The sequence below is a fragment of the Schistocerca piceifrons genome, chromosome 5 (assembly GCF_021461385.2).
Source record: "Schistocerca piceifrons isolate TAMUIC-IGC-003096 chromosome 5, iqSchPice1.1, whole genome shotgun sequence".
NCBI classification, from domain to species: Eukaryota; Metazoa; Arthropoda; class Insecta; order Orthoptera; family Acrididae; genus Schistocerca; species Schistocerca piceifrons.
The window spans coordinates 304,509,758-304,653,936 of record NC_060142.1 but is presented as its reverse complement, the minus strand read 5'-3'; the positions used below and the strand labels follow the sequence as shown (position 1 = coordinate 304,653,936).

General features: G+C 40.5%; 2 protein-coding genes across 3 annotated transcripts; one reads left to right on the top strand and one right to left on the bottom strand.

Moving 5' to 3' along the window:
- Positions 1-25,408: 25,408 nt before the first annotated feature.
- LOC124798713 lies at positions 25,409-30,809 on the top strand. The gene is made up of 2 exons (XM_047262231.1): positions 25,409-25,491; positions 28,652-30,809. Exon 2 carries the CDS (start codon positions 29,757-29,759, stop codon positions 30,513-30,515), a length of 759 nt encoding a protein of 252 aa, XP_047118187.1. The 5' UTR covers positions 25,409-25,491; positions 28,652-29,756; the 3' UTR covers positions 30,516-30,809.
- Positions 30,810-52,830: 22,021 nt separating this feature from the next.
- LOC124798604 (tRNA selenocysteine 1-associated protein 1) lies at positions 52,831-119,238 on the bottom strand. Of its 2 annotated transcripts, none has more exons than XM_047262077.1 (6): positions 119,067-119,238; positions 102,518-102,715; positions 101,165-101,321; positions 97,742-97,910; positions 75,762-76,030; positions 52,831-53,121 (listed from the first exon to the last, which is right to left on the bottom strand). In XM_047262077.1, the coding sequence occupies exons 1-6, from the start codon at positions 119,112-119,114 to the stop codon at positions 53,000-53,002; spliced, it is 963 nt and encodes a 320-aa protein (XP_047118033.1). In that variant the 5' UTR covers positions 119,115-119,238; the 3' UTR covers positions 52,831-52,999. The 2 variants fall into 2 exon arrangements, with proteins under 2 accessions (XP_047118033.1, XP_047118034.1); XM_047262078.1 differs by having other exon boundaries at positions 97,757-97,910; positions 119,067-119,236.
- Positions 119,239-144,179: the final 24,941 nt, after the last annotated feature.

Here is a 144,179-nt window from a genome sequence, read left to right as displayed (position 1 = left end):
TAACTATGTGACAGTGCCTCATCATGAGGTGTATTATTCTTATCTGGTGTGCATTTTCTTTTGCCCAACATCTTTTGACCATGAATGATTAAGTTGGTTGGCTTTGTTAACATTATTGATATATTAATCATTAGTTGTTACCAATCCTCCTTTCATCCTCATTTCTCACACCAGAGATTTCTAGAAGCCCGTTGCTGACTTTAAAAATAATGGAACCAGGGCTTTAACACAGAGCTTTGCCTTCAGCAGGGAACAGTCAACCAACTAATTCAACTGAGTTTCAACCACAGCTGCCCAGCTCATAGCTTCATCCTCCATGGCTTTTTCTCCTGCACTTCCCAGTTCCATGCAGCATTGCCCATGGGAGGCCAAGAACAGTGTTCAAGCCTTGCTCTGGAGACATTATTAATGCATCAGAAAGTTTAATCACATGGAATGCTTTGATAGAGAATTGAAATTTCATTTCGATTCTAATACATTTTTGTAAAGTTAATGTAATAGTGTTCTCTAAAAATTCCTTTGTCAGTGCATTTAAATATTGCAGAGTGTATACTTCGTTATCTCAGTGCACGAAGATATATACTTAAGTTTTCCTTGCAGTTTTATCTTACCATTTCCCATTGTTATTACAAAATTTGCACCAGTAAAATTAAATTTCTTAGGTTATTACCTTGCATTTGTGAGCTCCATGATTAAGTACAAAAATTTTAGTGGTTCTTGTGTCATGATCAACTTATTAAAAAATCATGTAGACTCATGAATATGGTTGGTGCAGTTTCAAATCATTCTTTTATGTGTCTCAGTTCAGATATTGACTTTATGACAGTACCTTTATTGTCTGTTTTGGTGAAAATTATCTTACCACAAAATAGTTGTGAACATTAGCTTCTGATGTAAGAATGTTAAATCTTGAAAACTTACCTACTCAAATGAGATTACACTGCCCATGTTTTCTTAGTTTTGTACTGATACAAGTCATAGGTTTGTTATCTCATTTAATTTCAGGACACACTTCCACTTGGCTATCATGTTTTTATTATTGCGACATAATGTCTGTCCATTCAAAATACACCAACATTTCACATACAGAACAATGTTTTTGTTATCTTCTTGTACAGTGCAAACTTTCTTTGACTGTCACAATCTACTTTACTGAACTATCTTTTTTTAATTGTATGACAATATAATTATGTTCCAAACTGGAACAGTCAGGTTAAATACTTCATAACTATGTGACAATGCCTCAGAATGAGACACGTTGTTCTTATTCCACAACCATAAATTATCTTCTCACCATATTCTGCTGTCCATCTACCTTCTGATCAAGAATTAATCAAGTACGATACCTCTGTTAACTGAATCACTAATAATTTCCTATTAATGTCAGTACCTGCTCGTCCTTACTGTAGTCTCATTTCAAACTCCTACTGATTTCGAAAAAAAATGGCACCATTGCAGTAGCTAACAGGTTATTAACTCAGCTGCCTTTGCTTTGGTGATTTCTTCTATTGAACATTGTTGGAACTTGGCTAGCATCTGTTACCTTTTATTTATTGTTTATATACAGGTTATGCTCAGCTGTATTGGATAAATCTGTGGAATTTCGTTTTAGTATACAATCTCTCCTTTTTTAGTTTGCTTATTACTTTAATTTGTGTTTTCAATCCATGGCACTATCATTCTTTCTTTGAAGGCACAGCTTCTTTTGTTTGCTGTATTACTTGTTCCCTATCAGTTTTGGTATTCCTAACCGAATTTGAAATAATAATGTAACTCTTAGTACTTGTTCAGGAACAGATAGATGACTGAAACCAATACATGCACAAACAAGGACATTCTAGTGAAACATTAGTCATTACTGTGGGTCTTGACTGAGCTAGGATTAACTGTTCCAGTTTTTTAAAGTGTGGGTGGAGGGGGGGGGGATAGGAGGGGTACAGAAGTGGCAAAAATATTGAAGAAAAGCTGTAAGTGTCTCTCTCACTTTTATGTTTATGAGTGTAGTGACTTGTGAAAAGATGGAAGGGGAAGGAAAAAAACTTACTTTTATGACTGCATAGTCTCATGAAGCCTTTTTATCACTCACTGGTTCAGTTAGCAGATGGTGATTAATTTTGTTTCAAAAACCTATCTTTTAATGTAAGTGTCCTCATGAAATACTACAATTTGATGCTGTTATCTGTCTTTTAACTACAAAATAAGTAACATCAACAATCTAAATATATATATAAATAATTTTTAATATAAATCATGAAACTGACTACTGCAAAACCGTAATAGCACTTCTACAGATGATTAGTCTCTTGCATTTCTGCACAGTGTTTAGTTTATTCTTGCTATTGCCTGGAAGATTTCACTAAAGTGTCATAATCACTTGCTTCACAAGATAAAATTTAAGTGCTAGTTAAATTTTAAAACCACATTTTATGGATGTATGTATTTCTTATTTGAAATAACTAAGAGCATGCATGTGCTGTATAGTGTATGTTATATAATGTAACTGATACTGACCACAGTGACTCATAGATCAATCTACTTTGATTGAATGTGTCATCCATTGTTTATAGAGGGGCACCTGATTAGTTCATTGCTTTTGCCCATTAACATTGACTTTCTCAAACTCGACCTTTGCCAATCCCTAAGGTGTTTCCTCAGTTGTCCTCACAAAGCTCATTGTGCTCTGTTCGAGTCTCTCTTCCAAATAAAAATCATTTCCATTACGGAGAATTAAACCCAGATTCTTTGGTGGCAGTCCAGCATGCTGACTTCCCAGCTATAGGGACGATAGTCAACTGCATTTGTTCACTAGTTTGTGCATATTTTGTCCATTTTCCTCTGTGGCAAACAGTATTTGTCATAATTCTGAGGTACTTCTTTCATGATCTTATTCTAATATAAATTTCAGAAGCTACACTCCATAAATTTTGCATTTTTTTGTACATTCATTAGAGTTAGACAGATGTCAGCATATCTGTATTTACATACATCTAACGTGTCACATATTTGTGATTTCCTGTTTTTGTGGTCTATTTAATTGCGGAGTAGATTTCTTATTACTTTATACTTTCATTAATTGCTTAGAAGTTTGAAACCTGTTATATAATGGGCAAACCTGTTGTTTCATAAAAAATTATGCCAAAGAGACAGACAATTGTAACAAGTAGTCAAGAATTAAATAAAAATATGTAGTAGAGTAGGTGTCAAAGAAAAATTTTAGTGCATGATTTGGTAAGGAATCTGCAAAGAAAAAACAAGAATATGTAAGCCTAGTGAAAATACAGTATTTCATTCAATTCTTGCACCTTCATCTAAAAGAGTAAGAATATTTCTGTCCCCCAGTCCAGTCTCCTCAGAGAACAGCATGAGCAGTTAATGTGGTGTGTCTCAAAATATATTCACAGTGAATTTGTTACCAGACAATTAACACTGGTGTATCATAAAAGTTAAATCCCTACCATCTTATTGTCATTTCTTTATTATTCTTTGCTGTAGAATGATAAAAGGGCATTGTGTTGGTTCTAGTGCCAATTGTGAAACTGTTAAATTGTGCCATGTGTGTGCCAGTTAGCAGAATATCTCAAGAATCCTATGCTGGCATTTGTGCATATTTTCAAATTTTTATTTTATTGATTTATGAAGTATTGCTCAATTCTCTTCCTAGCTGAAATATGTAGTTTTTTATATGGGTTATACTGTGAATATACATTTTTATTCAAGATTCCCAAAAACAAATAGAAACTATATAAATACTGTTTCCTAATTTAAATTTTGTCTCTGTCATCAAACTATATATTTTCAATACCACTCAGTGCAAAACAACTCGCACAACGTTTGCCGCACACTGATGTCTTCTGGCTCTGCACTGTATCAAGTTACATAAGCCTTAAAATGAGACAGGTAAACAGTATTAGTGAAATAGTTATCAGTGGCCATCAACAGTAAATAAAGAATTGAAGGCCCCTTTTTCTGCAAGTTTGTGTTATTTGTAGCCATTGCTTGATGAACAAACATTTTTCCTGAAAAAGTGGCCCAATGTGTCATTAGCATGACAAGATGCATCCATATTATTAGGTTTGTTGAGACTGCTTTGTATGCTTGCATTTCAAAATAATAGTATTAGTGTGTTATGATTTGTTAACACAGCTGCAGGAGAAATCTCTATGCCCTTTTCTTCCCAAAAATCTCAATTGATCTACTTAGCGCATAAGAGAAATGGCCTGTGGCTCCTTTTTGTTTAAACTTTGGCAGTAACATAGGGCTTATCAGGCATATAATAAAAGAAAATAATAAAAACTACTGCCTTAGAGATGTTGCATGTTTTCTTGAGTGTGTGTACAAAAATGCTGTTTAAATTATTGTTGATAAATTTAAATATTTTATCTGACTGATAGTACCTTGAGCCTACTTGTTTTTTTCCCTTTGTATATCATAAGATTAATAATGTGTGAATGTGAACTTGCAGTTAGGTTAGTCATCACAGCATATGTTCCAGTCACTAGTTGTAAGTGTACCTCTGCAATAAGTGTGTTCTCTGGTATATCCTCTTTGTGACTGAAGCAGCTGAGCAGTTCTTTGTACATAAAGGTGCAATTACAGGTCTTTGTGGAGATAAACATTCCAGTTATTTGTCTTATGCTACATCAGTATTGTATGTTATAAATATACTTGCTTACTGTTGTGGTGAGGTTCCAAATTTAGTACATTTAATATGTGCTAACTATTTATTTGCCTTTATTGTCTACTGTGTAAATATATGAACTTTAATCTTAACTGACTACAAACTGTCTTCCTCGAAGGAACCTTCCATGTACAGTTCAAAATGAAATACATTTTTCTCAATCATTGTGACAATACTAACATCACTGAAAATGTCAGTCGATTTTCCTCGTACTTCCAGTATTTTTGTGTGAGCTCTATTTGCCATTAAGATTAGAAATGGTTTTTTTCTTGTTATTGAAATTGTTACGTACTTCATAGAACTAATAAGGCTGGTATAACTGCTGTTATTCGTGAGGTGTAAGAATGAAATTTTTATGGAGACTTAATTTAATGAAGGCCTACTGTGAACGTCTTTCCATTCTGTAGGTGCAAAATATTTTTGTAAGATATCTAATTGTTCTTCGACTGGTTATAAACTCTACATGCAATAAGTTGTATATTTACAACATTTGGGATCTCTTTGTCTTTTATATTTGTGAACTTTTACAAATTGTGATTTTATTTTATTATAAAGGATGTGTTAATGTGTGGATAGATGTGAAAATATTTGTGATCAGGGCTATAGAGTATCAACTTCCAAACTCGTAACAGAAGTTTAAGTCAAATTAGATTTTCTTGCTAGAAAGAGAAAAGGAACATTATGTCTGTAAAAGAGGAGTATGCATGTGTGATTCCTGTTGTGAACTTTTATTTATTTCATGTAACTTATTGTGCAGTTTTCATATGGGAAACCCAAGTGTCCCATTTCTTGCCCTTTGTATGATGTAGTATATACTCTTCTTAGTGGGAATCCTAGTTTTATGTATATTCAGCATTGGCGGCTGTTCTGTCTTTGGCCCCCGATTTAATGTAACGCATGCAATAATACATCCAAAGATATGTCACGTAAAGTCTGTATTTATACTAATGCTGACTTCCGTTTTGCACATAATGAAGCTATCTCTTTCCACTAATTGGTATCAGAGCACCGCCCATGCCTTTTGTGTGTGTGTGTGTGTGTGTGTGTGTGTGTGTGTGTGTGTGTGTGTGTGTACATTTGTCAAGAACAAAATTTTTAATGGAAAAGAAAAGCAATTTTGTTTCTAAGTAAATTCAGAGTTACATCACTACACTATGATATGTAGACTTTTGAAAAAAGTGATGTATCAATGTTCATAATTTTAAATACAGCAAAACATTTCGCTTCTTGTGTAAAAAAAATGTCCCTCACAACCCTGATGAAAGACATATATGGTTCTAAGAGCCTATTATGTTTAGGTATCAGACAGCACATTTAGTGCATGATTAAAATTTGAATGTTTTTTTTTTACATTGTGTATTTGTTCGTAAAATTATTTGTTTAATTTATTTACGTATGACTGCAGTTTACACATACTTCTTATATTTTTTGACTGAATAGAAATCGTAACTGATACATTAGTTTTATACTATATCATTGTGGTATTTGGTCCAGGAGTTGTTAAGTCCAAATTGAGCAGCACATTCCATCATCCATTTAGCTGTATGTTGTATTTATTGCATACTATCCCTCAGCAACTGTTGTATTTTATTTTTGTAATACTCAGTGATAATGTAATACCTTTAAGATGTGTATATTCATGACTGTCAAAATATATCTATGTGAGAAATTGTAAATATGAGTATTTATTGTAAATAAAAATAAATTATAATTCACCTTTGAGCATAATAATATATTTATGTTACTATAAATTGTCAAGGCTGTGTGAATTGTGAATGAGAGTACATTAACTATTACAAATTACAATGTCGACAACAATAATAAAACTGAGAATCTCCATGGTGCCGTGGTAGATGTGAAAGAGGGCAATAGAGGAGATGGGTCACATATTAGAAAGCTGTAAACCTTCTGACTGGAGAATCTAAACCAGAGTGGTTGGAGTGTCAATTGATGAGTATTTTATCCTTTTACATCACTTGGCTTATAATAAGAAAATGGCAGAAATTTAAATGCAGTGTAAGAGCGAAATAGCACTACCGTGTGAACGTTAATCATAATCGATACATAAGAGTTATTTTATTAAAAGGAGAGCAGAAGTTGTTACAGAACAAGGTAAAACTTAATCACAAGACATTTAGCATAGAGCAGTGTCTATATAATGTAATTATAAAGGTTCTAAAACCAAAGACGTACTGAGAAGAACTATGAAATCATTACTTCACCAGCAAGTCAGCTACTGCAGAATACTGTTATTGCTTAACATTGCACATGCTTATTAGTGTTGTGACATGTTATCTGTGAGGTAATTCAAGGTTTCTATGGGCCCAATTTCATTCTTGAATAATGGCCATGCAGAAATATTATTATTTCTTCGCCAATTACATTTTTTCGTGTATATCACAGTGCAGTCAAAGAATTTATTCCCATCTTGGAATATTGTGGAGATTTATGAATATAATGTCTGCATGTATATTGTTCTCCTTTCAGATATTGTGCTGCCTCTACCGTGCACACACACAAACACCATTCACAGTGTGTCTTCACATTAAATTATGATATAGTTCAAAGATATTGTGACATTATTGCTTACCAAAGAGTTAGAATACAGTCGCAAATGGCCTGTTTCAGTAGACTGCATTTTTCACTTACATTAAGCTTCCACTAACTGCTGCTGTTAGTAACAGGAAACACTATTTTTAAATATAATTTATCCTTTAATTCAACTTTTTCCAATATTCTATTGCATCTCATCTTTATTGTATATCCACAGTTATTAAATATTAGAAATATTTGCAAAAAAATAATATTTATGGAATGAATGCAGGTATTAACTGTAAGAAAAACATTTGAAAAAATTAACCCTTTCCTTGCTACAGATGTGCTGTCTGCATTCTGTGCTGAGGACAGCTTTCGTTATGACTATACTGCTTGTCAAATGCTGGTGCCTTTGCTGAGAGACAGCATTTGGCCAATATGAAATAACTTTTGAACTCATTTTTCAAAAACCGTTAGATGAAAAAATTGGATTTTTGCACAGCATACAATCTGATATTATCACTTGATAAAGGACTGAATTTCTATCCATTATATACCATAGTTAGTGTCCTGCGTCAAATTGAGTAATACATGGCAAGAAATTTTAAAATTTTGCAGAGGAAAAAACACATGCATAAACTTTGCTTACGGTTGATTTTTAGCTCATACATTTCAATGAATGAAATATAGATAAGATATCAAAATTTTATAGGAGAACAATATTTCATGTTGTTCTCAAATTATTGGATTTTATATCCCACGGACAGTCATGCACGATGCAACCATTATGTCCCTTGCGCGTCAATAATTGTGGTCGTAACAAACATCGTACCCCATAAACGATTCAAGATATTGGAACAAAACTTTTTCCAAATGGTAGCACACAATTAGGTGCATATGTTGTATAATAACTACTTGAAACTCTTATTCACCGAGATACGGAAGTAACTCATGTGCAGCAGTGAGAGGTTATCGTTTCAGGACACATACAAATATCCATGGCACTGTAGGAAGACCCATGCAGCTTTTGTAAACGTGCCCACAGCACCTGGGGAAAGACGTAGCAGGACATTTATACACATCCACCATAGTGAATGGTTGCAATTTTAATATTTTTTCCTCCAAATATTTTGTGATGTAAATAAATTTCTAACTCCTCCATTAGATACGTTGCACCACTTTCTGGAAGTCATGATGTTCATTGTATTGGCTAACAAATACTACTCAGCTCATCCTCCAAAATGCATCTCAAACATGCACAATGGTAGCCAGATCCAAAGACTCCATTTCCTGAAAACACTCTTCTGCAAGAAATCCATCCACAAGTGTAACTCAATGCAGACAGCAGTATTGCCTATCAGGAGGAAGTTGGATCACTACACCTATGATACTGAGACATAAGCGGCTGCAGAACTTCATATTTGCATCTCACTGGACAACTGCCAAACCATTCTTATTTCATGTCATTCCTGTGATTTTACTGACTATCCCTTTCAACCCAGACAGACATGCAACACGAATAATTATGCAAACTAAAGTGGTACAGCAAGGTACTACTCCTGATATAACTAAGCTAGCTTTTACCATTTAGTTAAAATGGCCAGATTCTGGTCCAGCTGAGAGGGGTTAATCTTGATTAGTGCTGTGCTGGATGAAGACATATGTTTTCGGGCTGCCACAAGTTTCCCCAAGTGAAATTACCTTGATATTTTCCTGATTTCCAGACAAGTTTTAGCATTTTTCCCTGATAAATTTTGAGATCTCTAGGATAAGTAAAGATATAAGTTGACAAAAAATGTAAGAACTTTTGTAGGAGAAAGCAAGCCAAATGGTATATAGTGTTTCATTAAGAACACTGTTGTTATTTTATTTCAATAAAATGAAAAATATTTGGTGACAACAATATGCATTTCCTTGGAGTTGCAAGACAGATTTAAAATACCTCCACTGATTTCAGAAATAGCATCAGGAAAATGTAGGTGTCCTGAAAGAAGTATAAAAGGTGGGGAAGAGTTGTGTAAACCAACACTATAGGTGACCGGCAATAAAGTGTTGATTCTACTATGTTCAATATTGTCAGTTATAACCCACTGTCTTACATTAAGTATCTTACAGGTATTGAGTGATTTTTCTTTCAAGAAATATATGACTACATAGCATAGAAACCACACTGCCACAATTTTCTTCTTCTTATCGTCCATACTTTCTAATATATAAACTACTTTCAAGGTGCCAAAATGTACTAGAATAAATAAAATGTCCATAAAACGCTGCACTGTACAGTGTACTTGTGGTGAGACAGTCACATCTCCTGAAATCCACTGCATGTGGCCTCTGGCCTGCCGAGGAGCACCCCAGTCCTGGATGCATGGATAAACCATGAAAATCCGAAGCATTACGCCACACACAAACATATCCAGCCTGCGGGTAAATCAGTGAGACTAGATCTGATGGGCAGGGCTGCCATATTATGGGAAACGATGGGCTTCAGATCGGCAGAAATGGGCTGCAGTTTTGGCCCGTCGTGGAAGTCCACGTGTGTGACCAGCTATTCACGTTTCACAGGCACCATGTTGATGAAATAAGACTGCAGTGATCAATCCATGCAACAGGTAACTTGCGCAAATACTCTGAGAAGCAGTACTAATGAGGATAAGTAGCAACTCACCGTAAAGATGATCGCTGAGCCACAGACAGGCACATAGAAAAGACAACCACACTCTCACAACCAAATTTTTGGCCATAGCCTTTATCAGAAAATGAGAGCACATACACAGTCTCTCACACACAACTCACGCACACTTGACTGCCGTCTCCAGTTGGTGTGTCAACAATCTCTGAGAATCGGAACCAAACAAACCACTCCTCATGCCTCCCTGCCTTTCATTGGCAGCTGCTAGGCTAGCGGCAAGCAGTGATGCCAGCACTGGCTGCAAGCTGTGAGGAGTGGTAGGAAGGGGAGAAACAGTAAGAATGAGGGAGTCGGGAAGCGATGCCCAGCCAGCGATGATGCATGACATCTCGTAAACAAACCATTTCACCTACTGAGGAAAAAATCGAGATTTTTTTTCAGTATCTTTTTTTCTCTCTCTCTCTCTCTCTCTCTCTCTCTCTCTCTCTCTCTCTCTCTCTTTTTCAAATTTCCCTGGTTTTCCATACCTCAGAACTGTTGACAAAGTCCTGAAATGACATTTTTAGCACATTTGACACTGCTGAGATGGTGTGATTTGTGTCCGATCTACTTTAAGGCATCTAGAAAATTATTGTGGTGAGCCCACAAAGAGACTACACTCTGAACACAACAAAAGTGCAAACCTGGTGAGATATAGGTTACTGAACTATACATTCAAAGACAAGTGTAATGTTTATCACAGCAAATTGTACTCCTATCAGACAGAGATGGCACAGTTCTTGTTCGATGGAGAACCCTGATGATGATTTGCAGTAACTGTTCACGTTTGCTCTTTCCATTTTCATTTATTTTTCCAAAATAAGCTCAACTGTTGGATACTAGTGTAGCTGGCAACTAAGAATTAGATGTGGAGAAAACAGACTGAAAGACAGAATAACTAAAAGTTGAAACAGCTATAAATAAATGTACCTCATAAATGAAATTGGGCACAAAAATGCATTGCGATAGAAGAAACGTAAAAAAAAGAAAAACTGTAACGTGGATAACGCACAAATTAGGAATCATGGTTGATGCTCCATCTTCTGCTTAAAATAGCACTGACCATGCGGGCAGAGAGCTTTCTGTGTCGCATAAAACTGAGAGCTATTCCATCAGACAAAATATGTGCCACATGTCTCACCTCTTTGTGTCCCATCTTGTACACCTTAACCCATCTCACTATAACCCTATGTGACAGCAACGCAAGCAGATTTCGGTTTGGTGAATTGACAAAAACGGGACAACTCACCAACTTAATCAAAAAAAAAAAATAGGCCAAAAGTCACAGACAGTATGAAGAACAGACAACCAGAAATTTCCAGATAGTCCATAATACTTTGTGCAGTACAAAACCAAGCTGACATTGAGCAGTCATGACCGGATGAACCCTTGCCAACACATGTCCAGCATGTGAACTCATCATGTGTACATCCATCATTGACATTTAAAAGCAGTTGGAGAGATGGACTGCTGAGGTTTAGCATTGGCCATGTGTCTCATCAAAGTCTTTGGGCCTGGCAGGCTACTTTACCATGGACAACATAGTTAGAAGCTTTTGCAAATTGTGAGTTCATGTGGTGTAACTATTTTGACCTGTGTTGCAAGATATTGGAAGTAGTGGATGGGGAGGGGGAGTTGACCTTGACAATGTCTTCAAAATCTGGAGCACGCCCAACTACTTCTGTGGCTGCATTTTGTTACATGTAGTTTGGTTTTAAAAAGTACCATGACTCATAAACTCCTCGCTGCTTGTAACACTCTCCATATAGGGGCCATAAACTGTAAGAGGCTTAGGACTGGAGATAATCTACAGAAATTGGCAGCAAAACTAAGTAACATGGAGTGGGATATCATTGGGGCATCAGATATACGAAAAAAAAAGGAGAATCAAAGAAAACTGCAGTCAGAATAGAATTTTAGAGAGAGCCAAAGGTGGGTTCTGGGAAGTAGGTTTCATCATTAGCAAGAAAATAATTATTGATTGGCTAAGTCTGAAGGAATCTGAAACAAAATAGCAGCAATAAAGTCCAGGTTGGAACATCAACAATATTATGCAAATAATACATTGCTACTTGACGCAAAGATGACACTTTGAGATGCAGACAGGCAAAATGAAAAGACTGTTGCACATTGAGCATTCAGCCAAAGCCTTCTTCAAAAAGGCAAACATAACCCATTCACACAAGCACACCTCATGCACCCACGACCACTGTCTCGGGCTGATTCTAACCAGAGATAGCAGGTATGAGTGCGTGACATGTGCTTCCTTTTATGGGGGGGGGGGGGGGAGGGGAGGGGGTAGCTTCCCCAATTTCTATGTACCTACTGTTGTGATAAAAGTTACATTAGAGTCATGTTATGACTTACTTTTTACAATATATTATGTGTTAACTTTTGAAAAGATCATACTGCATGCTCGGTCAAGTTGCATTAATGCAATACGCTAGCACATCAAGCAATGCAATATGGTAGCACATCAAACAAGCTAACCAGCCACCACCACGTCGACAACAAAGATTACAAATCTGGCCGAGCGCTCGTATACTCGGCTGCGAGTGCGACTTCGAGATTCAAAGTTGTGGGAGTGGGCAAACATAGGCAATCAAGAGCATTCATTTAATGTCCATATCAAACTAAATTTAAAAAATCTAGTACTGTGATATGTGCTTTCTGGTGAATAACAATAGTGTGTCTCCTTAAATAACAATGCACATTTGGATTTTTTTTGTTAGTTTTTTTCTATATTAATTTAAATATTTTATTTGTAAAAGGAAACAATGTTATTCGTACCTAGGTGTAGGTCATCATATCAATTTATGCAGCTAGAACTGATTATACAGTACCTATGTAAAAACTTTCCAGTTTCTCATAGTCTGGATAACACAGTCCGAACCTAATGTTTTTACGGATGTCATCATCACACATTTTCAGTGTCAAATCTTGATATCAAACTGTGTAAATTTCATTTTTGTCCACCTGCCTTTTTTCACAATAACCCTTTTCTATCTATGAATAGGTACCTGAATAAACATTATTTTGATTTTGACACATCTTCAAACTTATTTCATGAATTAAGTTGTTATTTGATCCATTAAAAGGTGTTGACGAATACTCATAATGCATAAATATAATCAATTTATTGCTTTTTAAGAAAATCGTGGAATACTTATTACTAGAGACCGAATTATGAGCATCATAAAAACCTTAAAATATGCATGAAAAATGCGTGAAAAGTGTCGAAATATGCAAGTTCAAATAATAAAAACAAAATAGTTCCCGTGTGCATTATAATCTCAATGTCGAACCTGTGCATATCAATTTACGAGCAAGAGCGCCAGTCACGCGAAAAATCGGTATATTTAGAACGCTATCATTTTCCGAAAACTTTTTGGTATGGGTTTGGAATGGGGCCTTTCTGGGGTTATACTCTAAAAATTTACAAAATGGGGACCAGTGATGCCAACATATGATTATTTTTTCCATCAAACCAACACAAAAATTTCGCCAAAATGAAATATCTCCATATTTTCTTGCACAAATAAAGAAAAACTAAAACTTATTTTAAAACATTACACTAATTACTTTGTTTTAAAAATCCGTCAAAATCAGATACCGTATCTACGTATTTCCTAGCAAATAAAAAGACGAAATTAAAATTTACTTTAAACATTATACACATAACTAGTTTACGCGATGGGCAAACATTGAAAAATCCTCCGAACTCGGCCAAAATGCAAAATATATACTACTGTATAACTACATCACATTTTAATGGAACAGTAACAAGCAAATTTAAATACGCTCTATTAAATTTCTGAGATGCAGTCGCACACATTCAGCTTCTACTTCTAATATTTCGGTGTATAACGTCCAGTCATCTTCAGAATGAGCCGAAAGACAGGTGGCTGGACAGTAAACAGCCGAAATATTAGAAGAAGAAACCGAAATTATGCGCAGCACGCCCAAAACTTAATGGAGCAATCATTGCGCCATGAAAATGAGAAGATGCACAGATTTAAAGATATTTACTCACATATGTTGATTAAAATAATAACAGTTCATCCACATTGTCCTCTGCCTCTTCTTCAGTTGACGTGCTAGACTGTTGGTCTCATCGGTATGCAGGCATTGTGCCAATTTGCTTCAAAGCGTTCTCTGGTAAGACGTAATCATGACAGCACTTGTTACACGCCCAAGTCCGGCCCGCACAGTGAGAATTGTGTTTACCATATTGGTTTTAAGTCTATTCCTGAGGGAGGTTTCCACATTTAGTCCAGTCAAATAGTAGATATACCTTGCAAAAGGTGGGGTAGAAGAGTTTATTTTTTAACTCGTTCATATGGTTGGAAAGATTAGAAAACCGAGTTTTGCCAACAAAATTTCGCTTGGGAAAACTATCTCCAGTCAAAAAACTTCGAAATTTTCGTACTTTTTTCAGTTTTTTCAAAATATCTCGGTTTCATTTGCTCCTACCGCTTTAACGTCTATTTTCTTTTTTAAAGAGCACAAAAGTCTCTACAAATTTGATTCTTGCCATTTTTTTCTACTCGCAATATCGAAGGCTTTACTGCGCCTCAAAAAATACCAATTTTTCAAATTTTGAGCATAGTGGCAAGATACCTAATTTTTAACACTATTTTTTCAGGTTCTGTTCTTGTAGTATAAATACATTATACATCATGTTATAAGTTGGAATTTACCACCTCACTTTCAGGTATTCAATTTCTCTGTAGCAACATGAGGATTGCTGGGCACCCAACTATTGTGATTGTTACAATACTACCTGCAGTTCACTATGGGCCACCTCAGCCCTGGTATTTGTAAAACTATAAATATAAAAATACATCATTAAGAGAGAGATATATATACACACACACACACACACACACACACACACACACACAATAAATTGTCTCAGGAAACTGAACTATTATTAGCTGCAATATGCAACCTAATTAGGTAGGTAATTATTCTTGTGTATAAAAGCCAAACAGTTGACATTAAAAATAAGTACCTTTATTACATTTAAAATGCATTGTCAGTTACTAAAAAATGTTGACGGTTCTGGGTGTGTAATACTTGTAATATTGCACTTAAGAACACTTGAGACAGATATGAGCATCACTTCCAACGTTTTGATGGGCCAGGTTCCTCAGTGTCACCAGAAATACCTTGAGTTACGGATTCAGGGTCTGTAAATAGAGTTGATCCCAGATTGACCTCTTCTTTAAACAGCGAGTCAGCCTCAGCAAGTTCATTGGTTTCGTCAGCGGTTTCCTCAACATCCTCCATAACATCTTCTTCACTGTCTTCATATAAAAATTTTGGCACGTTTTCACAGTTGACCCCAATACATTACTTGCAAATTGAAGAACATTTCAAACCCACTTTTCTGTAGGAGCACGCTCCGTCACAGTTCAGCTTGCATGAGCATGAAACAATGTGAAGAAGTGCTTCAGGTGCTGGATCTTGGCTCATTATAACGAGTATTGGACCGTGGTCACTGTGATTCCAGCCCCATTTCTCAGGAGTTTCCCAGTTTCCCATCAAACTTTGGACTTGTTGGTAAGTCCGCAACGAATGATGTTGTGCAGCATCTTGTGTAGGTGGCAACCGTGCAAGATTCAGTTTGCTTTTTGTGGCAGACTTGGCGAATAGCTGATACCGCAAATGGTCTAGTGTGTGGGAACTGCTGACTCTTCCACTATATAATGCGATAGTAACCTGTTCTCCTGCAGTTATTATTTCTTCACGGGTAGCATGTGGTTTATTGAACGTGCAAAGCGCTGAGGTTAGGTGTTCATTTTTCGCAACAATATTGCAGCGCTTAGTTTTTCCTTGACCAAAAAAAGCAGATGTTGTATCACATCCGCTAAAGGCGTGAGTGAACAAAATATATTCACTGTCAAACTTGTAAGATGCAGTGGAAAACCACTTGTCTTCTGCATTTCCTCTTCCTGGCTTTAACAAAAATAAGTTTTCAATGCCTTGCCCCAAACCATTCATGAGCACAAGCAGGTCAACATCTTCTCCTACAATGACAACACTTCCAAAATCTTTGGTTCTTGTAATGGCAGATGTTACAATTATAAAGTCAGCATCTTCTTGTGCCTGGTGCACTTCAATGCTACATTCCAGAAATTCCATTTTAAGAAGTGTGGTCAAACGCATCTTGTTTCGTTCGTTGTACAAGAACTTGTCCTGAGGGACTTGGTTCGCCATCTCTGATTCAACCACAACGTCAACCGAAGAATTTTGTTTGGCCCTACGAATCCTCTCAGCACTCTTTGTGCTACATTTGTCTCCCTCACATGGATACCCATCAAATACAATAGCAAATTGAGATCCAAAATGACGTTGCAGGTAAGAAACATAGCTTTGGGCTATTGACTTGAAGCAAACATTTCGAGTCCAAGTCACTTTGTGGATAAGGTACCCTCCATTAATGACAAAAAATTTACTCGGTCCACCTGACTTCACATCTTCCACTGGAACGAAGGCATTGTAGAATGAAGATTTTGTTCCTTTTCGCATGCCTTTTTCTGAGAATAGGGACATTGGGTAAGGAGCAAGTTCATATTTCCGAAAGGGTTTTAACTCTTCTTCACTTTGTTTCATTAAACAAATCCTTTGGAAGTGAGTTAAAGGATCAACAGGAGTAATTTTAGTACTCCCAGCTTTTACAGAATTGAACGCAGAAAGAAGAGTCACAACTTTATCTTTCCTGTGGAACTTTACATCGTGGAAATTGTCAGCAACTATTCGTTGCTCGAAATTTGAAAAATTGGTATTTTTTGATGCGCTGTAGCGCCTTAGATATTAGGAGTAGAAAAAAATAATAAGAATCAAATTTGTAGAGAATTTTGTGCTCTTTAAAAAAGAAAATAGACATCAAAGAGATAGGAGCAAATGAAACTGATATATTTTGAAAAAAACTGAAAAAATGCCGAAATTTTCGAAGTTTTTTGACTGGAGAAAGTTTTCCCAAGAGAAATTTTGTTGGCAAAACTTGCTTTTCTAACCTTTCCAACAATATGAACGAGTTAAAAAAATAAAATCTTCTACCCCACCTTTTGCAAGGTACAGGCTTTTTTTCTGACAGTTTCACTGGACTAATTGTTGAGCATGCTAAATGCTCTTTCGACCTTAGCATTTGACCAAGGTAACACCAAAAGCGTCACTGCAAAATCTGAGAGCTCCTGAAATTGATTTTGGGAACTAGCGCCTTGCCAAAGTTGTAATCTATTGACGTTTTTCCATCAATGGAAACCACTGAAAGTTAATTTTTGTTATTTCTATGTCAGGTAATTAAAATTCCTGAGCTAGAAGGATTCTACTTTCTTTCACCACGCTTAAACACTTTTCTGAAGCAATTAGGCACACCTTTTGCAAAACCTTGACATTATTCAGCAGTCGCCTCTGGAACTCCTCTACTAAACAAAGCACATAATTTTCGCTTTATGCATTAATTTTTTTGTTCTTTCACCATATTTACCAATGAGACCTCTATTTCATGACCAAGATAAATATTAGGGGATTTGTATTTTCTACTGTCTACCACTCGCAAATCTCCCTTATAACCGAGGACAACTATCCACTTCATTAGTACCTACAGCAAGAGCTAACTTGTAAGTCTTCCAATAGTTTCCAATGGCCTGCTGTACTTGACTGGGAAGATTTATTAACCCTTTGATATTCTTCTAGAGTTGGTCTCAGAAGCGGAGGATAAAGCTTATTGATGGCACCAGAGTACATATGGTACTATATTAGTTCAGCTGTGTAATACTTAGTCTGATGTATGGGTATTTCAAAATGTGTCTGTAGTTCAAGCCACTGACTTAAAATGCGATTAACAGGAACTTCGATCGACAGCCACCTTGTGTCTGAATGGTGTACAATTTTAAGGGGTTGGGCTCCATCATTTATTGCTTTAAGCAACACCCTACACATGACTTGTCGAGAAGAAGGTTTAGAAAACCAAGAATAAATTTCACAAATTAAGAACTCAAGATTCTTTGGTAGCATTTGGGCGGCAGAGAACACTGCTAACTGAACTGAATGGCAAACACATGGGATCAATACAAGATTAGGGACCTCACATTTCAGTTTCTGATAAACCCTGTTGTTAATACTCACCATTACTGAGGTATTATCTGTACCTATTCCGCCAGCCGCTGTGGCCGAGTGATTCTAGGCGCTGCTGCTACAGTCGTAGGTTCGAAACCTGCCTCGGGCATGGCTGTGTGTGATGTCCTTAGTTTAGTTAGGTTTAAGTAATTCTAAGTCTTGGGGACTGATGACCTCAGATATTAAGTCCCATAGTGCTTAGAGCCATTTGAACCTATTTTTTACCAAGTCCTCTCATTTGTTTAAGGCCTAGACCATAATCTGGAAGTAATAACTTAACTGCAGTAACAATAAATTCAGCATTCCCCTGTTCTAATTCAACTACTCCTAAAAAGGTGGGAATATCTCTGCTTTGTTGCTTTGAAAAACATACAATGCACACAACCAACAGTTTGGTGACAGATATTTCTGTAGATTCATCTATAATAAGACTGAAATGTCCATTACCAACATCGTTCTGTAGTTCTGATTTAAAGTGCCAGAAGAGAATGTTCCTGATCAAAGCACTGCTCTTCATACAGTGTAGCCGTAAAAGAGATACATGGTCAGCACTTCAAAAAAATTTCTTCATTAGACCTGGAAGATGAACAACGGATTTACAGGGTGTTTCAAAAATGACCGGTATATTTGAAACGGCAATAAAAACTAAACGAGCAGCGATAGAAATACACCGTTTGTTGCAATATGCTTGGGACAACAGTACATTTTCAGGCAGACAAACTTTCGAAATTACAGTAGTTACAATTTTCAACAACAGATGGCGCTGCGGTCTGGGAAACTCTATCGTACGATATATTCCACATATCCACCATGCGTAGCAATAATATGGCGTAGTCTCTGAATGAAATTACCCGAAACCTTTGACAACGTGTCTGGCAGAATGGCTTCACATGCAGATGAGATGTACTGCTTCAGCTGTTCAATTGTTTCTGGATTCTGGCGGTACACCTGGTCTTTCAAGTGTCCCCACAGAAAGAAGTCACAGGGGTTCATGTCTGGCGAATAGGGAGGCCAATCCACGCCGCCTCCTGTATGTTTCGGATAGCCCAAAGCAATCACACGATCATCGAAATATTCATTCAGGAAATTAAAGACGTCGGCCGTGCGATGTGGCCGGGCACCATCTTGCATAAACTACGAGGTGTTCGCAGTGTCGTCTGAGGCAGTTTGTACCGCCACAAATTCACGAAGAATTTCCAGATAGCGTGATGCAGTAATCGTTTCGGATCTGAAAAATGGGCCAATGATTCCTTTGGAAGAAATGGCGGCCCAGACCAGTACTTCTTGAGGATGCAGGGACGATGGGACTGCAACATGGGGCTTTTTGATTCCCCATATGCGCCAGTTCTGTTTATTGACGAAGCCGTCCAGGTAAAAATAAGCTTCGTCAGTAAACCAAATGCTGCCCACATGCATATCGCTGTCATCAATCCTGTGCACTATATCGTTAGCGAATGTCTCTTGTACAGCAATGGTAGCGGCGCTGAGGGGTTGCCGCGTTTGAATTTTGTATGGATAGAGGTGTAAACTCTGGCGCATGAGACGATACGTGGACGTTGGCGTCATTTGGACCGCAGCTGCAACACGGCGAACGGAAACCCAAGGCCGCTGTTGGATCACCTGCTGCACTAGCTGCGCGTTGCCCTCTGTGGTTGCCGTACGCGGTCACCCTACCTTTCCAGCACGTTCATCCGTCAAGTTCCAAGTCCGTTGAAATTTTTCAAACAGATCCTTTATTGTATCGCTTTTCGGTCCTTTGGTTACATTAAACCTCCGTTGAAAACTTCGTCTTGTTGCAACAACACTGTGTTCTAGGCAGTGGAATTCCAACACCAGAAAAATCCTCTGTTCTAAGGAATAAACCATGTTGTCTACAGCACACTTGCACGTTGTGAACAGCACATGCTTACAGCAGAAAGACGACGTACAGAATGGTGCACCCACAGACTGCGTTGTCTTCTATACCTTTGACATCACTTGCAGCGCCATCTGTTGTTGAAAATTGTAACTACTGTAATTTCGAAAGTTTGTCCGCCTGAAAATGTACTGTTGTCCCAAGCATATTGCAACAAACGGTGTATTTCTATCGCTGCTCATTTAGTTTTTATTGCCGTTTCAAATATACCGGTCATTTTTGAAACACCCTGTAACTGCATAGTGATTCACTACAAACCATGTAAGAGCAGCTTCAGCAGCTGCACGTTCATATGTATGTTTCATAGACTGAAACAGCAATGTTGACTGTCCTGAAGTTGAAAAAGGTTCAGCTGCTTTTGAATATTTCTTGCTTTTTCCATGCAGAAGTAAATCTGACAAATGCACATTCAAGTTGCATTGGCAATATTTACACCACGCACTACCAGTTTCCCCGGGCATCTCTAACACCTAATCCTTTAATTGTTTATCACTTAACTACTCTTTTCTAAAATGAAGTACATTTGCTTGACATTCTTTTCAGAGATGCTCAGTCAGTCGTAAAAATAAACAAAAAGAGCACTAGACACTAGTTGTTGAACACACAATATTGTATGTATTGTATCGTATGTTAACTGGGGACTTAGAAACGACGGAGAGGCTCCATCCCCGAAGCAGCCGCATTGGTCCACAACTCCACGACAGCTACCGCAGTCCACTTCACCCCTCTGCTGCCCCACACTGAACCCAGGGTTATAGGGTTATTGTGCAGTTCGGCCCCCAGTGCCCCCCCCCCCCCCCCCCCTGGGAACGCGTCACACACCAGACGAGTGTAACTCCTTTGTTTGCGTACGTGGAGAACTTGTTTGTGCAGCAATCGCCGACATAGTGTCACTGAGGCGGAATAAGGGGAACCAGCCCACATTCGCCAAGGCAGATGGAAAACCGCCTAGAAAACCATCCACAGACTGGTCGGCTCACCAGACCTTGACACAAATCCGCTGGGCGGATTCGTGCCGGGAACCGGCGCTCCTTCCCGCACGGAAAGCCGTGCGTTAGACCGCATGGCCAACCGGACGGGCAAACACATAATAAATCACTACAACACTTTAGTCGGTAACCTGGAATACAGCTCCCCAGTTTGATCGGTAGCAGTCGGCAGCAGCCTGCAGAATTCGTGCCATAGTGATTTGAGATGTTTGTTGGCAACAGCGCAGCGTCTCACCATTAGCTGATGTTGACTCCAATTTCGTCTTCTTTGTTGCTGAGCTATCTGTTTTTTGTTGCGCTATATTCATTGTGATTTTTACGGAAATGGGTAGAGGCACATATCGTACATATAAAGCCAGTTCGAATTCTGGTGGTGAATGATACTCTCACTGCCATTGTTTTGCCAGCCAGGGGAGTAGAGATGGTAGTTTTAACTTCCTGATCGCCAGTTTTCGCACCAATGTGCTGGATTGAATTCAAACCTCTCCACAGTCTCTCATGAAGAGAGAACATGTGACACTGTTGATGGTGATTCGTCTGTCAGATGGGGATGTTAAGCTCGATGGCCTGTTAAATGCTTTTCGAGAGAATTACACTATGTGCCAGAACTGAGTTTCCACCTCTCCGACCTCATCCATAAAAACACAGACACGACACCACATAGTACCAACACTCATCACAGTCATGTACAAAAACGTGCCCGAAACTTTGTAACAGGTCAGAGGGGGGCAATGGCAAACCACCTTCATTCGGACCCTTCCCAGGATGGCATTTCAGGATTCCTGCTTCTGCTCCCTACACTCTGTTCGTTGGTATGGAACTTTTACTTACAAATCTATCTTTGCTTACGACAGAAAGTAGAGCCATTTGCCACCACATTATGTTTGCTTTGCTGAGTTTGCCAGTCATCAGAGATGTTTAACACTGTTAGCTAAACTACAGTGATGTACATTTCTGAATAGGAAGGAAACCTAAGGACTTAATTTCAGTTCAGGTTTCGGTTATGTCCTACATGTATTTCATTTGAATGAACTGAGTGAAACTGAGGTTTAGTGCAATACATCCATGGCACTGTCTTGCAGGTGCACAAGGATTTGGATTAGTAATAGTTTTATTGAAGAAATTTTTTTCAAATTAAACGAAACCAGAATAATACGTCAAAAAAAGGCCCGTCACACAACATGAAATAACGTCAGATTTGACGGGAAATCCGTCAACTTGACAACGCTGATGGAGACGCATACTGCGTTTGAAGAAGTGTTCCTTCTTTGCTATTGTTGTCAGAAACAAGCGGATGCGATGTTAGTGAGTCGCAGCGACACAATCGATACGTACGGACCATCTTCGAGATATATCTCACGGAAAGGGGCATGCTTAAAATCTAAGTAATATTTTATTTTTAAAAAATCATGAATTTTTTGAACAGCATTAACTTTTAATTAATACTATTGGACCAAATCATCATTTACCATTTATTTTACATTTTTCTACTGTTGCAAACATAAATGAACAAGTACTGTTCCATAAGTTCAGTGTAAGATTGGATCTTCGACCACTCACAACATTTTTATAAGCAAAAAAGGACCGTTCTACATCAACAGAGGTAACAGGGCAGTATTTGAATTTGGGTGCTATGTTGGTACTTATTGTTTCTGGTCCCATTAATAAAACTTATCAGTATGGCACAAGGATTCAAAGCTTGGATTATTGTTTAAAATGTTTTCTTGGGAATGCTTGTGGCAATGAGGAGTTCATTATTCATTAACTTATTAGATTCATTCAGCGCCAAACCTTGAATTTTAGGCTTTTTAATACATGCAGGTATATGGGAAAAATGAGTGCTAATCACAGCAATGTAGTTTTTTAATACTGGAATCATTAAAAACTTATTTGCACTGGCAAATCGCCAAAGCCTCTGCACTATCGAAGTCGTTTACTACCCCTCTAATGACCTCGAAACGTTCATTGTAAAACAGCACAGCTTCTACCTACCCACGTACCCCAACGATTTATCACTGGTTCGGGAGATAAAGGCACATTCGGTAGTTTTTCTTTGTAGATCTTGATGCGAGCACGAGCCTTTAGAAACACTGTCTTTGTGGATGAAATCAGTTTATTTACATTCACAAACGTGGAACGTACTTCTTCATCAAGGCGATGTATTCCATGAGCAAAGCACATAATATGAATAGGAGGGTTTTTCCTGCTTTGAACTTGTAGGAAGGAGCCTTGAAATAAACACGAACACAGTTTCATCTGCAGGATGATTCTGAGAATATTTTTCTAATCCACATTCACAAATCTGGCGATCGCAGAATGATTTAATTTTTCAAGTTCTTTGCAGGCTGCTAAATAGGAAGACGAAGGCTCTTCTTTTGAAGCACCAACAATTAAATTTGCAATGTAACGGGTACAAGTGTCTGTAGTTTCATCAACTGAAATCTAAATAGTGCTGTCCTTGGGTTCATTGTGTATTTCTTCCAGAATGTTCATATAAATTTTCGATACAGGTATCTAATTTTTACGTAATGTTGATTCATCTGGTATAATTTGGTTTAAGCAATATTTGCGCAGGAAGCCTTTTAGGATAGGGTTTGTAAGTTTTGTGTAGACGAGAATATTGCTTGTAATGAATGCTTCTCACAGATCCATGTTAAACCGACTTTTTCGGTTACCTTTGAACAAACCCTGCTACTGCAACTTGCTCTTGTCAGAAGTCGTCGTGGTTCTTGCTTCTGCATTCCTGCGATATGAAGACTAATCTTGACATGCTAACCTATTTGAAACTTTTTTTGCACGAAACGTTTTTCTCGCAAACTCGGCAATACAAAACAATTCCGTCATACGTAAATGTTCCAGGATGGTCAGCTATCCTCGAAACGACGTTCCTTTTTTCGAGCGGCATGGCGCACGACACGTTACACACTGCACGTCGTAAAGACGTGAACTGCGTACAAGTAAATAGAAAGCTAAACAGAAACAATGGACGTGAGACTAAAAGTTTGCGTAGTTTAATTGTTGCCGACGTGTACGGTATGACAGCAAAGGGCATTAATATGGGGCTGTTCCTCCTCTCTAATGATTTCTCTAGGCAGTGGCCTCTCGGTTAACGACTGCACGCAGTTCTAGGTCGCGGTCAATTTGTGACACATCAAAACTAGATCGAGCTAGAGACCACCTGTCTAAATATGTAAACATAGAACGAAAATATGCATCGTCACTAGTTTCTAGTTAAAATATGCAGTAACCGATGAAAAGGAGCCAAAGATGCAAATGCATATGCAACATACAAATGCATATAATCCTGTCTCTACTAATTACATATACATATATGGGTCACATAAATAAAACCTTTTTGAATTTGGTTGAAAACAGTATCCAATGACAACGTGAAAACAAATCACTTTATTAATTAAGCCAGCTTTCGTTGGCCAGACTATAAATGAAACATGACTTTTAGGATTGTTTGTTTATTTTTGCAGCCACAAAACCAAGAAAGAGGAAAATAACGACAGAAGAGGATGACAGGAGGATCAAGTGCCATTTACACAATTTTATTCTTGTCATCCCAAAGACAATAGCAATAAAAGCTTGTGTAACTCACTACTGAACCCTTTAGAAGGATTAGAATTGGAACCCGTAAATTCTGGTGATATTATTGATGAGGTAGCTTCTGAATCTCGTGTATCTATATATACACCCGTTCTGGAAGATGGAGGTAAGTATGCAGTGGGTTGGGCGATCTTTTGTAGTGGCTACTGGAACGCAAATGGAATTGTTGAAGGCCAGGTACCTCCAGAAAATTATGATGTTGCTGTTGACACTACACATTTAAAATGCAAATTCAGTCACACTTGGTTAGAAATGTACAGGCCTTCGCTTGCTTAGTCAAAGAGATTGAAAAGTGTGTTTTGTGTTTGTGTTTTTCAACCTCCGATCACTTAGTATAGAAGCTAAGGGAGTGGTAGAAAGTGGACATGCACTGTAGGCTACTGCGCAACTCTCGCACTACACATTCCGCCACGTAAACATGGCTGCCGTCATTGTTGCTCCTGCCAAGTGTAAACTACGAAGTGTAATTCAGTTTCAGCAAGCAGAAGGGAATAGTGCAGCAGAAATTCGTCAGAGAATGAGCCGAATGTACAGTGATAACTTCATGATTGATGGTGGTGTGCGTGAATGGTGCCGAAAGTTTAAAGATGGCCGAAATGACCTGCAGACGCAAGTCTGTCATTACAGCCAACCTTGAATGAGTCACATAATGGTTAGAGTAAATCATGGGATCACTATAACTGCTTTGTCTAAGAAAATTCCAGAAGTTTCAAGATCTGTCGTACAAGGCACCGGAGTTGACATAACACCAGTAGTTGACACTGTCAAATAAAAGTTCTTAAAATAAGAAAATCGCTTAATTCAGAGATAGAGTTTTGACTGCTGTTGTATGGTGGTGCCATCTACAGTGTAATTTGATAACTATCATATTTTTCTAGCAGCCATTATTGAAGTGGGTGCTTCTGTTTGTAACAGTGTGTTGGTGTTGCTCTGCTTTCGTTGAGTTTCTTCTCTAAATCGATAAGTAGGTACATTTTTGATGTGGCAAAGCAAACATAAGATATTATTATTTTTTGTGTATAGTTTTTTAGATGGTTCTAGTAGTAAAAAAAGTAAGCGAATTTGTGAATTTAGGTTATGGTATGGTCAGGGACCAGGTGTCAAGTACTGGTGCTAATATGTTCCTCATTTTTAGTAGTTGGCACGTCTGTCAACTATTGAGTCCAACAACGTTTTTAATACCTTTTTCATTCCCTGTATCCTCGTAAGCTTAGCTCCTATAAGACTTGGCGTTGTGGAATAGATGCTAAGTCCGAATCTAGACCTAGTTACGTATATAGTAATATGCCGTTTACATTGTATACCCGGTCCTGTCGTAAAGTTAGTAATGATGATGATTGAAAGGACTTGGTGTACTTGCTGAGAATGTTACTGTAACTGGTGATGTAACCCTTTACTACAATTATTAATAAAGTCTGATCTGTAGTGTCAGCCGCCAGTCACTAGATGTACATCTGGTGAACGGGGGCTCGAGGATGCAACAATTTGAAAATAATTGAAAACATAACATAGTGGCGCGTTGGCTGTTGAGCACCTGTGTGGCTGCATGATGCAACCCGCTTTGGCCGGCTCGCCAGCGGGTACGCGTGCTGCATATTCATTTAGCGTCCGTGTCAACGTACAAACGATATTGGACTTGTCATACATAGAAATTAACAATATAAAATGTACAAAATGAAATTGTCTACAATTGGATTTCATACACAAAAATTAAAATATAGAATGTACAAAATGAAATTGTCTATAATAAATGACAGCAAACGTACATTTTTTCCACATAAATGGTTTATAGTAATTTGCTTCTCAGTAACAATATATAACTAGTAGTATAGCTAGTAAAGTATAATAAAAGCTGAAACAAACGAAGATAGAAAATTTTAAAGGTTAGTTTGTAAAGTCATTTTCTTGGTCTTCAAGATATTCATTTATTGAGTAGCAACATTTATCAATTAAAAATTTTCTAAGTTCCAGTTTAAAACTTGTATTGTCCTTTAAATCTTTAATGTACTGAGGCAGTGAATTATAGAGCTTAATGCCCATGTGGCTTACATGCTTCTGAGATCGTGTTGTTCTTACTTGTTCTATGTGGAGACCATTGTTGTTCCTTGTGTTACAGTTGTGACAGTCTGCATTTGTGTGGAGATTGCTTAGATTAGCTTTGGTTAAGAGTACACATTTAAGTATATAGATTGATGGCAGAGTAAGTATTCCTAACTTTTTGAAAATAAGTCTGCAGTGAGCTTGTGTTGGACTGTGGGTAATTATTCAAACAGCCCGTTTTTGTAAAATAAAAATGTCTTTCAAATTAGATTTTGAGCTGGCCCAGAACACTATTCCAAATGAGGCTACAGAATGAAAGTATCCAAAGTATGCCATTCTGATGCCTTCTAGAGTGCAAACATTTGCAATAACTCTCAGTGCAAAGCAGGCTGAGTTAAGTCTGTGTGTAAGAAATTTTACGTGGTGTTTCCAATTCATAGCTTCATCTATATGCATTCCTAACACTTTTCCAAAATGCACTCTCTCTATTCGTCTGTCATCCAGTTCTAGATTAATGTCTTCATCCTGAATCATTTTACCAAACTGTATGTAATTTATTTTCTTTGCATTGAGTGTAAGTTTATTTATGCTGAACCAAGTCTCAATACTTTTTAGGATTTTGTCAATAGTTGACTGTAACGAGGTTTTAAAGTCGCTCACTATCAGACTTATCATCTGCATATAGTACAATTTTGGCTGTATTATATTGTAACTGTAAATCATTGACATATATCAGAAACAGTAGTGGCCCTAAGATGCTGCCCTAGGGTACTCCTAAAGCAACTTCTTTTGCTCCTGAAACTAACCTTATTTTTTTATTTGAATTTAAAGTGGTGAGCTCTACAATCTGAGATCTGTTTTTGAGATATGACTAAAACCACATTATAACTCTTCCTCTAATACCTACTGCTTGCAGCTTATCAAGGAGGATTTCATGGCAGATTGTATCGAAAGCTTTAGATAGATCTAAATTGATTCCTACTACACTTTTGTTTTTTTTTCCAAATTTTTAATTATTTCTTGGGTGTAGTCTATGACTGCAGTTTCTGTGCTTTGTTTTGCACGAAAACCATGTTGATTTCTATTCCAAAGTTTATTATTGTCTAGGTAACCGGTGACTCTCAATTTCATCAGTTTCTCCAATATTTTGGAGGAAGCAGGAAGAGGTGATACGGGACGGTAGTTTTCTATTTTATGTCTGTCTCCATTTTTAAATAGTGACCTCACTTTTGAGATCTTCAGTTGCTGAGGAAACACACCTTCACTAAAGGATAAATTTGCAATACGTGCTAAAGGTTTTGCAATCTGCACTGCAGTCCCTATTCTGATTGAAACTGGTACTTCATCAACACTTGCTGCCATTTCTGGTTTGAAGCTTCTAATCACTCTAACTACTTTCTACTCATTTTTTGAAGGAATATTCATACTGCAGGCAACCCTTGGAGCTTGTATTATGTTTTGTTTTGTGAAGTTTAAGTTTAGTGAAAAAATAGTTATTAATATAGTTTGCCATTTCCTTCTTTTTATATTGCAAATTTCACTGCTTTTGAGTATTATTTCTTCCTCTTCTCCCAAGGTAGTAGTTTCATTACTCACAATGTCCCATATAGTTTGTAGTTTGTTGTCTGAGTTACTGATTAAATTGTCATTATATAGCAACTTTGCCTTTGCTATTGCCTTTTGGTATATTTTCCTGTATGTTTTTACATATTCTACAAACTGTGGATCTGAGCAAGTTTTAATTTCTTGGTTCAGTCTTTTCATGGTTACACTGGAAGTCCTAATGCCTGTAGTTATCCAACGTTTGTGTGATTTGTGTTCTGAAGACTTGGACCTCACTAACTTCTTAGGGAAACACATTTCAAATTGTGACATGAATATAGAAGAAAAGGTACTATATCCATTATTTGCACTTAATTCTGATCTCTATTTGTGTTAAATTTATCGTTGCATGTATAGATCCAGTAGTTGACACCCTATGATTTGATTAGATTAGATTAGACTGTCAACCACTAGCTCATACCATGTCAACTACTGGCATTCAAGTAATGTGAATTTCTGACATTACGTTTTGTATTATTTAGGTCATTATAATCCCACGAGTAAAAGGAAAGATGCTCAGTTATCCAGAGGAACAAATGCAGCTTGCCATTGATGCAGTACTTAATGGAATGCCTGTTTTTACAGCAGTAAAAAGTTTCTCGGTTTCGAATTACTTTAATGTACAAAGCCAGAGGGAAGACGCCTAGAAATCGTCACATGGATCCTGATACAGTTCTTACCAAAGAAGAGGAGGATTTATTAGTACACTGGATTTGTACTATGGCTAAGGCCGGATTCCCCATAACAAAACTCGGACTTCTGGACAGTGTGCAGCACCTGATTGAACAACTGAAACGTAAAAATCCCTTTGTTTGCAGCCACCCAGGGAAAACTTGGTACAACGATTTTATGAAGCGCCATCCCAATTTGGGATTAAAATGTCACAAAATCTGACATCAAGCAGGGCAGGAGTAAAGCCAGAAGCTATAAGAAACTGGTTTGATGAGATAGATAAATATTTAACAGAGAACAATTTTAGGTCAATTCTTCAAAGTCCCGAAAGAGTTTTTAATTTAGATGAAACTGCTTTCTTTCTGAACCCCAAAGGAAACAAAGTGTTGGCCCTGAAAGGAGAAAAGTACGTGTACCAGCAAGTGAATAGTGACGAGAAAGAATGTCTAACAGTTTTGTTGACTGCAAATGCAAATGGCGATTTAGCACCTCCAACGACGGTGTTTAAATACATTAGAATACCACAGGAACTAGCAGAAAGTGTACCAAAACATTGGGGAATAGGTAAATCTGAAAAAGGTTGGATGACTGGTCCATTATTCTTTGAATTTATAACGAATGTTTTCCATCCTTACCTTCTAGAAAAGAAAATACCACACTGACAGTCATTGTGTTTATTGATGGCCATGCATCACATCTCACCTTACACACAAGTAAGTTTTGTAATGAGCCTGGGATAATACTCGTAGCTTTGCTTCCAAATTCTACACATCTTCTTCAACCTATGGATGTTGCCGTCTTTCATTTGTTAAAGGAAAGTTGAAAAAAACAAGGTACATCAGTGGGGAATGGAACATTTGGATCAACCAGTGCTTAAGAAGATCCATTTTGCACCCTTACTGGAACAAACTTTGGATGAGTTCATTAAACCGTTTGAGAATGGATTCAGGAGAACTTGTTCCATGGAATCCAGAGGCTGTAGACTACTCAAAAATTCCATCAGTCAGTGATGAAGTTATACTTACTACTAACAGAACTGCCACTTCTGAAACATTAAACTTAAGAGTTGGATTTGAGGTTCTAGAAACATACACTGGGAAAGATAAACTTTCATGTTTTGAGTCTTTAAGTGATGTTTGGGAAGGAAATATAAATGACCAGTCTTTGTTTTTGCTTTGGAAGGAAATTAAAAATGATTGTCATAATTCTATCCTTTCCCAGTCTGTTGACGACACAAACAACTGTGTGGCAAACCAAAATGAAAAATTGGAGGAAGGAAATGTCCATCCAGATGAAAAACAAAATAATGAAGTAATCAAAAATAAAAAACAGGAAGAAATGAAAATCTTGGCAGGCAACAACCAAAATAAAGAAAGAGAGGAGATTAATGTAACAGACCAGTGTGTCACACCAAAGAATTCAATGAAAAATTCTGATTTTCCTCAGTGTGCTTCTAGTGGAAACATTAATAGGAAATCAGGAGACCAACCAATCCCCTCCCCATTCAAACGTGCATTATTTTGGCCACAGAACACAGGAAAACAAGGGAAAAGAAGATTAAGAGAAAAACTTCCAAGTGTTGTGACTTCCAACCACTGGGAGGAATATCATCATAAGAAGGAACAACTGGAGCTACAAAGAGAAAGACCAAAAGCTGAGAGAGCAGAAGCATGAAAACTGAAGAAAGAACAGTCTGAGATTGCTAAGAAACTCAAGAAGCAAACTAAAGCAGAGAATCGTAGAAATCCAAAAGTGCACAAGAAAAGAACAATTTCAGTGTCCTCAGATTCTGAAGATGAAGAATGGAGTGAGTCAGGCAGCAGTATGGATGAGATTAGTATGCTCCCTGATAGTGATTTGCAGACATCTGATGGCAAGGAAGACGACAATTCTGATCAAACAATTATAATAGAAAAATAAACAGCAAACAAAGAAGAAAATATGAATAAATTTTATAAAAATGGCGAATTTCTTCTCGTTTTTTTTTTTTTTTTTTTTTTTTTTTTTTTTTTTTTTTTTTTTTTTTTTTTTTTTTTTTCCCCCCTGGAAAGAAGAGATATTTCAAATATGTTTGTATTGTTCAGCATGTGTCTGAGGATGGTGAAATAGAAGTAATGGCTCTAAAATCTTGCAACTGTCAGAAAAAGTTATTTTATGATGATGAAAATGATGTTAGTGCTATTAGTCCATCACAGGTTATTGACAAGCTTCCTTTACCACTCTCAAGTATCACTAATGAACATTTGAAATATGAATTCCAAAACAGTATTGGCTGTGATGTGTAGACTAAAGTTATTTGTTTAGTATCAACTAGTGAATATTTTTCCTGTCAACTACTGAAACTTTCGTGTCTCACTAGTGTCAACTTCTGATGACTGCATTTATACTTTTGTTATAATTTTTATTTACCATTTACTGTATCTTAACATAGTGAATTATAATAAATATCAAATCACAAAAGATCAAAGAACCTGAAGATTAATTGTGTTTGTGCCCAACATCCACTTGTATTAATAAATATCAAATTATAGTAGTTTCATTTCTTAAGGTGTCAACTACTGGTGCCTTTACCGTATTGCAAAGCTTGTCCACAGGTATTATAAATGTCTCAATCTTTTCGGTGATGATGATGAAAAGTAACCATATGTGTATAAAACTTTAGGTAATAACAATTGTTTTCTATGAACTTGTCTTTTATTTACAGCCTACTGGAGGGAAAAAAATGGCCCTTATATTTCCACCGAAATATGAACATGATATACAGGGATCCCCATTCATCTGATCGTTCACTAAGTACAAAGATATATAATTGTTGTAAACCACATGTAGATAGTCATTGGCACCAAGAGTCTATACCTACATCTACACTCTGCATGGGCGCTGATGACCACGTTGTTTAGCGCCCGTAAACCTCAAACACACACACACACACACACACACACACACTCTGCAAACCGCCATGGCAGACTGTACAGCCCACTATGCCAGTTATTATGGTTTCTTCCTGTTCCAGTCACATATAGAGTGGGGGAAGAATGATGGTCTGAATGCCTCTGTACTTGCTGTAATTATTCTAATCTTATCTTCACGATCTCTATGTGAGCAATATGTAGGGAGCTTTAGTATATTCCTGGAGTCATCATTTGAAGCCAGGTTTTGAAACTTTTTTAGTGGAGATGCATTACAAGCTATAGTCAGTACACTTATTTCTGCGAAACTCATGATTTGCCTCGAGAGGAAAAGAAAAGGATGATGGCATATTTCAAGATTTGCTTGGACTAAATATTGATTCTGGTGACGAAATTTTGAGCAAATTTACAAAAAAGGCATAAAACTGGAAACCCAACTATATAAAATGAGATTTTAAACATATGTGGAGTCATAATCAGTGAAAAATTGGTAGATAATGTCAAAGCTGCAAGTGGCTACAGCATTTTGCCTGATGATCAGCCGATGTATCAGAAAAGAAGCAACTATCAATAGGTCTTAGCTATTACAATAAAAGGGAAAAATTTTTAAGGAAGAATTTATGGGTTTTGTCGAGTTGGAAAAAAACGGATGCCCAAACAATAGCTGCTGAAATGAATGGCTTCATAAGTGAATTAAACATTGATGTCAATAAATGCATGGGACAGAGCTATAACAGATGTGCTATGATGGTGGGTCCAAAAAACATTGAGAAGAACATATAAAAAGGGTTCATATTTTTGCTGCACCTGCCACAAATTAAACCATGCAGTAAATGACTTAAATAATGTTCCTGACGTCCGCAACTGCATTGGAATGGTAAAAGATACAGTAAATTTTTCAGGGAATCAGGTTTGGGCCAAAAATATGCACAAAAATACTATTGCTGTGTGAAACTAGGACATAGCCAGAATTTTATCAAAGGAGGGGTCTAATTTAATTGAGATGACCATACAAACACTCATGTTTTTCATTTATTCTGTAAATTTCCATAAAGAATGATAAACCATTTTATTTCAATATGATCTCAGAGTTTTCACCAAGCGAAGATATAATATCATTGTTTAGGACTGCAGTATTTTGGCAAACTGTTAAGAAGCAATCATGCTCCAATTTCCTTTTACCCTCCAAGGTCATTTTACACTCTTCTTCTCTGTCTGAATTTGAGCTGAGGAGGTGATCAGTAATACACGAGTGCTGATTTTTTGGGACACCATGATTATTATTCACAGAACGTTTGGAATAAAGAGATTTCTGTTCAGTAGAGAAGTGTCCACCACTGGTAGCTGAGTGATCAGTGCGACAGACTATCAATCCAAAGGGCCCGGGTTCGATTCCCGGCTGGGTCGGAGATTTTCTCCGCTCAGGGACTGGGTGTTGTGTTGTCCTAATCATCATCATTTCATCCTCATTGACGAGCAAGTGGCCGAAGTGACGTCAAATCGAAAGACTTGCACCAGGCGAACGGTCTACCCGATGGGAGGCCCTCGTCACACGAAATTTCATTTCATTTCAGTAGAGAAGTTAGAGTAAATTTTGATGACAAAAATGCAAAGTGTCTGGAATTATTCAACCATACACTTTCCCGACTATCCTCATGTAAGTAAACATCTGTCATTTCTTGCAGTGTAAGAAAGATCATTTTCTGCATTAAAGAATGTCTCCATAGACAAATGCATGAGCCTAAATGAGGATAATTTGCATTATTATTTATTTATCATATAGCTTTCAGTGCCAGGAGTGTCCGAAGAGACGCTCTGGTAGCCTTTGGATTCACAGCTTTTCATTTAAGCAGAGGAGTTGCATCTTTAAGGGAATTGGAGAATGTCAGGAAAGAAAGGTGATCGAAAGGAGTTGGCTGTGGCCTATAGCAAGGGACCAACCCAGCATTTGCCTAAATTGAAAATGGGAAATCACAGCAAACCATTTTCAAGGTTGCTGGCAGATGGATTCAAACCACGCCATCTTCTGAATCCGGGGATTGCTAGCTCAGTGTCTCACCATGCAGAGCTACCCCAGGGTGGTGGGGAATTTTTAAAAACTGGTCGTCGTATATTGTTTTAAAATAACTAAAATGCATATGACCAAAAGACTGAATTCTGACACTGCAAATTTTTCCTTTAATTGTGCATGTTTAGTCATTTGATAGCGCATTAATGCATGCATGTTTTAAGATTTAATTATGCATGGTAATGCTGGCTTCAGTTATTATAGGAATGGAGTGTGCAGTTGGCTTGATCAACTTCAAGTAGCCTGCTGAATGTAGAATCCTTTATCACCCTGAGCTTGTGCTGCGAAGAAAGAGTGTGCCATTCTGCATTTCAAAATTTGACAACATAATGCTGACCAAAAGCCTATTTCCGGAATGCCAGTAGCAAGAGATGGCCTATTAGTTCATTGCCTGGGATACCAACATGGCTTGGGGTCCAAATGAAAACAGCTGACCATCCACGTTGATCAAGGAAAGATAGGGAGACCTGGATAGCTATGACCAATGGGTGGCGAGGGAAGAACTGGCTGATAGCTTGCAAACTGCTCAAGGAGTCACTACAGATAGTGAAGGACAGTCCTGAGCAGAAGTGGACATGGTTCAGTGTGTGCACGATGGTACCAATTCTGCAGTAAAAACACTACAGCCACCTGGCAAGGAATGAAGTTCTGTGTGTCTCGCATAAGTGTAAGCATAACCAGTGTGACCAGCAACCATGGAGCCATCAGTATAAATCACATCTGATCCCTGGAATGAACTGAAGAGACAGTAGAATTGGTGGTAAAGGGCCTCTGGAGGGACAGAATCCTTTGAATTGATGGAGAGATCAAGACAGAGCTATGGCCCGAGAGACACACCATGGAGGGGTACATGCGTGAGTGGAGAAAAGAGGCAGTACGGGAAGTGCTGGAGCTCAGAAAAAAGCAAATGAATGCGGGCAGCCATGGTAACCCCACATCGTGGTCACTGCCATGGGAGGTTGATCACCGTGTCTGGATAAAGGAGACCATAATTAGGGAGCATTGGGGTGCAGCGAATGCAGAGCTCATAAGATATCAGCTGTTGTTGTCCCAAAACTTGCAGCACTGGAATCCCCACCTCTGCGAGAAGGCTAATCAAAGGGCTAGTCCGGAAAGCACCAGTTGCAAGTCGTACCTCACAATGGTGGATGGGGGTCTAGCATCTGCAATGTCAAAGGTGACGCAGAGGCATAGACAGGACTCCCGTAGTCTAAACAAGACTGGACCAGCGCTTTGTACAGTCGCAATAGAATAGAGCAGTCGGCACCCCAGGTGGTATTGCACAGACATCTAAGAACATTGAGATGTAACCTGCATGTCCTCTTCAGCTGGTGAAGATGAGGGAGCCATGTCAACTGGGCATCGAAGACCAGACCCAAGAAGCGATGGGTGTCCACCACCTCAAGGGATTGGCCATTGAGGAACAGGTCCGGATGGGGTTGGACTATATGGTGAAAGCAGAAATGCAGAAATGCGACTTGGCCACCAAAAACTGAAAACCATGGGAGAGAGCCCAAGATTGTGCCCGGTAGATTGCACCCTGTAGACGGCGTTCTGCAGTGCCCATGACAGAGGAAGCAATGTAGATACAAAAATTGTCAGCATACAAAGTGGGGGACATTGTTGGCCCAGCAGCCACCACTAGTCCATTAATGGCTACGAGAACGAGAGGGACGCTCAGCACGGAACCCTGCTGACTCACCTGGCCTTCGAGGAACTTGCAGAGGGTGTTGGTAAGGCAATTGGACAGTAGCTATCCAACTGAAGAGCTGGCATCCCAGGCTTCAACACCGGAATAACAATGCTTTCCTGCCACTTGGTAGGAAATACCCCATCACCCCACAGACGGTTGAAAAGAGTCAGTATACAACTGTGGACAGCCACCAATAACCGTTGGAGCATTTAGTTATGTATCTGATCCGGTCCAGGACCCTGTCGGAACAAAGGGCGAGGGTGCTGGCAAATTTCCACTTGCTAAATGGGGCATTATAAGGCTCCAAGCAGCGAGAAACGAAAGACAAAGGCAGTCGTTCCAAGTGCTCTTTCAGGAGGAGGAACATGGGCGGATAGTGAGTCGATGCAGAAACTTGGCCAAAGTGTCGAGCGAAATGCTCTTTGACAAAGTCTGGATGGGTAAGGACAACACCACGCACAGAAATTCCTGCAACACTGGTGGGATGACGATAGCCAAAAATTCGCCTGTGTTCGCCCAGACTTGTGAAGAGGGGGTGTGTGGTCCTATGGCAGCCACATATCTTTCCCAGCAAATCCGTTTCTGAAATTTGATTAGGTAACAGGCCCAGGCATGGAATTGTTTAAAGACCAGAACAAGAGCAGTAGAAGGGTACCCAGAGTCCACCAAGGGACCATCTTCTGATTGGGGGAACCCGAGGAAGAAGGGATGGCTGAAACAAGTGCGGAAAGAATGGCAGCAGTCAAAGCCTGTGCAGACTCATCAATACTGCTGTCTGATAGTACAGGGGGTATGGTAGCAGAGGAGAAGGCACCCCAATTAGCTTTAGAGAAGGCCCACCTGGGAGGGTGGTGGAGTGAGATACACTGAAGGAAAGTCAAAACAATTGGGTAATGACCGTTGTCACATAAGTCATTGTGGACACCCCACTGAACAGAGGGAAGAAGGCCGGGACAGCAGCTGGAGATGTCAATGGCAGAGAAAGTGCCGTGTGTCACACTAAAGTGTGTGGGAGCACCGGTCTTTAGTAGACAGAGGTCAAGCCCCTGCCAGAACAGCTTCAACTGGCCTGCCCAGAGCAGTAGTCGTGTGACTGCCCCACAGAGGGTTGTGGGCATTAAAGTCCCCTAGTCACAGGAAAGGAGAAGGGAGTTGTTGAAGAAGGGTAGTTGGGGCAAGGGATGTGGGCAGCCTCCCAGACAGGAGGTAGAGATCACAGATTGTGATTGGAGTGGCCAGATGGACCCTGACAGCAATTGCTTCCAGAGTGGTATGGAGGGGAACCCATTTACTAACAATGTACTTGTGGACCAAGGTGCAAACACCACCAGAAGCCCACAAGGCTCCAATTTGGTTATGACAGAAAGCGTGGAACCCACAAAGGGTGGGTGAGTAAGAATTGACAAAATGGGTCTCCTGGAGAGCAATGCAAGCAGCAGAGTAGGAGGAAAGAAGGGGCTGGAACTCAGGGAGGTGACACAAATATCCATTATAATTCCACTGGAGGTTTCTCAAGCTGGAGTCTAAATGGGACGTGAACACCGGAGCTGGTCACGCCACCGAGTCGCCATCCGTCACCGATAAGGATGGGGTAATGTCCATATAGGTGGGGTCAGACTCTGTTGGTTCATTGGCTGGAGGAGAGGAAGGCGGCACCTCAGAGGGTACCTGAGGGGTTTGCCCTTGTTCTTGTGTTTCTGCTTCTCTTGTGAAGGAAGAGAAGGGCACACTGCAGTGAGGTCACGCACAGAATTACACCTGGCAATCTCGGCATCCACCGGCCGCAGATCACGTAGCTGATGTGGAGCTGCAGATCGCCTTTCAGGGGGGTGCCGGGAAGAGGAGTCCCGGGAGGGGGCTCCAGTACCGGGGGCTGCAAGAAGGAGAGCGCTTCTCCAGTGGGGGAGGGGGAGCAGCACCTGAAGTGGTGGGTATGGGTACTGATGGGGAAGGGGAGTGGGAGAGGGGGAATGGATGTAACTGAAGCAAAAGTAGAAGTTACAGGCAAGGGACGGAGACGGTCATACTTTCGGCAAGCCTCAGTGTATTTAAGTCAATCTAAGGTCTTGTACTCTTGAATCTGTCATCCTTTCACATACTCTGGGCATGCTGACGAGCGTGGAGGATGCTGCGCATTACAATTTACACACACTGTCGGGAGAGCACCGGCACTCCCCTCATGGAGGGGGCACCCATAGTCACCACAAATAGGATCATGGGTGCAGCAGGAAGACATGTGTCTCAACCGTAAGCATTTAAAGCATCTCATCGGTGGTGGAATGTAAGGTTTTACATCACACCGATACGACATCACCTTGACCTTCTCTGGGAGGGTACCCCCTCGAAGGCCAGGATAAATTCACCTGTATCGGTGCAATTGTTTCTAGGGCCTTGTTGTACACAGTGGATAAATTGAACTCCTCACCGCTTGAGGTATGCACAGAGCTCCTTGTCAGTTTGGAGAAGAAGATCCCGGTGGAAAATGATGCCCTGTACCGAGTTTGAAGATTGGTGGGGTGCGACAGAGATTGGGATGTCACCGAGATGGTTACAAGCATGCAGGGCATCAGATTGGGCAGCAGAAGGTGTCTTTATGAGCAAAGAACCGGACTGCATTTCATTCAAGGATTCCATTCGCCATACTTATCTTCAATCGTCTCTATAAAAAACAAAGGCTTGGTCGTGCCATCTGTCCTGGTACAAAGCAGGTACCAAGGGAAAGGTTTCAACCCAAGCCGGTGAGCTTGACCCTTGTTGCGGGTTGATATTTGTAATTATAGACAGTAAGCAAACTTACGCGCTGCGTTCTGGATAGCGGTAGTCACTCAAGCTTCATTTCCAAGTTCCTGATTGATGAGCTAGGTTTAATAGCTGGCAGTAATGTCTGCTGCTCACCTATCTACAACATCTCTGTTTAGTGAACACAGCAATCCTCTTTCCCTCTGCAAGCCACACTATGAGTTCAGTGGGCTATGTTGAATCCAATCCGATTATTATTATTACTATTTCTTTCCTTTCTCAGACCTTATGTCTGGTTAAAAATGGAAAGTGACGCGAACCTTGATCAAGCGTGACTTCCTTTTAACTGTACTGTACATGTTACATTGCATTTAGGAACTTTCGGGTAATTGAACATGTATCAATAAGTACAGATTTCTGTAGTTGTATATATACATTTGGATGTAGCTGTATTGCATTGATGTACTGGTGGATATCGTGTGGTATGACTTCTGTAGTTGATAGTATAATTGATATAATGTCAACTTTATCCTGATGCCACATGTCCTTGACTTCCTCAGCCAGTTGGATGTATTTTTCAATTTTTTCTCCTATTTTCTTCTGCATATTTGTTGTATTGGGTATGGATATTTAGATTAGTTGTGTTATTGGTGAGTATGATGTCAGGTTTGTTATGTGGTGGTGTTTTATCAGTTATAATGGTTCTGTTCCAGTATAATTTGTATTCATCATTCTCCAGTACATTTTGTAATGCATACTTGTATGGGGGAACGTGTTGTTTTATTAGTTTACGTTGTACGGCAAGTTGTTGATGTATTATTTTTGCTACATTGTCATGTCTTCTGGGGTATTCTGTATTTGCTAGTATTGTACATTCGCTTGTGATGTGATCTACTGTTTCTATTTGTTGTTTGCAAAGTCTGCATTTATCTGTTGTGGTATTGGGATCTTTAATAATATGCTTGCTGTAATATCTGGTGTTTATTGTTTGATCCTGTATTGCAATCATGAATCCTTCCGTCTCACTGTATATATTGCCTTTTGTTAGCCATGTGTTGGATGCGTGTTGATTGATGTGTGGCTGTGTTAGATGATACGGGTGCTTGCCATGTAGTGTTTTCTTTTTCCATGTCAATAAATAACCCTTCCTCCTTCCTTTCTGCTTAAAGTGAATCTTAGTCTGTGTAGTCTTGGCCACCTAACTTCTGAGTCATTGACTTTATAAATTCTTGTCATGTAATTGTTCTCAGTTAATGTGATTAGTATTTATCAACAAACTCTTTCTTCTCAAATCTTCTTATCTGTAGTGTTCATAATTACTTGGCCCTTCACTGTAATATTTTGTTGTCGACTCAAGTGTAAATGACCACATTCATTTTCTTTTAATAAGAGGCATGTTCCAAAAATAAGTATACTAGATTTTTTTTTTTTTTTTAGAAAAAGTGTATTTGGAAAAAAATACAACGTACTGTTGACATGACAGATATACTTGTTGGCTATTTTTCCACATAACTGCCATCCCATTCAGCATTTGCGGTGAGCCATAGCACAAGCTTCTCTAAGCCCGCTTCTAAAAACTCTCTGGCCAGCTGCTTCCCCCCACTTCAGAACCTCTTACTGAACCTTTTCATCAACTGAAAATTTAATTCAATTTGCGTGCCTTCAGGGAGTTGAAAGGTGATAATCTGAATGTGGTAATGATAATTAAATGGACTTGGTAGATTAATCTGCCACGAGTAATGAGTATGATGGGCAAACATCTATAAGCCGCACTATGAATGTAATGGTGTGGACATGTTGGGAATGTAGGTTTCACGGGGAATGTGCAAGGGATAACTCCCTGCAGGCGCACTATCGTCTGTGCCCTCGGTGGCTCAGATGGTTAGAGTGTCTGCCATGTAAGCAGGAGATCCCGGGTTTGAGTCCTGGTCGGAGCACACATTTTCAACATGTCCCCAATGATGTACATCAACGCCTGTTTGCAGCTAGGGTGTCCATTTAATTATCATTTCGTTTCTAGCAAAGCTGCATGGTCATCTCCAGTAACTGTTCTTTCTGGAACAGATACTACCGTCATATATAGTGAATGTGGTAAGCTATGAGAATACAAGGGTGGCGGGATGTCCATAACATCCCAATCAAATGAGTCCAAGAGCACATTGGTGGCTAAGGCTGCGGGAGGACTGGTGTTGTCGTGCAACAAGCACACTCCCCATCAGGATTCCCCTCCTTTTGAGCTCCTCTAAGGTCCAACAATATTGTAGTGCACTGTCTCCCCCTGCAACAGAAATTCAACCTAAATGATGTCTTTTCAGTCCCAAAAGACTGAGAAAATGATTTTGTTTCTTTTTTTGCCCAATTTTTTGAATTTTTAGCAAATGGGGAATTGGTGTGGTGCCAAAGTGATGGCACTCTTTCTGCCTCAGGCTGGTAATTTGCCACCCACGTTTCATCTCCAATCACAACAGAGCTCAGAAAATCCTCACCTTCCCATTTAAGTCACTCAAGAAACTCGCAGACACTACTGACCTGATTTTTCTTGTGCTGCTCTGGTAGCTGTTTTGTGACCCATCTTGCACAGAGTTTCTAATATGTCAGCATTTCTGTGAGTGTCTCATATAAGAGAGCTCTGGTGAGTTGTGAAAACATTGCAGAAATTTCATCCACTATTGATCAGAGGTCTTCACTAACAGTTTCTTCAATTTTTGGCACCAACTGATCAGTCAAAATAGAAGGTCTTCCACTCATCCGTTTTTTTTCATGAACTTTTTTTTTATGCTTCCACTAAACTCCCTACACCACATAAACACGTTCTTTTCGTTCACAACACCTTTGCCATAAACCGTTTTCATTCACGAAAAAATTTTGGTAGGTGTTATTCCTTCCACGAGTAGCAAGTGGCTCATAGCGTGTGGCTTACACTTGGTGGTTTTTTTTTTACCACCTTTCATACAACTGGACACTGCAATGTGAGTTTATGTACTGCTGTGTTCCTGCAATGTTCACTCTTGATCAGACGATCCCACTTTACCACTCAATGCCACCAACCCTCAAAAAAAACAAAAAACCACAGTCTGCTATGGTCACAGTACACTTACTTTCTGAACATGCCTCATATAAACTTTCTTGTTTGAATTTCATTAATTCTCAGCACAAATGTATTGTGTCTCCTGCAATAGAGCACCAGGGTGCAATGTTCTGTTCTTTAGAAAAGTATATATGTTTGTTCAGAGTCAGGGTGTATACGTGGACAAGGAAAAAAAATTCCCGGATTTTTCCCAGATTTCCGGGTTGAAAATACACTTTCTCCCGGATGAAAATACACTTTTTCGTGTTAAATAGCAGTATACTTTTCCTCGACACTGTAAAACTTATCAATCCTTAGAATGTTTATGGTTTTCTACACAGATGTAGAATTTGCCGGCACTTTAGAAAACGAAACCCAGGGGGGAAAAAAACACGTTTTGGAAAGATCTTTGATGTGCAGCAACATGTATGCTGGATTTCTTCGTTTTACGGAGGTATAAATTTGAATTCCACCAAACACTGCATGTTACTTTCCAAAGCAACGAAATCGAGTTTGCAACGTGCTTTTGTAAGCCAGTAATAGCTCATGTCACGTGATCTCGGCAGCTGATGACAGCACAGGACACGTAGTGTAGTCAACCAATAGCAAGATCGCTCTTAAGTAGTGCGAACACACAAAAAGAAAAGTTAATGGTTTAAATTAATATACATAGTTTTGCTACAAGAAAAACAAAGCTTTCACAAATAATATTGGTCTCAAAGATTAATAAGCTGCAAGAGAAGCTAAGCTTCCACATATAATGCTGATCATTTTGTGCGTGTTACACTTTAAGATACATCACACAAATGTGCTGGTAAAATTTTTAATAACGACGTATGTGTCTGATCTTCTGGGCTCGAAATTCATCTAGATGGTCGTCCTCAAAGAGTTGATTTTTAAATGAGAGTCAAATTCTCTGTGATTTACGAAATTCATCGTACATTCTCGCACATAGTTCATCTTGCGTAAAAGGAAATTTACTTTTAAAGTAACACTTTTCAAACCACCATTCGCAATATTTTCCCGTGACTTGTTAGAAACTGGTTCGTTTCAGCAGTTGCCAGAGAGTGCCAGGTAAAGGCCGATTCCCACTAGGGCTGCTGCGCGTCAAAACCGCGCGGCAGTGACATGGTTGCCTTGGAAACGCCGTCAGTGGCGCGGCGGGCTCTGTGTCGCGGTTTGACCATGTTGAACCGCTTCCGCTGCCACGTGCCGCGCTCCAGCTGTGCGCCGCCAATCACAGAACGCGCTGAGCGTGACGTCAGGACGGAACCCCGGGCCACACGAACTTTCACCGAACCGCTGGCGCGGCGGCAGCTATGAAATACTTATAATCCGATTCCAAGGAAACTATTCGGTAGAAAAATTTTATTCTTGGGCATGTTACAGCCTGATATCTTTTCTCGATAAAGGACCGAATTTCTTTTCATTATTCGTTGTGGTTACTTGCTGTCTCGCATCTACGTAAACCTTTACACGAAATTTTAATGAGTGTGCAGAAGTAAAAACGTATTGCGTGGACTTTGCGTACAGTTCATTTTAGGTAGTACATTATTGCGTATGAAATTTAGTCAATATATCGAAATTTTATTTAAAGCTGAGAGCAGAACGATAGCTATCACTGTTCTTGAGATATTGAATAAAATGTCGGCGGAAAGGCTGTGCGATGACCGCGCACGGGTCGCTCGCGACGCGACCGATGCTTCATCCTGCTTGTCGTAAACCATGTGGTTGTATCAACCGCAAATTTCGTAACGGTTCAAGAAATCGAAACGTGTTTTTTTTGCAAACGATAACTTGTAAAAAGTCATGTATTTCGTCGCATAATAAATATCCAATATCTGTTTATCTACTGAGGTATGAAAGTAACTACAGTTTTTCAGAGGGGATAGATGAATTTTTTTAAACAGCATTTAATAGCATGTAGAATGAGAAGTTAAACCGAAACTAATTTGCTGGTATGTAATAAGATGTAATTTGCCAAGTATCTACAGCTATTGATTATTTCCTTTGGTAAGTAACAAACATTTTTTTCTTTATCTAGTGTACTTTATTGGTTCAAGACGCGTTTCACCTTTTACTTTAAGGCATCTTTGGTGGACTCTAGAATGATTTAGTTTTGTTTTGATATGTGATACTTGCAGATTATAAAACAGTTCACATCTTTTCTTACGTGAATAACTGATTACTTACAGTGAATAGAGTTTTTTGCGGACATCGTGTTTCCCCTCACCTGGTCACATGCTGGAGGTTGAACTAAAACTTAGATTATGGAACATAAGCACATTTTCATGTTCGCTCTTTTTTCTTCTGTCACTAGCTGTAGACATTATACCGAAAACACTTATTTGAAGTCGTAACTACAGTGTTTTCACCTCATGTCCCTTCCTGTTTGGTTTGTTTATGTACATGTTGCCAACCTAAAGAATTATATGCTGAAAACTAATCTTTGTTTATTTCTGTTCTCCTTATATATGTATGTGCGTGTGGCTAGCCAGTGATAGTTATAGAAAGTTGAAAGTGAATGGAATAGTTGTCAGTCAGTGGTTGAAAGATTTGGTGTTCAGCTGCTTTCAGTATTGGTTTAAATGTTTTGTGGAGGAGTGCATGGAAGAGTAAATTCACTGCTTACATTAACAGATAAAATAGTAGAATAGCATTTCAACAGATGATTATTATCAGAATATTATCACCCAACCCCTTTGTCCTCACTCTTTGACGCCTCATAATATGTCCTGTCAACTTACCCCCCTTGTAGTCAAAGTTGTGCCATAATTTCCTCTTCCTCCTCTATTTAATTCTGTACCTCTTCTTTAGTTACACGATCCTCATATCTAATCTTCAGCATTCTTATTGATCACCATGTTTTGAAAGCATCCATTGTCTTCTTGACAGAACTGTTCATCGCCCACGTTTCACTTACATACAAGGCTGCACTCCACACAAATACCTTTGTAAAATAGTACCCAATCATTAGAATTTATATTCAATGTGAACAAATTTTCTTTTTCAGAACGCTTTTCTTGCTATTTACAGTCTTCATTTTATATGCTCTCTACTTCTGCCTTCTCAATTAATACTTCCCTTTCAAGTCATTGAAGTCTCAGAAATGCAGTTTGGTTTCTATACAAGTTGTAGATAATCTTGTGGTCCTGTGTTTTATTGATGACATCTCCAGAGCTTCAAAGAATGTTTTAATTAAGATTGTCAAAACCTTTCTCTAAACATGCAAATGCTATAAACACACTTTCGCAGTTCTTTAGTGTGTCTACTTAGCTAAGTGGTAGGATCGGTATTGCCTTGCGTGTTCAGACATCTCACAGTAATCTAACATTGTGCTAATGTTAGTTTATACAACCCCTCCCCCTCTCCTCTCTACATATTCCTTCCACTTTCTAGCCTTCTCTTATTTGCTTAGTTCTGGCTTGCCAAATGAGTTCTTGACAGTTGCTTCTCCTTTGAGCAAAGTTTTCTTTGTTCTTTCTCATTTTCATTCTCCTATGTTTTCCAAGTGCAAAATCGCATTGCAATTTTGGACTTTCTGTCAACATCATGTTTAGACATTTCTATTTCGCCGGCCGGAGTGGCCGAGTGATTCTAGGCGCTACAGTCTGGAGCTGCGCGACCGCTATGGTCGCAGGTTCAAATCCTGCCTCGGGCATGGATGTGTGTGATGTCCTTAGGTTAGTTAGGTTTAAGTAGTTCTGAGTTCTAGGGGGCTGGTGGCCTCAGAAGTTAAGTCCCATAGTGCTCAGAGCCATTTGAACCATTTCTATTTCCCATGGCCTACTTTATTTGCTGTATTTTTATATTTTTCCCTCTTGTAAAATTTAATATATCACATTTTATCTAACGACTTCTACTGTACCTTCTTCCCGTTCACATACTCTGTTGCATTCACCACTTCTTCTCTCAAAGATATCCATTCGTATTCTAGCGGATTCCTTCCTCTATTTCACTCAGTCGTTGCATTACGGTAACTTTAAGATTATCGAAAAACTGTGGGTCTTGACTTATTCAAGTTCCATTTCCTTAATTTGCTACCATTTACTCTCTCTTTAGTTGTAAACTGCAGCTCGTAACCAATAAATCAATGTAGGTTTGCGTCTGCACCGGGAAATGTCTTACATTTTAAAATCTGCTTTCGAAAACTTTGTTCCAAATATGTATTATTCTTTCATGATTCTTAAGCAAGGTGCTGGCGATGATTACATTATGCTCTGTGCAAAATTCTGTCAGGTGGCTTCCACTTTAATCCCTTCCCCCAAGCCTTTGTGTTCTTAGTGTTTTCCTGTACCTTCTACCGTATCACATTTCAAATTTTTGTCTCGCTTAACTATATGAATAATCTCTTTTGTCATACATTGTTTCAATGTTTTAGGAGGTAGTGAACAATCATGAACTGTAGTCAAGAAATCTGTTTATGGTGACATGAGAAAACATGAATAATGAAATATGTGAAAGAGTACATTGCACAGAAAATGAAAAATTGGTATGTCTTCACCCAACTTCATCTTTCCTTCATGTAGGTGTAAGATATAGTTAATCAAATGCACCAGGCGTTTCGGTGGGTCCCGCCCCGTACCTCAGTGGCTGACCGCCATTGGCTACCGCTAGTGTCTGCCGCTTCCAGATGGGAATGCCAATTCCACGAGCCGCCGCGTCAAAGCGGAAAACGCTTGCCGCTGCCGTTGCCGCGCTCTAGTGGGAACCGGCCTTAACAGGCGTCACTGCGCCTGCGCTGCTACGATGACACAGGAAGGCCGCATGTTCATACATGTAAAATATTAAAAGATCTTGCATTATGTCATAAAAGAAACAAGACATCAAAGGATACTTCAGGAGCATCGGAATTTCGCTATACTAAAATGCATAATTCGGCTTAAAGTGCAGTCGTATGTCCAGATTCATATGTAAATTTTCTTGAGTACCAGTACTGTATTAGCTCATGTTTGGTTCTTAATTACGGCATAATGCCATACGAGTTGGAAGATGGAAAACACGCACTTGAAATGCAGTGAACAGTTGAAACTCGCCAACAGTGTGAAATTAAACACTTCGTTTCAAATAAATTGACTGCCTCAGTGCAAAATATTAATAAAAGCCAAATCTCTTTACCAAACCGACAAAAATAACTTCATTGTTCTGCAAGGTGATTAATGCTTGACTGTCAGAAAGGTAGAAATAAAACCTGAAACTAACAACATATTCTAGCCTTCTGTAATTTAGCGAACGTATTTTAATTCATTTGGTAGCTCCCGGCCACAGAAATCCGTTTTGTTTTCATTTAATGTGAGAACAATAAACGAAGAGGAAACAGCAAAATCACTATACGTAAACACAGGTCACGTGGAGACTATCCACCTCCCCACTACAACTCAGACTGCTCTGTGCATCAGCCCTGGATCTACGATATTTCCGAACCGGAGCAATTTGGATAGTGGCGCCCAGCCACACATCTGTAGCCAGAAGCGGGAGAAGGTACTACCCATAGGCGCCTCAAATGCGCATGCACAAGAGCCCACCCGCCAATGCTCAAATGAATCAAATGTAAACAGCTGCGATGTCACACTCATCGGAGGCAATTTGCTGTTAGGAAGCAATGCATATTCTTCCTAAAGCCTTTGACACACTTTGGTTGGCAGACGCTTGTATGAGCACTTTGTTTTGTTGTTGTATATGGCGCATTTCCTTTGCGACTTAAGTTTTATTTTCATTTTTTTCTCTTGTTCATGTTTTTTTGCTGCAGCATTATTCTGCAGAAGTGGGATACAGTAATATCCTTCTTTAGAGTATTGGTTCTTACCGGTCAAAATCACAAAAATGTAACTGGTAACTAAAACAAGAAAAAGTTCCCGGAATTCTAAAAAATTCCCGGGTTTTTCCCGGATCTCCCAGATGTCCCGGGTCGTATACACCCTGTAAGAGTGGTGTTATCTTCAACCCTGAATGTTTGCGCCTGTAAAATATATTTCTGGGTGCTCTTCTTTTGACTGCATCACCATAGCCAATGAGTCCTGCGCTGAAAATTTCTACTAAATAATAGAAAGCAATTCTTCTTAAAAAGTTATGCAACTTTTATTAATGTTAGTTGATGCAAAGGAACACCGCATTGTACATTCAATTCGATGTTACATGAACTGTATCCGACATTTGAATGAACAGAACAATTTGCAGATAACTCATCATCCTCTGTTCACTGTTGAAGTAATCTGCATTGTCAAGCCACACTTCTTACTCAGTAGCATGCCATAATTTTTGTAGCCATGGTATCAAAAGACAGATAAACTCTGTGCCCAGCAGGTAACGCAATTTGTGGTTGTACTACAATTTGCCGTCCTACTTTGAAGATGTGCAATCCCATGCATATCAGGTCACATGCAAAAAATACTGGCAAAACCTCCCGCCCAAATTTGCCAAGGTTCTAGCGATTACACTGGAGTAGTTTCACTGGGAAACCATTACACATCCTCCATACAGTCCCTATTCCGCCCCATGCTATTTCCATACTTTTGCAGCCCTGAAGAAAGACATCTGTGCACCTTGATTTGCTTCGGATGAAGAAATGCACATCTGGTTACAACCATGGTTCCGTAGGCAACCACAAACATTTTCCCAGGGAGGCATTGAACGTCTTGTCTCACAGTGGAATAAATGAACAAACAGCTATGGTAATTACTTTTGAAACAATTTACAGTTCACTTACTTTTTTCCGTTTGTTTCCTTTTCATTTGAACCCTTCGATAAAACTTGATGGGAGGGGATGTAGCAAACAGTACAGAATGAACTACATGCCCAGCACTCCAGTTGCCTACTAGGTACTTACACACACACACACACACACACACACACACACACACACAAAACGAAAGCAATGGTACGTTGATAGAAACAATAACAAACACAAATTTCAAGCTTTCGCAACCCAAGGTCGCTTCATCAGGAAAGAGGGAAGGAGAGGGAAAGACGAAAGGATGTGGGTTTTAAGGGGGAGGGTAAGCAGTCATTCCAATCCCGGGAGCGGAAAGACTTACCTTGGGGGGGAAAAAGGGACAGGTATACACTCTCGCTCGCGCGCGCGCGCCCACACACACACACACACACACACACACACACACACACACACACACACACACACATCCATCCGCACATATACAGACACAAGCAGACATATGTAAAGGCAAACAGTTTGGGTAGAGATGTCAGTCGAGGCGGAAGTACAGAGGCAAAGATGTTATTGAATGACAGGTGAGGTATGAGCGGCGGCAACTTGAAATTAGCGGAGGTTGAGGCCTGGTGGGTAACAGGAAGAGAGGATATATTGAAGGGCAAGTTCCCATCTCCGGAGTTCTGATAGGTTGGTGTCAGTGGGAAGTATCCAGATAACCCGGACGGTGTAACACTGTGCCAAGATGTGCTGGCCGTGCACCAAGGCATGTTTAGCCACAGGGTGATCCTCATTACCAACAAACACTGTCTGCCTGTGTACGTTCATGTGAATGGACAGTTTGTTGCTGGTCATTCCCACATAGAAGGCTTCACAGTGTAGGCAGGTCACCCTCCCACCACCACCTACTCCAGTCCTGTAACCCGGAAGGTGTATACAATCAAAGGCAGAGCCACGTGTGACAGCACCCATATGATTTACCAACTGACCTGCCTACACTGTGAAGCCTTCTATGTGGGAATGACCAGCAACAAACTGTCCATTCGCATGAATGGACACAGGCAGATAGTGTTTGTTGGTAATGAGGATCACCCTGTGGCTAAACATGCCTTGGTGCACGGCCAGCACATCTTGGCACAGTGTTACACCGTCCGGGTTATCTAGATACTTCCCACTGACACCAATCTATCAGAACTCCGGAGATGGGAACTTGCCCTTCAATATATCCTCTCTTCCCGTTACCCACCAGGCCTCAACCTCCGCTAATTTCAAGTTGCCGCCGCTCATAACTCACCTGTCATTCAATAACATCTTTGCCTCTGTACTTCCGCCTCGACTGACATCTCTACCCAAACTGTTTGCCTTTACATATGTCTGCTTGTGTCTGTATATGTGCGGATGGATGTGTGTGTGTGTGTGTGTGTGTGTGTGTGTGTGTGTGTGTGTGTGTGCGCGAGTGAATACCTGTCCCTTTTTCCCCCCAAGGTAAGTCTTTCCGCTCCCGGGATTGGAATGACTCCTTACCCTCCCCCTTAAAACCCACATCCTTTCGTCTTTCCCTCTCCTTCCCTCTTTCCTGATGAAGCGACCTTGGGTTGCGAAAGCTCGAAATTTGTGTGTGTGTTTGTGTTTGTTATTTTTTCCATCAACATACCAACACTTTCATTTGGTAAGTTACAGAATCTTTGTTTTCAGATATATTTTTCCCACAGGGAATGTTTCCCGGTGAAGTGGGGTAAGTGTAACCATGTTTTGGCATAGTTCAACTTTGACACCAAATTGCCAACTTGTTATTGAAGATTTGATTTTGAAATTTCTCATGCTTAAAGTTTGACTTATTGTCTTTTAAACAATACACATTTTGTTTTTGAAAAAAAAATGGTCAAATAATTGTTTTCAAAATTTTGTATTGTGAGGTTACACTTGCCCCATGGTTTGGGGCAAGTGTAACTCCACATTATTGTACCCATACAGTGCATTGTAAAAGAGACTTGGGGTAAGTGACCTGATTACCCAATTTTTTCTGAATTTGATGGTTTTTAAATTATTAAAATATCTTAAATTTTACTCAAGATATGAACATTTTTGCACACGCCTCTTTGAATATTATGAAATACACACAAGATGTTAGCTAAACTAGAAAATAAGTGTTAGCCTAAACCATAAAACACTGAAACAGAATGCATCATAGATGATTTATTTTTGTTTTAGGCCAGTAATTTATTAGTTAAAATTCTACAAAAGTATAATTTTTTTCTTTAGTAGGCAACTGAACAAAAATAATAAAATATCTAGTCAAGAGAAAAGAAAAATTCACTCTATAAGTTCACTTTCTATTATTTTTCATGGTAATTGAACTAAAGTTGTTGGCAATTTGTGTTTAATGCTAAACTGCCCTAATTCAACTTATTATATTCACACTTAGGCCCTAAGTATTATTTCGTCACTGAATGTTGTATGAATCAAATGTAACACCAAATGTCAGGTCTCCCTTGTGACCCAAAGTAGACTCTGGCAGCACTGAAATGAAATCGGAGGATGGAACTTCCATCTCATCTCTTCTATCAGGCCAGTAGAATGTGGTGAATGCTTTGTCTTATTTTTGCATCTGAGGAAAATCACTTCTGAATCTCCTAAATCACTAATTTTGGTAACTTGGCTAATAAAATGAACTTTCTTACATTTTGTTGAAAAAGCTACCAGAACATAGTTTCAACTGTAATTTTATCTTTGGCTTCAAAAAAAGTTTGCCTCTTTTTCTTCTTCACAGTTTATCATTTCTTTCCTGAGATTGTCCAGTGTTATTATGGTCCCATTTTCTTCATCACTACTTATTAAAGATAGGCCTCCTTCAGTTTCACTTTCTTCACTTGTTGATTCAACTTCGTCTTTTTTTCTTGTTACCCACATGAGCAATCAGGGATTTTTGTTTCCACAACATTCTGAGATGCCATTTCGGATAAAGTAACAGCACTTTGTTTGGAAGATTTACTTTTCATTACCAAGCCCTTTTTTATGCCAATAATGCCTTTTTGTTTTTCTTTCTCCTTATTATTCTTGTTTCCTTTAAAATCTTTTTTTTTTATAGATGGCATCTTGAAAAATGATAACTTCAGCTCCTGGAGCAACCTTTTTCTTCTTTGTTTTACCAGTGGGATTACACTGTCTGACTGTTTCCAATAATAAGCTTTCAAATGACAAATCAGAAGTTCCAGAACATAATGAAACATTGGTTAGCTCGGGAATGGTTGAGAAAGAACTCTGATACTGGGAGAACTGCAGGGCTCAGTAGATGTAGGTCTATAAAATTCTGGAAGTTGTTCAGCTGGAAGCTTCCCAAAAATCTGAGTACTTTCTGTTAAAGACGTAGCTTCCACACAGTCTATGGCTGCATTATCATGAGCTGGCAATGGATTTGTTTCTGCCAAAGATTTTGTATGAGCTACATATCTTTTGTATGCCTCCGGATCATATTTAGTTTTATCAATTACTTCTCTACTGTAAGGGAATATTCCTGCTTTTTGAAAACCACTTTTCAACAATTCAGGTGGTGTTTCATTCCATACAGCAGTGAGGAGATTGGAAAAGTCACGTTTGCTAAATTTTACCCCTTGATGATGTCTTTGGTGACGAGTTAATTTTTGGTCCCAAGTAGATTTCACACTCTTAAACACTGCTACATCCATTGGCTGCAGGATGAATTATCATGCTCAACATTGTTGTCAGTCAAACAATGCTTCACATACTGTACTGTAATTGAAATGGTGGCATTCTTTAGTTCTGTGTCATATTTTATAAAAGGAACCGTGGTTTAAAAATATAGTAGACTTAAATAAAAAATAAAATATATCTCACACAAACTCAGTAGACCTACAAATCCAGCACATCAGGTATTCTGGTATCCATATGTACAGGAAGGCCAGTTTAGTTGATCCAGTGTGATGGCAAAAACAAGGTTACGGCTTAAATAAATAAATATGTTCCGGTAAGTTTGTTTGGGGCAAGTGTAACCCCTCCTGGTTACACTTGCCCTAGCTGATTGGTTACATTTGCCCCACATGGGAAAAAGTTGGGGTAAGTGTAACCATGCCTGGCATATCAAGAGCTTAATCAGTAGAGTAAAACGAATCTCATATTTGAAATTATCATGCAAAAGTTAGTTTGTAACCAAAAAATTGTGCAGTTATCTTTAAAACTGCAAAAATTAAAGAACAACAAATTCTGAGCATGTCACTCTCTCATAGAGTGATAATGTAGACATCAATTAAAGTCCAAAAATTAATTACCAGTTTATGTCAGATATGACAACTTATGGTTAAATATAACAAAGAAAGGAGTAAATTAACATGTGTGATAGGTCAGAGGTAAAAATACAGCTTCTTTAAGGCACCATAAGCCGTGGTTACAAACACACAAACTTCAAGCTTTCGCAACCCAAGGTTGCTTCATCAGGAAAGGAGAGGGAAAGACGAAAGGATGTGGGTTTTAAGGGAGAGGGTAAGGAGTCATTCCAATTCCGGGAGCGGAAAGACTTACCTTAGGGGGAAAAAAGGACAGGTATACACTCACAAACACACACATATCTATCCGCGCATATACAGACACAGGCAGACATTTGTCAATAACTACAACTGGCCACCCAGAAAAAAATCAATGCTCTGTACACAATGAAAAAAAAAATGGAAACAAATGTGTGTTTAGTTTAAGAGCGACAACAATTAATAGATCTCTGTTCATTTTAATGTTCAACGGACCAACATAAGAGAAAAAAATGTAATTATTATCACTCTAGTCCAATTTCACATCTGTGTGTGGAAGAAGAGTGTGTATATACATAAATAACTTCTTGTGTTTCACTTGATTTTTTTTTTATTTATCTTACAAAATATTTAACAGGATGGTGAAAATGTATCACCTGACCCTATTTATTATTGGATTTTATAAAAAAGAAACATGTGAAAAATTGCTACAATGAGGAATGAAATATTTTACAACTGTACACACTTTCTTCATTTTCAGCAGCATTCCAATCCTTCCACAGGTAGCCATTTTGAGCTTTCTAGGGCATCCCAGAGACAGTAATCTCGTTCTGTTACTTCTCTGTTCAGCTTCTCAACATCTATCTGCTGATTATGTTCTATAAAAAAGAAACAAATAACATCCTATGAAATATAACTAGAAAGAGATTAATCATTTAGACTAGACTTGGCTACTGTTTCTATGTTTCGGAACAGTGTATCGATACGTGGAACTGTTTCAGTGTTTCGAAACGGCTACTATGTTTCACTGTTTCGAAACAGTGGTGTTTCATTCCGCTCTGTGTCGGATAACGGGACCTGATTCGATCTCAAGCCAGCCACAGAAACTATCGTTGTTTCAAAATAATGCTGTTTCAGTCCACTTGTGCTTGGAATGGACTAACTGTATCGAAACAGTGATGTTTCATTTCGGTTACCTGATTCGATCTTGAGCCAGTCACAGAAACTGTATCGTTGTTTCAAAATAACGCTGTTTCAGTCCACTTGTGCTTGGCATGGACTAACTGTATCGAAACAGTGATGTTTCATTTCGCTTTGTCTCGGACGAGATTCGGGCACGGCACAGATACGGAAATACATTTAATATACTACTTCATCAAACTCTTTCAAGAGTGTCGAAATCCTTTTGATACACAACAGCATGAAGCTTAAGATTTCCGAAAATAAAGCTTTGTTTCTAATTGACTGCTCTATTCCGAAATGGCGTAATATATACTTTATAAACACTAACAAACAATAAAATAAAGCACACTACTCGCATTCAAAATAATAAAAGTGTGAAAAACATTCAGTTAAATTACACATCTCCTATAACATATGCTTATCTGTTGATGTACAGTAATCATATTAAAAAAATGCAAGTAAACCTAAAACATTTTGAATTAGAAAAGGCGTAGAGTGGCAGTTTTTAGACATATACGTAAATTGGATGCACTTGAAAAGCAATATTATTGACGGATCACTGGTGATGTAATGGTGAACGGGAAAGGCTAAGAAGCATGGTGGATTTATAGTAATGATTCGAAACACCTTAAAAGGACAAAAAAATTTTTCTCTTATATTTTGTCATTTATTCGAATTATGTGGCTTTATTTGTGAGTCTATAGTCAATGTGCCTATTCTCCACAATGATTTCTTTTGTGTGCATGGACATTAGCAGGCCGGGTATATATTATCCATACTAACGAAATGTGGGAATCCCAGTAGCGTATCCATTGTTTCTGCAGTTTTTTCCCGCCTCCAGTACAGTTCGTGTTGGTTCTTCTGTCTTCAGCTATGGCGTTACGAAGTCCGGTGTGGGATTATTTTATGAAGATACATCCTGAGAAAATTAAATGTAACTTGTGCTCGGCAGTGTTGTCGTTTTATTAAAGTAGTTCAACTTCTTCCTTAAACAGACACTTGCGACATAAGCATCCAACAGTTAATTTAAGTGAAACTCGTTCGAAATCAGTCTTTATGAATCTGGGCAGTGACGAAACCAGTTCAGTTTCCACAGCAACTGTTCCGGAATCTGCCATTCCGGTGCCTGTGCGTCAAGATGAACAATCTGTGCAATAAATACCCAGCACTTCCACCAGTTCAGTTCTGGGTAGGTGTGGTAAACAAACAAAGATTACTGGATTTGCATTAAGACCAGTGCCTTCATCCAAATGAGCCAAAATAGACGAACAGATTTCAAGACTTGTTGTTACAGAATACCTTCCATTTAATGTAGTTGAGAGTGTAGAGTTTAGAAAAATGACTTATTTATTAAATGAAAACTATGTACCACAAGTAGAAAAACACTCTCCCACAGTTTACTCTCTCAAGTGTTCGACAGCACACTAGTGCGAGTAAGATCTGCGGTGCAAGCTGCATCCTACATCTGCATTACAACTGATGGATGGACATCTGTGAAAAATGAGAATTATATTGCAGTGACTGCTCACTTCACTGATGAAAACTGCAATCTGAAGTCATATTTGTTATCTAGTTTTAAATTCCATGACAAGTATACAGCAGAAAACATTTCCAGTGAATTACAAAATGTGACTTCAACTTGGGTATCACCAATAAAATTGTAGCTTGCACTACAGATAACGCACCTAATATGGTGGAGGCAGTGATGATGTGCAAATGGTGGCATGTACCTTGTTTTGCACATACACTGAATTTAATCGTGCAAGCAAGCCTTGAACCGATTACAGACACAAGGGCAACGGTGAAGTCAATAGTGGAATTTTTCAAAAGAAGTCCTCAAGCACTTGAGAAATTACACAACATTCAGAAGCAAATGGGCTTCCCTATTTTAACACCGAAACAAGTTTGCCCTACGAGATGGAATTCCACATATGAAATGTTTGACAGGCTTTTGAAAATCAAAGAGCCTTTGCAAAGCACCCTTGCCATCCTCAGTGTGGATTCACAAACAAAACAGTCCAATGAAGACTGGTTAGTTATTGAAAAATCTTGTGAAATACTATCTCCTTTTGAACAAGTCACAACAGAAATTAGCAGTGAAAGAAATGTAACCTTGTCAAAAGTTGTCTTATTAAGCAAAGGTTTACAAAGTCATTGTCTGAGACTGAAAAACTCAGATCACAGCAATGAAGCCACTAATACAGTAATTGCTAAACTTGAGGACGGAATCTGTACCCACCTCGTTCAAAAGTTTGCAGATAAAGCAATTGCTTGTGAGGCAACATTACTGGGTCCTCGCTTCAGGGAGCATGGTTTTCCAAAAACTGGGCATCGATTAAAAGAAACAAAAGATGCCATAATTAACAAGTGCTGTGCAATACAACAGAACCCCACTCGGTGTTCTACAGAAAATCCGCCACCAGCCAAACCAGTTGAGGTGAGCACATTCACTTCTAGCAGTGGCAACATTTGGCAAGATTTTGACCAAGCTGTAGGTGGCTTGATCCAAAGTGTAGACAATCCACGTGCTGCAAGTATAGTCGAGCTTGATAAATATATGAAGATGCCACTGATACACAGATCACAAGATCCATTGCTGGGGTGGAAAGAAAATCATGTGTTGTTTCCTACACTGTTTGAAATAATGAAACGACGTCTTTGTATTATCGCCACCTCTGTTCCATGTGAGCGCATATTTTCAAAGCAGGGGCAAACAATAACAGACAGACGATCCCGTCTTTCAAGCGAAAAAGTATCAAAAATGATATTTCTAAACTACAACTTAGAATAGGTACAGCAGATCTACTCAGAAATGAAACAGGAAAATTTCAACTGATTTTGTTCTTCTCTGGACAGAGTGCACTGAATTTATATTTGACTGTATTTTGTTTAGTCCACTAAACTGTGCATGTAGCTACCTTACAAGAACATTTTTCTCAAATTTTTTGCACACAGAAGACACGTTTTTGCTCACCATTCAGTGAGTTTAATTTTTTTTTAGTATGTTATTTATTCATTTATGTGTCTGAGAATAATTATCTGATTTGTGTATGTATATGTTTGTGTGTATATTTTTGTAAATGTGCTGTGTTTGGTTATTACACTATAGGCATCTTGATACTTGTGTATGATAAAAAATTCTCAGGCAAATCGACAACTGTACTTCGATACTTTTGTTTTTGGCATTCAGATACTGTGATAAAAATTGCATTTCTACAACAACATAATTTCATCTCTGATTTCCTGGGCAAGTATATAATAAAATGATAATATATCTGCTTGCTGTGAGTACTTGAGGGAACTCCATGTACCTGTACCTCAAACAAACTTCTTTAGCAAGAACTATAAGTGGTGTAGAGGCAGATTTGCCATGATACAGGTATCACAAAGACATTACACTGTAGGAACTGCCTTAAATTTTCATCTGGATTTTATACGTCAAAGAAACATACGAATCTCTGCATTTCAGTTACCTTGAAATGTTTTCCTGTTCTATCAAGTGTACTTACTATGAGATGTATCCAGCTAACTTGTGAATCTTTGATGAGAAACTGCCATACTTGACCATTGCGCTATATCCTCCAGTCTGTTACGGTAACTTTTTGATCTGTGTGCATCAGTCACTTTGCATCCTGCTCTGTGTGACAAACAATTGAAAATTTAACTGCGGGTAGTAAAAGTGTGTGCGGCATACTCATAAATGTTAATTCAGTGCCTCACTTCCAGGATGTTATCTCAATAAATTATATCTCATGATATGCCTTTTCAAGAGCACATACAGATTATCACTCATAAAACCTATCAAAATTATGCACTAGAATACAGGGAAACGAGTTTGGCAAAATCTGTTATGTCAAACATATTAAGTCTGACCTCGGCCAATTGGAAAGTATGAAAGTCACATGACACGAAAGCAGTGCATTTACTGCTACACGAAATATGGAACTGCAAAGACGTCTAAGTGAAAGTTTCACACTTTCTGCGATATGATTCGCGGTCTCGCACCTCATTTGTGTTTTTATGACAATATTTATACAGTAGACACTCAAGATTATATATAATGTGAAGGCCTATACTATTATAAGACACAAACTGTTTCACTGTTTCGAAACAGCGTTTCGAAACATTACATTGTACTGTTTCATTTGTTTCGAAACAGTTTGGTGTTACAGTTTGCCCATCTCTAATTTAGACAATAAAAATCACCCCATGTGGTACATGTTGCCAAAGTAATCACAAATTCAGTTCAACAAGAATAGCAATTATTGTGTCAACATATGGTGGCAAAATAACTTAAACTGCGTCAGAAAGCTATTCTATTACCGAGAAGCAACATGTATGTTTCATTCCAACACTAAATTTTTATAACGCACAAACTGTGACAAAAACAGCATTACACACCATCTATTTGCAAATCACTAAATTCCACTGTTTGTTTACCTCTAATCCTGCACAACTGACTCTCCATTGATAGGCATTCATGACGTTTGCACATAATTCCAGAATGATCCCACTAACAAACCACCTCCTGCTCCTCCTCCTCCTCTGGGTGAAAGAAGCTAAGATCTTTACTCAAAAGCTAGGAAGTGTCAATTTTTAATTTTATTTCCTCCGCAGTCCATTGGCCCTAGTCAAATACAATACTACCACACAATCTTATGCTTTAGGAATGGAGTTCCTATGAAAGCTTCAAACCCAAGTAAAGGGACAATATTCTGAGCACAGAGAGGTCACTATTTTCTGAGCAGAGGGGACATTGGACAGCTTAGAGGTATTTAAAAAAGGATTCACACTTAGAACAGATTTACCAGTTAAAAATACACTTTTTCCCAGGCAAAAGTTCATTTTTTCCATGTTAAATAACAATATACTTCCCCTCGGAGCTGTAAAACTTATCAATTCTTTTAATGGTGAAAGTTTTATACACCAGCATAGCAAATTCTGTCAAATACAATAAAGTGGCACTGAAATTGAGATTGCAATGCACTTTTGTCAGCTAATCATAGCCATGTCACATGACCTCACCAGCCAACAACAGAAGATATTCAGAGCATAGGGCACATAATATAGTCAGCCAAGCACAATCACTGTTAAGTAGTACAAACACACAAACAGGAAAAGTTAATGGTTCAGTTTGGTACACGTACAGTATACTGTAGCTACAAGAAAAGCTAAGCTTTCACACATAATAATGGTCATCAAAACTTTTTTCCTGTTTTTTTCTTTTTTCTGAAGGTGCAGTTAAGCAGGAGCCTAAGAGCACAGCTTAAATTGCAGCAGCTGAAAATTACTGGCAAGCACGATTATAAATTCGCTGCTGTGCACCGAACATTTTGTGGGTTACCTGGCTGAATGTATGTTATGTTCTGTTGAGCACTTGGACTTCTCCGTAGAAAAAACCAATTACATGTGATTTTTGCTCAAAAACTCAACTCACCCCTCTGTTTCTTTCTTTTTTTTGTTTTACAATGTTAAAACAACTAATGTCATATGCACCCATGTCAGAACCTCAGAACAATAACATGAAAAAGGAGTCAAAAGCGACTACACATTAAGAGCGAACAATGAAAGGAAAGACAGCTAAAAACAAGGACTTCCTCTTGGAGGAAGGTCCACAAAATATTCTATAAAGACAATGGAGGTCCTAAACTAAAGATTAAATGTCCTTTACCTATTGCTACGACAGATAAAACACAGTCAATAGCCTGCGCATCGTTCAGTAAAACAGCCAATAACCCAGATGGCAAATATACAGTAGAACATGGCTGAAAAAAGGGCATTCGGTCAGGAAACACTGAACCGTCGAAGATTGACGACAATGAGCACAAAGTGGTGAGGGAGACCACTTAACAAACGGCAATGGCTAAAACGATAGTGCCCAATATGTAACCTAACTAAAATGATCTACTCGCAGCGAAAGGGCTGAGAGGAGGTCGGCCACGCAGCTCAATGACATTTAATTCCCAAGAGCTTATTCCCATGAAAGGAAGACCAGTGGTGATGCCAAAGTGACACCTTCTGCTGACAGACGGCAACAAGGAGATCATTGGGAGGTATGGAAGAACTAGCAGGCTGAGGTAGGAGGACTGCAGCCTTGGCAGCAGTTCATCCTAGAGCCATCAGTGTACACAAAGGTACTACCGCAAAGTTCCGTGCAAAGGTGGAGAAACTTACACCAATAGATAGAATCTGGAGTAGTGTCCTTAGGAAGTGAATGAAGTCCGAAGTGAGCATGAGCCACCACACGAAGCCAAGGTGATAAAGTGTTCACACCCCCTGGGAACGTGGCAGGCAGCGTGAAGTTAAGCTGCAAGAGCAATAGCCAAAAGCGAACTCCAGGGGTAACAAAGAAGAGAGACGTGCCCCGTACTGGTGTGCAAAGGAGTCATCATAGGAGGAGGCATTGGACAGGTGGCCACGCATGGTGGAAAAATGGCATGTGTATCTGCTGAGGAGACCATATGACAGTGGTACTTCAGCAGGTTCTGTGTATACAGACTCTCAACCAGGCTAGTGTAAAAGGCACCAGTGGCCGAATGGATGGCACGATGGTGAACTGTATTTAAATGGTGTAAGATGGATAGACATGCAGATGCATAAACTAAACACTCATAGTCTAGTTTCGAACGGACAAGGGATCAGCACAAACGAAAGAAAGTGCTCTGTCCACTCCCAGGAAGTACGAATGGGAACACACAGGACATTAAGGGACCAAATACAGCAGGCCTCCAGATAAGACGTGGGAGGACCAAGAAAATTTCCTTTCAAGCATAAGCCCCAGGAATTTCGTAGTTACAGTGAAAGGAAGAGCAACAGGCCCAAGATGTAAACATTGTGGAAGAAACCCATTGCACCACCAGAAATGCATACAAACAGTTTTATCAGTGGAAGAACAAAAGCCATTGTAATTGCTCCACGAGTAAAGGTGATCGAGACATCACTGAAGACACTGCTCAAGGAGACATGTCTGTGGAGAACTACAATAGATAGCAAAATTATGAACAAAAAGGGAACCAGAGATGCCCCGCAGGAGACAGGCCATTGCAGGGTTAACGGCGATAGCAAAGAGAATGACGCTCAGGACGGAACCCTGAAGCACACTGTTTTCCTGGATAAAGGTGTCGGTCTTTTAAAAATTCCTGAAGGAAATGGGGCAGGCGGCCTTGGAAGCTCCAAATGTAAAGAGTACAGAGGATACCAGTCCTCAAGCAGGTGGTGTAGGTTTTCTCCAGATCAAAAAACACATCCACAGTCTAGTATTTCCGTAGAAAATTGTTCAACAAAGTGATAAGATAGTCAACTGCAGAGCAGCGCACCCAAAAATCTACACTGTGCAGTGGTTAGTAAACTGAGAGACTCAAGCCACCATACCAGCCAGGCATGAATCACACGTTCCATCACCTTGCAAATACAGCTGGTGAGAGAATTGGGGCGGTAGTTAGAAGGAAGCTGTTTGTCCTTACTGGGCTTAGCTATGGGAATGACAATGGCTTCATGCCAGAATCTGGGAAATGAGTCACCTGCCCAGATGTGATTGTACGTATGATGGAGGAATTGCTTGCCCGCAAGAGAAAGGTGCTGCAACTTCTGAAAGTAAATATTGTCCAACCCTGGGTTGGAAATCAGGATGAAGTGAGAGCATGACCTAGCTCCAGCATAGGAAAGGCAGCATTGTAGAATTCACGATTCTGAGAGAAAGGGTATCACTCGAGCCTCCTCCATTCGTTTCCTCGAAATCTCCGCAAAATAGCAGCCTAAGATGTTGGTGATAGGAACAATGACATCAGCAGCTATGGTCAGGCCGGAAATTGGGGAATGGACCTTGGTGCCAGAGGTTGGCCCACACAACAGAATAGGGAGCAGGACTGCTAAAAGAACTAGAGAACTTTTTTTGCTACCCCCAAGCACACAACAACACTGAGCACACAACCATTTATAACGAATACTGTTCGCCATTTTAGGATGATGGTTAAATATGCGGAGAGCATATGTATGCACAAATCGAACTGCGGATTCCATCAGTTCACCAAGTGACCACAATACTGTGCACTAAAGGTGAACTGCGAGGAAAGGAACGTTCTACGGCAGTACGGTTAATGTTTGTAAGATATTCTATCTGGTCATCACAACTGGGGAAATGTTGTTCGTCAAAGGTCACCAGGAAGGAGTAAAGCCTGCAGTGCCAATTGGTTTACACGTAGATGGGGTAGGAGTCAGCAAATGGATAGTTGTTTGAGTATGTGTTAGAGAGAACAGACCACTCGAGATGACAAGCAAGTTGGGCAGTGCAGAATGAGATGTCCAAATGGGTACAGGTGTGTTTGGAGTCTGACAGGAATGTTGGTCCTCCAGTGTTAAAGCAGATGAGGTTGAGCTGATTGAGATGGTCAAGAGAGGGCACCTCTCTGACACAAAGGGGACGGTGCGCATTAAAGTCTCCAAGCTGTAAAAAGAGGGAGGGAGTTTCCCAATAAGCTGAAGGAAGTCCACCCTGGTGACACCGAATGACGGAGGTATGTAGACGGTAAAAAGAGAAAAGCTGAAGCGAGGAAGGAAAATGTGGACTGCAACAGCTTGCAGCTAGATGTTCAGTGAGATAGTCTGACTATGAATGACATCCCAGACAAGCAGCATGAATCCCACATGAGATGGATTGCTGTCTTGGGGGAAAAGGTCAAAGCAGACGGGAAAGAAACGCAAGAAATCAAAGCAGTCACGAGGATGCAATTTTGTTTCCTGGACACAGAAAACTAGCAGAAGCTGCGATTCCAAGTGCAGCTGTAATTCCTCCTTGATGGATCTAATCCCATGAATGTTTCATTAAAGAAGAGTCCCGATGGGGAAAGGAGTGAAGAGAAAAAATGAAGGGTTGACATATCAGTGGCAGCTGAATGCCAGCCTTCAAAGAGTCACTGTTACAGGGCACAGAGGCTGAAGGATCCCTGCTCCATGAGATTTACAGAGACAACGGCATTCTCACTGGGTCAGCCAGCAGATTCAAGGGTGGAGAAACGGTTGGTGATACGCACCGGCAAAATGGAGATCGGCCGGTGAGGGTATCACGTGGCAACACCGTGAAGACGATCTCCAAGTCAGTGAAGGACTCCTTTCCTTGGAGCCTCTGTGGTTGGCAGATGAAGACTCAGGTGTTTGTTGGCTGGAAAGATGTAAAAAATCTTCGTGGGAGTATTCCTTCTGTCCTTTCCAAACTCTGGTTGCGCAGCAGGTGATTTTGCCGCCGAAGGCGAAAATTTGGTGGCTTGTTGCATAACTGGAGGAGGAGGAGATGGGGATGCTACCATGACACTGGGCAATTTTATAACAATGGTGCTAAATTTGAGGTCGCAAGTCTGTGTGGCCATATCCTTCGTGCAGTGAGGTATAGCAAGAACGATACTGTAAGTGCCAGATGGTAAAATGCAGGGCTTCCGACTAGCCAATAACTTGCACACAACAGGGTAAGGTACTTTTTCTTTCACCCAGATCTCCTGGACAGCCCGCTAATCAAAATACAGGGGACATTCTCGGGATGAGGCTCCATGGCCGCCGTTGCAATTGATACAATTGGGAGAAGGAGGCGGGCAATCACCCTTGTGAGCACCCCTACCACAAATAACACATATGGCCAGGTTTTGATAGGACATTTGAGTAACACTGACATTGGCAGCAGCAAATCACGTTCGAAATGTATGGTCGGACCATGATGAATTCATAGCCTGCTTTGATCTTTGATGGAGGCACTACTCTATCCGACATCAGAAAGCGTGCGTGTAGGCACGAAGGATGCATCAACCTTTTTTATCACCTGATGGACTGCAATGACGCTCTGACCAGAGAGGTAAGTTTGGATTTCTCCCAAGGTCAGGCCATCGAGCAGCCTACTGTAAATAACACAACTTGAAGAATTCAGCATTCGATGGACCCGACACAAACAGGATAGCCATGGAGGAGTGGAGCTACAGGCTTTGTCCGAGAATCACAATTAGTCTCCAGAAGCTGTCATTGCATAAATGAGAGCAGGATTTCACAGTGCCAGCAACTGCATCAAAACCTTTCTGAATATTAAAAGAATCAACAACTGAAAAGGACTGACTACCTTGAGTACGCAATACCATGAGGAACTGAGGTGTAGCAGGGAGAGTCTAGGAATCTTTAGCCTCATTCCAATTACGTTTAGTAAGACTGAGTTGGTGACTGGCTCACTGTAAGAAAACTCCCTATGGTTGCCAGCGTCTGTGATGGAGAGCTCCTTCCAACTGGGGGCCCCCCCTCAGAGGGGATCTCTTCCGTCTTAGGTGATTGTTCACACCTCAGGTCACACCTCCCAAACGCCTGACAGAGGGACTAATTGGCAATTTTGGAAAATAACAGCTCAGGCAATCACCCCTCCCTAGGCCTGGCCTGTACCAGGTGTACGTGTGAACCCTACCTGTCAACCAAGGGTTGGGAATTACACGTTACCCAGTCACCTTTTACATGTCAGATGCATGGGCCAGCCTTCAAGAGCATGCAGGGAGGAAGGAGAAACAAAGAGGAACCTCAAATGCTGCAGTGGAGGAAGGGTAGGAGATGGAGAATGAAGAAAGAAAGAAAGAAAGAAAAAACAGTAGTGGGATTATTCTGACTCTGGCTACAGAAAATTAAGAACACATTTTCAAAAATATGCCACACGTTCCCCATGGGACGAGAAAAAGGATAGCTGGAGGATAGACATGCAGCATAGCAGGGAAAAGGTGCTGCAAATGCTAGGGCCCAAGCACAAACACACCAAAGTGCTCTGAAGTATAATTATACTTATTGCCATCTTTACTGCACAATTTGTAATCTATGAAAGAGCTAAAAGAAATATGAGGGTGAATCAAATGAAAACCTTGAATTTGTAATAACAAACTGAAATTTTGCACCATTATCCTGTAAGTTGGTAAGCGTGCTACAAACAGTGTGCAGAATGGCCTGTAGGAGGCAGCATAGTGCAGATGCACACATACCGTCACAGTATCAGTATAAAGATGGCCGCCCCACTTGCAACTTGCACCAGGGAAGAATAGCGTTCAGTTATTCAGTTTTTGCATAATGAAGGTGTGAAACCTATTGAAATTCATCGACAAATGAAGGTTCAGTACGGTGATGCATGTTTGTCACAGCAGCAAGTCTATGAATGGAGTAGGAAGTTCGCAAATGGTGCGACTTCAGTGGAAGATGCTCCTCATCTAGGTCAGGCACGGGTTGTGATTCCACACAACATTGCAGCAGTTGAAGCCATAGTGAAGGAAAACCACCGAGTGACACTGAATGACACTGCAGCCCATTTACATATAAGTCATGGGTCCGCACATCACATTGTGCATGATGTGCTCCAGTTTCACAAAGTGTCTGCAAGATGGGTGCCACGGCAGCTGACTCCTGAAATGAGAGAATGACGTGTTGATGCTTGTAAAGAACTTCTTCGGCACTTTGAACGAAAAGGTGATGGCTTCCTTGCAAGAATCGTTACTGGGGACGAAACCTGGGTTCACTTCCACCAATCGGAAACAAAGAGAGCGAGCAAGGAATGGCCCCATTCCTCATCACCAAAACCAAAAGAAGTTTCGAAAAGAACCATCAGCAGGGAAGGTTGTGCTGACTCTCTTTTGGGATGAAAAGGGCATCATTTTGGAGCATTACATGCCTAGAGGGACCACTGTCACCAGTGCATCATACACAGATCTCCTAAAAAATCATCTGTGGCCTGCAATCAAATCAAAGCAACATGGATTGCTGTCAGCAGGTGTCCATTTGCAACATGACAACGCAAGGCCCCACACTGCCCATACAACAGTTGCCACAATCACAGACCTGCATTTTGAGTGTCTTCCTCATCCACCATACTCACCAGACCTTACCCCAAGTGATTTCCATATGTTTGGACCACTCAAAGACACAATGGGAGGAAAGAAGTTCCGTTCTGATGAAGAGGTATGCCACGCGGTGCATGAGTGGTTGTGCGGACTACCAAAAGAACTTTTTTCTAAAGGAATTTATGCACTTTGTAAGCGCTGGACGTCTTGCATTGAGCATGTGGGAGATTATGTTGAAAAGTGATACAGCTTTGTATCACTGCTGCACAATAAATAATATTTAAAAAGTATTTAAGGTTTTCATTTGACTCAACCTCATATGAAAAACTAACACTGAAGCTTGGTCTTTCTTAGCTTGTGTTGCTCCTTAATATATGTCAAACACAAATGTGCCAGTAAAATTTTAAACAATGGGTTAAATGGCAGGTTCTGGGTCCAAAATTTTACTAAGTGGGTGGTCCTCAAACTATAAAAGTTTTGAATGAGAGTCAAACACTCCGTGATTTACAAAATTTAGCACACACTCTCACACTTAACATAATTCGTCTTACGTAAAATGAAATTTAGTCTGAAAGTTACACTTCTCAAACCACCATTCATAATATTTTCCTGAGACTTGTTAGCAATGTAAACTATTATGATGTCACACTCATCAAAAGCAGTTTGTTGGAACGAAGTATAGCATAGTTTTTGTTCTAAAGCCTTTGACCCTTTTTGCTGCCTGCAGACATCTGTGTGTGCACTGTATTTTTCTTGTAAATAATGCTTTTTCTTTGCAACTTATGTTTCATTCTGGTGTTATTTTCTTGTTTATATTATATTGCTGCAGCATTATTCTGCAGCAGTGGACTAAAGTAAAATTCTTCATTAGAGTATGAGATCTTACTAGTCAATATTACAGAACTTTAACAGAAAACTAAAACAATGAAAAATTACCAAAATTCTAAAAACATCCCAGCTTTTCCTAGATGAAAAAATTCCCATGTTTTTCCCGGATTTCCTGGGGCGTATACTCCCTGCCTTACAAAGAGTCGGGGAAGGGGGGGGGGGGGGGGGGGGGGGTTTGTATGGCAGCTGTTTGAAAAAGAGGAGGAGGAGCTCTACTGCCTCTCTCACACTTTAGTATTTTAATCTTCCTATTTACTCACCCACATTAGGGCCATTCCATGCTAATTTCATAAAACATTCCTGCATAACCATCAGGGATTTTCATGAAATTTTGTGCGAATATTTGCACAAATTCCCAAACTTTACCCTTGCCAATTTAATACTTGCATAAATATAGTCATTTGTTTGATCCCATAGCACAGCTATCAACAGTGTGCCTATGAGTTTTTGGCAACATTGAGACATATCTCCATTCCCCCTAAGGTAAGTCTTTCCGCTCCCGGGATTGGAATGACTCCTTACCCTCTCCCTTAAAACCCATATCCTTTTGTCTTTCCTTCTCCTTCCCTCTTTCCTGACGAGGCAACCATTGGTTGCGAAAGCTAGAATTTTGTGTGTATGTTTGTGTGTCTGTCGACCTGCCAGCGCTTTTGTTTGGCAAGTTTCATCATCTTTCTTTTTATATATATATATATATATATATATATATATATATATATATATGTGTGTGTGTGTGTGTGTGTGTTTCCCTCTATTATATATAAAATAGAGGGAAATATTCCACGTAGGAAAAATATATCTAAAAACAAAGATGTGTGACTAACCAAATGAAAGTGCTGGCAGGTCGGCAGACACACAAACAAACACAAACATACACACAAAATTCAAGCTTTCGCAACAAACTGTTGCCTCATCAGGAAAGAGGGAAAGACGAAAGGATTTGGGTTTTAAGGGAGAGGGTAAGGAGTCATTCCAATCCCGAGAGCGGAAAGACTTACCTTAGGGGGAAAAAAGGACGGGTATACACTCGCACACACACACATATCCATCCACACATACACAGACACAAGCAGACATATTTGAAGACAGCAACGTTGGCCAAAAAAATAATTGCTTGAGAGAGAGAGAGAGAGAGAGAGAGAGAGAGAGAGAGAGAGAGAGAGAGAGAGAAACGAAGTTTAGCTTTATGTATCTCCAGAAGTAATTGCAGGATACAGCTGAAACTTGGCACATAACAACTTTCCAACACGAGGTCTTAGAATATAAAATTTCCTTCTCCCGCTGCTTTCCAATAGTTTACAAATTGAGGACAAAGTTGATGGTTTTTCTAAAAAGAAAATGCTAAAATTGCTATTTTTGGCATAGTTTTACAAAAACAAATCTTCTGCACACTCTTCTTAAACCATTTTCATTAGAAAGACCATGTTCTAAACCACCTAAAGAACTATATCTGGTTTTGCAATGGGTGTATATAAGGCCCTAGAAAGGTGACAAGTTGGAGGTGCATTGGAAATGGGCCTATGTTCCACAGGTACTGAAATTAAATCTGACATCTTTTATTATGTTCTACAACTGCTTGGTATTCTCTGTAGAAGATTATATCAAAGTCCTATTGATTAGGAAATGAGCTTGAGTCAGAAAAAACTGCAAATAAGGAAAACTTACTAGGTTTGGGAACCTGTGGCTGCTTTGGCACAGCTATCGGGTGTGGCCCCTATGGCTTTGGGCATGCAGGTTTTCTCATTTTAAAATGAACCAGCGATGGTTCAGCTACCATGCACCATACCAAATTATTGGTACATTTTTTATGTCTACACTAATGTTCCACATTAATCACAAATTATGATAGCACAAAATATGCTACTCCTTATACCAGAGTTACGCTACATCTATAGCATTACACAACAGAAAGACATATTAATACATCTCTATTACATGAATCCATCCCAAAAAAATATGAGGATGATTGGTGTGTACTTCATGAAAATTTACACAATGTGGCAGTGGTGCAAAACCTGCTGGCTATTTATATGATGTGCACTACAGTTGTTATGCAACAGTTATACTACCATGATCTCCACAGCCTTTGCAATGCACAGTTAAATTGTGAAGTTTATAACCATTTGGACTCTGCAGCTACAGCAGAAAAACAAACTGAAATATGTAATGATAACTTGTGACAAGAGACGTCCCCTTTTTGAAGTTTTTTGAGCTATTTGGACTTTATCTTATTGCCTAGTCATTAAGACTGTTAACTGATTTCCTAGACAGTACTAAACAATAACAGAACATAATAAAAGATGTAAAATTTAATTTGAATACCCGTGGAACACTGGCCCATTTTCAATGCACCTCCACCTTGTCGTTTTTTAGGGCCTTATATGCTCCCATTGCAAAACCAAATACAGTTTTTTAAATAGTTTATAACATGGTCTTTCTCATGAAAAGAGTTTAAGAGACTGCAGAATATTCTTTCCTGTAAAATTGGTCCAAAAGTAGCCATTTTTGGCATTTTTTTTAAAGAAAAATTGTCAACTTTGCTCTCAATTTGTAAAGTATTGGAAAGCTGCAGGAGAATAAAATTTTATATCTAAGACCTTGTATTGATAAGTTGTTATTATTAAGTTTCAAATGTATGCCACAATTACTTCACGAGATAAGAAAGCTAAACTTCCCCCCCCCCTCCCCCTCCACCTAACTTTGCTTCAAATTACCCATAGGCAATTCTCTCAGAAAACATTTTTTTCTTTAAGGGGGTGCAAAAAATTGTACAAGATGACCTAGTTCAATTTATTTCAAGAAAATAGTGCTGAGATATTATGTCTCGAAGTTGCCAAAAACATGCTTGCACTGTTGATGGCTGTGCTCTGGGGTCAAACAAAGTGCAACTGTTCATACAAAATTTCATCAAAATCTGTGATGGTCATGTGGGAACCTCTAGACCACTTGGCATGGAATGACCCATTACAGTATTTACGCTAAACAAACACAAGCACTCTACTACCTTCAGAATCTCCCCAAATATAGTTTGACATTTCTTCTCTCATTACCAGCTTACCATCACCGCCATAGCAAATTTAAAATTCTTTCAGTGTGAGAAATGAAAATTGTTTGTACTAGAAATCTGAAGAAAATCGTGGCTGCATGTGAGAAAGATATGATAAAATAGGTTAGGAACTTTAGATCCCAATGATGTTGCTCGGAGGGGGGAGGGGGAGGGGGGGGGGGCAAATAACTGACTCTTTTTGCTCCCCACAAATACATATCCATTTTTCAGAGACAAATTTTCCCTAATAACAAGTCGCTATCATAAAACGTGTGTGTGTGTGTGTGTGTGTGTGTGTGTGTGTGGTTTGAGGTTTTCGGGCGCTAAACAGCGTGGTCATCAGCGCCCAAACGCATAGAAACAGGAACACAAGACGGACAGCGAACAAGGAGAACGGCTAAAAGACACAGGCCTGACGCAGTTACAAATCCTCACATACAGAGGCAAAACAAGAGGAGAAGAAACGCACTAAAAAAGGAAAGGAAACACAAGGAAAAGAGAACAGAAATCGAAGTGAAACAAGTAGGTAATCGTGACTGGCGGACCTCTTACCTAAAGCCTGGGTGAACCAGTCACCCAGCAGCACATTAAAATCCTCTCCCTAAAATCCGAGGCAACAAATTGTACAGGACACAAAACCGTAAGACCTTAACCACAGTCGTTGCGTCGTCTTGCAAAATAGAGGGCAAATCCAGTGGCAAGGAAACCACCGCCCTCTGGTCAGAGAATAAAGGACAGTCAAGTAAAATGTGGCGGACAGTAATCTGGACACCACAAGCACTGCAGATTGGGGGGTCCTCCCGCCGGAGTAAAAAACCGTGCGTTAAGGGACTGTGCCCGATGCGGAGGCGAGTGAGGAGAACCTCATCCCGCCGGCATGACTGATAGGACGTACGCCATGGCCGCGTGGTGGCCTTAACCAGACGCAGCTTATTTTCACCGACTGCCAGCCACTCCTCTTCCCATTGACGCATAACACGAAAACGCAAAAGGGAGGTAACAGCATGGAGGGGGACGGCACATTCAACAACGTGAGGGAGGGAACATGCATCTTTGGCAGCCACATCCGCCAGTTCGTTTCCCCTAATACCCACGTGTCCCGGCACCCAGCAGAAAGAAACCTCCTTCCCCTGCCGTTGCAGGTGGAGTAGGGCATCATGGATGTTCTGGACGACCGTATCTGCTGGGTACAAGTGTTGCATGGTCTGAAGGGCACTCAGGGAGTCAGAACAGATGAGAAACTTAAGACTGGGAACACATCTCATCTGCTTCAATGCCCACAAGATCGCAAACAATTCGGCATCAAAGATGGTAAACGCTGCAGGTAGCCGTAACTTGACGACTCAATCAGGGAAAACAACAGCACAACCAACAGAGTCCCCCTGTTTAGAGCCATCTGTAAATACTGGTACATGGTTGGCATGCTGGTTTAAAATATCGTAAAATAAAGAGGTAAAAACAAACGCAGGAGTGCAGCTCCTCCGGTACTCTGACAAGTCTAAAAGGACGCTGGGCCTCTGGGGCAACCAGGGAGGTAGGCGGGTAAAACCCTGGAGTTGGGGTGCCACACGCTCCACACCAAGGGACTCAAGCAAATGCTTGGCACGAATCCCAAATGGTCTCGTTGCCCTTGGACGACTGGAAAAAGAGACGTTCCATAGGCGGTCGGGCAACAGTAGGGTATGCAGGGGAGGTAGGACAGGCAAGGAATTGACACACCCGTCGCACCATGAGGAGTTTCCGCCGGATGGCAAGCGGCGGTTCCCCTGCCTCAGCACACAGGCTGGGGATGGGACTGGTACGGAAGGCACCAGTAGCCAGCCTGATACCCTCATGGTGTACTGCGTCAAGAATCTTCAGATACGAAGGCCTCGCTGACCCATACACAGTGCATCCATAGTCACGACGCGACCGGACGAAAGCCCTATAAAACTGCAGCAGATGCGCCCAATCTGCTCCCCAGGACCGATGGCTCAGACACTTCAAAATATTCAGCGCCTTCAGGGCCCGCACCTTGGGGTCTTTAAGGTGCGGCAACCACGACAACTTGGAATCAAAAGTGAGGCCCAGGAACCTCACAGTGTCTCTAAAAGGAAGAATGGTGTCCCTCAGACGCAATTCAGGGGAGGTAAAAGCACGTCGAGAACTATTAAAATGAACACACACACATTTGTCTGCAGAAAAGGTAAAACCCGTCTTCACAGTCCATGCCTCTAATCGCTTTATCGTAAGCTGCAGCTGCCGACTAGCAGTGACAAGACCGGAGGAAGAACAGAAAACAGCAAAATCGTCCACAAACAAGGAGCACTGGGCAGGACTCCGGGTAGTGGACGTGATACTGTTAATGGCGACGGCAAAGAGGGTGACACTTAAAACGCTTCCCTGAGGAACACCATTCTCCTGCACGTACAAATCAGAAAGCACATTACCAACCCGATATCGAAAGAGGCGGCGGGAAAGAAAGGACCGAATGACAATGGGGAGATGGCCACGAAAGCCCCACTGATGGAGTTGATTGAGGATAAGGCGGCGCCAAATAGTGTCATACGCCTTATTAATGTCGAAGAATACACCTATACAATGCTGGTTACGTAAGAAGGCCTGCTGGATGGCCGCCTCAAGCAGGGTCAAGTTGTCTATAGTTGAACGACATCTCCGAAAGCCACACTGAGAGTGGCTAAGGAGCTGCCTGGTCTCGAGCAGCCAAACCAGGCGACGGTTGACCATGCGTTCCAATGTCTTCCCGACACAGCTCGTCAAAGCAATACTCCAATAACCACTGGGATGCATTCGGTCCTTTCCCGGTTTGAGGAGGGGAACCAAAATCGCCTCCCTCCACGAGTCAGGGAACGTGCCGGATGACCATATCATATTAAAACAATTCAGGAGTACTTCCTTGGATGGCAGCAACAAGTGCTGCAGCATGCTGTACAGGAGTTGATCATCACCTGGCGCAGTATCATGAGCCACAGACAGCGCCAAATCCAGTTCCCACATTGTGAAGGGGCAATCGTAGGGTTCAGAATTTGGAGACCGGAAGTCCAAGTGATCCCTCTCGATGGCAGTGCGGTAGCGGCAGAAATCTGGATTACAGTTAATAGTGGCAGTAGATTCGGCAAAATACATGGCCAGTGTCTGAGCAATGTCTCTCGGCACCGTGAGTAGACTACCCTGATGCAGCAATGCCGTGACAGGTAGTTGGCTGCGTTTCCCGGAAATCCTCCTGATGGCTTCCCACACTTTTGTAGAACTAGTGGAGCGGGAGATGGAGTTCAGGAACGATTGCCATGACCGTCGTTTGCTCTCTTTAATCACTCGCCTCGCCCTGGCCCTTGCCACCCGAAAGGCCGCAAGATTGTCAGCTGAGGGACAGCACTTGAAGCGGCGCAGAGCTGCACGGCGGGCTCGGATGGCTGAGCGGCACTCAGTGGTCCACCAAGGGACAAGGCGCCTCTTGGGATGACTTGAGGACCGTGGGATCGACAATTCAGCAGCATGGGAGATCACGGCTGTAATATGGTCGACCCATTCGTAGACGCTGGCACGGTGTTCCAAAACAGCTAAATGGCTGAAAAGTGTCCAGTCAGCTCTGCAGAGGTGCCACCTGGGCGGCACTGGTAATGCCACAGTCTCATCCAGGAGGCGAATCCAAAGGGGGAAGTGGTCACTAGAATGGGGGTCAGCGGCAACCTCCCACAGAGCAGAATCCGCGAGTGCTGGAGAGCAAAAGGAAAGGTCAATAGCTGACGACGACCCAGAAGCAGTACAGAAATGAGTGGGAGCACCAGAGTTGAGGATGCACAGTTCTTCGGATGCCATGAGGCTTTCCAGAATGCGACCCCTGGGGCAAGTAGTCGTAGAGCCCCATAAGACATTATGAGCATTGAAGTCCCCCAGAAGGAGAAATGGGCGGGGGAGTTGGGTAATAAGGTCTGTGAGAGCCTCAGAGTCTATTGCGTCCTGAGGCGGTAAGTAAACGGAACAGATTGTGAGCCTCTGCCCCACAAGAAGGTCAACTGCAACTGCTTGCAAGTCCGTAACGAGAGGGAGCTCAGATGAGTGGTGCATGTCATGGACAAAAACCGCAACACCACCCTTTGCCCCTTCCCCCATCAGATCATCTTTTCGATACACGGTATAGTCCCGTAAAGAAGGAGCATCAGTGGCCCAGAAATGTGTCTCTTGGAGACATAAGCACAAGGGGCGCTCTCGTACAAGGAGTTGTAATTCGGCCACATGCGTCCTGAACCCATTCAGGTTCCACTGTAATATGGGAGCCAGTGATCTGGGTGGCTGAATTTTCACCCTGCCCCTGTGCTTTGGAGGAGAGCCTGTACTGGCCGGAGATTTATTCCTGGGGCGAGAAGATCGCCCCCGGTCGACATCAATGTCCATCAGCTCCGATGGCGACCCAAGGGAGATGTCAGATAGTACGATGGCATCGTGATTGGACTGACCCTGACTAGTCTCCTCAGGTGGCAAAACCTTCACCTTCGGCGTCTTCATCTTGGGGGGCTTAGAATGCAGAACCTTGTCAACAGTTGGAGCTTTACTCGCCTGGGCAGAAGGTGCCATATGGGGAGGTGCAGGAAGTACCCCAATGTCAGCAACCACGGCCTTGTCCGACGTTGTGGGGAGAGCTGCAGGTTGCAAAACAACCGCAGCAGCACAAGTGCACTGGCAAATGCAGGTATTAGTGCTGACACTAGCAACCTCCATTTGTGTAGCAACAGTGGCCAACTGTACCGGTTTCTGCAGAGTGGAAGCGAAAGATGTTGTAAACACAGGAGGCTGCATGGCCTTAAAGAGCTTCTTGGCCTCACCATAGGGGATGCGCTTAGATGTTTTGATCTCCTGTATCTTCCGTTCCTCGAGATAGATGGGGCAGATCCGGCTCCAGACAGGGTGACTCCCAGAGCAATTCACGCACTTCACAGGCGATGAACAATTGGCTCCTTCATGGGCAGGCTGACCACATTTACCACAAGTGGCTATCCCATTGCACCCCAACGTAGTATGCCCAAAGCGCTGACATTTAAAACAGCGCATTGGATTGGGGAAATATGGCCGTACTGGCAAACGTAATAAACCCGCTTTAACATGCTCTGGGAGTCTCGGGCGATTGAACGTGAGAATAAACGAGTCGGATTTGACTAGGTCCCGATCGACTCGTTTCATAATATGCTGCACGTCGACAATACCTTCGTCAGCCCACTCAGATTTCAACTCGTCCTTGGGGATATCCACCAAGTCCCTACATGTCACAACACCCTTACTATAGTTCAAAGTGGAGTGGAGCTCGGTCTCGATAGCGTACTCTCCGAGACAGGTTGCTTTCCTAAGAGAAGTGACTTGACGGGAACTAGAAGTTTCAACTAACAGAGTCCCATTGCGCAGACGCTTCACAGATTTCAGTGTTCCTGCAATTCCCTCAAGACCCTTGTGGATGTAAAAGGGAGAAACTCTCTCAAAGCTACCTTCCTTCCGTTTGACAATCAAAAACACATTCTGATTATCAGCATGTGCTCTGTTACGACAGTCTGATAAATCTCTAGTAACTCCAGGCGCTGGAGGACTTCTAGCACGAAGTCGCTTTTTCGATTGGGTGTGTTTTCCTACCAGTGGCCCACCCAATCCACTGGTAGGGGGAAACGTAGAGGTCGAAGGGTCCATTGTGGTCCCACGAGCAGCTAGGGAACTAAAGGTCCGCTCAGACAGAGCCCCGCGTGCCTGAGTAAGCCTTATACAACTGGGGTGCGGCAGGTGCCCCAGAGGTTGCCCGCTTGCGACTGTTCCACCCCAACAGCCATGCATCTTATAGGCGCGCAGCACACCGTAAGATTGAGGGGTTTTTATAGAGGTTTACCTTCCTCGCAATCCAGGCGGTCAAGCCAAGATTACCATTCCCCGCAGCACACAACATTCCACCGCAGCGCCATGCGGTGGTCGCTGAAGCATGTCCGGGGTTTACGATGACAGGAGACTGGCGGCGCTGACCAGTCCCCAGCTCAGGACCCCGATCATAAAACGCTTTTCTATCACAACTTCAAAAAACTTCACTGTATAGGCATAAAAAGTGGTGTAATATGCCTGGCATTTTTTTGTTTAAAAATGTGTGCCTCTGACACAATAAGAAAGACATCATAGTGTCTTGAATGAAAGCTAAATCCAGTTAAGCAAACGCATCTGTCAACTTCTGTTATCATATGGAAATTATCTAGTCACGATTAATCTACTGAATGCATAATCCAAATGTAGAGCATGTTCAGCAAATCTATAAAAGGACTGGAATATGGAGCAAGTGCACAGAGAAATAATAATATTAACATTGAAGCCATATATACACTATTAACTTTAGAAATGATTATAGCAACAGAATGTGAATGGAAAACACTGCATATTATTTTAAAATAAGCCAAAATTAAAAGATTTTTGTCTAATTTATAAAACTGTAAAAGCTAAAAGAACTATCATATTATAACCACACACCTGAAACAGTTGTTATCAACTAAACAAACTGGTTACAGCACTTCATTTTGTGCTACTAAATCTTCAGTCTACCTACCAATAAGCTCAAGGTCATCCTCATGGTTAGTAGTATCTTCCACTACCGGTGCACTGGAGTACGCACTCATACTCTGATAGTAATCATGGGAGGCTTGCGCATGTGCTGATGCAGTAGCTGCTGGATCAGTACTTGTGTCATAATATCCTTGCCATGCAGAATAATTCTGCCAATATGATGGGTCATAGTACTGACTGTAATCAGAACTGGAGCTGTAACCCCCACTTGTTGCTGCTGTAGTAGTTGTCGTGAAGGTACTGGTGTCAGTGCTGAGGAGAAATGTGAGCAACAAATAGTAAGTTACCTGACTTGAGTATACATATTAAATTTCTTGATGAAGAACCGCCAAGCAGCCATCAACTATAAAAGCACTGAAATAAAAAAGTTTGTTACCAACACTGAAAAGGAATGTATTCACCAGGACAAAAAATTTGGGGTTGAAATATGAGGCTCATTCCAATGGTATCATGTGTTGAGTCCAGACAACTGTCATTCATCAATCAATGGGACAGTACTAAATGGGGTAAAAAAAGGTAGTCATAAATCTGAAAACTGTTTTGAACACCACAGTGCTTTACTAGGCATGATCCTATTGGAGCTGGTGTGCCACTGCCTTCCTTCCTATCTTTGAACTGAACTGATTTACTCAGCCAGTTACAGCAAGGCCTACAGTTTAAAGCAGAGTCCAAACCATGGTGCAGCTTGACATTTTTCACATCAACAAAAATTGCCAGAGTTTCATAACCCCATCATCAGGTCTGTGCCATGAAATATGCAATATAAGACAACCTATTTAAAGACACACATTAAAAAATGCAATGAAGTTGACAAACATACCCATAAAAGTCAATACAAAGTACTCATCACCTTTTACTCCACTCCGAAATGTCACCAGTACCCTAGCAGCTCAATATGGCACAAAGAAGTAAACAATTCAGCCAGTAAGTGGTACTAGTGACACATATCTATAACAACACACAAATTGTTAAATGACAATACTTATTGAAACAAGTATTATTTAAATGACATACATATATAATTTTTGTTAAGAAAAGAATCACACTGTGGCTCTGAGCACTATGGGACTTAACATCTGCGGTCATCAGTCCCCTAGAACTTAGAACTACTTAAACCTAACTAACCTAAGGACATCACACACATCCATGCCCAAGGCAGGATTCGAACCTGCGACCGTAGCTGTCGCGCGGTTCCGGACTGAGCGCCTAGAACCGCGAGACCACTGCGGCCGGCAATCACACTGTACTAAGGTCACAGCTGTGACATTCCATGTTGCTTGATGTTGGCATAGGAAATGAAGATTAGCTCAGTACATAAATTTCAGCTCCATGTTTTGAAAGCACTGTTACATGGTAGATCACAATTACAAATAGCTCAATAAATACAAACTGTAAAAATACAGAACGAATGGAGCAGGAACACTTATTACAATTAGAAGAAAACACTACTATGTAATGCTTATAATACCAGGATCAGTCATTGCAACTAAACTGTAAAAATTGTCTTTAATTGCCGTTACAAATTCCTACCATCAAGGCCACAGCTGCCGTTCATTCAGCTGCTGGTATTAAACCTAGAAGTACAGTGCCTATATGAGCCTGTTCAAAATGTCAATTTCAACCAATTATTTAAAAAATGTAGTACACATGATTAAACTGTTTTTTCAACAATAGTACATAACAGACAAAATTTCAACAAACCTGATGAAAACAATATTCCATACAGCAGTCAAAATAACAAGAGATCAAAAATAAAACTTTTAAAAATGTGGAAAGGAAGAGAGAAAGGGCATTTATCAAAATAAAAGAAACAATAGAAACTTATGGTTAGTAAGAATTTACATTCTTAACACCATGGTCGTCAGTCATTGCATTATACCACAAAAACATCAAAAGTCAGTCACTGCATTTACATTAACCAATAGGATGCCACACGTGTACAATAAATAGTATGTGACAGTAAAAAGAATGTTAAAAACAATTTGACCTAGCTTCCTTCCTATTTTATTTTTTTAAATTTCTGTTTTCATCTTTTTCTTGTTTTAAATGTCAGCAACTACTGTGTTTAATAGGTTGTTGAAATTTTGACTGTCATGTAGTTTTAAACAGTTGGTTGAAATCAAGACATATTGAACAATAGCATATAGGTACTCTACTCTAGGTTTAAATCCAGCAGCTTAAAGCATTGCACCTATGGTCTTCTCGGGAGAAATTTGTAACTGTAATTACTGACAATTTTTACTGTGCAATTGTAATGGCTGATCTCAATGTTACAAGAATTACCCGTTACTAGACCATAACTAACAGTGGTTCCTTGTAAATATAGAAAGTGTCCATGATCCTTCCTTCCACATTGTTAAGGTTTACGTTTACTGAGCTATTTGAAATTTCAATGTGTCAAGTAACATTAGTTTTAAAATGTTTTGGCTGCACTTTATTTACTGAGCTATTTCAATTAGTGTTACTTCCCACATTCATAATATAGTAGCCTGGAAAATATAGTAAGAAAGTTCTGGCGGAATGTAAATAATTTAGGAGTACGGAGACCACTCACCGAATAGCAGAAGTCTTCAGTAGTCAACAGGTACCCCCCCCCCCCTCCCCTTACACACACACACACACACACACACACACACACACACACACACACACACACACACACACACACACTAACATCTGTACCCTTACATTGTGCCAACTGAACCCACAATACCAGGATTGCATTCCTGCATGTGGACTAGGGTGGGTGGGAATTGTGTCGGGGTGGCTCAGAAGGAGACAGCGGTTTTGTTTGCTATGAATGCACGAGAGGAGGACAGTAGATGCATGCGCTTGGCCCAAACTGCACGATTCCAAGGCTGGTGTGGTGCAGTGCACAATGAAGGTGATGTGGACTGGGAGGGAATGACAGGACAGAGGAAGAAGGGACTGTGGGGCAGAGGGTGTGGGGACAATAGGTTAATGGACATTGACGTCAGGATGGTTATGACTGGAAAGGATGTGTTGCAAGGGTAACTCTCATCTGTATAGTTCAGAAAAGCTGGTGGTGGTGGTGGAAAGGATTCAGATGATCCAGTTGTACAGCATTCATTGAAATCGAGTACATTATGCTCAGCTACATGCTGTGCCACCGGATGGTCAACTCTGTTCTTTGCCACAGTTTGGCAGTAGCCAATCACTCTGGTGGACAGCTGGTTGGTTGTCGTACCAACACAAAAATCTGTTTAGTGATTACAGCTGAGTTGGTGTATGGCATGGCTGTTTTCACAGGTGGCCCTACCTTTTACAGGGTAGGATAAGCCTGTGACAGGACTGGAGCAGGAAGTGCTGGGTGGGTAGATTGGCCAGATCTTGCATCTGAATCTTCCATAGAATAGATTCATGTGACAGTGGGTTTGGAGTGACACAGGATTGGACCAGGATGTTGTGTAGATTGCGAGGGCAATGGAATATCCTCTCCACCCATCCTAAAGTGGGTTCCCTTCACCCACCCAACCTACACAACCATCTTGGTCCATCCTTGGCCAATCCCACTCCCAACCCCTTGCCACAGGGATCTTATCTCTGTGAAAGACTCATGTGCAAGATCTGGACAGTCCAGCCACCCAGCACTTTCTATTCCAGTCCTGTCACACGCTTATCCTACCTTGTCAGAGGCAGGGCCACTCGTGAAAACAGCCTTGTCAGATAAGGTCTGTTAATAAAGTACCAGACTTATTTTTTATTGCTGAAATAAACAATGGTATCAGTGTGCGTGCATTCTTTGTGTTTGGGGGCATATGTGGTGCACATACCCGATTCTTTTCATGAGTGTGGAAACAACCAGTCACTGGCTAGCCATGGACAACTGAACACGTGTAAGTGGTAATCACTGAATTTTATGTTGTGGGGAAAAAAAGGAACAATGTTATTGCATCAAATTTTGTTTTAAACTTGGCAATACTCAGACTGAAGCAATCCACAACATTCGACAAGTGTTTGAGACGAAGCAATGGGTACCATACAGATAAAGGACTTGTAAAACCACTTCAAAGATGGCCACTCATTAATAAAGAGGGAAGTACATTCTGCTCGACCCTCAATATCCACAAATGAGGTTTTTTTTTTTTTGTCATCAGTCTACTGACTGGTTTGATGCGGCCCACCACGAATTCCTTTCCTGTGCTAACCTCTTCATCTCAGAGTAGCAATTGCAACCTACGTCCTCAATTAATTGCTTGACGTATTCCAATCTCTGTCTTCCTCTACAGTTTTTGCCCTCTACAGCTCCCTCTAGTACCATGGAAGTCATTCCCTCATGTCTTAGCAGATGTCCTATCATCCTGTCCCTTCTCCTTATCAGTGTTTTCCACATATTCCTTTCCTCTCCGATTCTGCGTAGAACCTCCTCATTCCTTACCTTATCAGTCCACCAAATTTTCAACATTCGTCTATAGCACCACATCTCAAATGCTTCGATTCTCTTCTGTTCCGGTTTTCCCACAGTCCATGTTTCACTACCATACAATGCTGTACTCCAGACGTACATCCTCAGAAATTTCTTCCTCAAATTAAGGCCAGTATTTGATATTAGTAGACTTCTCTTAGCCAGAAATGCCTTTTTTGCCATAGCGAGTCTGCTTTTGATGTCCTCCTTGCTCCGTCCGTCATTGGTTATTTTACTGCCTAGGTAGCAGAATTCCTTAACTTCACTGACTTCGTGACCATCAATCCTGATGTTAAGTTTGTCGCTGTTCTCATTTCTACTACTTCTCATTACCTTCGTCTTTCTCCGATTTACTCTCAAACCATATTGTGTACTCATTAGACTGTTCATTCCGTTCAGCAGATCATTTAATTCTTCTTCACTTTCACTCAGGATAGCAATGTCATCAGCGAATCGTATCATTGATATCCTTTCACCTTGTATTTTAATTCCACTCCTGAACCTTTCTTTTATTTCCATCATTGCTTCCTCGATGTACAGATTGAAGAGTAGGGGCGAAAGGCTACAGCCTTGTCTTACACCCTTCTTAATACGAGCACTTCGTTCTTGATCATCCACTCTTATTATTCCCTCTTGGTTGTTGTACATATTTTATATGACCCGTCTCTCCCTATACCTTATCCCTACTTTTTTCAGAATCTCGAACAGCTTGCACCATTTTATATTGTAGAATGCTTTTTCCAGGTCGACAAATCCTATGAAAGTGTCTTGATTTTTCTTTAGCCTTGCTTCCATTATTAGCCGTAACGTCAGAATTGCCTCTCTCGTCCCTTTACTTTTCCTAAAGCCAAACTGATCGTCACCTAGCACATTCTCAATTTTCTTTTCCATTCTTCTGTATATTACTCTTGTAAGTAGCTTCGATGCATGAGCTGTTAAGCTGATTGTGCGATAATTCTCGCACTTGTCAGCTCTTGCCGTCTTCGGAATTGTGTGGATGAAGCTTTTCCGAAAGTCAGATGGTATATCGCCAGGCTCATATATTCTACACACCAACGTGAATAGTTGTTTTGTTGCCACTTCCCCCAATGATTTTAGAAATTCTGATGGAATGTTATCTATCCCTTCTGCCTTATTTGACCGTAAGTCCTCCAAAGCTCTTTTAAATTCCAATTCTAATACTGGATCCCATATCTCTTCTAAATCGACTCCTGTTTCTTCTTCTATCACATCAGACAAATCTTCACCCTCATAGAGGCTTTCAATGTATTCTTTCCACCTATCTGCTCTCTCCTCTGCATTTAACAGTGGAATTCCCGTTGCACTCTTAATGTTACCACCGTTGCTTTTAATGTCACCAAAGGTTGTTTTGACTTTCCTGTATGCTGAGTCTGTCCTTCCGACAATCATATCTTTTTCGATGTCTTCACATTTTTCCTGCAGCCATTTCGTCTTAGCTTCCCTGCACTTTCTATTTATTTCATTCCTCAGCGACTTGTATTTCTGTATTCCTGATTTTCCCGGAACATGTTTGTACTTCCTCCTTTCATCAATCAACTGAAGTATTTCTTCTGTTACCTATGGTTTCTTCGCAGCTACCTTCTTTGTACCAATGTTTTCCTTCCCAACTTCTGTGATGGCCCTTTTTAGAGATGTCCATTCCTCTTCAACTGTACTGCCTACTGCGCTATTCCTTATTGCTGTATCTATAGCGCTAGAGAACTTCAAACGTATCTTGTCATTCCTTAGTACTTCCGTATCCCACTTCTTTGCGTATTGATTCTTCCTGACTAATGTCAGGAACTTCAGCCTACTCTTCATCACTACTATATTGTGATCTGAGTCTATATCTGCTCCTGGGTACGCCTTACAATCCAGTATCTGATTTCGGAATCTCTGTCTGACCATGATGTAATCTAATTGAAATCTTCCCGTATCTCCCGGCCTTTTCCAAGTATACCTCCTCCTCTTGTGATTCTTGAACAGGGTATTCGCTATTACTAGCTGAAACTTGTTACAGAACTCAATTAGTCTTTCTCCTCTTTCATTTCTTGTCCCAAGCCCATATTCTCCTGTAACCTTTTCTTCTACTCCTTCCCCTACAACTGCATTCCAGTCGCCCATGACTATTAGATTTTCGTCCCCCTTTACATACTGCATTACCCTTTCAATATCCTCATACACTTTCTCTATCTGTTCATCTTCAGCTTGCGACGTCGGCATGTATATCTGAACTATTGTTGTCGGTGTTGGTCTGCTGTCGATTCTGATTAGAACAACCCGGTCACTGAACTGTTCACAGTAACACACCCTCTGCCCTACCTTCCTATTCATAACGAATCCTACACCTGTTATACCATTTTCTGCTGCTGCTGATATTACCCGATACTCATCTGACCAGAAATCCTTGTCTTCCTTCCACTTCACTTCACTGACCCCTACTATATCTAGATTGAGCCTTTGCATTTCCCTTTTCAGATTTTCTAGTTTCCCTACCACATTCAAGCTTCTGACATTCCACGCCCCGACTCGTAGAACGTTATCCTTTCGTTGATTGTTCAATCTTTTTCTCATGGTAACCTCCCCCTTGACAGTCCCCTCCTGGAGATCCGAATGGGGGACTATTCCGGAATCTTTTGCCAATGGAGAGATCATCATGACACTTCTTCAAATACAGGCCACATGTCCTGTGAATACACGTTACGTGTCTTTAATGCAGTGGTTTCCATTGCCTTCTGCATCCTCATGTCGCTGATCATTGCTGATTCTTCCGCCTTTAGGGGCAATTTCCCACCCCTAGGACAAGAGAGTGCCCTGAACCTCTATCCGCTCCTCCGCCCTCTTTGACACGACCGTTGGCACAATTAGGTTGACTTCTTATGCCGGAAGTCTTCGGCCGCCAATGCTGATTATTTATCAAAATTTAGGCAGTGGCGGGGATCGAACCCGGGACCAAAGACGCTACCCCTAGACCATGGGTTGTTACTGACCATTTAAGGACTCTGGTGACATTTACACAATCTTCACGCATAACAGAGTTGTTAACAGAGGTCAGTCTGGTCACGGCCCTAGCTGACCACCCAGGTCACTGGATCCATCAGTATGCGATTACTTTGTGTGGGAAATAGGGTTGTTGATAAAATACCGGTATTCTTCAAAATGACATCGATATATATATCGGAGATATTTCCTTCCCTGATATATTGATATAAAAAACGGCAATATTGAGTGCTCATATTTTTATTTTATATTTTTTCCCAACTTTTGGTAAATACTGGAAGTTGTGCTTTTGGAGTGTTAGTAGAATATAATTTTTCTTTCACTGTGTGAAGCAAGTATATGTGGAACGAAAGAAGTCCTAACAAGATTTCCAATGTGAAAAAATAGCACACCAGCTGCATTAAAAAACAATTTTTAGCACAACTTCAAAATGATGAACAAAAATGTAAATGACAAGATTGGTCTTTGGGTGGGTACAGAAGTGTGAGGAGAAATGCTGACATAAGTATATGAGTGCTACCAACAGAAGCTGCAACATTTAGCTCCACCATGCAATTTTGACATTACAACTGCTAAGTCACTGGCATTTGCAAAAATGAAAAAACAGAGAAGTCCATATGAAGTGTTCCCAACAAATCTGATATGTGACGAAACTGAATGATGGACCCATCGGACACCATTTATTGTGCCACTTACATGCAGCTATCACTGTTAGAAAAGTGGTCATTGCCAAGCGTGAACATGCATCATTTTCCCTTCAATTCTTGCTCCAAAGGGGATAGGCAGCCTGCTAGCATGATGATGTTCAAAATTTCTAATAATAAATCAATACTTAAATATACAAATCTAAAATTGGCATTACATTTACAATGTGCAGCAGATATTTTTACGGGCAGGTAAACAGATACTTTTTCAGTCAATATATTGATTTTTTCTGGTTTTTGAGAGCCAATAATGATATTTTTTTAAATATCAATGTATTGGATTCCTGATATTTTTAAAAGTATCAACAGTCCTATTTCCAGCAGTGACAGCAACGTTGTGAGGGGTGTGTAGAAGCTGAAGATGACTGCTCGGAAGGTGACTTGTGTCAAACAATTGTACCTCAGTAAGGATAGATTGGTACTTTTTGAACAGCCCTCACATAACAACTCAACTGTATTCACTGCACAGCTTTTTATATCAGTATGACAATAATTAGCTGTCCACCAGAAGGAATGATCACTTCCAAAACCATGACGAAGAATGAAGTTAACCACCCAGAGGCACAACACGCAGCTGAGCACAACATGCTCAATTTCAATGACCACTTCACAACCTGGGCCATCTGAATCCTTCCCTCAACCACCAGTATTTCTGAACTACGCAGATGGGAATTATCCTTGCGACACATCCTTCACTCTCATAACCATCCTGGCCACAATTACCAAGCCCGCATCTCGTGGTCGTGCGGTAGCGTTCTCACTTCCCACGCCCGGGTTCCCGGGTTCGATTCCCGGCGGGGTCAGGGATTTTCCCTGCCTCGTGATGGCTGGGTGTTGTGTGCTGTCCTTAGGTTAGTTAGGTTTAAGTAGTTCTAAGTTCTAGGGGACTTATGACCATAGCAGTTGAGTCCCATAGTGCTCAGAGCCATTTGAACCACAATTACCAACACCCCACAGTCCCCACATCCCCCACCCAACAGTTCCCCTTCTTCTGTCCTGTCATCCCCTCTGAATCAATGTCATCTTCATTGTAAACTGCACCACACCATCTCTGGCACCTGTGCATCACATGCCTAGCACCTAACTAGTTAGCAAACCTACTGCTCCCTCTGAGCTGCTAGCTGCCCACCCGTCAACCGCTCTTTCTACCTCCTCCCTCCCTCTCCTTCTACCAGCACCACCCAACCACCCAACACAACCCCTACCACACCCTATACCACATACCAAAATGCAATACAGCATCGTGTTTCCAGCCGCCACAATGCAGGGGCACAGAAAGAGAGAGGAAGAGAGGGCTGGGGGGGGGGGGGGGGGGGGGGAGGGGGGGGAGGTAGAGAGAGAGAGAGAGAGAGAGAGAGAGAGAGAGAGAGAGAGAGAGAGAGAGAGAGAGTAATCTGGCTAGACAAAAGATTGAGTCTGAAAGCTATTAAGTTTTCTTTCTTTACCTTTCACATGTGCCTGCTGAGGTCTCATTGCTTCTGCTGTGAGTGGTCTCCTTTACTCCTAAACCAGTTAAATAATACTTATTTTAATAAGTGTCATCATACAAAAGTTTGCTTGTTGTCTCGGGTATATTGTCACTAATGCCAAGTATCAGCCAAACTGCTTGCGTCAGTGTGGGCACTGATAGTGTTTCGGAATGGAGTAGGAGGCAACAGGGTGTTTTGTACTGAGTTTAACGGGTACATTTGTCAGCTTCACTGCACTGTCGTAAAGTGTGTCTTTAAATATCTTGTCTTATGTTCTTTATTTTGTACCAGAGATTTGATGATGGGGCTATCCCAAGTTACCTAATAAGATGATAAGTAAACATTATATTGCAACTGTATTACCAATCAGCACAAAAGATGGACACACATCACCTGAGAGACTTTTTGTTGAAAGTGATAAAATGTACCTTATTTGTACTGGATAAATGTGTGGATCAGTCCCACTGTTTACATTTCTTTTGATTAATGTATTTTTTTAAAGGTCTGCATTTGATTTGTTGAACAACTGCCTCTTGAGAATAAGGGCTTATATTTCTGGCTTCTCTTTGCCCAAATGGTATTCATAATGTTATTCAGAGTAGCCAGAGGAAATCTACAGCACACTATTATGTAAATTCTTGACTGGTTACAGTGCTTACATGAACTGACTCCTGTTTCAGAAGTGTTCCCCAACTTTGCTGTTACCTTTACTGGTTTTAATCATGTCTAACATGAAGTTGTTCTTTTAATGAATCATATTAAATCAGCTGCGTAATTTGCAAAATATACTCATTTCCTAGATGAGAATTTTGAATTTGTTGAACTTTTACCCACCTCGGTAAGGCCAATGATCTCAACGACCTTAATGTTCACTTTCATCTATAATACTATGCAATATTACAGAGTGTCTATGACTCCACAGGAGAAACACAAGAACGATAGGATAGTTTTATATCACTCATATTTAATTAGCAAAATAGAAGGAAAGACAAAAAAAGCTGCTGAACTGAACATCATGTTTTTGCTGCTGTTGTGGGTTTTTTCACTGCAAAGATTGATTTAATGTAGCTCTCTGCACTAGTTTACCCTACGTAAGTCTCTTCACCTCTCTATAACTGCAGACTGCATTCGCATGAAGCTGTTTGCTGTAACCAAGCTTTGATCTTTGTCTGCAATTTTAGCCTACTCTCCTTTTCTCTCCACTACAAAATGAACTGTTCCTTGATGCTTCATTATGTATCCTGTCAACCAAAGTATTCTTTTAGTCTACTTGTGCCTATTCTTTTAGTCTACTTGTGCCTTACTTTTATTTTCTTCCTGATTCAATTCAGTATCTCTTCATTCATTATTCAAACTACTCAATCTTCAGTACTCTTCTGCAACATTACAGTTCAAAAGCTTTTTTTCCCATCTTGTTCTATTATTTATCGTCCACGCTTCACTTCCATATAAAGTTCTACGTCAATCAAATACTATCAGAAGAGACTTTCATTTTCTGCTTGCTTTATATATGGATTGAATAACACTGGAGACAGGCCACAACCCTGCTTCACTTTCTCCTCAAATAATGCCTCCATTTCTTGTCCTTCAACACTTACAATCGTAATTTGTAGAATAACTCTCACTCCCCCCCCCCCCCACCCTGCTTAATTCAGAATCTTGAAGAGCATATTCCAATCAACAGTGTGTCAAATTTTTAGATGCATATTTGTCTTTCTTCAATCTATCTTCTAAGGTAAGACGCAGGGTTAAGTACTACTATACACTTCTCCATAACCCAAATTGGTCTCTCCTTCCCATGCCTCACCCCAGGTTGACTTTACCAGTCATTCCATTCTTCTGCATACAATTCATGTTAATATTTTGTATATAATTCATGTTAATATTTTGTAATCATGATTTACTGAACTGGTAGTTTGGTAACACACCTGTCAGAATCTCCCTTCCCTGGTGTAGGGATTGGTACATTCTTCTTCAAGTCTAAGGATATTTCGTCTCCCTCACACGAATTGCATAATGGGTGGAACAGTTTTCTTGTGGTCGATTCTCCCACAGATCTTAATAATTCCACAGAAATGTAGTCTACTTCAAGTGACTTGTTTCAGCTTAAATCCTGTCAAATTATTCTCGCAGTATCGCATCCCCAAACCCACTCTTCTTGCTGCTCGGTCTTTTATGTAAAATAATCTTTAAATTTACTTCCCTTGCATAGCCCTTCCATCTTTCAGACTTCCTTTCTTTGCTAAGTACTGGCTTGCCAGCCAAGTTTTTGATGCTCATACTGCAGCCTCTCTTTTCTCCAAGGGTTTCTTTAATTTTCCAATACATATCTACTTTTCACCACAGCCATGCATGTGAGTATGTTCAGTGTTATCAAACTAGGTGCTTTCAATTGTGTAGCAAACATCTATGTCCATTTTTTATGTACTGGGGGGATGTTCTGCACAAATCACAGAAAAAATTTTAAAAAGTGAAGAAAATAAAATAAAAAACATAATGCCACATTGCAAATTACTAATAACACATTACAAATTCATTCACTGCTGAATAAAATTAGCAACTACTCAGAATAATACACTGCATCATAAGCTGAAAAAAAAAGAATCTATATTCAGAAGCATGAACATACAGCATGCATAGGCAGCACAACATTCTACACAAGGCAGAATGGCAGAACTTTCACAAACAATTTTCTGATTACAGTAATTCAATAAAAGCTAAAAAATTTATATTTTACCAAGCAACACACATTCAGAACATGGGATTTGCATATGAAATAGGCATTCAATGCTTACACAAAATTTCAAGGGATTTACAGAGTACTTAAATTAAAAATAACAGCTAGACACAAAAAGGAAATAGGTAGGTTGATACATAAAACAAATGGATGTGTGTGGCAGAGTCAAAAGTGTGTTACTGAATTAACAGAAGTTTGTAGATAATTATCATTTCGAGAGGGGGGGGGGGGATGCTTTAAAGGGAAGGATTCAATTCATAAACTTCAACTATATGCTACAAACTGGGTATTATTACTGGGAATGTGTCTACTCAACAACAGTGCTAATGCAAACATCATCATTCATTCATTCCCGTGTCTAGTCAGCATTTCCAGAGTGCAGCAACTCCAATGGCCCTGTTATTTGCCTCTGTCAAGTCCTGTGTGGTGCAAGGTGTTCCAGAAGTGGGGATATAAGAAAATGACCTTGTGTTGTTCCAGACTCGCAAGACACCTCTCCATTACATGGAAAGGATGCTCACCAGTTTTGCATGTTGGTCTTGCAACAGGGGACATCCATCCTAATGTGACTGATTGATATCCAAACAGGGTAGGGCATATAGTTTCCTGGGGTAGTTCTTCCTGCAGTGGGATACCCCTCAGCAGTTTACTATTCCAACTGGTGATGTACTTACACGCCGTTGCTCCCTTTAGTGAGTGAGTCCAAGTGATGAAGCTCTTTTTAGATCAGCCAACAGATTACAGCTTGATGAGCATACAGTGAATGACGGGGATCACTAATCTGCTTCACCCTCTCCATACTGGCAGCAACATCCCTTCTGACAGTGGGAGGAGGAGGGGGGGGGAGGGAGCTATATCAACAATGATAGAGTTTGTCAACTTGAGATGACTTCATACATCCTTACAAGATTCGGACAGACTGACTGACTGACTGACTGACTGACTGACTGACTGCAATGATAACCTGTGTGAAGTGAACAGCTGCACTCCCCACAGGTGAGGTGTAATCTGCAGCTGACATATACCAAGCAAGGGCAGAAGTTTTCAGGATGCGAGGGCTAGCTTCCTCAAAATCTTATTCCTTGCACTGACCTGCAGCCTTCTGTTATGGAAATGTTTCTTGAAAGACAGTGTATGTCCAACATTAGCACCTCGATATACAGATGTAACAATGCTGAACTCATTTGCCTTGTCATGTGATGTCCAATTGTGCCGAACTTCGATATTTCATCAGTGAAATACGCACACTTGAATCTTGTTGGAAAGAAAGGAAGACTGGGTTTAAGTGCCATCAACATCGAGGTCATCAGAGGTGAAGCACAAGCTCAGATTGTGTCAAGGATGGGGAAGGGAATTGGTCGTGCCCTTTCAAAGGAACCATCCTGGCATTTGCCTGGAATGATTCAGGGAAATCACATAAAACCTAAATATGGATGGCCTGATGTGGGTTTGAACCATCAGCCTCCCAAATGTGAGTACACTGTGCTACCAACTGTGCCGTCTCACTAGGTGTGTCTTGTTGGGATTTGGCTTTGGCTGATTGAACTCTTAGTAAAGGCCAAGCACATCCAATGATGTAATCAACTTTTCTTCCATCTCTTAAAACATCTTCCCTTGGGCAGCCACTGCTATATTATCAGTGTAGGTGAAATGCCTGGAGTGTTTTGTGAAGGGCTGATCATTATGTATATTAACTGTATTTATCTTACTGTCCTTGGTAAGATGGTTGGTTGGTTGGTTGATTCAGGGGAGGGGACAAAACAGCAAGGTTAATGGTCCCATTGCATTTGGGAAAGATGGGGAAAGAAGCTGGCGATGCCCTTTCAAAGGAACCATCCCAGCATTTGCCTGAAGAGATTTTAGGGAAATCATGGAAATCTCGATCAGGATGGCAAAAATGGGTTTGAACTGTCATCCTCCTTAATGTGAGTCTAGTGTGCTAATCACTGCACTACCTCGCTTCGTTTGATAAGATGACTTTTGCAAACATAAAAACTAAAAATGAAACTACAGACACAAATCACCAAACTAATCCTCAAAACAAGCAGCTCAGGAAACACTTAAGAATAACAAAAACCAGCTGAAGTCAATGAATCTTTAAATTTCAGAACATGAGCTTTCTTTAAAGACAGCCAGACATACATAAAAAGAAAAATAAGTGTAACAGCCATAACTGCAGAAAATGTGCAATGTTTTTTGTTTTAGGGCGCAAAAACAACTAGGGTCATACAAGCCCACATCAGAACTGTAGAACACAAAGACAAAGAGAAGAGTTAAAAACAAATACCATCGACAGAAGAGAAGACAGCTAAAAACAGGGGTGTAAAGAAAGGTCTACAAAGTATGTCTTAGAGATATGGAGGTCCAGAATGAAAACTTAAATGGCCTTCGCTGTATTGCTACAATGGATAAAAAGTAAAACGTGGTCAACGATCCATGCGTCGATGCTAAAACTGCCGATAACTAAGACAGCAAACACAAACAAGAATGTAAGTGGTTAAAAAAAAGGGCATTCCAACAGGTTGAGTGCCATGAGTGCAACGTGGTGTGGGAGCACCACTGAACAAATGGCGATGGCTAAAAAGCCAGTGCCCAATACACAACCTAGCTAAAATGATCTCCTCACAGCGAGAGTTCCGAGAGGAGGTCGTCCAAGCCATTGGGGGAGGCTTAATAACCCAGAAGTTGTTCCCATGAAGGGAGGACCAGTGGTGATGCCAAAGTGACACCACCTGTTGACAGATGGCAACACAGAGATCATCGGAGGGAATGTACAAGTTAGCAGGCTGAGGTATGAGGACTGCAGCCTTGGCAGCAGCATCAGCAGCCTCATTTCCTATCAGACCAGCGTGACCAGGAACCCGCATGAACATCACAGTGACTCCACCAAGAGTGAACAAGTGACAGCTTTCCTGGACCTGTTGCACTAAGGGATGGATGGAGTAAAGCACACACTGGCTCTGAAGGACACTTAAAGAGTCGAAGCACATGATGCAACTGAAAAGCCTGTGTAGGCAGATGTACTGCATAGCCTGATACAGGGCGAAGAGCTCTGCTGTAAATACTGAGCAGTGTTTGGAAACCAATACCAAAAAATGTTGGTGCCTATTATGAAGGAACACCAGACACCATGCTCAGTCTGAGAGCCATAAGTGCACACGAAGGTGCTACAGCGAAGTTCCATTCAAAGGCCGTAAAACAGAAGGCAATTGAGTGAGGCTGGAGTAGTGTCCTTAGGAAGTGAATGAAGGCCAAGGTGAACGTAAACCACCACACAAAGACAAGGTGGTGAAGGGTACACATTCACTGGGAAAGTTGCAGGGAGCGTGAAGTTAAGCTGCCAGAGCAAAAGCCAAAAGCAAACTCCAGGAGGTATATGTGATCAAAGGAGTCATCGAAGGAGGCAGCACAGGATGGGTGGCCACGCATGGCTGACAAGAGGCATGCATACCTGCTGAGGAGAGTCACGGCAGTAGGACAGTAGTAGTTCAGCACCTTCTGCATACAGACTCTCAACCAGGTTAGTGTCAAAGGCGCTAGTGGACAAACAGATGCCATGATGATGGATAGTACTGAGACGGCATATGAGGGACAGACGTGCAGATGCACATACGAAACACCTGTAGGCTAGTTTCGAGCGGACAAGGGACCAGTACAAATGGAGGAGGGAGGTTTGATCTGCTTCCCAGTAAGTACCACTGAGGACACGTAGAACACTGAGTGACTGTATACAGCGACCTTCCAGGTAAGATACATGAGAGGGTCAATAAAGTTTCCTGTGGAGCGTGAGGCACAGGAATTTTGAACGGAAGAGCAACAGGCCCAAGATGTAAGGACAGTGGAAGAAACCGAATGCACCGCCAGAAATTCATACAAACGTTTTTGCCAGTGGAAAAACAAAAGCCAATGTCAACACTCCATGAGTCGAGACAATCGAGACAACACTGATGACTCTGCTCAATGAGACAGGTCCATGGAGAACTGCTATCGATGGCAAAATTGTCAATGAAAAGGAAGCAGGAGATGCCTGAGGGGAGACAGGCCATTACAGGGTTAATGGTGATAGCAAAGAGGACGACACTCAGGACGGAACCCTGAGGCACACCATTTTCCTGGATAAAGGTGTCTGACAAAGCAGAACCCATACTTAACTTGAAATCTTGGTCCTTCAAAAATTCCCAAAGGAAATGGGGTAGGAGCGATGGAAGCCCCACATGTAGAGAGTATGGGGGACACCAGTCCTCCAGCAGGTTTCATGGGCCTTCTCCAAATCGAAAAACACGGCCACAGTCTGGGATTTCCACAGAAAACTATTCATGACATGGGTGGATAAACTGTGTGGAGTGGTTACTAAATTGTGAGACTCAAAAAACTATATCAGCCAGTCATTAATCATATGTTCCATCACCTTGAAAACACAGGTGGTGAGATAAATGGGGCAAGAGCTAGAAGGAAGGTGTTTGTACTTACCGGACTTAGGTATGAGTATGACAATGGCTTCATGCCAGTGACTGGGAAATGTGCCTCTGCCCAGTTGCGGTTATACATTTGAAGCGGAAACTACTTGCCCGCAAGAGAAAGATGCTGCAACATCTGAATGTGAACATCGCCTGGCCCTGGGGTGGAGGATCAGGATGAAATGAGAGCATGAGCTAGCTCCCCCATAGTAAAGGCGGCATTGTAGCACTCACGATTCTAAGAAGAGAAGGATATCGCCCGAGCCTCCTCCACTTGTTTCTGACAGAGGAAGGCAGGGCGATAGTGGGAGGAGCTCAAAATCTCCGCAAAATGGCAGCCCAAGGTGTTGGAATAGCAATAGGGTCCACGATGACATCGTCTGCTACTGTCAGGCCAAAAACTGGGGAACGGATCTCGGCCCCAGAGAGCCATCGGAGATTGGCCCACATGATGGAAGAGGGTGTGGAAATGATAAAATAACTACTGAGTGAAATCCAGCTAGCTTTTTCACTATCCTGAAGAGCGCAACGACACTGTGCAAGCAACTGTTTATAATGAAGGCAGTTTGCCATCATAGGATGATGGTTAAAAACATGGAGAGGACATCTCCGCGCACGAATTGCATCATGGCATGCCTCAGTCAACCAAGGGACCAGGAGACAGCTTGGTAAAGAGGAAGTGCAAGGAATGGAACGTTCTGCAGCAGTAAGGATAATGTTTGTAAGGTATTCTACCTGGTCATCACAAATGAGGAAATGCTGTTCATCGAAGGTCACCAGGGAGGAGTAAAACCTCCAGTTGGTCTTAGTAAGCTGCCATTTGGGTGTGCACATAGGTGGTGCAGTAGTCAGCAAACAGATAGCACACGGGGAAATGGTTGCTTGAGTATGAGTCAAGAGAGAAGAGACCACTAGAGAGGATGGGTGAGCTGGTGGGCAGTGCAGGATATGTCCAAATGGATATAGATGTGCATGGAGTCTGAAAGGAACATGGGTGCTCCTGTGTTAAGGCAGAATACGGCACCACTCGGACAGGTTCTGGGAAATCCCCAAAGAGGATAGTGCACATTACAGTTACAGAGCAGCAAAAGGGTGAGGTAGCTGCCCAATAATCTGAAGGAAGTCTGTCCTGCTGACATCAAATGACGGAAGGATGTAAACTATACAAACGCAAAAAGGTCAAGTGAGGAAGGAAAAGGCGAACTGCAACAGCTTGAAGGCAGGTAGTCAGGGAGATGTGTTGAATATGAACATCATCCAATATAAGCAGCATGACTCCTCCACAAGATGGGATGCCATCCTTGGGGACAAGGTCAAAATGGACCAGGAAAAAATCTGAGAGGTAAAAGAGGTCATGGGGACACAATTCTGTGTCAGAGAACAAGTGGACGCTGCAATTCTAAGAGCAGCAGTAAATCCTCTTAGTTGAATTGAAGGCCACGAATGTTCCATTGGAGGAGAGTCATGACGAGGAAAAAATGAAGGGATGTCACCTCAACAGCTGCAAGTGCCAGCCTTCGGAGACTCGCTACTAGGGGCACGGAGATAGGAGAATCCTGTTCCATGAGGTCTACAGAAGCGTTGGCATTCTCCTTCTGTAGGCCTGCAGAGTCCAGGACAGACAAACTGTTGGTGGTTCACACCGGTGACATGGAGGTTGGCCTGACAATAGTACGACATGGCTATACCATCAAAGAGGATCTTCAAGTCAGTGAAGGAGAAGACAGTTTGCCTTCTTTTGGCTTCTTGCAGTCTTTCCAGCTGGAAAAACATGACTCAGATGTTAGTTGGCTAGAGGGACATAGGAAGTCTTCACAGGCGTATTCCTTCTGTCCTTTCCAGCCTGCCAGTTGTGTAGCAGGTGACTTCGCCCCATGAGGCGAAAAATTGGTGTGTGCTGCACAGCTGGAGGAGTAGGCGGCGACGTTACCATGATGCTGGGCGATTTCACAACCGCAGTGATAAACCTGAGGTTACAAGTCTGCATGCCCATGTCCTCCGTGGTGTGAGATAGCAAGGTGCCAGACTGTAGAACACAGGGTTTCAGACTAGCCAACAACTTGTGAACAACTGGGTAAGGCACTTTTTCCTTTACCCGGATCTCCTAGACAGCCCGCTCATTAAGACACATAGGGTAATTGCGGGAGGGGGCAGCACAGTCACCATTGCAGTTGATGGATCGACGTCGCCACTGCAGTTCATGGAGTGGGGAGGAGGCGGACAATCACACTCGTGAGCATCCCTACCACAGGTTACACATTTGGCTGGGTGTCAACAGGACTCACGAGTGTGGTTGTAATTATGACACTGGTAGCAGTGCATCAGGTTCAGATTATATGGTATGACTGTGATAACTTCATAACCTGCTTTGATCTTTGATGGAAGAACCACTCTATTAAAAGTGAGAAAAAGGGTGTGTGTGGGCACTAAGAAGGCATCGACTTTTTAAGTCACCCACTGAACTGAAATGACACCCTGATAAGAGGGGTACGTTTGGATTTCTGCCTCGGTCAGACAATCGAGCAGCTTAGAGTAAACAATACCAAGGCAAGAATTCAGCATTCGATTGGCCTCGACACAAACAGGATAACCATGGAGGAGTGAAGCTGCAAGCAGTTGTTGTGATTGAGAATCAGAAGTAGTCTCCAAAAGCAAGTGCCATTGTGTAAACAAGAGCAGGATTTCACAGGGCCAGCAACTGCATCAACACCTTTCTGAATAATAAACGGATTTACCGTAGCGAAGGACTGACCATCTTCGTGAAACCACGAGGAACTGTGGTGCAGGTAAGAGGGCCTTTGAATTGTTAGTGTCATTCCGTTTACATTTTGTAGCTGCTGACTGTGGAGATGATTGGCTCATTGCAAGTAAATCCCCCATGGTTGCCAGAGTCTCCGATGGCATGCTCCTCCCAAGTGGGTGCCCCCCTTCAGAAGGGTGCGCACCCGCCTTAGGTGATTGTTCACACCTCCCGAACACCTGACAGAGGGTCGAACCGGCAATTTTGGAAGGTAACAAATCATGCAATCAACCCACCATGTATCAGGAGGTTATGTGCGAACCCTATCTGTCAACCGTGGTCAGGGAATTGCGAATTACCCAGTCACCTGTTATATGTAAGACACGTGGGCTGGCCTTCAGGAGTGCACAGGGAGGAAGAAGAAAAAGAAGAACCTCAAATGCCGAAGGGGAGTAAGGATAGGAGAAGGTGAACAAGAAAGAAAAACGGAACAAAAGACAATGGAGAGTATTCTGATACTGACTACCGAAAATGCAGAATATATTTCCAAAAACAGCCCAGACATGTTCCCCAAGGGAGGGGTAAAAGAACAGCAAGAGGATAAACATGCAGCATGGAAGGGACAAGATGCTCCAAAGGCTGGGGCCCGATGGCAGTCAAAGACGAACCTACCAAAAAGCAGCAAGCCCCCTGGTGGAGGATGTGCATTACCCCAGTTCCCAGATTGAAACCAGATAATGACAAGGGACAGGTACAATAATAGTATGTAACTATTTCAGTTCTAAGTGTGGATATTACATAATGTGCACAATGCAAATCAGAGTGTTTATGTCCAAGGCCAGCCACAAGAGGCTACTAAAAGATATCAACCAAAACAAAACAAAAACAATAGTTAACATTTGGAGAGAGACGAATAAAAGGAAAATTGAAAAAGAAAGAGGAGGAGGAAGAAAATAATGGAAAACAGCAAAAGATAGAGATATATGCACAGTCAAGAAGTCGGGTTTTCACGGAATTACTGAATCACTTACTGAATAGTAACTGCATTCAAAAGAAAAACTGAGAAATTAGAGCTGGTTTCTGAAGACCAATTGTTAGCTTTGTATAAAAAGTGCAAAGTGGAATGACGAAAGTATAATTTAAAGTAATAACAAAACAGGCGCACTTATTTCAGAGAGAGGAATAAGAATGAGATAGATAACAAACGTACCAAGGAACCGTGACTGGTTGGAGAAAAACATAGTACAATGGGAGGATTACAACTGACCAGAATATTATGACCAAACATGTCATTAAGTATTTTATTTTCATTATTCTGTGTATTAAATATAAAGATCAAATACCTAAATGACTCGGATTGGATTGCAGAATGAGGCGGAAAGAAACCAGCCATGCCCTTTCAAAAGGAGCCATTTCCGCACCTGCCTTATGCAACTTTCAGCAACTGTGGAAAAACTAGGTGTCGATTGCCAGACACAAACTGAACTGCTGTCCTCTGCAATACGAGTGCAGAGTCTTAACACTGCGCCACTCTACTTGGTCAACAATGCCTTCACAGGTTTAAAAACTGAATCTCTAATAAAGAAGCCTGGCTATTTCTTATTTTGTATTCCATCAGTTACCAACACAAACAATTACAAGTACTTGGTTCAAAATTACAACTTAACCAATCACACACATTTTCATCTTCCTCTCTCTACCTCATTTGTCTTCAAACATGCGTTTCCAAAAGTGAAAGATGAATACTAATGAGATTCAAAACATACAGTGAACCTGATATTGTAATGTGCTCATCCTTGTCTCTTCTACATCTGCTAGTCCTCTAACCCTCACCTTTGATTCTGAAGTCCTGAGAACAATGTAACTAACATGTGTTCAGGCAGAATACTTATCACTGCCAGTCTTTAACACATGGAAGTTATTTACATTTCTTTACATTAATTTGTTGTTAACTGAAAATGCATTAATTGAAATAAAACTTTTAGTTTTATTTTGTATTTGTTAAGTTTCAGAAAGTAAATATCTACCAATGTCTATCTATTTATCTATCTACCTACCTAACTTCCTACTTACATTAATTCACGATACAAACTTTTCATGTATATAATAGATTTTTTTACTTTGTCGTTCTGTGTTTCTGAACTAGTAAATCCAAAAAGAAAAGATCTATCAAAATGATAACTGACAGCAGACCTAAGTTACCCACCAGTTTATGTCAGATATTTGTAAACTATACAACACAAGGGAGAATTTGAAATCAATTAATAACATCCTACCAGGACTAGCGCATCTAGACAACAAATGCGAGTTTAAACATGCAGGGGACTGAACATACTGTACTGCTCACTGTTTCACATCATTACACAAATTATGAAATGTGAAACAGCTGGCAGTCCCATACAGTCTCTCAAACACACGAACAAGAGTTACCCTGTGGTAGTAAACCTGTGTGGTTTCGGCACTGCGTTGCTTATTTTGATGGGTTTCCCGCCAAGTCCTTTGTATCCATTCATCTGGATAAGGCACAGCTTCTGTTCCTCTTCATTGGCAAACCTGATGAAGCCATAACCTTTACTGTAACCAGCATTGTCTAGTATCACTGAAACAAAGAATAAGCGTCACCAAACGTTCAATGTTTTATTTAAATCAATAAAATAAATAACTCGGTAATACAATACAAAATTTTGACTTCACATATAACAGGGTGGTGTCTCTCACTGCCATAATTTTATTGAGCACTGAGTCTACGACTGGTTTTACTCCATGGAAGTTTCCATCATAAAATTAACAATAAATGTGGCACATGGGTGTGTTGATGCTCTCGGTCACAATGCTCTTGGCACCAATCCAATCCTGTACAATTTTCTACATTCCTTTATTCTACGACAAAAATCTTTTGCTGGACAAAACATTACAACACAATGTAATACAGGCATACTATATGTTTTTCCCCAAAACTATCACCAACCCACACTCTCACCAGTAGAAGACACTGAAGGAAACAAACTGCCCCAGCCATGTATAACAAGAAATAATATAATTAAGAAGAAATCTGAAGGAACAATGTCTATTTCAATGTTTTATTTCCTATTTTGTGAAGGTGTGATAGCACATGCATACACATGGGCACAAGTGCATGTAAGGTTGACCACAGATTTCTCAGTATTTTCAACAACTTTTCATGTTTGGCTTTACTTAAATTCCCAAATACTTGCATGAGACTTGTTAAATCATTCCAGTGCAGCATAAAGCTCTCACGTTTTGCCAACACTGAAAATGTATGATGTCCTCTAAGATATGCTAGATTTTTTTTGTCTTCTGAGAATAACAGAGCACAGCATCATGACACGGACAAGTGCACTGTCCAGGTATGTGCCATGAAAGCAAGAAAAGTAAGTACAGCACAGAGAAATGTGGTTGCAAAATGAGAACAAAAGTTATATAGTGAAACATGAAATGAACAATAAAAGCCTACCTCATGAGAGATCATTTTGGGTTCTAGAGAAATGTAGAAACTTGTGGCAATACTGCCTCTGTAATGTATCTACGAAGATAGACTGAAAAAAGGAAAACCTATATTTACAGCAGGAATTTTTTTACGCTATGTAAACTTTGAACCCCAACAAAGAATAAATAAAAACTTGGGAGTTTGCCAATGACGTCATACATCAGTCAGAGCCAGAAATGTACTTGGAAGAACAGTTGGAAAAAAAAAAAAAGTAAAACAAAGGTAACAGAACGCAGTTGAATTAAATCACATGACAACTCAGAGAATTTGATTACGAAAGGAGACACTGATTACAAAATTTTTGCTGTTTGGACAGCAAAATAACCCACGACGACTGAAGTACAGGTGATATAAATTGCACATTAGCAAAAGCAAGGAAAGTGTTACTGAAAAATATTTTAACATCTACGAGGGTAATCCCAAAAGTAAAGTCTCCTATTTTCTTATAAGTACAGAACTCTGTTTGTGTGGCAGTTGGTCACATTGTTATGAAGAGTGCTACACGCGCTGTGTGTAAACATGCACTGAGGCCCTCATCTCGGCTTGGCAGCCTATGAGAATGGAGCTCGCGTTGGATGTTACTGCCAAGTGCGAATTGCGCGCAGTTATTCGGTTTTTGAACGCAAAGGGCACTGCCCCGACTGAAATCCACCACCAACTGACGAAGTGTATGGTGAGTCCTGCATGGATGTCAAAATGTTCGTAAGCGGTATAGAGAGTATGCAGCTGGTTGGACCTTACTTTTTGGATTACCCTCACAATATAAATTTAAGTGTTAAGTCTTTCCTGAATGTATATGTCTGGAGTGTAATATTAGGTGGGAGTAAAATATGGATGATAAACAGTAGGGGCAAGAAGATAATAGAAGCTTTTGAAATGTGGTGCTACAAAAGAATACTACAGATTAGATGGCTTAAATTGAACAACCAATGAAGAGATACTGAACCGAACTGGGGACAAAAAAGTGTTGTGGCACAACACTAAACAAAAGCTCTGGTTGATAGGACACATCCTGTGGCATCAACAGTCAATTTAGCTATGGAGGGAAGTACGGGGAGTACATGGGGTAAATACTGTAGAGGGAGACCAAGGCTTGAACATTAATTATTCACCCTACGAATACTCTGCACAACTGCTGATGGCTGTAGCTTTTTCAGTATATGTCTTAGAGCAATGTATCACTTCAAGCCAATACTCACTTGTTTCCACTCCATATCAACTTAAGCTTTCAATCTTGTCTGCTGAATTTATTGTAGTTATATTGTTTCTACGTTAATTTCATCCTGTGATTAAAATTATATACTGAAGACACCCACTGCAGTGTTTGCGATTAATAACATAGTTTATTTCAAGAACACATAGGATCACTGGACATATTGTCATATGCTAGCTAACACTGATTACGTTGGCTGTGATGAGAAAGCTGTCAGTATCGATGGAGGACATTTGATTTCAATCAAAACAGCTACTCTCACCAGCTACTATGCTGCAAGTCATCTTAAGATTGAACCATGAATACAGCAAGCAGGTTCATGTGGATGTAGTTTGCAATTTTATGCACAAATGAAGCGGCTTGCAAAGAGCAGAAAATCATGAAGAGCTCCATTAAACCAGTCTTTGAAATGAAGACCAAAACAACCCCAAAGGGTATCATACATTCCACTACTGACAGTAAGTTGAGTATCTGTAACTCCACATTTATACATGATAGTTGAGGGGACCTCAGCTGTTCAATATAAAATGTCAAAATCAAAAACACATGCACTGGGAGTGATTATGATACAGCTTTTCAGAGAATATATTCTATGCTTTGGTAGTAATTTCCACACAGCAAACGTGACTCTTGACTCATTATTTTATAGAACTTACAACTTATAATTGTTTGCCAACACCTCAGAGCTCCTGCCTTAATGCTTTAAAAAGGTTATATTCCTTCCTACAGGTGGAAAGAGTAGAACCCTAGGAACACATTTTACAAAACTACATCAATGAAGTATGAACGGTTTACGGTATGCTACTCATTTTCACAATGTTATTTACGGAGTTATGTTAAATGAGTGTTTTATATACACTTGTGGTCATGTCATCTGAATAACCAGCCAGAAATGGGAAAAACATGAATTTACACTGATACAACCAAACAGTAATATTAACATGAATGGCAACAACCATCATGTTCATGAGTTGAGACTCTTGTGAATGTCAGAAACTCGAAAAGGCAGTTAAAAATCCTTCATTAATTACATGCAATGAAGTAAAAAACAGTCTACTGCCTAAAAATTCTGTTACTTAACTACCACTACTATCAAACATAAATATTCTTAATAGACTGACAATAAGCTTACCTTTTGCTGTTCTGATTGATGGATATCGAGATGCAAACGTTTTGTACAGTGTGTAATCATCAACCTCAGGAGTTAAGTCACCCACCCACAGAGAATACTCCCGGTCACCTGATGGTCGGCCTGTCGTCCCAGCATGATTTAGTTTAAATCGTACAGGCTGAAAAATCACAGAATATTTAATATGTTTATGATAATATGTGCATACATACAGTAAACAAATAACAATACTTGGTGGAACAGTATTGTTGCTTATGCAATGGACAACGTCTAGAAGGGAGATCATGATACAGCTTTTCAGAGAACATACTCTATGTTTTGTTAATAATTTATGTACAGCAAAAGTGACTTTTGGCTTATTGTTTTACAGCTCTTACAACAATAATTCTTAGCTAATATCTCAAGGCCCCAAAAATTAGCACCAACGTGCACTAATTGTACTTAAAACAGTTCTCTTCACTGACTAGCACTCATTGCTCACTGCTTCTGTTCAGGATTTACTGCAAATTGTTCAAGAAGTTCACAATTGGGACATAATCTGCAAACTATTATGCTACAATTTTCTATTCATCAAACACATTAACAGGCAAGCAATTTTAAAATGCAACATAAATTTTCAATGAAAATTAGAAGTATGACAACAAAAAGGAATTTCATTATTCTACAAAGAGAATAGAAACACTATGTTGGAAAAAGGTAATTCTGCATACTTTTCAAAAATTAAAGACTGTTATTAAATCAGAATTACCTTTGACATCCATTATGTTAGCTGTTAAATAAACTGGCCAGAGGTAACTAAGTAAGACAGTGACAAGTGTACACACATGAAGAAGGGTAAAAAACAAGAAGAAAGGGAATTAGTATAACAGTTCTATGCAATTACAATCATATTCTAGTAATAGTGTTACATTACTACATAGTCTAATAGTGTTCTGTGTATCCACTACTTCTACCAGTGAATAAGATCATTTGGTACAGTTAATACATGAATAAAAATAATTATCCCCAAGCATGAGCACTTGTTTCAAGCAATGGTACCTTTACTTAGTAATTACTGACAGATGCCCTTGTCATTCCAGCTAATTTCAAGAGATTCAGCACTCATATCAGTGAGGCAAACATGTGTCACTGTGTAAAATACCACAATACAAAATTTATGGAATCTGAGTGAAAAAGTGCACTAGCATAATCCAGTTTCCTTTTGGAAAGTTTCTGAACTCATAAAGCTAAAACTTGAAACCGTGGTTTGTATACTTTGTGGAAGCATTTAAAAATGAAGAAGCGAAAAGTGTATGGCCTGTTAAATGACCAACTAATGTTTAACATGCTTACAAATAGCTGAAATCAAATACTCACTGGATTAGTGTTAGGAATAACTTTTCCACTTAATTTGTGCATTGCATTCAGTGCAGCTTCATCAGTTGCAAAGTGCACAAAGCAGTAACCAGCAGGCTCCCCTGTGTATTTATTTCTCATAACTTTAACATTCTGAGGATTCTCTCCCATTCTTTGAAATGCAGACATAATAAAACTTTCTGTCATATAGGGTTCTAACTGTAACATTACAAAAAGACAGACTTCATGATAGGGAAATACAAGTGTTAAATATTTACAGATGACAACTGAAGGGAAAGTTGAACAGTGATATAATCAGGGTCTTCGCTCACCTGCAACAATTTCTATAGCTCGGCGGTAACGGTTTCTCACAATGTTTACTGATATACACACAAAAATATAACAGTCTAGTGTATATGTGGGTTTGCAATCAAATAATACAACTAATAACAAACATGTACTAATTTTTATTTCTACTGATTCCTGCTTTGCTTGTAACTTCAAACAGGTGCTGTCAATATAGATTGATCATTGCCTCAATAATTCGAAGCCATTATTTAGAGATTATGAGATATTTGCTTGTAAGCCATATTTTGTATAGTCCACTAAAGGAGATAAACATTGCACAAATATATTACAACACCCAACTTATTTCACACTGATGAGCTTGCAAATAGAGGACAAAAGTAAACACCTAAACAGCACTGTGTGGCAAACATGAAAGAAAGGTGAAGACAATAGTATCCTTCCTATTAAAATATTACTGCTAACTTTAAGGGACAACCATACAATTAATGCATGAATGTAAGATCTGATGTATTTAACAGAAATCTGGGCTAAACCTCACAAATTTACTCATACTGTGCAAATGGCCCTTTCTTCATTTTTTGCTTTTGTCATTTACTGGTGTTTCTGTTACTGATATATGCAGCACATCTGCAGAAACTATGTTGAAATAATATTAATGATTTCATCCTAAGGTGGAATCTATGTTCTGATGTCAAGCTGCTCTGTAGTGTAGCCCAAAATCCAGGTTATGCAGAAAAGTGACAGTTTGGCTGTAGGTTTGTAAGCCAAAATATGCAAACATGAAGTCTAGGTTGTGGTGACAGACTGCTCTGTAGAGTAGCCTGTGGTCTGTGTTAGCCTGGAAACTGATAGTTTGATTTTCCATCATATTTATTTATACCCAGAATCTTGTGATCTATACTTGCTCTCTCTTATCGTGTGTCCTCAGGGCAATTTCTCTGGTGTTTCAGAAGATATTTTGCAGTTTCGTTTTTTTAAATGAGCAACCGTCGTCAGCCCAAACAAATACTGCTCATAATGTCTTTCATGTGACACACAGCATCAATGGAAAGCATCAATTTATTTCCCATTATTAACAAAACGATTTTTAAAGCAGAACTTTATATACATATCCATTTCACAGAGTGATCCGAAATTATCCTAGTGCAATATTCGATTTATCAATATGTATTAGCAGGTACAGACAACACGAAGAATAATCAGTACTCCAGCAGAAACTGAGCACAGCTGCTGCATGGCAGCAGCAGTCAGCATGAGCCAGGGTGGTGCTGCTGTTACTGAAGAACCAGTTATTCTTCATGTTTTACTCTTAACGTCTGGCTAGTTTACTTTTTTTACATATGGTGTTTCTTGACGGTTAAGTATGTTGTTAAGATATGTTTATTCAGTTTCTTAATATTATTATAAATGTACTGATGTGTTTCGTGAGTATCACGAGTTTCATTCTTCCTATGTAGGTTAAATGAGTTTACCAAAACCAGCATCAGGATCCACCCATCCCCCAGATATCACTGTTTTGTGATTAGTCAGTATTGTTCAGTTCATTTTAACTACATACGTTAAGCTTTTACAAGTTAATTAAAGATAACAATTCCAAGTCTGCAGTGTCCTTTGGAAGATTTATATATCTACATCAACATTAGAGGCAGTCAGCATGCGCATCATGCTGCTTGGGATTGAGGTAATGAATAACTCTTGGCTCAAGCACTCATAGTGGAAGGGAAAGTTGCACACAATGAAAGCCCCTGTTTAATTAATTAATTAATTTTCATTTGACAATTATTTGTAATTTTAAGACTATGAGCTGCAAATCATTAGTTTTTATAATTTCAGGATGATGCTGTTCATAAACTACACAGGTGTGAATATCAAATTAGGCATTCTTATATCCAGTGGTTATAAGAATGAGCAAAGAAAACTTCAGGAAAAAATCTGACAACATCTGCATCAATGATGCAAATTCCTAATAAAATCAAAAAAGTAGTGGCTCGAAGTTATCCCAGCGGGAACTATTCCGGCTTGTTTAGAGTCTCTTCTGTAGAATATACGAGGGTTGGAACTTTAATAGTGGCAACTATTTATTTACAGCTTGTATAAAATAGATGCGTGTTTCAAAGTTTTACTGACCTTCAAAGTAGTCACCAGCATTGTGTATAACCCATTGCCAGAAACGTGGAAGTCGTAGGATACTCTTAGCAGTGCCAGTTGTGTTGACAGTTCAAGCGGCGTGATCTATTGCCCTACGAATTTGTAGCAGTTCTGAAGCGAATGCCGTGAAGTGTCTCCTTCAATTTAGAAATTGGGTTGCACTCACGAGGGCTAAGTCGGGAGTACAGTAGGTGGTATAGCACTTAGCAGCCCCATCAGTCAAACAAATCAGAACAGCTTGCACTGTATGTGCTTGAGCACTGTCCTGCAAAATGAGGGTCAGATCCTGCAGAAAGCGTCATCACTTCTGTCTCTAAGATGGTCGTAGGTTGTGTTCCAAAAATGAACAGCATAGAGACAGAAGTGACGACACTTTCTGCATGACCTGACCCTCATTTTGCAGGAAAATGCTCAAGCATATACAGAGCAAGCTGTTACTAATTTGTTTGACTGATGGAGCTGCTACATGCTATACCACCTACTGCACTTCACAGTATTCACTTCAGAACTGATACAAATTCGTCGGGCAATAGACGGCGCCACTCGAAATGTCAACACAACTGGCACTGTTAAGAGTCACTTATGACTTCCACATCACTGGCAATGAGCTATACACAAAGCTGGTGACTACTTTGAAGGTCAGTTAAACTTTGAAACACGTATCTATTATATATGAGCTGTAAATAAATAGTTGCCACTATTAAAGTTCTAACCCTTGCATGTTCTGTCTGCTAACACTCATGGCAGTTCCTCTTCAACCATCACAACATTGCGACAAATGGCAGTCGAGTGTCAATCAGTACTGCAAGCTAAATGATCACAGTGGGAACTCGCAGCCTTGATGCGCCAGATTTGTCACCAACTCTTTCCCCACAGCACATCACACAGGCCTTGGTGATTGTATGTGACACAGCAGCATTCAATTTATGAGTGAGTCTGAAGGCCGAGATGGCACAGGCTCTACAAATGACTGACGTGCATGGCGAAGGGACTAAGAATTTTACCCACATGTTGGGATTTCTTCCAAATCCAATTGCATATGGAGTGAGACAAGAATGGTAGCTTGTGTGTGTGTGTGTGTGTGTGTGTGTGTGTGTGTGTGTGTGTGTGTGTGTGTGTATGTGAGAGAGAGAGAGAGAGAGAGAGAGAGAGAGAGAGAGGGGAGGAGGAGGGGCAGTCTAAACTTGTCTTTACATGTCCCTTGGAAATGAAACAGAGGGAGATGAAGATCATCTCTGCATTCTTCACTTAACACTTGTCTCTGAAGCTTTTTATGGAGGCTTTCAAAAGATAATCTGCAGCTATCTTCAAGAGTGTGCCCATCCAAGTTATTCAATATTTCCATGACACACTCTCACGAGTCAAACAAACGCATAACCATGCATAATGCCCTTATTTCCATACATTCAATTTCATACATTAGTCGTATTTGGTGTGGCTCCCACAAACTTGACTAATACTCCTAGAGGATGCAAAATTGATTTGTAAGCAGTCTCCTCTGTAGACCGACTGTAGTATCCTGTCAATAAACCAAAGTCTGCTACTTATCTACAACCATTCCATAGGCACATAAATGGTTACACTCAGGTATATGAATGTGCCAACTGATTCCAAATGTGTCCCACTGATGATGTCATAAGAGACTACTTTTCTGCGTTTTGTGAAGTGCATATTTTTACACAACTGAGCATTTAAAACAAGTTGCAATCTTTGCACAGCTTCGAAATCTTATCAAAATCTGACAAAATGTGTTGAAAGAGGTTTGCATGTTTGAATTTAGTTTTAATTTGCTTCACGATAGAGTTTCTAGATTTTAGAGATGCGTACACATTTACATTTTGCATTTCATCATTATGTGTGCTCTTAGTCTTGCGTTAACCAATGATAAGCAAGCTAGTTCAGTAAAATAAATGAATCATTTAGTAGATACAAAACATTATTTCAAGGCTTTAATGACTTGTTCTTTTTGTGTAGGTCTTCAAATACCTCATCAGGGTGATTAGGTGTTTTTTTCCAGGTAGTACTTCATTATAGATAGCTGCATCACCTGCAAAATGTCTGATGTTAATACTGTGCGCCACATCATTAACATATAATATAACCAACTAAGGTCACAGCACACTTTCCTAGGCATACCTGAAGTTACGTCTTCATCTACTGATTATTCTTTTTCCAAGATACCCTCCCGCATTCTCCCTACCAAGAAATCCTCAATGTAGTCACAGATTCTGTGAGATACCTCATACAATCATACTTTTGTTAATAACTGTAATGTGAGGCTCATGGATTTTTTATATAAGTTTTGGTTTTGTTTTGTACCAGATGGTTATTATTAAACTGGTGTTCTGAGTGCTATAGTGTGGGCTGTACACATAGTACGCACTGACACATTGTAGGTATGTTCATTAATTGGTGTACTCGTGGAATTTGCTGGGGGAAAAAAAACTGAAGTTCCACCTTCTGCCACTGGATGAGAATATTGTCCTGCAAGCAATCATAACATGGTGTGAGTGCAGGAAATGAGATGGAACAACCAAACGTACGATAATGATGGTTCTAGCATGTTTATTAGGACATGGTCACAAGTTGCAGTATGTGTTCAGTATGGTCTCATGGCTCAGCAAACATGCTGCATCTTTCACATGGTATAGTACACACTTGCTTGCAGCACATAAGGTGTAATCAGAGCAATATGTCATCATATACTATCCTTATGATCAGGAGAAGTCCTGATACACCCCTGATGGACACAATCCTTCAGTAATCCCCACAACCAGAAGTAACATGAAATTGCCTAGAGACAATAAGCTCATTACTGGAGGTTTCCAAAAGCATATATTCTATCTGGAAAGTGACAGGTGGTGTCATCCCAACTTATGAAAATAGTGGTGTGTGTTCTTGCAAAGCTGGAATCAAGGGGTAATGGATGTTCCTGCACAACATGTCAAGGAGTACAGGCCCATATTTGACATTCTTTACATTTACAGCACTGTGCTTAATAAAATGTGCCTTGTCTGTCCAAGAATATTCCCTGCCCACATGTCACCCACTTCCACGCATGCCAAAAACTAAGGGTAAAGTCATGGTTTTGTAGCCTACCTTGGAGCTTCATTTGGTGCACATTCTGAATCTTGTAGGGATACCACTGTAAAATGAACTGCAAAGTCTTTTGAACAGTTACTCAGAGGAGAGAGAATTCCTATGACATATCTCCAGCATGTTGCAGAATTTGAGGCATGTGCTACTCGGTCACCTGTAGCTAAATCAACTTAATCAACAACAGACCATGGAAATGGATAGTCTTCCTCTCCCTGCAGCACCACCTAATTCACCTGTTTCTTTGAATTTCTTGATCATATTCTTTAGCCCATTTATCGACATGGGGCCTCTTCAAAGATGTTTCTGTTGGCCATATTTCCTCAAGGCTGCATTTTGTACCTTTCTTAACCCTTTCTACCAACAGTCACTTCACAAAAGAAATAAACATACGTTTCCAAGCATCAGACAGCATACTGGCATCAAAACAGGGAACATTTCACATTCTGACTGCTTACAGCACCATATTTTCGCTTGACGGCAGAAAGTGGAACTACTAATTTTTTCAGCGTACTCTTTGAACGCACCAATTAATGAACATATCTACGATGTTTCTGCACCCTGCGATGTATACAGCCCACACTGCACCACTCACAACACCACCAGTTCAATTACAGCGACCTGGTATTTCAGTGAGGGGGGGGGGGGGGGGGAGGGTATCCACTTTGTCCCCCAACCAAAAACCCCAAACACTCATGGGAGTTCCTTTAGTCATATATTAGTTCTTAGAAAATTCTGAATATATGCTTTATGACAAAATGGCTGTTGTGTGCTTACTATGGTTGCAGGAGGTATTTCACGGTAACCGTATTGTGGTTTAAACAGGTTGCTCGAGACTCTCACTTTCATTGTGTCACAGATCAAAGCTGACATGTGGTAAGAACTCTTTGGTGTTTCCAGTAAATCCACCAAAACAACCAGCAGGTTCTTCTTCAAATGTTTTAACATTATATGTCAAGGTAATTTTTTATGGAGGCTACAATTACTTGAGGCTGGACTGCATCAATATGTTGAAACCAACTTCCCTTGTAGAAAAATGATGTACCCAGAACTCTCTCAATGAAATTAAATTGGGATTTGCCTCTCTCACATTGCCATTCTATTTTATATCATTCTGCATCACAAGTCTGATGCCATAATCAAATAACACAACAGAACTATATCCACTTATGAACATTAATGTGTACTTGGTTTACTTTCTAAATAGAGTTGTTGTTGTCGTTGTTGTCTTCAGTCCTGAGACTGATTTGATGCAGCTCTCCTTGCTACTCTATCCTGTGCAAGCTTCTTCATCTCCCAGTACTTACTGCAACCTACATCCTTCTGAATCTGCTTAGTGTATTCATCTCTTGGTCTCCCTCTACGATTTATACACTCCACGCTGCCCTCCAATGCTAAATTTGTGATCCCTTGATGCCTCAGAACATGTACTACCAACCCGTCCCTTCTTCTTGTCAAGTTGTGCCACAAACTCCTCTTCTCCCCAATTCTATTTCTCTTCTTCAGAAACGCTTTCCTTGCCATTGACCGTCTACATTTTATATCCTCTCTACTTCAACCATCATCAGTTATTTTGCTCCCCAAATAACAAAACTCCTTTACTACTTTAAGTGTCCCATTTCCCAATCTAATTCCCTCAGCATCACCCGACTTAATTCGACTACATTCCATTATCCTCGTTTTGCTTTTGTTGATGTTCATCTTATATCCTCCTTTCAAGACACTGTCCATTCCGTTCAACTGCTATTCCAAGTCCTTTGCTGTCTCTGACAGAATTACAATGTCATCGGTGAACCTCAACGTTTTTATTTCTTCTCCATGGATTTTAATACCTACTCCGAATTTTTCCTTTGTTTCCTTTACTGCTTGCTCAATATACAGATTGAATAACATTGGGGACAGGCTACAACCCTGTCTCACTCCCTTCCCAACCGCTCCTTCCCTTTCATGCCCCTCGACTCTCATAACTGCCATCTGGTTTCTGTACAAATTGTAAATAGCCTTTCGCTCCCCGTATTTTAGCCCTGCCACCTTCAGAATTTGAAAGAGAGTATTCCAGTCAACATTGTCAAAAGCTTTCTCTAAGTCCACAAATGCGAGAAATGTATGTTTGCCTTTCCTTAATCTATTTTCTAAGATAAGTCGTAGGGTCAGTATTGCCTCACATGTTCCAACATTTCTGCAGAATCCAAACTGATCTTCACCGAGGTCAACTTCTACCAGTTTTTCCATTCATCTGTAAAGAATTCGCAATAGTATTTTGCAGCTGTGACTTATTAAACTAATAGTTCGGCAATTTTCATATCGGTCAACACCTGCTTTCTTTGGGATTGGAATTATTATATTCTTCTTGAAGTCTGAGGGTATTTCGCCTGTCTCATACATCTTGTTCACAAGGTGGTAGAGTTTTGTCAGGACTGGCTCTCCCAAGGCTGTCAGTAGTTCCAATGGAATGTTGTCTACTCCCGGGCCTTGTTTCGACTCAGGTCTTTCAGTGCTCTGTCAAACTCTTCACGCAGTATCGTATCTCCCATTTTACCTTCATCTACATCCTCTTCCATTTCCATAATATTGTCCTCAAGTACATCACCCTTGTATAGACCCTCTATATACTCCTTCCACCTTTCTGCTTTCCCTTCTTTGCTTAGAACTGGGTTTCCATCTGAGCTCTTGATATTCATACAAGTGGCTCTCTTTTCTCCAAAGGTCTCTTTAATTTTCCTGTAGGCAGTATCTATCTTACCCCTAGTGAGATAAGCCTCTACATCCTTACATTTGTCCTCCAGCCATCCCTGCTTAGCCATTTTGCACTTCCTGTCAATCTCATTTTTGAGACGTTTGTATTCCCCTTTGCCTGCTTCATTTACTGCGTTTTTATATTTTCTCCTTTCATCAATTAAATTCAATATTTCTTCTGTTACCCAAGGATTTATACTAGCCCTCGTCTTTTTACCTACTTGATCCTCTGCTGCCTTCACTACTCCATCCCTCAGAGCTACCCATTCTTCTTCTACGGTATTTCTTTCCCCCATTCCTGTCAATTGTTCCCTTATGCTCTCCCTGAAACTCTGTACAACCTCTGGTTTAGTCAGTTTATCCAGATCCCATCTCCTTAAATTCCCACCTTTTTGCAGTTTCTTCAGTTTTAATCTACAGTTCATAACCAATAGATTGTGGTCAGAGTCCACATCTGCCCCTGGAAATGTCTTACAATTTAAAACCTGGTTCCTAAATCTCTGTCTTACCATTATATAATCTATCTGATACCTTCTAGTATCTCCAGGATTCTTCCATGTAAAATAGAGTTAGCAGAATCAAAGACACCTGTTAATTACCAACAGCATAATGATTCTTACGTGATATTAATTCTCTCTAAATGACAGAACCATCCACAAACTATTTTAGAATTATGATAATATAAAAATTTAATCTGTGGCATATACCGAAAACAGTTATACCATTTTCTTCAAAGCACACTTGATTTCCCATACATCTACAATGAGAATACTAATTTCTATCTATCTAGATATCTTTAATCCAGTCACACAACATCTTGACTGAATATACAATAAACACGTAATTCACTGACTAATGCGTCAGTCTGCATCAAAAGCATCCCAAGAATCAAGAACCATAGAATTCACCCTATCAAACACATACAAACCTTTCTAGAAGTTATGACTGCGCAAATTTGTTTTATCCGACCACAAAAGGGTGTTAAGTAATCCCTCGGCAAACTGGCATTTGTGGAAATTACAAACTGACTTCAAAATAGCAATAAACTAATCTGTTTGTATCAGATTGGTAACACCGCTGCTACAGCACTCAGATTAACTGCAGCATTCGATAGGGCTTTGCCAGCCCTCAACTTTTAACCTAACATAGAACTCAGGCTGTTACAAGTCAGTCTATCACCACATACTATTTTACAAAACTATTACTGACAAAAGTCGGTTGTGAGCTCTGCAACATCCATGTACTAATTTATATTTACATGACAAACCCTATTTTTAGGGCTATATTTTAATTTTGACAAATGGATCTATGCAGAAGTTTGTAAAAACGGCGATGATACATCAGTCCATACTAATGTAAAATTGCCACCATCTGAAGAAGACAAATTTAAATTTGTTGAAACCTAGGTAAAGAATTCTTTTTCCTTTGCAACTGGTCGGCTGTTTATAATTTTATTACGTGGAACCGTTGCTGTTGTGCAGCTATGTTTAAAACACTGAAAAGAAATTTTGTTACTGTTTGTTCTCTTAGTGGCTGCACATGTATGACTTCACACACCGCTCCATCATTACATTACGAAACAAAACTTATGTCCAGAATCAGTAGGCTCAGTTGATCCACATAATCTAAAGGAGCTAGAAATGTAGTCACAGTTGCATATTACATACAGTCATCATTTCACTGTCACACATTTCAGCATCACTTTGGTCACATAACATGACAGTCAATTTTTCTCCACTAACCAAGTATCATGAAACTACCTAAAAATCTTCAATAGCATGCTAAATAATTGTATCAAAAAGCTTTTGCACCATCTTCCTCAGTTCTGTTAACTTGATTTACCTTCTGCTTGTTTACAATTTTGTGACTGCTTCTGAATCCATAAATAAACCTAATGATGAAGTGTGTGCAGAAACTCAGCACACCTTATTGGGGAAGAATTAAGCCCCGTAGAATACTATATTGAAAGTAATCTATCAAATAGTTACTTAACATCCTCAAGTGATGCACTGGAATGGGACACTCAACACAGAACACACAACATGCTAGTTAGCATCTAAGGTACTCCTAATTGTTGTTCATTAGTCTATTGCACACACTTAGATGAGCAATCCTGCAGTAAAACCAGTCTTATACAGCTTATCAATAACATTTTCTACAAACCCATCAGTCATACATCTCATAAACAAGGGTATACTTGACTGCCATAAGCTTACATGTGCTATACCAACCAACTTGACAGTTTTGTCCAGCAATTTACACTGGCATTACCACTAGTAAATTATCAGTCTGAATGAATGGTCAAAAACAAATTATCTAAATTGGTAACACTCAATGAACAATAGTAAGTAAATAACAGCATGAACATACATATTTTCTTCATCACTTAAGTCATTATCATCATCTTAATTCATCTAAGGATCATCTTACAATGATATAGCAATTTTCAAGATAACACAATACAAATTAATAACTCAAAATATACAACACAAATGCTACATAACATGCTTTGTGAGGATATGACAGGTGATCTATGAGAAAAGGACAGGTGGTTGGCTGTGGCCTTTATTAAGGAACCATCTGAGCATTTGCCTTAGTGATTTAGGAAAACCACAGAAAACTCAAATCAGGTTGGCCAGACAGAATAACTCCATCCCCCAACTATAAGGTCAGTGTCTTAACAGCTGCAATGCCTAATTTGGTTCACCTGAACAACCCCTTTAAAAAAAAAAGGCTCTAAACATAGGAATAGTCTTTCCAACATATAGTTGTACCTAGATATCCCCAACCACTTGACTTGATTTACACTGTATCAAAATATTTTTTTTCCCCCATTTTCTACTAACATTTTGCTTTACCAATCTATTTTTATTATCGATTAAAATATTCCATGCCTCCCAGCCATTGTAAGCCTACACTCTGCAAGTTACCAAATTACATGTGGATGAGGGTCCATAACATACAAAATAATTTTCTCCAATTTCATTCATGAGTAGTGATTGGGTAAAAAGACTGTCAGCACCTCTTTGCATGAACTCAAATTTTACCTAATTTTGCCAGAAGTATGTTGGTAGAATTATTAAGTTTTATTGACACATTTTTGGGCTCTCAGAATTCTATGACTAAGGCTCTATGATACACAATGCCTTGTCTGAAATACCTCCCACTGTAGGCTGTTGAGCATTTAACTGTCTGCCAGCAACCCTTGTCCCCTAATTTTTTCTGCTTATTCCCATATTTCAATTTGCACCATACACTTTTTAAATTCTGCTCTATCTATGAACTATCATAAACAGTGCCCTGGTACTTGGATCTCAGCTATCATTCCGTAATTAATCCCACACACTAACAAGCAGTGCCTACAATCTGATGGAGAACATCAAGGAGCTAACTGTATCCACAACAATGTACTCTCCCAGTTATTTAAACCCACATCAGCTGCTGGATGGTTGGTTTTGTTTCAGAACAGAATGGCATCATTTATCTTGTGCTTAAAACAGATACTCAAGGATGAATTTCTCATCATCTGTAACACATGAAAACTCCAGAGCACTAAGTGTAACTAACGTGTGTGTGTGTGTGTGTGTGTGTGTGTGTGTGTGTGTGTGGACGGCCAGTAAGCATCAATCACAGTGAGTCAGCTGTCAGCCTTTGTTGGTGATGCACCAGGATATTAGCAAGTAACGTAGTAGCAGTAGGGTTGATAATGTGTGTGCGTGCTGTGTGTTGATACAGGAGCAGCTGACCACATTTCGTGAAGACCTGAAGTTGCTTAGGGCCATGATCAGCCATCTGCAGGCTGCTGCCTAGGGATGTGGCGAGGAAAAAGTTGCACATTGAGTAGATCACCTCATTTGTCATTTGTTACACCCACTGGCCCTGTTGTTGAGGCACCTTGCTGTGAACCCAATGCAAGGTGATCCACACTCACTGCAGGGCAAGTGGCAGGTTGTAGCGCAGTAACCTTGCTCAAAGTGGAGTGTGATATGGAAGCTGGTCATCTGGTCTCGACCATTTGCTTTTTGAGTGGACAGGTGGCTGCTTCTTCGGCAGGGTAGCAGTACACACATGGGAGTGGGAGGAGGGGAGGAGGGGGGGGGGGGGTTACTGGTTATCAGGAACTGCAATGTTAGATGTATTATGGAGGCCATAAGGGGCACAGCATCCAGGCCAGAAAGAAATCCACCGTGCACTCAGTTTGTCTGCTGGGGGAATCTCATCCAAGATGTGCAAGAGGTACTGCCTGTAGCTATTGAGGGTGCAGGGTGCAGTTGTCTGCAACTTCATCGACATCTACATGGATACTCTGCAAATCACATTTAAGTGCCTGGCAGAGGGTTCATCGAACCACTTTCAGAATTCTCTATTATTCCAATCTCGTATAGCGCACGGAAAGAATGAACACTTATATCTTTCCGTATGATCTCTGATTTCCCTTATTTTATCGTGGTGATCATTCCTCCCTATATAGGATGGTGTCAACAAAATATTTTCGCATTCGGAGGAGGAAGTTGGTGATTGGAATTTCGTGAGAAGATTCCGTCGCAAGGAAAAATGCCTTTCTTTTATGATTTCCAGCCCAAATCTTGTATCTTGTCTGTGACACTCTCTTCCATATTTCGCGATAATACAAAACGTGCTGCCTTTGTTTGAACTGTACTCCGTCAGTCCTATTTGGTAAGGATCCCAAACCATGCAGCAGTACTCTAAAACAGGACGGACAAGCGTAGTGTAGGCAGTCTCCTTAGTAGATCTGTTACATTTTCTAAGTGTCCTGCCAATATAACGCAGCCTTTGGTTAGCCTTCCCCACATCATTTTCTGTGTGTTTTTTTCCAATTTAAGTTGTTCATAATTGTAATACCTAGGTATTTAGTTGAATTTACGGGTTTTAGATTAGACTGATTTATCGTGTAGGCCTAACCGAAGTTCAATGAGTTCCTTTAAGCACTCATGTGGATGACCTCACACTTTTCATTATTTAGGGTCACAACTGCCACTTTTTGCACCATTCAGAAATTTTTTCTAAATTGTTTTGCAGTTTGTTTTGATCTTCGGATGACTTTATTAGTCGATAAACGACAGCGTCATCTGCAAACAACCGAAGACGACTGCTCAGATTGTCTCCCAAATCTTTTATATAGATAGGGAACAGCAAAGGGCCTATAACACTACCTTGGGGTTCAAATGGCTCTGAGCACTATGGGACTTAACGTCTGAGGTCATCAGTCCCCTACAACTTAGAACTACTTAAACCTAAGGACATCACACACATCCATGCCTGAGGTAGGATTCGAACCTGCGACCGCAGCAGTTGCGCGGTTCCAGACAGTAGCGCCCAGAACTGCTCAGCCACTCTGGCCAGCTACCTTGGGGAATGCCTGAAATCACTTCTGTTTTACTCGATGACTTTCCATCAATTACTATGAACTGTGACCTCTCTGACAGGAAATCGCAAATCCAGTCACATAACTGAGACGATATTCCATAAGCACGCAATTTCACCACGAGCCGCTTGTGTGGTACAGTGTCAAAAGCGTTCCGGAAATCCACGAATAGGAAATCGATCTGAAATCCCTTGTCAATAGCACACAGCACTTCATGTGAATAAAGAGATGGTTGTGTTTCACAGGAATGATGTTTTCTAAACCCATATTGACTGTGTGTCAATAGACCGTTTCCTTCGAGGTAATTCTTAATGTTCTAACACAATATATGTTCTAAAATCCTGCTTCATGTTGACGTTAACGATATGGGCCTGTATTTTAGTGGAATATTCCTACTACCTTTCTTGAATATTGGTGTGAGCCCTAATAAAGCAGATTTACTTGTTCATGCACTGCACACTGATCCAAAATCACTCAAAAGCTCATCAAATCAAAATTAGTCTGCACCATGTAAAAAGTTCAAATTGTCTACAGGTACAAATAACACAAACTATCATCAACCTAGCTGTTCCAAGCCACCCACAGCTAATCAAGAACTCTCCAAGCCTAACAAAAATCCCTCTTCAGAAGTGTGATAATTCTTCATCAGAAGATGAACTTGATGTAATGAAACTGCCAGAGACTCTGGAAACTGATGAATGTGACTCTGGTTCTTCAGACGATCCTGTTGTCAAAGATTTGCTGCTCACTAAGTGCGAGTGTCACGATTTTTTTATGAAATGGCTTTGTTTTGTTGAAAGTAGTTGGGAGCAAAGGGGGAAGAAAACTTGTTGTTACCTTTGTGTTATTCAAAAAGTTGCAACAAAGGAAAAGGTAGGTGAAACAATGAGGCTTCCCTCCAGTGCCTCAATGAAACCTACATTTGTTTCAAAAGAACATGATATATTCACTGCCCCACTATGTGATAAAGACCGGCAAGCTGCCTCCATTAGAGCTACAGGCTTATTGGTATACAACTCTGTATACATTTGCAGAGAGGATTTAAGTAAAAGAATTTTAATGTTTTTTGTAGTGTGTTTTAAATGAAGGATTACTGTTTATATATACAGCATTGTGTGTTTCGCCGATAAATAGTTTATCCACATTTTACAAAATGTCCGGTTTTCAATGGGGATCACCGAGATCGCTTTACAGGGGTGATACTCATACTGCATTAGGGTCGACAGAAGCGTCGGATCCCACGCGTCGGCTTTGACCCGTGACGTAAGGGTGTTGTGTGTGACGTCAAGACGGCGCGGAGTTTGGTTTGAGTGTGGCTGTCTCCAGTTCTGTTTTATCTTATTTTATTTACTTTTCTGGTCTGTTCGTTCTATCTCGTGAGATTTTTTTTTTTTTTAATTTAAAAACACTTATTACTTATTTTAATTATCTGTTTCCTCGAATTTCTGTTTTAGTTTATTATATTTATCTTTCTGATCCGTTCGTTCTATCCCGTGAGATTTTTTTTTAAAAGGCAAAAAACACTAATCAGCTACTGAAGCATCTTTATCTTCTATGGGTTACGACCCCTGGAGAGGTGGGTGGGTATTCATGCATGGCTGTCTTCACTTACACGTTGTAGCTACGCAAGGCGTCTAAATTTGTTTATATTTAGTTTGCCCCCCACCCAAAACACCCCATTTCCCGCGCTTGTCCCGTTAGTGTCATTAGGCTTCTTGTGGAAAGTGTGTGTGTTTGTTTTTGTTTCCGCCATATTTGTGACGTCATGGGTCAAAGCAGACGGGTGGGATCGAGCGCTTCCGTATTTCCCTGCATTACACTGACATTTACCTGCACATGTTTAAAATATAACAAATCTGAGGGGTCAGTGTAACCCCATGTCATGAGGTAACATTTTTTCCCCCCTACTAACCTATGAAAAATATAACATGCGCAGTGCAATATGTACTTCTACAGAAATAATGTACAATAATAAAAATCAAAACTAACAAAAACTGATATATACAAGTGATATACTACACAAACATCAAAAAAGTGGTCAATCTTACTCCAGATGATAGCAATGTGAGATAGCCATCATCTATAGAATAAGTACACTTAAAAACTGTACCCGTACCAAGTATGACAGGTAGAAAAGCAACTAAGATATGAAATGCAGCAAAACCCATTCTTGAGACTAAAAGTGAAGATGTCCACTACCCAAAGATTAGTTTAAACAGCACAGTGCTTTATTAGGCACAGTCCTATTGGAAGTGGTACGCCTTTGCCTTCCTTCTGACCTCTGAACTGATTTTGCCAGCCAGTTGAAAGACATCAGTTTAATGTGGTGCAACACCAAATTTCTCAGATCACTGTAGGGCTATATCCCAGTGTGGTGAAAGGAGTAATAAGCAACAGGAGAAAATCTGTGGACCCAATGGGGATCGAACCATGGCAGATTCGTAGACGGATACTTAACCAATGGTGCCACAGATCTAGACGACAATTTTTATGGCCAACAGAACTGGAGAATTAGGTAATTTTTAGGGTATTTACGGATGACGTATGTTTATTCGAGAAACTGTGAATTGAGGCTAGAAGTTGCCTCTCTCACACATACGCAATGTCCGTCATGGCAGGACCAACATTAAATATCACCTGCTACGAGCCACTTATCAATGAAAGCTTTTAATGTACCACAAAACTCCATTCGTGAACAATACGATAGTTAGTACAAGTACAGTCAAAGGAAATATATCTTCACAAGTTCCACACTACAGATGCGCCAGTAAAATTCAGTTCTCCAAGTCTCGTATATTCAATGTTTATAAAGGTATAAAATTCGACATTACTCTATTATAGCGTACCTGCGTCGTCAAAGTATGTGCAAGAGGAGAAAAAAAGATTACTACTTACACTTCCCATCCATAGCTGACATAATACCAGGCCTGAGTTTGTTGTCATGACGCTTCTAAAACACAATCAAAACTCACTGTTTACACTTAGACAAAACACAATAGCAAAGTTCAGTTCCTACCACTGATGTCCCCATTCACGTCGTCTAAGATCTCACTACAATTTCCCTCCAAAGATCTCCAAACTCATCAAATAAATTTTGTGTCTCTGAAAAGTCTGGCAGTCGCGAAACTCTGCCTCGTTTCTGTTACTCCCAGCGATACCAGCGCCCCAAGTGGCCAGCAAGCGAAAATTCTGTATAGATATCGGATGAGTGCAAATACTGAAGTTTATATCGATTTGTAACTTAGTTTTTACCACAGTCTAACATAACAGTCGCGACACTTCGCCTCGATTTTGTTGCCTTCAGCGCCAGCACCGCTCCAAGCGGCCGGTAGGTTGAACTGTGAGTTCGGCGCGATCGTGAAAGCGAATAGTGATTGTTTATTTTGATTTATACAGTGGTTTTTACCATCGGGAGCGTTTGTAGCGCAATAAATTGCAGCAGCAATAGGAAGAAGACACCACAGCTGTCTTTTTTAGGTTTCCTAAGGATCGTGAGAGGTATATACCATCATGTTACTAAACTGTATCGTCAGGATTCATTTGCAAATGTATGTGTATAAATCATGAATGTTTCGTTTTAGGAGGAAAAAATGACTAGTTAATAGCAGACGAGAAGACCTTATGAAGAAAGACCCGGTTTACCTGTATAATAATATTGGGTTTTGTTCGCTACATTTCGAACAAAACCAGGTCATGAACGCAGACAATAACAAACTCGTGTGGAATGCAGTATCCAAACTGTTTGACATTCCAAATAAGCCACCTCAACTGACGATGAAGAAGAAACTGCCACAAAGATTCGACAGTAAATCTAAAGCTGTAAAACAGTCCTATGACACAGAAGCAGCTAGTTCAACTCTCCATTTATTAGTACCAGATTCGTGAGAATCATCAACACAAGACCTGCTTTGACGATGAAGTGGTTAGATTAAGTGCAGCTGTTCGTGTCTTACAAAAGCGTGTGAAGTGTCAGAATGTGCAGATCGCTAGACTTCGAGCGAAACTATTATGGGACAAAGAAAGTGCCTACAGACAGATTGTTTGAAAATTATTCAAATATTTGGTTTTTCGTGAAATGTAATGTAATCAGCTCATTATGTTTTCAGCATATTTCTCCCACTATTTGTCAGTTGCTTGTCCCACTTAGAATAATGTAAAGATGAAGGTCGTGGAAACAAGTGACAATGACAAACACAGTAGGCCTACAGAACGACAAACGAGCTGTCCATCACTTTTGCATGTAGAGGTAGATGTCTGTGCTTCTTACATGTGAATCTGTGTGTTTATATTCTTTTGATATCAACGTGGTAAGCTGCAATTCTGTCCAATGTCATAAGTGTTTCTTCACGAATGTGTTGTAGCTTGCCACTCTATTCAGGGTTTTTGTCCATACTTGCGCTTATTTTAGAATCATTTTTAGGAACATATATGCCTTCTGATACTACACAAACTCTTGGAGGCAAGAAACTAACTCTAATAATTCGGAAATTACGTAGGAAATGGATGCAAACGAACATTATGCTTACGACGCGTCTGACATTCACCTTACCTGCCGCTCTGAGCGCTAGTGTCGCTCCATCTGTCAAACGGCAACAACTTTTACAGCAGTGAGTGTCGCGACTGTTATGTTAGACTGTGGTTTTTACCACAGTCTAACATAACAGTCGCGACACTTCGCCTTTATTTTGTTGCTACAACGCCAGCAGCGCCCAAAGCGGCTGGTAGGTTGAACTGTGAGTTCGGTGCGATCGTGAAAGCGAATAGTGATAGTTTATTTTGATTTATACAATGGTTTTTACCATCGGGAACGTTTGTAGCGCAATAAATTGAAGCAACAACAGGCAGTAGACACCACAGCTGTCTTTTTTTAGGTTTCCTAAGGATCCTGGGAGGTATGTACCATCATGCTACTAAACTGTATCGTCAGGATTCACTTGCAAACTATATGTGTATAAATAATGAATGTTTCGTTTTAGGAGCAGAAAATGGCTAGTTAATAGCAGACGAGAAGACCTTATGAAGAAAGACCCAGTTTACCTGTGTAATAATATTAGCTTTTGTTCGCTACATTTCGAACAAAACCGGTTCATGAACGCAGACAATAACAACTCGTTTGGAATGCAGTACCCACACTGTTTGACATTCCAAATAAACCCCCTCAGCTGACAATGAAGAAGAAACTGCCACAAAGATTCGACAGTCAATCTAAAGCTGTAAAACAGTCCTATGACACAGAAGCAGCCAGTTCGACTCTCCATGTATCAGTGCCAGATTCGTGTGAAACATCAACACAGACCTGCTTTGACGATGAAGTGGTTAAATTAAGTGTAGCTGTTCGTGTCTTACAAAAGCGTGTGAAGTGTCAGAATGCCCAGAAGCGAAACTATTACGGGACAGGGAAAGTGCCTACAGACAGATTGTTTGAAAATTATTCAAATATTTGGTTTTTCGTGAAATGTAATGTAATCAGCTCATTATAGTGTTTTCAGCATATGTCTCCCACTATTTGGCAGTTGCTTGTCCCACTTAGAATAATATAAAGATGAAGGTCGTACTTGTGGCAACAGGAGACAATGACAAACACAGTAAGCCTACAGAACGATAAACGAGCTGTCGATCGCTTTTGCATGTAGAGGTACGTGTCTGTGCTTCTTACATGTGAATCTGTGTGTTTATATTCTTTTGATATCAACGTGGTAAGCTGCAATTCTGTCCAATGTCACAAGTGTTTCTTCACGAATGTGTTGTAGCTTGCCACTCTATTCATGGTTTTTGTCCATACTTGCGCATATTTTAGAATCATTTTTAGAAACGTATATGCCTTCTGATACCACACAAACTCTTGGAGGCAAGAAAATAACTCGAATAAATCGGAAATTACGTAGGAAATGGATGCAAACAAACATTATGCTTACGACGCGTCTGACGTTCACCTTACCCGCCGCGTGGAGCGCTAGTGTCGCTCCATCTGTCAAACGGCAACAACTTTTACAGCAGTGAGTGTCGCGACTGTTATGTTAGACTGTGGTTTTTACAGTAGGGAGTGTCCGCAATGCCATAAAAATCGACCCACATATTTGATCGTTCAGTTTCCTAAAGACCCTGAGATTTACAGCACGTTGCATTAAAGGATAATTTACAATTCTCTTGCAACGTACAGACATTCACTGAGAAATGTCGTTTTCCTTTAATAATGAAAGCATATTAGCAAACAGAAGAAGATCTGACCTATTACAGAAAAGGTGTCGTATGCCTATACAAAAGGAAGTGTTTTTCTCACTAAACTTTGAATCAAATCAGTTAATGGGGAATGGAAACCTATATGGAATTAATACCTACATTATTTAACGTATCAAATAAGTCATCACAGCTGAAGCTTCAGGGAAAACCACAGAGACGTGATCATCAATCCTCAGAAACAATAAAAACGTTCCCCAACACAGGACAAACCAAATGCACGATTGTTGATAAATATGAGCCACAAATGGCAAGAATATACAACACATTCGCTTATGAAGCAAAAGTTATTACATTTACGAAAATATTCGTATATTAGAAAATCGAGTGAAGTATAAGAATTGATGAATCACTGAACTCCATAAAAAATTTACATCAAAAAGAAATTGCCTACGATAACAGTAACAGACGACAACAGAAATATATGCTTCTCACAAACAAAACGAATTTACAGTCTCTTGCTTTCAGCAGAATAAATAGCAAATAAAGACATATTCTAAAGAATTTCTTCATGAATGAGCTGCAGCTTATGTCACTGAATAAGTGTGATTCGGACGTTTTTACGTGTCTTTCACGTTAATACATGTCTCTCGGTAACCTACTAACACATGGAATATGACAACTATTCTATCAATTAAGTAGAAAATAATTTGAAAAAACATTATCCTTACGATGCATATGACTGTCTGCTTTCTCAATTTTCATCGCTTGGAGCGATAGTGTCGCTCCCACTTTCAAACGTTAACAACTTTCCCAGCAGGGAGTGTCGTGGCAGTATTTTTTAGACTGCGGTTTCAATAATTTAACCTCCTCGGCGTCTGGTGATCTGTCTGCGTTGATCACTTGCGAATACAGCCGAAATTCAAATGACGATTAATCCTGGTTCACTTATGCAACTAATTTGGTGGCTTTCTGTAGTGGCATCGTAAGCTACGGTTCACACAGGACGCCACGAATTCTATGGAGTTGCATACCTGAAATCATATGGGCGGTTATAGTGCAGGGTATGGTATTAGAGCTGTAACAAGAGTTAAATACAAATGCTGAATAAAAAGCGATGGTTGTCAAAACAGCAGTGCATGAAGTCTTCAATGAGTATTGAGTAGAAAGCTATCGAAAGATTTCTCAAAAACTCAAAGAAGTTCTCCTCATATTGAAAGGCTCTCGATGGCAACAAACTTAGCGTCCAGACACTCACATACGATACAAGAACTGACATTGAGAGCAGCGAAATAAAAGCTGAAATGCTTAACTCCGTTTGTAAACTATTTTTTACAAAAAAGATCCAGGAGAATAGCTCCAGTTTAAGCCTCACACCACTACTAAGGCGAGTAATAATGCACTGGGAACCAGAACTACACTGACAAAAATACAGAAGTTGTTTGGGGTTTTTTTCTGTGTAATTTAGTTTGATACTCTCATAGTCAATTGTTCCCTTATGCTCTTCCTGAATTTCTGTACAATCTCTGGTTTAGTCAGTTTATCCAGGTCTCATCTCCTTAAATTCCCACCTTTTTGCAGTTTCTTCCGTTTTCATCTACAGATCATAACCAATAGATAGTGGTCAGAGTCCACATCTGCCCCTGGAAATGTCTTACAATTTAAAACCTGGTTCCTAAATACCTGTCTTACCATTATATAATCTATCTGAAACCTGTCAGTATCTCCAGGCTTCTTCCATGTATACAACACCCTTTTATGATTCTTGAACCACGTGTTAGCTATGATTAAGTTGTGCTCTGTGCAAAATTCTATCAGGCGGCTTCCTCTTTCATTTCTTCCCCCAATCCATATTCACCTACTACGTTTCCTTCTCTTCATTTTCCTACTATCGAATTCCAGTCACCCATGACTATTAAATTTTCTTCTCCTTTCACTATCTGAATAATTTCTTTTATTTCATCATACATTTCTCCAATTTCTTCGTCATCTGCAGAGCTAGTTGGCATATAGACTTGTATTACTGTCGTAGGCGTGGGCTTCGTGTCTATCTTGGTAACAATAATGCGTTCACTATGTTGTTTGTAGTAGCTTACCTGAACTCCTATTTTTTTATTCATTATTAAACCTACTCCTGCATTACCCCTATTTGATTTTGGTTTTATAACCCTGTATTCACCTGATCAAAAGTCTTGCTCCTCCTGCCACCGAACTTCGCTAGTTTCCACTATATCTAACTTTAACCTATCCATTTCCCTTTTTAAATTTTCTAACCTACCTGCCCGATTAAGGGATCTGACATTCCACGCTCCGATCCGGACAACGCTAGTTTTCTTTCTCCTAATAACGACGTCCTCCTGAGTAGTCCCTGCCCGGAGATCCGAATGGGGGATTATTTTACCTCAGGAATATTTCACCCAAGAGGACGCAATCATTATACATACAGAAAGCTGGGGGAAAGAAATACAAAAGAAGAAGAAGAATGGGTAGCTTTGAGGGATGAAGTAGTGAAGGCAGCAGAGGATTGAGTAGGTAAAAAGACGAGGGCAAGTAGAAATCCTTGGGTGACAGAAGAAATACTCAATTTAATTGATGAAAGGAGGAAACATAAAAATACAGTAAATGAAGCAGGCAAAAGGAATATAAACGTCTCAAAAATGAGATGGACAGGAAGTGCAAAATGGCTAAGCAGAGACAGCTAGAGGACAAATGTAAGCATGTACAGGCTTATCTCACTAGGGGTAAGATAGCTACTGCCTACAGGAAAATTAAAGAGACCTTTGGAGAAAAGAGAACCACTTGTATGAATACCAAGAGCTCAGATGGAAACCCAGTTCTAAGCAAAGAAGGGAAAGCAGAAAGGTGGAAGGAGTATATAGAGGGACTATACAAGGGCGATGTACTTGAGGGCAATGTTATAGAAAGGGAAGAGGATGTAGATGAAGATGAAATGGGAGGTATGATACTGTGTGAAGAATTTGATAGAACACTGAAAGACCTAAGTCGAAACAAGGCCCCAGGAGTAGATAACATTCCATTAGAACTACTGACAGCTTTGGGAGAGCCTGTCCTGACAAAACTCTACCATCTGGTGAGCAAAATGTATGAGACAGGCGAAATACCCTCAGACTTCAAGAAGAATATAATAATTCCAATACCAATGAATGCAGGCGTTGACAGTTGTGAAAATTACTGAACTATCAGTTTAATAAGTCACAGCTGCAAAATACTAACGCGAATTCTTTACATACGGTTGGAAAAACTGGTAGAAACCGACCTTGGGGAAGATCAGTTTGGATTCCAGAGTAATATGGGAACACGTGAGGCAATACTGACCCTATAACTTGTCTTAGAAGCTAGATTAATAAAAGGCAAACCTACGTTTCTAGCATTTGTAGACTTGGAGAAAGCTTTTGATAAAGTTGACTAGAATACTCTCTTTCAAATTCTGAAGGTGGCAGGGATAAACTACAGGGAGCGAAAGGCTATTTACAATTTGTACAGAAACCAGATGGCAGTTATGAGAGTCGAGGGGCATGAAAAGGGAAGCAGTGGTTGGGAAGGGATTGAGACAGGGTTGTAGCCTCTCGACGATGTTATTCAATCTGTATATTGAGCAAGCAGTAAAGGAAAAAAAAGAAAAGTTCGGAGTAGGTATTTAGATCCATGGAGAAGAAGTAAAAACATGAGGTTCGCTGATGACATTGTAATTTTGTCAGAGACAGCAAAGGACCTGGAAGAGCAGTTGAACGGAATGGACAGTGTCTTGAAAGGAGGATATAAGATGAACATCAACAAAAGCTAAAAGAGGATAATGGAATGTAGTCGAATTATGTCAGGTGATGCTGAGGGAATTAGATTGGGAAATGATACACTTAAAGTAGTAAAGGAGTTTTGCTATTTGGGGAGCAAAATAACGGACGATGGTCAAAGTACAGAGGATATAATGGCAATGGCAAGGAAAACGTTTCTGAAGAAGTAACGATTTTAGTGTCAGGAAGTCGTTTTTGAAAGTATTTGTATGGAGTGTAGCCATGTATGGAAGTGAAACGTGGACGATAACTAGTGTGGACAAGAAGAGAATAGAAGCTTTTGAAATTTGGTGCTACAGAAGAATGCTGAAGATTAAATGGGTAGAGCACATAACTAATGAGGAGATATTGAATAGGATTGGGGAGAAGAGGAGTTTGTGGCACATCTTGACAAGAAGAAGGGATCGATTGGTAGGACATGTCCTGAGGCGTCAACGGATCACAAATTTAGCATTGGAGGGCAGCGTGGAGGGTAAAAATTGTAGAGGGAGACCAAATGATGAATGCACTAAACAGATTCAGAAGGATGTAGGTTGCAGTAGGTACTGAGAGATGAAGGAGTTTGCACAGGGTAGATTAGCATGGAAAGCTGCATCAAACCAGTCTCAGGACTGAAGACCACAACAACAACAACACTCTCGTAGTCTCCAATGGCCAGTTATACAGTAACAATGCAGTTCTGAGTTAGTTGGCTTGTTACCCTGACTACCAATTTTTCCCACGAAAATATCTTCACGATAGTGGAAGGGTCTGTGTTATCCAATCAGCAAAACTTATAACACAAAACACAGCGTAATGCAACAATTCTCAGACGAAACCTGTGTTTGTTTATCACAGTGTGTTCCATCAGTGTACAGAGGAGTATGTAACAAATCCAGAATTTTTCCCTTACAGGTATTGTTCAAGACATCGACAAACATGATTGTGGCAGAATGTACAGTAATGCACGATCAGCTACAATACATACTCAAGAGTCCAAAGAGTTTTACATGTTGTTTCCATAATTGTGAAAATCCTAACAAATAGACCTATGTAAGTATCAAACAGCAACAGCGTCTTCCCTTGCAAGTGGAGGCAGATCATAAAGGGAATGCCCACACAGGCGATGGAGGCCAAGCAGCTGCACAGTCCTGGGACAGAACTGTAGACTACCAGGTTAGGAGGTTAGCAATGGATGAAGTGGTCCCATTGAGAGCCCATTGGTTAGAAGACAGCAGCATCAGACCCAAGATAAATAGCAGGGCCACAGCTAGCAGTGGGAGAGTCTGGAGGCAGAAGCTAGTTGATTCATTCTGACTTGTAAAGTGGGGTAGGTACCTCTTTGGAGCTGCTTTGTGTCCGACTGTATATTTCTGTAGATAAATGAGTTGTAATTATGTAGTCTTGACTCATCGCTGTTTTGCCAATTCATCGACTCCCACCACATAGGCCACAATGGAGCCATAAATTTGACATGAAGAAATCAGGTTATCAACACCACAACGGCTCTGTCTTTCTACTGGATCGGTAATATTACATCTCTGGTCTCCCTGCTGGATCATGCAATGTGGTGGCTACCCGACAGTGTGGAGACAGTACTTGTTGTATCGGAATGTCATCCTAATGTAATTTTGTCTGGCTGGCCCTGGTCTGACTTCCTTTGCCAGTTCTGAAAACTGCTGCAAGTAAAACAAGGCTTTCTGCTTACTGTCCTGACACCATCATCTTCAGTTTCCTCTGATATTGTGGATACAAGGTGTCTAACATTTCCAGAACATCGGGAATTTCATTTCTCAAAGATTAGATGCAGGACTGGGACATGCCGTAATGTCAAAAACTACCTTCATTGATTTGAAATTTGATAAAATGTTAATCTCTGATACTTAAATTGATTTTTAATTTTGTCATTCCCTTTTATTAGTTCATTTGTGTAAGTTTTATATTCATTTGAAATTTGATAAAATGTTAATCTCTGATATTTAAATTGTTTTTTAGTTTTGTCATTCCCTTTTATTAGTTCATTTGTGCAAGTTTTATATTACTCATATGTAAATACATATTGGCCATTATTATGTACTTGATTTTCATTTTAGCAACCCACTCTTACCAATTACGGCATAGACAAAAACTAATAAAAATAGAAAGAAACAAAGAAAATTAAAAAGACACATATAGAGAACACACGTGTGTTCATTAGAGAGCCATCTTCCCACTGGAAATTTCATTTCATTGAAAAACTATGACTGAAAAGAAAACCAACAAAATGGACTTACTTCAGCTTTCAAGTGTATGAACGCTTAATAGTGCCTAAAATTGAAAAACTAGACGCTTTTGTGACATCAAAATTTCATGCTTGACAGCTTATGTAATTTTATGTTTTCATTTGAAGTAGATGCTTTTGAGTTATAAGCATTGGAGGTGGCTTTTTAGCTAAGCTGGTAAAAATTAACGAATTTTGGAGAAACTACTGCCCCGATTTTGTAATTTAAATGGATCATTCGTTGGGAAATTGTGTGCCCTTTCATTTTGGTACACATAACATTTTCAGTAGGTTGCATAGTTTCCAAGTAATAGGCGAAAACCTGAAAAAGTGCCAAAATTTATTGTTTTTTTTGCCACAAAAAGTTGTCCTGACAGTTCTGTTGGTCGAAAATTTGGATATACACAAAATAAAAAATAAAATCTACTACCTCATTTCTTGCATCAAAAGTAGGTTGAGCACCTGAAAAGAATAGAATGTGGAACACATGGGAACAGAGCATAGAAAGCATAAATGTGTGTAGACAACTTGATGTTCAGAATACAGACAATGGTTGTCATCATGGCTGGATTGCCGAAGAAGTTATGTTATTGTTAGAAAATTATAAAAATAACATGAGTTCAGAGAAGAGGTAAAAGATTCTGATTGTTTTTATTTGTGTGATGAAGAATAAATTCTACATAATAAATAGTCTCCGGTTTAGCTGCATGTTTGAACAGCTTATTAATATAAATGCCCAACATGTTGAATGACATGTTAGTTAATTTATTTCGTATTTCCTTCAAGACACAAGTACTTTACACAGGGAGACCATAACTGGATAATTTCCAGTAAAGAAGAATGCAGGGAGAATAAAATGAGAGAACGAAATCAAATTTAAGAGAATTGTTATATGCTGCGAACAGTCAGGATGATACCCGTTTTAGAGGGGCAAGGAGAAGCACCATGGCAGACCATGCAGCTGGATGTGGTGTGCAACTAATAGTGAACGTGACAAACGTAATATATTTATATGGATGAACAACAGAAGAAATTACAAGACCACCAGGAAGCAGCCTTCAGTATCAAAGATAACACTACGCCACATAACAGCAACAGTTTCAAAATAGCAAGACATAAGTCTGTAAAAAACATAAATCAGAGTTTTGTAATGCTATGCTTCAGCAGAATATTTGATTGGAACAGTCATGTTTTTGTAGAGTGGAATATTGCAATACCATATGGAGTGAAATGTGTTAGAACTGCAGTTATGTATTTATCCAGTTGTTGAGATTAAACTGTTACAAAATTGTTCATCATGGCTGAAACTAGATTAATATTACATACCGTAGCATGCATCTCTCAGAGTAGTGAACTGGTAATAATGAAGGTGCTAGAAGAATTAATGGAAAAACAGAGGCATTAATGGAAAGAAGAGAGGAGGAAATAGAGGTAAAATGAGAGACACAACAGAAAAATTGGAGAAGGAATGGAAGGAAGCACTTAGAGAACTGATAAAAGGACAGTAGCAAGAATAGGTCGAAATAAAATTACCTGAAGAAATTTTGTTGTCATTATATAGTGAGAGAGAAGAGCGCATAGCTGGGTATGAGAATTCAGAAACTGACAATCAAGAAAGAACTTATGAAATGAATGCAGCGAAAAAAATGGTTCAAATGGCTCTGAGCACTATGGGACTTAACATTTGAGGTCATCAGTCCCGAAGAGCTTAGAACTACTTAAACCTAACCAACCTAAGGACATCACACACATCCATGCCCGAGGCAGGATTCGAACCTGCGACCATAGCAGTCGCGAGGTTCCGGACTGAAGAGCCTAGAACCTCTCGGCCACCAAGGCCAGCGAATGCAGCGACACAAAAACAATACAAACCTGGAAAAAATGCAGATTGGAGCAAAGAAGTTCGAGAGAGTACAGATTTAGTTCAAGTGGATTGGGTTCGAAAGAAAAGAGCGATGTACAAGTAGCAGATAATGTATACCATAGAGGCTTTGGCAATAGTGAAGCAATATTTGAATTGTATATTAGGAGCAGGGACGGCGAATGAACATCAAGTGAAAGTTAATTTAGACGAAAATGCAGTGAAATTTCAGAGAGCCAAAACAGAGGAAAAGACACGCCAAAAGAGAAGAAAAATGCAGAGGACACAGGGACATTTACGACGATTTAATGCACTACAGTACAAAAAAAAAAACAGATCATATGAGATACAGACCTTTGCGACAAAATTCATGAGAAGAAGACAGCAGAGAACGACAGCAAAATTGAAGAGAATGGATCAAAATAACAGAGAAAGAAATTAGACACGGAAATCCCAGTGAAGACAGAAGAGGCAGTTGAGACATGAGGAACAAGCCAGAAAATCTGCAACTATTACATAAACATTGCACATGTGCTATGGAAGAAGAGAGGGAACATACTTTTAAGGGGTGAAAAACGATGGCAGAGAGAAGAAGGAAGACACTGCAAGCTTCATTACACTGTAATGACAACCAAGACACAGTTGTGTTTAACAAATACTTTAGAAGCGTCAATGAATATTAATTTTCAAAATGTTGTATGTGAGTGGATAGTTAGGCATAACTAGTTTTGCTCTGAGATTTCAACACATCAGGAGCTACCGACAAAAACGAGAACAAGGTCATCAACACTATGCAGGTGTAATGTAGGGCTGTCGTCTTTCACCAAGTAGCTAGCTGAGCCAAGTCCATGCATCAAAACTGTGGAGATGCAGGATGCGTCTGCTCACCCAAGACAGCAGCTATACTTGGGAGTCACCTTGCACAACTCTGTGTATGGATGGGGCCCAGTGCTACCACCACAACCATCAGCAGCAGCGACGAACTCCACCTGGCTAAGTCAAGTCAGCAGCCCTTGTGTGCCAATGGGGAAATGCGCACTGAAGCTCAGGGACGCAAATTCGTGATGCGCCGCACCTCGACAGACCACATGTTGTACAAACGTATTTCCACAAATATGAATTTCTGATACACCCATCCTCCAACCACTACCCTCCGCAAATCGAAGTTTGAAACGCAATTTCCGCTGCTCTGAAGATGGCGACAACTGAAATTATTTGTACTAGAGTTGTGCATCTTGTATGCCATTAGTTTACAGTGCTGTTAACAAAGAGAAAACAGATCGACAAGTGTTAGCTACTGAAATTGATATCTCACAGGAACCGTTTGGGGGCCTTCAGTACATAAATAAGGACGACTTCACGTTCGAAAATCATTTTTACATTAGCAAAATCAATTTCTAAAATATTTTTGAGCTACATTTCTGGCTGTGTACAAATTTCTGAAGTAAATATGTGAGGTGAGATGCTATGACAGCTCACATTACATTAGAAGTAAACTCGCAGTATGTGGCTAATGGAAGAACTCCAATACACATATCGCATTCCAAAGAATACTATTTCTAATTTTATCAGTGGAATCCTATGTACAGTACACTTAATGGGCATCGGAAACTAAGTTTTTTTCCCAGCAATGCTGTTTTGTTTTTATTTTTGGTTATATCAAGGTTTTTCTAAGTTATAGGTGCTGTAAATATAATGCTACTGAATTTCACAACCAAACTTTGTATTACTGTGCAGAATAGACATTGATCAGAGATTGGACCACTACAAACACTTTTGACTTTACAGAGGACTTTATTAAGGCTCAAGAGTAGCTATAAATCTCTGAAGCCATAAATAACTTTCCATTTCACCGTAATATTTACAATTAGTGACTAAAGCAGAAAATTATTGCTATTATACTGAAATAAAAAATAGCTCCACACTATTGCCTGTTCTGCCGTATGGTAATACTGCAAAAACCCCAACAAATCTACAATTTCAGTTGCAATAAGTCTAGAATCGATTTTGTCACCTCAAACGATGGTGGATTACATTATTACAAATAAAGGACAATAAGGAATTGCTGAATGTTAGAATGAGATACCTACCACACAGTTTAAGAACATTTCCCACATTCCAAAGTATTTATTTGCTTAGGTGAGACAATGTCCATTATCATTGCATGACACTAACTTTTCATGTATATAAACAAGTGAATCAATGAATAAAATGTTATCGGTTTTCCAACCGCGTCAATTGCTTAAAACTACACGAGCTTTCAGCCAAGCACTCCTTGGCCATTGTCAAGTGTTATGATTGCCAGTGGGCTGTTGGTGCGCCCTAATATGCGCTAGCTGCCGGCTGTGACGTCACTGCTGCCAATGACATTGCCATATATGGGCATGCTTTGAGTCGGCGTTCGATGTGCTCTCTTCAACCGCGCGATCGCTGGATCACACACAGCGCTGAGCTGCAAGCCACCGTCTCTATTCAGGGTGTTTGTGGTAATTTTTATTTCAATAGCTTCCTTTATTAAACTGTCCCAGAAGCCGTTAGTGCGAACCACGACAGAGGTATCGTCTAATTGTATGTCGTGACCATTTTCTAACTCATGCTCAGCTAATGCAGATTTCTCTGGATGGCGTAGGCGATAATACCATTCGTGTTCTTTCCTGCATTGTTCCACAGTGCACACTGTTTGACCGATGTACTTCTGGGCACACTCACAAGGTATTTCGTAGACTCCAGGTGTTCTGAGACCTATTGCGTGTTTAACTGGTCTCAGTAATTGCAGCCTGAAGATTGATTTGATCTTGTGCCTTTTCAACAGGCGGCTTATCTTGCCCGACACAGAGCCACAGAATGGTAGCAAAGCAAGTTTCTTTTCCTGCTCTTCGTCGGTGGTCTTATTATGATACTTCCCAGAAATCACTTCTATCACTTGATGGGTGCTGTAGCCGTTATTCCTGAAAATCTTGCGTAGGTGGCTCAGTTCATGGGGCAGGTTGTCGTCGTCTGATATTACTTTTGCACGATGCACCAATGTTTGTTATACTGTGCGCTTCTGTGGTGGATAATGACGGCTGGAGGCGTGGAGGTACAGGTCTGTGTGGGTGGGTTTTCTGTGGACACTGTAGCCAAGGCACTCATTTCGTTTACGGTGGACAAGGACGTCGAGGAAGTGCAATGCATTATCTTTTTCCACCTCCATGGTGAACTGGATATTACTGTTGATGTTCCAAAAACTCGTATATATCCTCGCGTCCGTGTGGCCAAATGACGAACGTGTCGTCAACGTATCGAAAGAAGCACTTCGGCTTCAATGGCGCAGTATCTATTGCAATATCCTCAAAATTCTGTGTGGCCAGAAGTAAATCGGACAAACCGTGCGCACTGTGGAACAACACAGGAAAGAACATGAGAGGTATTATCGCCTACGCCAGGGCTTCCCAAACGTTTCAGCTGGCGGACCGCTTCTTCAGTCGAAAATCCATGGAGGACCCCTAGTCAGTCAAGAGCACAGTAACTTTAAATTTCAGAGCTAAACCCATGGGGATTGAAAGCTTCTTAATCCAAGTGCCATGTTCCCAATGACCCCCCCTCCCCCTCCCCGAAGTATCAATAGTCTTTGATTTAGAGATGAATGAAAACAACTTGAAATTAACGATCCAAATTGAATTTCCACTGTATCAAGACACTTACTAGCGGATTTACTCCCTTTATTCAACACACTATAGTCTGATTAAAATTACTCGGTAATTGGCATTTCACATGTTGGAGCTGCCTTCCTCCAAGAGCAATCAACATCACATCAAAACTGTTCGCTGTTGACAAGCTGCTGCTTGTGATCTGTTCACTTCCACTGTTTGACTAATGTTGTGTAAGGAGCATGCATATTTCGTTACACTCGTGTGTGTGTGTGTGTGTGTGTGTGTGTGTGTGTGGTTTTTCGTGCAATCCAAAGAAAAATGTGCAAATGTATGTAAAGTCTATGGGACTTTACTGCTGAGGTCATCAGTCCGTAGTCTTACACACTATTAACCTAAGTTTAACTTCCACTAAGGACAACACACACACACACACACACACACACACACACACACACACACACACACGCCCGAGGGAGGACTCGAATCTCCGGCGGGAGCGGCCATGCAATCCAAGACGACACGGCGCCTTCTGAGTGCGCGGCCATTCCGCGCAGCTGTGAAAGAAAGAGGCAGACCCATGATTCGGGATGCAGATACATCACGAAAGAAAAGAGGCCAAGGAATTGCCTTTATATGACTATTGTCACATCTGTTGTGCAATGTGTGGGAATACATTCACCCAGTTTACATGCGTCTCCAAAACAGTATTTCGTAAGCCGATGTCCCAGTTCCGCTTTTGGTTGGTCAAGTAAACACTTCAAAATCGATTTTGAAAATCAACTTTTATAAAGTCATTTTCCAGTTCCATAATCGATTTTCGTGCCCATGTAAACAGCTCGGAAAGTCTAGTTATTTTTAGATCTTTGCATATCTACTGAATGGCAGCTGTCAGTTCATAGCTGGCAGCTAGGAGGTGACGTTGCAACAGTGTACTTTCAATTGATATCTGGGAACTGGCATTCAGCGTGCCAACAGTTTAGCCACAGCTGACAACTTCAACTACTACTTGGACACTATATCATGGCAGTCAGCCTCAACTGCAAACAAATTAGGAAAACAAACAAACAGGCTCTCTTATTTCTATATAAGAAGGCAAAGCATTTCACAGAATGTAAGACTTTTTTTCTCAAAGGAAACAATTCTGGCAGAGGAGGTTTACCATTTACAAGGTGGCACGTAAAAAGTCCTCATTTGTTTACACTCGCAGCCAGTTGCCACAATATAGCGTCAGAGTAATATCAAGTAATTGTAATTGAAGTATAGGCAGGCCATATTTTTAACTGAGAGGAAAGAAATTAGCTTTAGAGATCATTTTCATTTTCGTAACAAAAATATCAATGCCAACAGAATTCAATTAATAATTATTTTGTAAATGATAGAAGACAGAAACAAAATTCCTACAGAGCTATAGTTCAGGTACGTTCACTGAGCATCTATGAAGAAAAATGCTTTCTTCTTTACTACAGATGAGTCTGTAGGAACAATAATGGAATCCTAATGTGATGATTGTGGGTGCTTCTGCTGACACGGTTTTGAAAAGTTGGGTACAGTATTTGACAACTGGGGACGGATGTCTGGTTCCGCATCTAGACAGCTTCGGTATTTAGTTTTGTGGGCAGCATAGATCGAGAATCCAGATTCACACATGTATGTTGTGGCAAACGGAAGAAGTACACGGCTGACCGTTGTGGTCGAGCGGTTCTAGGCGCTTCAGTCCGGAACAGCGCTGCTGCTATGGTCGCAGGTTCGAATCCTACCTCGGGCATGGATGTGTGTGATGTCCTTAGGTTAGTTAGGTTTAAGTAGTTCTAAGTCTAGGGACTGATGACCTCAGATGTTAAGTCCCATAGTACTTAGTGCCATTTGAACCATTTTGAAGAAGTACATGTTTTGCTTTTTCAACAAGGCGGTAGTATTTCTTGTTATCCAAGCGGATCCAAAAGTGTGAGTAACCGTCAATGTCAAAACTTGATTTCAAGGTAGGGTCTATGGCAATTTCTATCAACAACTCATATTCATTTGATGATAGAATGTTCGGCTTTTTGGATACAGTGAATGGGTTGAGCACCCATTCGTATTTCTGCAGCTTCTCATCTTCAGCTGTTGGGAAATAATGCTCCAACAATGACATCAAGCTTCAGTGTTTTGTTTTTCAAAAACTCCTTGAGAAGAGGAGAACACTCGACCTCCCCCTCCTCGACACTCTCTGCCCAAAAATTGATTTTCCACTTGAATACTCGATCTTTGTCGATAGTAGTGGCCTTTGTTTCACTTTGCCCTTGGAGTGAAATATTCATTTCGTTCATTTTGGAGAAAGTATCTGAAAATAGGCAAGTATACACTGCCAATTTTCGTCATTAATAAAGTCTGCTCCAAAAGGAAAGCTAAGACTTCCAATCTTAATTTGTACATCCGAGAGAGTGCATTCCCACGTGAGAGACACCTCTTTTCTGTGTGGAGAAGAAGGGAACGATGAAGGCTTCCCATATCTTCGCACAGTATTGTGAAAAGTCTTGACTTCAACGGCCTTGGTTTTATGTAGTTAATGATTTGAATGGATTCGCCTAAAACTTTCTGGAACGAAACAGGCATTTGTTTTGTAGCTAAAGCTTATCTGTGGAGAGCACAATGACTACTACTGCAATTCTTGGCGTTTTCTTTTATTTTAGTTATTGCTCCGACTGTAGGACCCGTCACAGTTTTTGCACCATCTGTGCACACATCTATGCAATTAGATCATGAAACTTCCTAGTCCTTAAAAAATCATCCAATAGATGGATTATTTCAGCACCTGTTGTGTTGGCAGGTAGTGGTCTGCACAATAAGAAGCCCTCCTCAAAATATACAGAATATTCATAATGGTCAAAAGCTAATAAAATCGCTAATACTGCAACATCAGTGGATTCATCTATCTGCAGAGAAAATTAATTGTGTTGGATGCTAGAAACAAGAGTGTCTTTCACTTCATTTGATATGTCAACAATGCGTCTCTTGACAGTATTGTTTGATAATGGCACTGAAGATACAAACTTTAATGCCTTTTCGTCTAGCATGCAAAAAACAATATCATTAACACGGGGCTTTATGAAATTTTCTGCAATGGTATGAGCTTTGCTTGTTTTTCCCACTCGATAACTAACCAAGAAAGAAGTTTTTAATGAATTTTCATTAATTTTTTTTGCATGAGTTTTCATGCAATGCTGAGAAGCAGCCAGTTCAGTACTCTTCCTTTTGAAAAAATCGAAGTCTTTAGCCTGGAAATCCAGGTGAGTACCTTCAAAATGACGGCGAAATTTAACTGGAACCATTTAACTGTTTGGAAGGACTCACGCACAAATTACACACTGAGCTTTACCCTTCTTTGTCTCCATAAAGCCCATTTCTAAATAGCTTTCGTTGTACTTACGCTTCTTGGTTATTCAACTTGCACAGGATATTGCAACCAATGGAGTACTTGCAGCGTTTTCACATAATAAATCCAGCTGTGGAGCTTCTTGTGATTGTTCTTCCTTTGGTCGTCCTCCCTCCTCATTCATTTCAACTGGAAACTTCCCTTGTTGTGAAGGTGATGGAGAAACTTCTTCAATGATCCTGACTTCAGCCACCTATCCATCTTAGAAGTAATAAACTGGTCAAAAATCGACTTATGAAATAGGTAGTGTACTGACAAAGCAAGTTTAACTTTTAGTCATTCCTGGGGCCGCATACAGCGAGCGCTGTGATTAGTCGAAAAAGCTCGCTGCGCACGTGTGTAAGAGGTTTCAGCGCAACTAGCGCCGTGAGCCAGCGCACAAACGACCTGCGTATTGTTGCGAAACAGTCGATCAGAGAAGCCGTATTCTCCAGCACTAAACTGTGTATGCGTTCTCGCTTAGGAACCGCAAAGGCTGCTTGGGAATACAACCTGAAGTAAAAGTACACATGTTTTTCACATGAAAAAAAATGGTGATGAATTCGATTTTCACATTTTTATTCAATAATTTTATTCATTATTTTACACGATTTGGTGAAAGGTGGCCGCGGACCCCCTAGAAAGAGCCGGCGGAACCCTAAGGGGTCTGCGGACCACACGTTGGGAAGCCCTGGCCTACGCTATCCAAAGAAATCTGCATTAGCTGAACATGCGTTAGATAATGGTCACCACATAAAATTTGATGATACCTCTGTCGTGGCTTGTACTAATGGCTTCTGGGACAGTTTAATAAAGGAAGCTATTGAAATAAAAATTACCACAAACACCCTGAATAGAGACGGTGGCCTGCAGCTCAGCGCTGCGTGGGATCCAGCGATCGCGCTGTTGAAGAGGGCACATCGAACACTGACTCAAAACATGCCCATATATGGCAATGTCATTGGCACCAGTGACGTCACAGCCGGCAGCTAGCGTATATAAGGGCGCACCAACAGGCCACTGGCAGTCATAACACTTGACAATGGCCAAGGAGTGCTTGGCCGAAAGCTCGTGTAGTTTTAAGCAATTGACACAGTTGGAAACCCGAGAACATTTTATTCAATGTTACCGCTGCGAGACTCTGCATTCATAGAAGTGAATCAATGTCTATGCACTCGAATGGACTAGAGCAGAATGATGGAATCCTCTTAGGCAGTGCTGACGGAAGCAGTATTGCGGAAGAAAGTTAAATGCCATTTAATGTTCGTAACTTAGGATTAAGTTGGTGTGACAAAGTGCAGCTTGGGTGTTTCGACATATCAGTTGCTTTCGTGAATGTTGGTGGGGCAATGGACATGCAAGTAATTAACACCTATGGAAAAACAGTTTAAAGCATTGTAACTGCAAATGAGAGAGTATGGTTGCTTGTAAGTGATAGCATGACAGAAAGTGTATTTCATGTTATCTTTTTGTTAGTAACATCTAAATCGTCATCTACATGGATACTCTGAATATCACACTTAAGTATCTGGCAGAGGGTTCATCGATTCACCTTCATAATAATTCAATATTATTTCAATCTCGAGCAGTGTGCGGAAAAATCCAACACCTATATCTTTCTGTGTGAGCTCTGAATTCCCTTATTTTATTATGATGATCGTTTCTAGTTATGTATGTTGGCCTCAACAAAATATTTTTGCATTTAGGGTAGAAAGTTGGAGAGAAGATTTTGCTGGAACGAAAAACGCCTTTAATAAGACCAAACCGATCTTTCAGCAGAAATCCAACTGTTGATATGTTGGATTGATAGGCTGCGTAATTGAATTACTAGCGGAATAATATTTTAGTAAGTTTATTTTTTCTCAATAGTTTATGTTATTTTATTTTAGTTTTAGGTAGTTAAATATTGTTATGTTGAGACCTGAAGACATGAACTCCCATAAACAGTGAAGAATTTTTTGGTGTATTTATGTGTGTGTAAAGTCTCTTTAAATTTTTATTTGATTAACATGTTGTAAATGATGCTGTAATAAAGTCGATTGCTTGTGGAGTAAATTAGTACACAGTGCTGGTGTTTAGTCGCAGCTTCATGAACTGACGGGTTTTGTTTGTTATTCCTTGATGTTTTTCAAATTTTCTTGCCAAATTTGTACAACAAATATATTGCAGGATGCAAGGTGTCTTTGTCCAACAATTATCTTTGAAGTTGTAGTACAGTGTCCGCTTAAATCGTGAATATTTGTTAAGGCTATGAGCTGAGCATAATGATATAATTATGGAAACCATAAAACTAGGATGAGCACCCAGACAGATAGCAAGAAAGTGTAAGTATGTAAGCTTTATAGCCACATAATGGAGAATGGTTGTTGTCGAAGCTGGACTGCTGTATAAGTAATGTTTGTAATCCTGTTTGCAGTGAAGAAGCAAAAGTATATGTTCATATTTATTTATTTGTATGATGAATAGGTCCTATATAATAAAGTTTCTGGTTCAACTGTGTGTTTGGAAAGTTTATTGATATAAATGACCAACATATTGAGAGATATGGTATTTGACTCATTCAGTAATCTAAATAAACTTTTCACTCTGCAGCAGGGTGTGCGTTGATAGAAACTTCCTGGCAGATTAAAACTGTGTGCCAGACCGAGACTTGAACTCGGGACTTTTGCCTTTTGCAGGCAAGTGCTCTATCAACTGAGCCAGCCAAGTATGACTCTCGACCCATCCACACAACTCTATTTCCATCAGTTTAAACTCATTCATATTTACTCCCCACAGCAATACCCTGCAAGATCCTATGGTATCGCAGGTGAATGGTATCCATAGTATAACATGGTCCCCACTGGCCTGCATCTGTGACACAGGGCATGTTTTGAGAAGATGTTCGACTGGATGACAGTGTATCTAGCCACGACCATAGATCTGGTAAGACATCAAATATGATTCATCCGACCAGGTGACACATTTACAATGACTGGCAGTCCAATCATAATGATTGTGTGTCCACTGCAATTGTAACTTATGATGTTATTGGGTTAACATGGCAACACATTTGGGTCATCTGTAGCAGATCCCACATTCAAAGGCATGTGGTGAACAGTGTGGTCCAATATAATTGTAGCATCAGGAACATTATACTACACTGTCACCTACTCTTTGTCCCCTGTTCATGGTTTCACCATTCTTCAACCACTTTCCACAGGTCCTCATGACAAACACTCAAACAAGCGACCAGCTTCGAAATTTCGCTCTTCCCAGACGCTGGGCCATAGATATCTTCCCTCATCAAAGTCGGATATGTCAGTGGATTTCCTCACTTTGGGCCGGTATGACCGCTAGAATGGTTTTCCATTCATTTCTGGTCTGCTTATTTACTTTCTTGAATGTGTTTTGTACCCACAACACCATACAAACTAATACTCTGAAAACACACAGAGGTGAACAGTCACACGTGGTTTGTTGCATATTGTCACATGTTATAGTTGACTAGAGATCAATGTATGTGTCACATAACTCACAGATGTGGCATAGCTGTGTGCTATCCTGTGACTACTGAGTTGTATGTACACTAGACACATTTCCAGTGTCCAGGAGAAGCAGACTACTCCAGCCTGGAGATGATGGGATGCTCTTTACCTGATGTTGATACAATGGGCTGCGGTTGAGGCCTATGAAGCTGACATAAGGGTGAGTGATCTTCGCAGGATGGTATGTGTTTCCCAGCACATGTTAGGCATAAACTTTTCATAAGCTCTATCAGGAAGCAGCAGGGTTTTGTAGTTTTGTGTTACTACTGTGAGAGGAAGTGACCAGTGGAGCTGCCAGCAACCGTTCCTGAATCACTGACGAAAATACTGACAAGAAAAACAACTCAGGAGCTTGCAAAATTGGAGAACTGGCCAACCGCCAAGAATCAAGTTGTGGGTACTGTGGAGCAATGGTTGTGTGTGTCAAGCAACTGTCTCTCAGTAGACGTGAGTTAGTGAACCTTCGCTATCAACAAAGTTGCTTTTTAGATAGTAAAAATATAATTCTTGAGTTTCTCCCGGCGTATTTGATAGTCAAAATATCCACGGGTGTGCTGCCAGTCTATAGTGTCCAACGGGCACAATATTTCGGCGATCATACATGTCGCCATCATCAGGTGAACTGACGGACTGAGCTCCTGTGAACGTGCTGGCACGGAGATCCGTACGCTATGGCTGCTCAGAGGGAACTGAGTTCGGTCGCGGCGGCGGCCATTTAAATACCCTCCGCCCGCGGCGCGCTCCCTCCGCCGTCCGCGCCCCGCGCCACGGTCGCGCGGTGGAACAGATTGCGACGGCGTCTGAGATGACGTCGGTGTGATGGCTCTGTCCACCGTGGTCGTCACAACTATACGTTTGCTCGATTTACTCTTGATTAACGCAATTGCTGGTTCCCAAGCCTTGCTAAGATTATAGCCACAGTCACGGTTTATGAGGTCGTCATTGGTGCGAATTTCGATGGCCTCTCTAACAACGCTGTCCCAGTATCTCGACGTCTGTACTAGAATCCTCGTGCGGTCATACTCCATGGCGTGATTTTCCGACAAACAATGTTCAGCGACCGCCGACTTGCTCGGATACATGAGTCGAGTGTGCCTCTGGTGTTCACGGCATCGATCCTCGACGGTACCCATCGTCTGACCAATATACGACTTGCCACATTGACATGGAATCTGGTACACGCCGGCCTTCCTCAAACCGAAGTCATCTTTGGCGCTCCCCACCAGTGCACGAGTTTTATTTGGAGGACAAAACACAGTTCCGACCCAGTGTTTCTTCAGAATGCGGGCGATTTTCCCCGAGAGTACGCCTGTGTATGGAATAAATGCAGTGCCTACCTCCTCCCTCGTGACTTCATCCATCTCAACAGGTTGTGCTGCAGTGGTTTGGCGGAGAGCACGTTGAATCTGCCACTCAGAGTACCCATTTTTTCGAAATACGGTTCTCAGATGTTCCAATTCCTGGGGTAGACTCTCTGCGTCAGAGATAGTGCGCGCCCTATGTACTAGAGTTTTAAGTACCCCATTCCTCTGTGAAGGGTGGTGGCAGCTGTCTGCGTGCAAATACAGATCAGTGTGCGTTGTCTTCCGATACACCCCATGACCTAGGGTGCCGTCAGCCCTCCTCTTGACCAAGACGTCAAGGAAAGGTAATTTACCCTCCGTTTCAGTCTCCATAGTGAATTTGATATGGAGACTGAAACGGAGGGTAAATTACCTTTCCTTGACGTCTTGGTCAAGAGGAGGGCTGACGCCACCCTAGGTCATGGGGTGTATCGGAAGACAACGCACACTGATCTGTATTTGCACGCAGACAGCTGCCACCACCCTTCACAGAGGAATGGGGTACTTAAAACTCTAGTACATAGGGCGCGCACTATCTCTGACGCAGAGAGTCTACCCCAGGAATTGGAACATCTGAGAACTGTATTTCGAAAAAATGGGTACTCAGAGTGGCAGATTCAACGTGCTCTCCGCCAAACCACTGCAGCACAACCTGTTGAGATGGATGACGTCACGAGGGAGGAGGTAGGCACTGCATTTATTCCATACACAGGCGCACTCTCGGGGAAAATCGCCCGCATTCTGAAGAAACACCGGGTCGGAACTGTGTTTTGTCCTCCAAATAAAACTCGTGCACTGGTGGGGAGCGCCAAAGATGACTTCGGTTTGAGGAAGGCCGGCGTGTACCAGATTCCGTGTCAATGTGGCAAGTCGTATATTGGTCAGACGATGCGTATCATCGAGGATCGATGCCGTGAACACCAGAGGCACACTCGACTAATGTATCCGAGCAAGTCGGCGGTCGCTGAACATTGTTTGTCGGAAAATCACGCCATGGAGTATGACCGCACGAGGATTCTAGTACAGACGTCGAGATACTGGGACAGCGTTGTTAGAGAGGCCATCGAAATTCGCACCAATGACGACCTCATAAACCGTGACTGTGGCTATAATCTTAGCAAGGCTTGGGCACCAGCGATTGGGTTAATCAAGAGTAAATCGAGCAAACGTGTAGTTGTGACGACCACGGCGGACAGAGCCATCACACCGACGTCATCTCAGACGCCGTCGCAATCTGTTCCACCGCGCGACCGTGGCGCGGGGCGCGGACGGCGGAGGGAGCGCGCCGCGGGCGGAGGGTATTTAAATGGCCGCCGCCGCGACCGAACCCAGTTCCCTCTGAGCAGCCATAGCGTACGGATCTCCGTGCCGGCACGTTCACAGGAGCTCAGTCCGTCAGTTCACCTGATGATGGCGACATGTATGATCGCCGAAATATTGTGCCCGTTGGACACTATAGACCGGCAGCACACCCATGGATATTTTGACAGTGAAAATATAATTTTCTGGTTTTTCTTGGCGCATGTTGCAGTTTAGTGAACATGGACATGCTTCATAAGAAGAAGTCTCATATCGGTGCTTCGAGCTATTAGCTAGTTAGAGCTTGTTCTGGATAAAAGTGATGGGATTGGTGAGATTTAATAGAAGCCAATAAACTCTATTCCTTTTGATAAAACTTGATGTGTAGTGTTTTTGTGTACTCGTGTCTTTTGACCAACTGACTTGGAATTGTGTATGTTTTGTTACTGCAGAGATTACCAGCCTGAGTCGCTGAAAGCCAGCTGGTGGTAGTAAAATAACTGTTAGCGGTGTGCATTGTGGACTGGTCCAGTTGTCAAACCGCAGTACTTTTCCGAAAGTATTTAAATAGCTACAGGTATTTAATTACTGATTATGAAGCAGCGAGAAATTTAATCTTGTCTTGTAGGCCAAAGTGAAGCTGGCACGCCTTATTTAGATTGTTAGTACAAGGAGTGGTGCAAAGAATTAATCCAGGTTTGCTAATAAACATTTCCCATCAAATTAG

Coding starts and splice junctions, on each gene's coding strand:
- LOC124798713 (XM_047262231.1), top strand. CDS start 29,757: ATGAGTTCATTAAACCGTTTGAGAATGGATTCAGGAGAACTTGTTCCA.
- LOC124798604 (XM_047262077.1), bottom strand. CDS start 119,114: ATGACAACAAACTCAGGCCTGGTATTATGTCAGCTATGGATGGGAAGT. Junction 76,031..97,741: donor CACAGGTTTACTACCACAGG/GTAACTCTTGTT, acceptor ATTTCTCCTCAG/CACTGACACCAGTACCTTCA. Junction 53,122..75,761: donor GGATGACCTTGAGCTTATTG/GTAGGTAGACTG, acceptor TCTTTTTTATAG/AACATAATCAGCAGATAGAT.